We start from the raw sequence: 122,805 nt of genomic DNA, 5'->3' as shown, positions 1-122,805 counted from the left end.
AAAGAAAGAAAGAAAGAAAGAAAGAAAGAAAGAAAGAAAGAAAGAAAGAAAGAAAACTACCACCTCCTTGCTCATATGTAGATCCTAGCTTCTAAATGTTTACTACAGTTAGATAGTAGTAAGTACAGGAAAAGGAAAAGGTCAGGAAATTCAAAAGGAGCCCAAGGGATGGAAGAGGAGACCAAGCCTAATTCTCATGCTTACTGGCCAGATAGTCTCCACGACCAACAGAAAGGTGCCTAGTATACACTAGGACTCACCACTCTAGTTCAGGGCCAAACCAAAGGAAACCTCAAGAGCCTTGGGATCTAGGTAGGCTGTTGAGGAACCTGGAAATCCTGATTACCACTCTGCCATGTGGGCTGTCCTGACGCCACCAGGGGGAGCCCTTGCGTTGGGACCATGGGAATGTTGGAAGCCCAAAGGCCCCTGGGGCACAGAGCTGTGAAGTATAACTGGATAGAGAGGACCAGAGTTCTGAGTAAAGACCATAAACGACCCTTAGCCTTGAGGAAACACAGCAAATGTGACTGTGAGCAGTGCTGAGCAAAACGAAAGTCCTGCAGTCGATCGCCTCTTAGGGGATAAGCAAGCAGGGACTTCCTACCTACTCTCCTCTGCTCCAACCTGATCCAATAGTGAGTGTGAGTCCAGAATAGCCAGGGCTATAAAGAGAGAAAACAACACCAACAATAATAATTGGGTTGGAGGCCATTTCAAGTTATATAGTAAGTTTCAAGGCAGCTTGAGTGGGACACCCTGCACCAAACTATAAACAAACAAACAAAACCAGATTTTATTTTTAGTCCATAAGAAGCAATAAAACTCAGCAGGCTGTATATAAATCAGATCACAGGTCATTCACCGGGCCCACTTCCAAATCCCCATGACAGCTGGGAGATCTGCCCCCTCCCCAAATCTAGGAACTGAAGTTTGGGTTTCCAGCCATGAGCAGCTCTGGAAGGAAACAGAAAAAAAAAAAAATCAGAACCCAGAATCATCATCGTCAGTCAATCAGAGCATCTTTCCTTCCGCATCCTACCAGTGACACTCCAAGCTAGATAAAGCCACCTCTCTCTTTAAGCTCCAGTTCGTCCCCTGCTAAAAGGAGGACAGCTGAACTTGTCAGAGCTACTTGTAAGAGGTAAATGGATTCATGCCTTCAAACACCGCGACCATGCCTGTCTTTAAAAACGGGTGTAGTTTATTTCAGCTTCCTCTCACACCCCCATTAAACGCACCTGCCTGCTTAGCAACACTTAAAAGCTTTCTTTCCTCTGGGCCCGGAGCAGTTTTTGTGAAACTAAGTAGCCATCAGCAGGGGCAGAGTTGGGCGAGGGCGTCACTAAAGGAGATCTCAGTGTTCTGAGCTTTCCAGTCTAACTTTAGGGACAAGATGTACTCGGCTCCCAGAAACTCCCCCAGATGGGATGTGATGGGAGAGGACCAGACTCAGGCACAAAGTGAAACCTTTGCAAAGGGAGGGATGGCAAGGAAGTCTTGGGACCAGCGGGCTCAGCCTTCTGCCCACACACCGCCCCCTACCCCTATGCAGCAGGTCCAGCTGGGAGGATGGAGGCCCGCCCACTCCCAGCCCCGAGGGAGGGAGGAGCCACAGCCCAGGTGGAGCAGGTGAAGAGCCAGGGTTCCAGCTCGTCCCGGACAGGGGAAGTGACTTCAAGCTGGCGGGCGGAGGCGAGAGCACTGTTGGCCCCAGGATCCAGCTCTGGGAAGCTGGCATTGTCTCCCAGTCGCTGCCTCGGAGGACCACAATGGAAGAGGTAAGGCACCCGCTTGCGTGTGGGCTGTCACCTTGCCAACTTTAGTTCCTTTCAAAGGAGGAAGCCCTAGAGAAAGAGCTGCCGGTGTGTCCTGGGCCGGACCAAACACGTCAGGTGTCCCGCTATGAAACTAGCATGCTGGCCTTGCTCAGGCAGCCTATGTCCTGTTTCTACAGAACCCGAGGCGCTCTCTCTATAACTCAGGCCACAGTTCAAGTGCCTGTCACTTCATTGTTGACTTTCTTTCTCTGTCCGGCCCCTGTGGTGGCAGATGGGTGTCCAGGTTCAAGGACAGAGAGCATGACTCTGGGAAAAGGTGGCCTCGTGGTAAGTGGTATGCCCTGTGGCGTTTTTACATCGCTGTTCCCTGTTAACTCTGGGCTGGGGCAAAAGTGCTAGTGCCCTTGAGCCTTAGGGCTCTCACTTCTGTGAGACTGAAGGTGCGTGAAAAAAAAATAGAGTCCAGGCTTGTGATGGCTCCAGAGGCAGAGGCTGGGGTGTTTGAACACTAAAGCCAGTCTGAGTCACACAGGGGGACGCCGGAAGGTTTTGGTTTTGACAAAAGCAACCCAAGGTTTTGAATGGTTTTGATTGGCTGAATGCTGTTGACATATTCAGAGATTTTGCCTGACTAACCCCATCTTCTCTAGTCCTTGTCCTGCTGTTTTATTAGTGGCTTGCATTTCGCAGATGGATATAAGCATGTTACGCCATTGTCTCTATTAAATATTTGGGTGCAAATTGTTTATTCCTGAAATTGTGTTTCTTCCCACCCAGATGTTTGGTTTACAGTCAGGATGGTGGATCCATTCATCTGTGACTAGACAAGGACAGCTGGGGAGTTTTAAAGGGACTCCTGGATCTCTGGTGGTTCACTCCATACAGTTAGTTGAGTTTTGGAAAATGGGAGCCAGTGACATCAGTTCCAGCCCGTTTGTGGTTGCTTTCATGTTTAAAAACTTCTTCTTTTCGTGGGGCGGGGGGGAAATTGTTTTTATTTAGAAAAGGGCTTACTTTACAGCTCAGGCTGGCCTTAATCTTTCAAACACTTGAATTACAGGCATATGTCACCACATCGACCTCTTTTGGTCAACCTTTGGGACCAGCTTCCATATTGGCAATTTGCCAGGCTGAACTGATTCTTGTGGATTCAGAGAAAAAAGGAAAAACAATTTACATTCTGCCCTCTCTGGCTAGCCAGGATCCGAACTGTCCACCACTATTTCTGCTTATCAACCTGATGGGACAAAGATCTGGAGGTCATTGTCCCCGAGGTTTTTAGGTGAGGAAGCCGAAGGACAGTCCGTTACTGCTACACGGTATGGCACGAGCAAGGATTAATTACTCCAGCAGAACAGACAGAATGTACAAAAAGTGCCAAAAGACAAATTTGCTTCCTAGTAACATTTTATAGAATAAGATCCAGTGCACTTCTTCCATGGCTCAGAAAGATGAGGGCAAAAGACCCAAAAAGAAATATAGTTTCGCCGGGCGGTGGTGGTGCACGCCTTTAATCCCAGCACTTGGGAGGCAGAGGCAGGCGGATTTCTGAGTTCGAGGCTAGCCTGGTCTTCAGAGTGAGTTCCAGGACAGCCCGGGCTACACAGAGAAACCCTGTCTCAAAAAAAACAAAAAACAAAAAAAACAAAAAAAAACAAAAACAAAAACAAAACAAAACAAAAAAAAGAAATATAGTTTCTCATCTGGAAAGGATCCATATATTGTTTTAGAAAGCCAACCAAACATTCCTTTATATAATCTATACATTTTGAGCACCTCCATTATGGTCAATTCCCTTTTTGGGTGCATGGATACAGCTAGGAACCAAACAGCCCAAAATCTCTGCGTTAGCCAGGCACTCTGGTACAAGTGTGTAATTCCAGCACCTAGAAGGCTGAGGCAGGATCAAAAGTTCGAGGCCAGACTAGGCTATGTAGCTGTATAAAACACATCCATGAAGCTTTATATCCTAGTAAGAAAGGGAAAGGAAACAAAAATCCAAGGGCTAAAGGCAGCTAATGCAATGCAGATGTTCAAAGCAGAGAAGGGTCTAAGATCATGAAGCAACAGAGAAGACTGCCATTTTAAAGGGGACAATGTCAAAGGTCACTGTAAGGAGGAAACTGAGCAGAAACTTTAGAGTGTGGTTGTATGGATGTTTTGGGGGAAAGATTCTGTTGAGAGGTACAAGTTCATTTAAGCTGCTTTGATAAAGAACAAACAGCCGAATGTAAACTATAGAAGCAGAGGAAGCAAGGGTGGATGCTCACATGGTAAAGGCTGTGGAACCCTTAGTAGAAGCTAGCTTTGCCCAACCATGGCGAGTAGCTATACGGCACCATCTGGCTTTCATTGCCTAAGAATCAGGTTTGGAAACTGAGGGCCAGACTGTGAGAGCATCAGCTGGCTGGCCTGGTAGAGGGAACCTGCTTAGATCTAAGGAGAAGTGTCTCTGGCCAGGCTTGCAGGAATGGTGGTTACAAGTGTCAGATTCTGGGTCTCTGACTTTGGATGATTGAACTAACAAGGTTTTAGCTTTATGAGGCACAGAAGTGGCATCCATTTGGTAAACACTACTTTTAGCTGTGAATTTTGATCTTTTCCTAGATCAGCCATGTGTGGCACTATACAGGTAAATGAATATTCTATGTGTTCTTTGTTGCTAAGCGGAGTGTTGGTAGGTTGGGTGTATCAACTGCATTTTTAGCTTACGATATGGTATTTTCTACTTTCCGTGGGATTATTATGCCATTATCCTTTGATAAGTCAAGGTGCATCTGTGTGTTAAAGGTAGAGTCATAGTGGTATACTTAGAGAAGGGACGGAGGGAGGAAGAGGATTGTTGATGACCCAAAGGCATAAAGGCTGAACTCGGAGGAAGGATGGAGCCAGCACTTTTTAGAGATGACTTAATACTGAGCAGTTTAGAAGGAGACCAGGAGTCAGTTTTAGACATGGGATGATTGAAGGGCTAATTATACAGAGGAACGAATACTCAGCTTCAGAGTTCACCAGAGAGGTTGAAGCAGGAGAATGATCAGAATAATATCTACATTAGAACCGTGCTGACGGTGCATAGGTATTTAAGACCGAATGGTGTTAAAACTGACCTCACATTCTCCAACATCTTCCTCAGAAGGTGGAAGCTGGCTCCCTATACTGTGTCTGGGCAAAACTGCAGGCTGCCTTGAACATTGCAGGTTGCCACTGTTAGCACGCTGTTCCCGTCTTGATTTGAGAACTGATTCTTACAGCCCTGAGATAGCTTTTTTTTTTTTTTACAGCAGCTTTTATGCTGAAGATAGCCTCATGCGCACCCCTGAATGACAGTTCTGGATGAGCCTAGCTTGCTAGCTTTCCTGCAAGGCTACACTCAGGGCCCCACAGACCACACCAGCACCAGGCAAACCCTACAGAGTAGCTTTCATCAACACCCTGTGGATAGAAAACTCACCCAACTGGGCCATGTTAATAGTCTCCTCCTACACAATTGGGAGATGCAGAAAGTGGGATTTATGTTCGTTTTAGGTCGCTCAATTTTCTGTTGTTTGGTTCTGTAATGGTAGGTATAAAAACAAATAGATACCTTTAGTTATTAAAGGAAAAGTTATTTTTATCTGAGCATGGTAGTACACACCTCTAATCCTAGCATTTAGAAAGCTGAGGCAGGAGGACTGTAAATTTAAGACCAGCCTGTGCTACATAGTGAGATTCTATCTTTAAATAAATAAATAAACAAACAAACAGGGCTAATCACTGCCACACTGCTTTAATCCCAGCACTCCAGAGGCCAAGAATGTAGAGCTCTGAGCTCAAGGCCAGCCTTATCTACAGAAGCAGTTCCAGACCATTCAAGGTTACATAGTGAGATCCTGTCCCAAACAAACAACAGCAAAAATTTCTTTCTTGTAAAAATATATGGTTTGGAGGAATTCTGTAAGAGCATGTTTTGAGCTGGCTCAGTTGGTAAAGGGCTTGCCATACAGGCATGAAGACCTAAACTTAATCCACAGTACCCATGTCAAAAACGGCAGGCATTGTGGTGTATGCTTACAATTCTCCAACTGGAAAGGCGGAGACTGGAGGATCCCTGGGGCTTGATGGACAGTAGTCTGGCAGAATCAGTGAGCCCCAGGTTCAGTGGGAGAGCCTGCCTCAAAAACGAAGGTGGGTGGCTCCTCAGGAGCCACATCTGAGGTGGACCTCTGGTCTTTACATGCATATGCAAATATGTATACATACACACAATTATGTGCACATACCTCTCTCTCTCTCTCTCTCTCTCTCTCTCTCTCTCTCTCTCTCTCTCTCTGTCACACACACACACACCCACACACACACACACACACACACACACACACACACACACACACTCAAGGCAGGGGCTGCTTTACAGACCCTCACCCTCATACTGAGAGGTTGCTAAGTCCTTTTACAAATGCAGAGTTAAGTGGTATCCTAGCCTGTGCTCTCGGCCAGGGGTGTTTTCCCTTGGGTCCAGTCTTGGCAAGAGACAATTGTGGAATTTTTTAGTTAGAGCTTACCAGTCAAGGTATCAGCAAATGGGACTTACATGTTTGATGGATGAGCTTGAATCACATTAAGAATCAAGCCACATTGAAGTTCACCTCTGCCCATTGGCAGCCAAGTGACTCGAGCAAGTGCTGGAGTTGGGAAATCTTTCAAAGTCCAACCAGTTTAACAACTCCCATTTTACAAGGAAATTTGAGTCCCAGGGGCAGAAAATTGGCAGCGGTTTGAAACTACCCATCCAGTCTCTGTAGCTTGGATATCCTGTTCTTACTCATGTTGAGTTGGGAGATCTGCTTCTTAGGCCCAGCTCTCATTGTTTTATGGACATTGAGCAAGCATCTTCCATGGGCCAGGTCCCCCATTAGCGTCTGAGAGGGACCTGCCTTACTGATGTCTAGTGCCTCAGCCTTTCAGAAGAGTGTTAAAGAAAACAAATGGCGGAAAGTAGAATGATGAAGACCATCCCAGTCTCGATGGCAGCAGTGTAGCTGGGCGCCTAGCCCAGCATGAGCTATCTGAGGGGCTGTTGTCTGTGTTGAAGGTCTGAGGAGTAGGTAGCAATGTGTCAGAAGAGGAGATGAAGAAGAGTGGGTGGGTGGTGGAGGGCAGCAGACAGGCATAATGGAATCCTAGGATTTAGAAAGAACAGGGGCTAAAAGGCCCTTGGTGATGCCCATGTTTTACTCCAAGAACCGAAGAAGCCACTGGATTTGGAGTGGGGGAGATTTTCCTCTAAACTTCAGGATTGAGCTGCGTGTTCTGTGGCAGTCCTGAGGTGGTAAGCTATTAGCAAGATCACCTTTGGCTAATTTGAATAAAATGAGGTGGTAAGCTATTAGTAAGATCACCTTTGGCTAATTTGAATAAAATCTAAGCGTGAATGCCTGTGACACACAGCTTAGCAATTCTTTAAGAGAAATGTTTAGGTTTTTTTTACCTAAATTATCCTATGTTTAAGGAAAAGGTTCTAAGGGAGCATCTATTATTAAATAAAGGAAGTGCCAGCTGTTTTCTATCTGTGTGTATTTCTAGTCACAAGGATTGATCCTCGAGGATCCACCTGAAATGACAGGGTCTGGTTGGTGAGCTTGTCTAGGGAGAATAGAAACAGTGTGGTGCACATCTGTAATCACAGTACACAGAAGGCTGTGACAGGAGACTACTGTGAGTTCCAGGCTAGTCTGGGTTATGGGGTAAGACTCTGTTTTGGGGAGTTTTTTTGTGTTTTTTTTTTTTAAGTTTGGCAACTTCACAAATGTGTTATGAGGGAAAAGAAACCACTCAGTGAATCACTGAATAAAAGGCTGGGCAGCTCACACCTGTCTTGGTTGGGATGCTGAGAAGCATCCTCTTGTATTGTTTGGTCCTTGCTGGTGAGACAGGAAGTGACCTGCATCACTGCCTCACAGCAATCCCCAACCTCATCATCATTGCTTCAAAGGGAAGAGTCAAATCATCATCCTCCAAATCATTCACTTACATTTCTTCTGAGACAAGTTCTCCCAGCAGGCAATGTGGACCGTGTCATTCTGCTGCCGTATCTCAGCTGTTCTTGATGCCTGTGACAGGGAGTCCATGCTTGTCAGTCTAGCTGACAAGGCTGCCCAAACAGTCTTGGTGCCCAAACAGTATCCACCCACTTTAGCCATTGTCCCTGGGCTATCCCTGTTTCAGCCTGACATTTCTGTAAGCTTCTTCACCCAGAGTCATGACTTCTTGCTAGTGTGACTCAAATCAGGCCCTGCTTTTCCAAGAATTCTTCCCAAGCTCCTTGGCCACAATTGGTCTCTCCACTCTTTGCAAGACACCCCTAGGCCCTTTGAATAGATCCAAGTGTCAACTACAGGGTCCTATGGGGTAAGACACTGTCTTGTAAGAGACAGGAAAGCTTGCCTCTTAAAGGCACAGCCCCTGAGGCAACCTGACTGGTTTGTCCCGAGCTCTGACAAATGCCAGTTTCTTGGCTTTGAGCATGATATTTAATTTCTCAGGGCCCCAGGTGCTCCATTTGTAAAGGAGAAAAAAAAATAATAATACCTGTCTCTTAGCATTCCACAGAGGCTTAAATATGTTCATATGAATAAAGAACTTGGACCAGCCCAGGGCTAAAAGGGCAGATAATGCTATGTCTGACATAACAGTAACTTACAGGAGGAATAAGCAGCTGCCACAGTTGGGTTGTGTTAGTCTTTGCCCAGAGTCTTACACTGAAGGCCTGGCACACAGTGCTTGAAGAGCACCCATGTTATTTAGAGGGTCTTTACAGAAGTGAGGCCAAAGAGTTTTAATCCGGCATGAGTGATATCCTCAGAAAAGAGCATTTAAACATGCAGGGGATAGAAGATGGGACCATACCGTGACAACCCCCTGTGGACATCAAGACCACCATCAGGCTCCAAGCTGAGTGAAAGACCTACAGTCCCCAAGAAGGACCTGACCTTATCTGCATCTTGAACATTTACCTTCCAGAACCGTCAGACAACAGATTCCTCTTGTTTCAACCACAACTTACGGCATTTAATCATGGATGCCCCAGCAAAGTTCTACAAGAACCCATATACACACATTAACAAAAAAAGCTGATGTTAATATTCAAGGAGGGCTTTTTAATACTCTGGGTGATATTTCATGTCACTGTTTGGACCCACTCCAAAACAGCAGCTATTGCTTAGCTCTTCTGAGAAGGGACTTGAGAAAGTGCTACAGGGGGCTGGACAGGCATGAGGTAGGCATCAAAGTCGGTGTTGCACCCAGTCAACAAATCCTGGGAAGATGTTCAAAGATTAGCCAAAACAAACACCCCATTTGCTAGGACTCATTAAATACAGACAAGTTGTATAGACTGCATTTCAGAAATAATCAAGCCACTTTGCACCCTGACTATGAAAAAAGTTCAGATTTTTCCTTTCTCTGGTCTCCTGACTATTTTTATTATTATCTTTCACAGGGCAGGATCCTGGTGCAAATTAAGACTGTTTAACTCAAAGTGTGATTCTTTTGTGATTTTTACATTTTATTTACATTTCTCTCTGGGTGTGTGTTCCATGCTGCACAACTACCTAGGAAGAGTTAATTCTCTTCTACCATGTGGAGCCTAGGAATCAAACTCAGGTGATCAAGCTTGAGAGAAAATGCCGTTACCCACTAAGCCTTCCTAACCCTGCAGCCCTTTAATACAGTTCTTCATGTTACGGTCACCTCCAACTATAAAATTATTTCATTGCTACTTCATAATTGTAATTGTTGCTACTTTTCTGACTCATAATGTAAATATCTAAAGTGAGCCCTGAAGGGGTTGAGAGCCACAGATTGAGAACCACTGCACTAAGCCATCTTGCTGGCCTTCTGGTTGCAGTTCTTGTTGACTGGCTTTGGTCTTTCCATCGTGATGATAGTGGATGCTTATGAGGCAGAGGGTTAAAGCGTTAGGCCAGGACCTGCATGTGACCCACCACCTGCCACACACTTGCTATTTGTCCCCAGACAAGTCAGTTGTCTTCTTTAACACTTTTTCTCATCTGTTTGTGTGTATAGTAACACCTGTCAATTTTGTCAGTAAGGATTACATTTTGAATAGTGTATTTGAATAAACACGAAAGCTAACTGCTGTACTTACAGTTGATGTTGTCAAGCTGCCCATCCATAGAATTATAGCAGAGCCACCACTTACCAGTGGTGCAGACCATTTCCAAGCCCTTCAACTGCCCCACACCCTGCCCCCAACACACACACACACACACACACACACACACACACACACATATATCTTTGGTGAAGTAGTCCATAACCCATCTCAAAACTCAGCCATAGCTGGAGGCAAGAGGAGAGAAAGGAGCTGGGAGGCAAGGATTGTTTCTAAAAATTTTGAGGACTGAATTTTTATTAAGCCAGTATCATTAAAGGTTTAAAGAACAAGTAGAGACAGCTTCAAATGTCCATTAAAATCGAAGCGTCCACAGTTGTTGTGCTCTTCCTGGTTTGGTGGGTTGTTGTTATTATTGTTTACTGTTGTTTTGAGTGATAAGGATGGAACCTAGTACTTTGTGTATGCTACTCTACCAAACCATTCTGTTTGCTTTTCTTTCCTTTTCTCTTCTTTTCTTTCCTTTCCTTTTTCTTTCTTTTCTCTTTTTAAAGGCAGGGACTCATTAATGTTTTGTTGCCCAGGCTGGCCTTGAACTCCCTCTGTAGCCCAAGAAATTCTTGAACTTTTAGCCTTTCTGCCTCAGCCTCCCAAGTAGCTGGTCTCATAGGCCTGTACCACCAGGGTCTACCATGATGCTATTTCAGTTGTGTGGCGTGTGTGTACTGTGACTTTTCCTGTCTTCTATGGTGTGAGCAAAGAGCATGAGGCTGGGAGTCTTGGGACTCTTGTCCAATTTGATGTCCTCCTTTTATGCCTGGATATCTGAAGGTGAATTATTTTACCCTCTGTGGCCACTGGCTTCACTGCTTGTGAGAGAGGATTTAAATAGAGAGAGCAGACAGCTAAGAGCATGTAACAGCAGAACTGTCTGTATCATCTGAGTGATGTGAGGGGCTGCTAAAGAATGTGGTACATGAGAAGTGGCCCTGATCTGAAGACTTCAAATCAGAAGTATTCTCACATGTGAGCTGGCCTGAGCACTGACATGGTATTGCAGTGTGAACTGGCCTGAGCACGGACATGGTATCTCAGAGTGAACAGGCCTGAGCATTGACATGATATCTCAGTGTGAACTGGCCTGAACACTGACATGGTATCACAGTGTGAACTGGCCTGAGCACTGACATGGTGTCACAATGTGAACTGGTTCAAACACTGACATATCACAGTGTGAACTGGCCTGAACACTGACATGGTATTACAGTGTGAACTGGCCTAGCACTGACATGGTATCTCAGTATGAACTGGCCTGAGCACTGAGATGATATCTCAGTGTGAACTGGCTGAGCACTGACATGGTATCACAGTGTGAACTGGTCTGAGCAGTAACATGGTATCACAGCTCTCACATGTGAGCTGGCCCGAGCACTGATATGGTACTGTAGTGTGAATTGATCTGAACACTGACATGGTATAGCAGAGGTTTTAAATCATTACCTGGTTCATACACAGAATTATTTAGATTATCTTCAGGCTGGGTGTATAAGATATATATCATGTATACATGAATCTTGTATTTAGATTTAATATCACAATGCATATATAGAATAATCTGAGATCTAATACACTACTGAGGCCACACATTTTGAATAAGGTATGCTTAACTATTTATGTCTTCTACCTTGTTTAATCTCCAGTTCACAGACCAAGGACCCCAAGGTCTGGCACTCTATCCCTCATAAACCAATTAGACCAGTAGATGTGTGTTCTGTGCTCACTTCTCCTTGCCACTCACCACAATTCTATGCTTAGTGATTATTTTAATGAACTTAATGTCCTGGGAAGAATGGAAGATATTTATAGAGCATGATCCAGTCTTTTCAAACACGATTTCATTCAAACCTCACCAATCCCACAAGAAAGACTCCATCTCCATTTTACAGTCAAGGAAATGGTTCTCTGGGTTGCCTGGTTTTGTTCAACGTCTCATGGATGAAGAACCAGGAGCCAATCTTTGAACCATATACTCTACTTAAAAGTCCCTAGATGCTCAGCAAATTAGGTCACCACTTTTTTGAGTTTATTATCTGGAAAAGCACAAACAGAGACATTAGCTTATGTACTGTGGTTTTAATTTTCCATTTGGAGTAGAATAGTATGTTTACTGTGATGGTTGGTCTTGGTCATGGACTTGACTGAATCTGGAATCACTACTGGGTACTCCTGTGAGTGCTCCTTTAAATTCGTGTTCATTTCTTCAATTTTGTTCCTCTGGAGAATACTTATTAGCACATTCACCAAGCAACTAAATAACCAGCACTATCTTAACTTCTCCACGAGCCAGAAATTCCTCCTTGCAGTCAGGCGTACAACCTCTGAATGTCAATCATTCATCAGAGAGGAAATGAAGACTCTGACTCTGTCCAGCCTTTCAGAGAGAAGTGTTTCTGGAAAATCCTAGGACCAATCCTGTCTCTTAAAGGATCCCATATGTGTACTGGACCAAAGGCATGCACGGCCTGTAAATCTTTAATATGTTTTATATGTCCAGGTATCACTACCCCCAACTTTTCATAGGAAAAGAGAGGCTCGCAGGGATAAGAGACATCTCGAGATATGGAGCTTCAATCTGAAGCTCTGGGGATCCTGCCCATGCTCCTTGCCTGCACTGTAGCATCTCTGGGTGGCTCTGACTTTTTTTCACCCCATTGCAGCAGCAGGGAAAGGCAGTCAGTAGGTTTCCTTCTTACGCATCCTGTTCTCCATCACATTTCTTTGTTATGATAGAACATGGAGTTTCTTGGTAAACATCCCCAGTGGTGACTCTTGGAGTTAAATATCTTCTCCTAAACAGGATCCCATAAAACTGCATCAACAGCAGCATTTCCTCAGCTGGGAAGAGTGTGGGAGAGTCATATACCACCAGGCAGTGATGAACATCTATACCCATTGATGGTTCAAGGACTTAGTTTGAAAGTGCTTCAACAGCCGCAGCAGTACTTTTAATACAACTCTTTTAGGTGGAAACTGTTGATAGGCCAACATTCTGTGAGATTTATTATTGTCCTGTGACTGTGTGGAAACATCTTTTCTGAAAAAAAATTTGAGGGACAGTGAAACTGTCTTGGCCACACCATTTCCCTGCTTATGTATAGTCAACACTGGTTTTATTTTTTCCAAAGTGACTCACAGGCAAGTTGTGCCCTTGTGTTTCGTAGTGTTGGTGTGTCAAGACTCTTCTCCTTCAGCTATGACTGTTCTTTCTGCGTTAATCCAGGGGTTATGGGGAAAAGGAACCCTAGTAAAATACCTCCTGAGTCTCTTTTCTTCAGGCTGGGCTGTAGCTTAGTGGTAGAACATTTGTGAGGAAGTTTTGAGGTCCCGTTTGCCATCCCCAGCTCCACAAAAGTGAACACCCCTCAGTCTCTGAGTCTGAATGCTGGGACTACCTCCCACTGGCTGTGTGATCTTCAGCCTGTTATTCAGCTTCTCTGAGGGTCTCAGTGGAGGACACTACCCACTTATTGACAGCTCTCCTGAGCTTGTGGGTTTCAACAGAACACTTAAAGTAATACTGGATGCCATGAACACTATGGTGGCATTAGCTGATGTGGCTGCCGATGATGACTGTGAAGATACTCACAATCTACAGGGAAACAGAAAAGCAGATGTGGTGAATACAGTGATAAACACACATGATATTAAATACCATGATTGATCAAACAGGGTCAAGAGATGGGGAGGAGTCAAGAATAGAAGACTTTAAGCTGAAACCTAAAGAAGCAAATGAGTGAGACAGGGCCAGAGAGCCGTATGATGTCCTGGTTGTGGTAGACACATCACTGAGAATAGTTAAAAATGGGGTACGGAGTTCCTTAGAGGCAAGACAGTTGCCTAACACGTTCAAGGCCATGAGTTGGGATGGGAGAAGGGAAGAGATGGCAAACATTTTTTAAAAAATGCAGACTGTATTGCTGAACTCACTGGCTACAAATCTCACCCTGTCTGCTTGCCCTTGGAGGCGGTGCTCCACGGCTTTATGCTTTGCTTGCTTTATTGACAAAATATGTCATAGTAATAATAATGGAGCTTGATGCATAGATATTTTTATAAAAGAAAACTGAGCTTTATATATAAAGCTCTTAGCATATTACCTAACATATGTTATTCCTTTAATACTGGCTGTTAGAAATAAAATGCCTGTGTCCCCTACATTTTCTGGAGTAAGGTGTGGTAGAACCTGTAGGCATGAAGTATCACAGAAGAAAGCACAGCAATGGTGTACTTGACTAGGGAAGGGATCCAAAGGAACTGTATTACAGAAAGAACATAAACCTCAGCCATAGAGCATAGCCACATGGCCAAGCTACTTAAGGCTTTTAAGGTTAAGTTTCTCTTCTGTTGAATGGAATTGATGACACATTACACACCTTCTTTCAGATGGTTACGGGAGATCAAATGACATCAATGAGGAAAGGGTTTTGTGAATTGCGATACAAGATAAAAACAGAAGGAAATTATAGCAGGAAGTGATGTGTAGACTAGGTAAATACCTGGGGTAGGGTGAGGGCAGGACCTAGCTCCAGCTCTCTCCTATTGTGTTACAGCTTGGAATCATTAGTTACTTATCTCATTGCCTTGACAAAATACCTGACAAAAGTAGCTAAAAGGAAGGGTGTCCCTTGTCTTTGTGCTTACACTTCCAGAGAATAGAATGCAGTCCAAGATGGAGGTGGCATGAGGGATGGGGAAGGACTAAAGGCTGCTGGTCACATTGCATCAAACACAGTAGCCAATACTAGTATCCAGTTTGCTTTCTCCAGTATTCAGCTTTCTTTCTCCCATTGTTTTGGTCCAGGACCACGGTGCATGTAATGGTACCCCTCACATTTCATATCCTGGTTAGCTTTTACTGTGAACTGGACATAGTCTAGTCATCTGAGAAGGAAGTCCATTGAGGAACTTCCTAGATTCCTAGATTGAGGAAAAGAGGATTGGCCTATAGACATATCTATGAAGAGTTGTCTGGATTTTTAAATTGATGTAGGACGGCCCAACCCAACATGGATGACACTGTGTATGGTCAGGATAGGCAGTCTTGGGCTATGCATAGAAGCTAAATAATCATGAACTTGCTAGTGAGCCAGAAAACAGTGTTCCTCCATGTTTCCTGCTTCAAGTTCCTGCTTGCATTCCTGCCCTGATGTTCTTCAATGACATGTAACCTGTAAACTGAAGGAAAGAGTTGCCTCACCTACGTAGCTTTTGGCCAAAGTGCTTTATCAAAGCAACAGAGATAAAACTAGAATAGGGTGTGTCTTCCTACCTCAATTCACTTAATCTAGATAATCCCTCAGAGACCTGCCTGGAGATCTGTTCCCTTGACAACTCTGCTTCCTATCAAGATGATAATCAAGATTAACCCTCATTCTTGGTGTTGAATTTGGCTGGGCTCATAAAGGCCTGCTTTCAATTTAGTAAGCCCAAGTATAAGTTAAGTAGGAACATTAAGGGTTATGGGCTTCCACTGGTGAAATGTTCACTCAGGAAATTTTATCATATAACCTAGCCTCCAGCTAGGGAGATTTTTGAAAGAAAGAAAGCAACTATCCTTAATTAATCTCAAGACCCTATAGGAATCCTTTTGGAAAAAAATGGGAAAAGATATCAATAGCATTTCCACCAAGCAACTAGAGAATTTATGCGAAATAGAAATCTATTGCAAACGTAGTTTTAGTGCCTTTGTGGCTTGTCAAGTTTAGGCAAGCATGTGTTAAATTCAGTGTGAATGTTTGTATCCATCTGACCCTAGTGATTAAGCATGCTTTCCTCTTCCCTCCTTCATTCTTTTCCCTTCTCTCCACAAGTTTGTCCAAAGTTGGCCTGTCTTCATCTCTTTATCTACCATACCTCTCCCAATCTCTACTTGCCATTTTAAAAGCCCCTCTGTTGGGAAAGTCTTGCTACCCTACATCAGTTTTTTTTACTTCTGTGGCCAACAATACTCAGTACTCACCAGATGACTCTGTTCTCTTCACAATTTGCAGCTTCTTTTCAAATTATATTGGAGTCATATGACAAGTTCTGCCCAGTGGGATGTGGGTGGAAGTGACACTCAGGCACCACCAAGTGGTTATGAGTCTCTTTGCCCTTCTGAACGTGCCCCAGGTGCTGAGGTGTAAAATGCTCCATGTCGGATCTCTGAGTGAGTGTAAGGAACAGTCCTACATATGTTGAGCTTGTAGGAGAGGGAGGCTGGAGTGGAGGAGCAAAGCCTTGGGTCAACCCAGTGAGATCTGGGGTCTGCTTGAATATAACTAAACCTATCCTATACTAACCACAGATCACCCCATTTTCAAAATGGCATAAGTATTAGTTTCCTATTGATGGTGTAACAAGTGGGGTCACAGGGCTACATGCCTCCTGTCAATATGAGAAGAATCTGTCTCCCTGCCCTTTTCATCTTAGAAACCACTTGCTGTCGGTGTTTGGTGGCTCCTTCAGAATCAAGGCCAGCAGAGTGGCATCTTCTTTTCTCTCTGATCTTGGCTTTCAGCCTTATATCCTTTAAAACAATGAATTTCTTACCTCTGTTCTATAAAGGCTCTAAGAATATGCTGAGCCCACTTGGGTGAGCCAAGACCTCATTCCAAAGTTCCTTGACCATGTAAGACACCATAATAAAACAGATTCACAGGTTCTCAGAGTTAGGACATGGGCATCTCTAGGTACTATAGAGAGTATTATAGCCTGCTTCTTTCTTAGCCCATCCTGACCAGTTGGTTTCGGAGTACTCATCCAATTGTTTTTTGATTGTTTGTTTGTTTGTTGTTTGTTTGGACTTTTATGGGTAAATAGCTATTTTCTACACAACTTATTTCCCATATTGTGAATTTCATTCTGAAAAAAATCAGAGGTTATTTCTTATTGTTATCTTGTTCACTAATTTATCTGATCAATAAGAATGGCAGCTACAATGATAACAATTATGCTTGGAGGCCTGGGCATGGTCTCCTTTCTGTGAAGAATGTAACTATTATCACCTGGCATTCTGAGAGTGACCACTGTACACATCTCATGTAGAAAGACTGAACCCTTGTGAGTTTAAATAGCTATCCTGAGACCACAAAGTAACTTAGTCATGGGTCCAGGGCTTGAAACTTACTCTATATGATCCCAGAGATCTTTCATTTAATAAGTAGGGTGCCAAGAGCCCATAAAATGAAATAATTTAGGCCTTACTCAAACATTTTGGAGTTTAATAAGGAAGACATACAACTGCAATATCCCATCATTGCAGTGGGGACAATAATACCACGCTCAAGTGACTGGACTCACTTGGTGAGTCAGAGAGATCATTCCTGAGTCAGGCTTTAAAGAATGACACGCTATTGCAGGAAGGCTTTCTCTAGGAGTAAACACACATCTGCCTGGATTTACCTTTTGGAGCATGAATACAATATAACTTTACCAAAGTCTAACTTGGGGAGCCTATGTCTTCATTGGGCTCATTTACAGAGCATGAGTGAGAGGCTCTTGTCTGTGTAGGTGATCCAAAGCAGTCACTCTGTCAGAGAGTTTGACCCAGCATGAATGATGATGTCCCAATAGCTGCATTGATGGAGTCCACCCTTTGTTTTTTTTTGTTTGGTTGGTTGTTTTTTTTTTTTGTTTGTTTTGTTTTGTTTTGTTTTGTTTTTCGAGACAGGATTTCTCTGTGTAGTCCTGGCTTGCCTGGAACTCACTCTGTAGACCAGGCTGGCCTCGAACTCAGAAATCCACCTGCCTCTGCCTCCCAATGCTGGGATTAAAGGTGTGCGCCACCACCGCCCGGCTTGGTTAACCTTCTACACACTGTATAGTCTAGCACCTTCTGAGATCACAAGACATTATGTAGTTAAGGCAGAATTACATACAATAGGTAGGAGGGTGTGGGAAGAAGAAACTGAATCTCAAGTGAGGATCCACTTTTCTCTCTTCCTCACCCACTTCTTCCATGAAAGAATGTCAACAACTCACAGGCTAGATCTTGAGTTCCCATGGGAGTAGCCACGGCTACTCTGATAAAAGTGGTGGCCACTATGCTAGATGGACACCACACCATAGTTTGAGCAATGGAGGACAGGTGTGGGAAATACATTGTAGCCATAGAGTACAATGTGTCTCATGGACCTGTAGCAGAAAAGAGTGTGCCTTGAGGAGCAACAGGCTGTGTGTATAGAAGGGTGTGGAATTGTATGTAATAGAACCATGGGGATTTGTATATCTCTGTTGAGGGCTGAATAGACTCTTGGGTGAAGAGTGCCAGGGGCAGATGATGATGGTAACACATCCTGGATTCACTAAGCCTCCTTCACTTTGTTGTCCTCTGGACTGGCTGTGAGCTTGTAAGTACATGATTAGAGACTGGTTTTGAGATTTGAAAGAGTTTCACAGAATTGCTATGAGTCCTGTGTTCAGCTATCTCTTGTTCTCTAGACTTCAGTGGGCTTTATTCATCCCTTCATCAGGTCACAGTTAGTTTTGAGCTTCCACAGGTAGAGTGCTGCTCTGTACACCAGTGTCCTTAGCTAGCTGTATCTGTCTCTGCTAATCTAGGTCTAGGCACTCAGCTCTTTCTACCCAGACCATCCTCTCATGCACTGCACACATTTAAAGAGAATGCTTCCAACCTGGGTTGCATTCTATTCTATTCAAAACATCTTTCTACTTCACTTGATTTGATATTCATAAGAACCTTAGTAAGAGAAAAGAATAAATACAATTATTTCCATTTTAGATATGAGAGAGAGAAAGAGAGAGAGAGAGAGAGAGAGAGAGAGATCTTTAATTGGTCAACAAATATTTTAGCTAACATCCTTAAGCTGTGACATATTCAGAGAGAACTAGTTAACATGAACCTATTAACTTTTACTCTAGTGTCATGGTAGACGCCAAGGTCTCTAATCCCTACCACAAACTTTCAGAACCAGAAGAGAGAGCTCACACTATAGATCATCGGCTCTCAACCTGGGGATTGAACAACGCTTTCACAGGACCAACCAAACCCACGGGGAAACACATGCATTTGCATTATGATTCATGACTTTAGCAACATAACAGTTCTGAAGTATCAACAAAAATAACTTTACCATTTGGGATCACTACAACATGAGGAATTGTTTAAAGGGTCCTGAAATAAGAAGGTTGAGAAGCTTTATATAAACAGACTGAGGCTCTGAGATACTACCCCAGTGTTACCTCTCCAAGGAGTCAGATCCTCTTGAGGAACCAAAGCTTACACAGGACCAGAAAGCCATCATTTCAGGCCCTCTATTCTCTCAAAGCTAAATGATTGCCTGCTATTTTTTTTCGGTGTAGTATCCTGTGACTTTAAATGTCTTATTCATTCATCTTCTCTCTTAATGCACAGAAAATCCAGCCATCACTCTTAAAGCCATGTATGCTATACAGATTGCCTGTGTCATTCCACCTTCTCCTTATTCTGACCATTGACCTCTTTTCTAAACCAAGTCCCAGATATGTCCCAGCACTCATGAGAAAATTCAAGGCCATCTCTAGCTGGTGGCTTCATCAGATTCTTTCCTCATCAGGGATCTCTTTACTATTACCCACCTTTTGCTGACTGCAGAGAGACCCCCTGAATAGAGTAGTAATCGGGAGAATAAAGTTTTGGAGTGAGGGTCTCATGCTACTGTTCTGAGTGAATACCATTAGCAGACCTGGGTATAAGTTGGAAGTAGAAAGGAAAATAGAAGAGCGTAAAGTCATAGGGTTTGTTAAGCTATGTAGATTAGCAATGTGACTGTTCAAACATGAGATGAACAAAGACAAGAAGAGCTATGCTAACACGAACTGGGTTGGAGGAGCCCATGAGCACTCAACCCTAAAAAAATAAAGAACTATAGGTGACTAAGGAATGCACCAAACAGAGAATTAGCCTTCCTCAGGAAAGAGCACATGGATTGCACACAAGAGCACACATTACCCAATACCAAATGGTCAGTCCTGAGAATATACATACAAATAACTTTATGCAGACTGAACAGGTTGTACTTATGTATTTAGGAATATATATGTGTGCATATATGTGTATGTATAACAAGTAATGCAAAAAGGCCATGACTTTGAAAGAATAATGAAAGATATATGGATGGCTAGGGAGGGAGGAAAGAAACAAGGGAAATAATATAATCTTAAAAAAATAAAAGAAATAATAAAAGAATCCTGACATAAAGTACAGATAGAGAAGGTAGTTCAGCAGTTAAGGCCATTTGTTGTTCTTACAGAAGACTAGAGTTTAGTTCCCAGCACTGGTAGCTCACAGCCATCTATAACTCTAACCCCAAGAGATCTAAAACCCTCCTCTGGTCTCCATAGACATCTTTAAGCAGATATGTGTATACATACACCTGCATATACACACACAGGCTTCTGCTGAAGCCTCCTTTCCCTCCTTCCTCTCCTTCTCTTTCTCCTTTCCCCTTTTTCTTCCGCCTCCCCCTCCCCTCCTTCTCCTGCCTCCCTTCCTCCTCCTCCTAAATTGTATATCTGTGTATGGAGGTACACGTGTATTGAAAGGCGACTCTCAGGAGGGATTCCCTTGTTTCCTTCCACTGTGGACTCTGAGGCTCTAGCAAGGGGTTTTACCAAAGCATCCTGTTGGCCCAGAAACCCATTCTTGCTCCTAAACTCCCATACCAGATAATGAAGAATAAATGGCCAGTAGTTGGGCAGTTGGCAGGCTGCGGCACATTTGCACAGGTTGTAAATTCTGATTTAAGGCCCCATCTCCTGTCTGCTGATATAATTAAAACCTAGGCTGCTTTTCTGGGGGCTTCAGTTCAAAACTTGTCTCAGATGCGCACCATCCAAATTTTCTGCAGAGACCCTCAACACCAACCCAGAGGCACTGCTCAGCAACATTTTGATGTCTAGAAGCATTGCTGAACTACCACTGCTCAGCTGACTTCCTGAAACGCCATAAATCTTGTGTCTGCAGCGAGCTGTGGTTTGCTTTGCAGGCCATCCTATTTGGTCCTCTACGGGCCTGTGCCTTGAGGAGGGGTTCTGGTGGCTCTAACATATCAGGTTCTTGGTCTGGGGAGATGGTTCGGCGCATAAAACACTTGCTGCACAGCTGTAAAATCTGGGATTTAGATTCCCCAGTACTCACAGAGAAGCAGGCAGGCTTGGTGCCTGCTCCTTGCTAAACCAGAAGGCAGAGTTAAGAGATGCCTGGGGTAAGCCAGTGAGAGACCTTGAATAAATAGACAGTCATTGAGGGAGACAACAATGTCAACTCTGAGCCAACACACAGAAAATAATCACTTTCTTGTTTCCAGCTCTCACTGTGTCTCTGAAGGCATTTCGAACCGTGAAACTGAAAATGGGCTTCGTGTTCCTTTAGTGGTGTGCAGGCCCGGGGCTCACAGCCAGCCCCGTTTTTCTCACCTTACACTCTAGTAGGTACCATAATCCTCCCAGGCCAGGAATCTCTGCCTGCTGGGCTCTCTAAGCCTCAGGCCTTTTAAAGCTTTCTCTCCTTGCTCCACAACCGGTAAATAACTGTGATTTCCTCTGCTGAGGGCATCAGGTTCCTTCTCTGAGAAGTCACTTGTTACTCAAACCTACTTAGGTTTGTCCTGTCCTGCCTGTCCTCCTGCAGCTCCGTCCTAGGAGTGACCTTGGGGTACTGTCAGTGTCACAATAGGTGGCTTCTTTCACAAGACAATGGAAGGGCTGAGGGTGGGGTGGGGTGGGGGGGTATCAATTCCATGAGGCCTTGGGTGCTCAGGAAAAAGATAACAAGGTTTACCATTAGGGAAAAGGTGTGCATAACACCGTTCTTTCGGAAACCCCATAGGCTTCAGGTTGTTGCTGGCTTCAGAGCTTGGCTCCAGTGCTCATTAGCGACCTGAGAAACTCTTCAGAAAGCTCTGATCCTCAGCTCTGTCCTTATCTCAGAAGCCTGCTAGTGGAACTACAGAAACTCAGAGACACACTGCTAAGCACACCCGGAGAGGCAGTAACATAAACAAATGTAACGGACTAGGAATCCAGAGCACCCTTTACCTTTCCAGAATGAAGCCTAATTGCTCTCAGTCCCCACATGCATAAATACATAATTAAAATGACATGTGTCATCTGTGTGTTCTCTCTATGCCTCAGCACAGTGACAGAAACAAGAGCTGGAAAAAAAAATGCACTCCTAGCCTCTACAAACCCCAGTGTGAAGCAGGGTGAGGTCAGAGCAAGACACAGGCACAGCTAGATGACTGGGATAGAACTAGGAGACTGGAAAGGGGCGAGCAGAGGCTGCTGTAACAGCAGGGGTCAAGCACACTTTGCCCAACCCCAGAGCTAGAAGACACTTCTGGGAACTGACACCTCAGCTCTTGTCAAATGATGAATATGAGCCCAGGAAATAAGCATGGAGAGGTATTCCGCACAGAGAGTGCACTGTGGAGAAACGCACACAGGCAACTTGGCTTTCTTGTGTGTGTGTAGAGGGGAGGGGGAATGAGCCTGATGGAGTAGGAAGTGCTGAGGAAAGAAGATGGAGGTGAAGGCAGACAGGGCCTGTGTGTGCAGCCTGTGTGTGTAGCATCGGGCCATGGGGGACTCCTGAAGGATTTTAATAAGGGAGTGCCATGATTAGAAGAGCAATTTAGAAGCACTGTTGGCAGCAAATTAATTGGTAGTTCTCTGAGAAAGCCCTTTTTGAAATGAGAATCCCCTCTAGGCCACTATCTGAAATCTGCTCATTCATTTTGTTCTGGGTTGCTTTGGTAAATATTTATTGAGCACTTGGAGGCACTCATGGAGAGCCCATGGGCTCTGTGAAAATGAGGGTATGTCTCTACCTGCCACCAAGGAGCTCATGGAATCCAGGGACAACAATGTATTCACTTGCATCATTACAGTAGGACACAGGAAGTGATGAAGAATAAGGCGGTAAGAGAATGGAGCTCTGCTGGAGAGCTCTGCATCCAAATGTGTTGTTGGATGAAAGGCTGAGATGGCCATACAAATATGAACAGATATTCTGTTCAGCGAGGGCATGTTTAGAGGTCCCTAGGACCATTCCAGGACACACCCAAGACCGGGAGCCATTGGGAGAAGAGATCTGAGGAGTGAGAGATTTTGAGGGGTAGTGATAAGACCCTCCTGGGAGTTTCAGAGCTACATGTAAAAGAAGCATGATCTGAAGAGTGGGTGTCTAGGAAAGACACTCCACACATTTCAGATAACAGGTGAAGCACAAGGTAAGAGGATGAAGGAAATCATGGTCCTTATCTGTGAAGCACAGCAGGTCTATGTGATCATAGAATACAGAGATGAATAGCAGGGCCTTAGTGTTAGAATCCTTGTCTAGCATTATGCAAACTCTTGGATCAGAGCCTCCATAGGATGGAGGGTGGGAGGAAAAAACACATGTAACAGTGGCCTGAGATCCAGGAGCTGAAGGAGTAAGCATTTGTGCTGGCCAACTTTATGTCAACTTGACACAAGTCAAAGTCATCTGAGAGGAGGATGCCTCCGTTAGAAGTGTGTCTCCATCAGAGCAAGATGTAGGCAGGCTTATAGGGGCCTTTTTAAAATTAGTGATTGATGTTGGAGGGCCCAGTCCATTGTGGGTGGTATACCCCTGGCCATGAGTGCTATAAGAAAGCAGGCTGAGCAAGCCATAAGGAGCAAGGCAGTAAGTAGCATTCCTCCATGGTCTCTGCATCAGCTCCTGCCTCCGGCTTCCTGCCATGTTTGATTCCCGGCCTGATTTCCTTTGATAATGGACTGTAATAGAGAAGTTGAGATAAATCCCCTCCAAGTTGCTTTTGGTCATGGTGTTTCATCACAGCAATAGAAACACTAACTAATACAGCATATTACCTGATTAATAGTTAAGGGGGAAATGCCAGCTTTTGAAAAGAGAGTGAAAAAGTATCGTGGGAATGTATTTTAGAGCCATTGAGTCACTGAAGGGTTTTTTGGGTGAAGCTAATTGCTAGTGAGAAAATAATTGTAAAAATATCAGCTGAAGCTGATGGCCCACTGAACTATCTGCTAGGGATTATCTACAGTTTCAGCTGCCATTTTTTTTTTTTTTTTTTTTTTTTTGGTACCTGGTACAGACTCGTTGCCTTATTCTCCTTCCTCCAACCTTGAAGAATTTCCTGGGACATGGATAGAAACTCATCCATAATGCCCTTCCCACATCTCCCAAGTGCAGCATGCTTTTAAGATGACTAATTTGTCATAACTGTCTTGGTATCAGAACCCTACCCGAATCATCCCAAGACAGTTCCTGGTTGATACGTATGATACCTTGGGTTTGCACTCGTTATTTTCCTATGGAAACAGTAGCAGGTCTCAGCATATAGCATGCTGCTGCAGTAGGAACTACAGGAGTCCAAGCAACTTTCCAAAGATAGAGAGAGAAATGAAGCAGGTTCTGTGACTCATGTGACCTGGATGGACAGTTTGATGAGGGAAAGTTGGACATTAGTATTCATTTGGGGCACTAGAGAGATGATTCTTTATATTGGTACCAAAGTACTACTATTAGGACCTTTGAATTCCAGTTCCAGTGTTTTTCTGTTTTCTGGTGGATGAACAGAAAGGCTTTCTCAAAGAAAAGTTGTCCATAGATATAGACTAAACATTGTCTCTGTCCTCTTAAAGGCTTTGCATCAAAACACCTTCTCTTCTTTACTGCCCTGCAAAAGCAACCAAGATCATATCTTCCTCAAAGGCTCAGAAGACCCTCAGTGAGCATGGCTTTCTTCTTCCATCATCACCTCTGCAGTCTTCTGGTTGCTCTGATCTGCTTCCCTTGAAATGTAGAGGACCTGCATGCCCCTGCTTTTGTTTATGCTGTCCCATCTGCCCAGAATGGCTTCAGAGCCTCCCCTCCAGTGAAAACACTTCATCTCACTTCCTCTGGGCTTCACCAAACATAGTCTTGTGTGTGTGTGTGTGTGTGTGTGTGTGTGTGTGTGTGTGTGTGTGTGTGTGGCGTGTGTGTGTGTGTGCAGATGTGGGGATCAGAAGACAATTCACAGGAATCTGTTCTCCCCACCTAGTATTTCTGTTACTTGACAAACTCTATGCTAGCTAGTTTGGAGGATTCTAGGGGATTCTCCTGTTTCTATTTCCTGCCTTGCTGGGGGAGTGCTGTGAAGCCACCATACCTGACTTTGCGAATTCAGCAGGCTGAGCTCAGGCAATCAGACTTGCAAGGCAAGTACTTTTACCCACTGAGCCATCTCAGGGCCCCAAACTGATCCATGATGCCACTGCATATTTATTGACAAAACATTTAGCCTTGTGGTTAGGTGGCTGTTTCCATAACTGCCTTCATTGAATGTTTAGGGTTGCTCTACTTAGCTGGCCCAGCTATCAGTTGAAGATTAAAGAGATGAATAGAGCTTGTGCATTGTGAAAAAGTTGAAAGGCTCATGGAGTCCGTGGGCAATTGAGATAAGTTAGAAGGTGGTAAACAAGCAGGACTGACCCAGATGAGAGCCTGGAGGCACATGATCACCCTGGACACTGGGAATTGCCTTCCTGTCCTCATGGGTAACTCCAGAAGTTCTAGATTCCTTAAAGCATGTGGGGAGTATTCCTTAGGATGCAGATATCTGAGGACACAGGACATACTTGTCAGCCCTTATACCCATGTCAGGGGTTTTAGCTTTCAAGCTGAACCTGTTCCCAGGGCAGCTAAGGGGGCATCAGACTGCTCTGTGCTGTTTTTAGCCTTTCCTAGTAGTCTTAGGTATTAATCCCTGGTGCCAGGAATACAGGCAGTCTTCCCTCTATCCAGCTCTTGGAGTGGTAGAGCCTGTATTCATGAAAGATGACTGTCTACATGCTATTTTGAAGATGTTTCCTTCTTTCCATGTTAGCTAGCATTGGCAGCTATGACTACCCCTTTCTAGAGCATAATTTCTTGGCTTCTGCAGCTTTCCCTGTGCCTTGGATTTTTAGCTTGCCTGTTCCTTAGGGTTCTTGTATTTGCTTACCAGGTGGGGCGAGTTCATTAATATTACCTTGTAGTGAACAATAATAAACAATAATACTCAGCAATGTATAGAAACTCAGAAACTGGAGTTTGGGGGACTTAGCCAGCACATTTTTTTTTTTTATGTCATCATCCACACCTGAAGTCACTGCTAGTTCATTGGAAACCAATATAGTTCTTTCTCATGTGGAGTTGTGGTTTGATGTGTTGTAGGCATCATGGAGAGACGTCTAGAATACCATGACACTAAAGATGTGTGGGCAAGTAGCCTCCACCCCACACTGTATAAGCTTCCGACAATGATGTATGATTTGACAGCAGGCTTGTCTCATTTGCAAATTTACTTTAAAAACATTACATCACCTAATTACATTTTGTTTTTTAGTTTTGCACTTTTATATTTAAAAAATTGCAACAAATCAGAGCTACTTTGAAAACCCAAGGGGGCATGAGCATATTTGCTATGTCATTTATTATAAGATTTAGAATTTTTTTTCAGTTTTGTTAAGAAAAATGTTGTGTTCCTGTCAATATAAACAAAAAAAAATCAAATAAAGAATGGTTTTCTGAGGGCTGGAGAGATGGGTCTGTGGTTAAGAGCACTGGCTTCTTGTACAGAAGACAGGAATTCAGTTCCCAGCCCCCACAGAGAAGTTTACAACCACACCTCCAGATCCAGGGGATCCAACAGTGTTTTCTGACCTCTTCAGCCCCGGATAGGCACACAGTGAACATACAGATATTCTGGCAAAACACTCATATGCATAAATATAAATTTTAAACGTGTTTGTTTGTTGTTGTTGTTGTTGTTGTTGTTGTTGTTGTTATTGTTGTGACAGGGTTTCTCTGCATAGACTTGGCTGTCCTGGAACTCAATCTGTACACCAGACTGGCCTCAAACTCAGAGATCTGTCTGCTTCTGCCATCTGAGCACTGGGATTAAAGATGTGTGATACCATTGCCCAGCTAAAAGGTTATTTTGTTTGTTTGTTTATTTTTTAAAAGATGGGTTTCCTGGAATTTTAAATTGCTTCCATAAAATAACTATTAAATAATTTTTGTTCTAGTTGGTTTCAGTTATTGTAATCACACATGTGGTTTGGTGTGTGTGAGAGCACAGGCACGCATGCTCCACAGTAAAAGCGTGGTCACATGATGGTTTTCAGGGATCCAGTTCTCCCCTTCTTCAATGGGTTCTGAGACTCAAACTCTAATCTTTGGGTTTGCTCCGGAAGCCATTTTATTCACCGAACCATCTGGCTAACTGTGATGACGGACAGTTTGCAATGAAATTGTGATACAGACACAGTCATGCGACTTCTGTGAGACAGGAAAAGGATTATAAGCCAGTGAAAAATGTCAATGTACATTAGCAGAGTGATTAAAAGTAGTCCTGGGATTCTACAGAGTAGGTTAGAATCCCTGTGTCGTGTTCTCCATCAGTGGTTCTCAACCGGTAGGTTGTGGCTCCTTTGGGGGGTCACATGACCTTTTCACAGAGCTTGCACATCTGATATCCTGCTTATCAGTTATTTATATTACAATTCATAACAGTAGCAAAATTAGTTATGAAATAGCAATACAAGTAGTTTTATGCTTGGGGGTCACCACACCATGAGGAAGTATGTTAAAGGGTCACAGCCTTAGGAAGTTTGAGAACCACTGATCTATAGAAACTTGAGTTATTTAAGCCCTCCCCATACATTAGCTTGTCTATGAAATGGCACCACACCTGCATGATGGGGCTGCTAGAGATGAATCAACACTCCGTGTATCAGCTTTCATGGTGAGCTGAAGAGGACGGAACGCACACCTGTCAAATGTGTTCTATGCAAAGGAGCACAGAAGCACTCACACTCAGTCTCACGGGTGAACGTGAGCCCCAAAGCCAGGCCACATGAATCAAATTCCTGGTTTGACCTTCTGTGACCTGGATGGGAAGCACTTAGGCTTTCTGTGCATGGTATCTGTCTGTACCTGGGACTCCAACAGAACAGTGTGTGCCACTGGACATGTGGGAGACGTATTTGCCTCTTGTATCTGCCATTAAATTTTCGTGATTCTATAAAACTAAAAAGTGAATGAGAGACACCTGTTGTTCTCCAAGTTTGGCTAAATGGCGACGTCATAACATCACATGCAAGAAACTGGCCTTAGAAGTGTTTGACCCTGGTGGCCTCATCCTTCTGAAGTGGCACTTACTTTGTTTATGGTGTCTGGTTGCCTCCTCCTTTCTGTATTGGAGATAAGCCTCTCCTGTTTAGGGGACACTACACCTTTCATCTTTGATTGTTCCCACAATAGTTCAGTCATGGCCTTGCCATGTGCTTCCCAAATGAAGCATTTTCGGTTCACCTGGTCCATCCAGAACAGAAGCGCCCAGGATTGTTTCTAAAGCTATTTTCAGTGCGATCTGCTGATGTTAGAGGGGACTGACTGTTTCTGAGGGTATTCAAAGCTGACCTCACAAAGATGGTGCAAGGAAACTTTAAAAGTTTAGAGTTCTCATTCACGTCATGTATGGACCTGCTAACCTTTCCAAGCCGGCATTCTCCGGTTCATCTATTCATCACAGACTTTGTGAACCACTGAACTAGAGGTAGGCCAAGATAAGTAAGGCTCTCTGCCTGTAGCATCTAGATTCTGAAAGGCTTGTAAATCTCCATCAATTCACCACATTTTTATTGAGCAGCTGTTGTAAGGCAAATATTCTTCCAGGTTCTGACTTTACAGGAGTGACCAAAAACTAAAATACAAGCAGAAGCCTGTCTTCGTGGCGACTCCACTCTGACTGAGAGAAACGGACAACATGCTGGGTGCTCAGTGGAGGTGTGGAGAAAAGCGTAGCAGTGTGGGTCAGTCAGCACTTTTTTCTGCAGATGAACTACAGCAACGGGTTTATTATAGATTCCTTTGGCAATTACCAAGAGCACCAGGAAGAATGTCCTATACTACACCCAGAAACCCGTGGACATTGCCATCCAGTGCACAGCATGACAACCTCTGTCACACGTGGCTCTCTGGTACTCATCTCCCTCACGGATGCTTGGAAACTTGGATGCCTCTGCTTGGAAAATTTCAGCACAGAGAGTGCCTAGAGGTGTAAGTCTGACCTTTCCAGCCTCTGCATGAAGGGCAGGTTCACTGCACCGAGCTGGATGAGTCAAGCTACAGTCAGAAGAAGGCAGGCAGAGGGTGAAGATGATGTTGCTGGTTTGCAGAGAGGAGATGTGGACAGTGTATCTGTTGTAAATTGTTTGGCTCCTCAATGGGAGAGTCATCCGTCCTGCTCTCTGCACTAAAAATGATTACCTCAGGCACTCTGAGAGGACTGATTTTACAGCCTCACCCTCTGACACTGAGAGCCATCGTGAGTAGGATTGTTTGTTCTTGCATCTGCAGTAGGCTGCTCCACACCTCTAGGCCTGTGGTTCTTGTTCTCTGAACACCCTTTTCCTGCTCAAGCTCGGTTGGTGTCGCCTCCAGGAAGCTTTCTTTGCATCTCCATTGCAACCCAAGCGCTTCCTATGTATGCACCAGCCTAACTGTATTACACTGGTGTGATCCACAGGTAGCTGTTTCCCTTATTTCATGAGTCTGAAGAAGGACTCGTCTACATATCACTAGAACTTTGCTGTCTAGCTCCCTGAAGGTAAAGCAGTACACACTTTAAAGCAGCATGAATTGGATATGCTAATTCAAGGAATTAGGAGAAAGATGGGCATTCCAAGCAGAGGAAATTGTACATTTGAAAGTCGAGCGCTGTGAGAGGGCGAATGTATGCAATTTGATTTGGTGAGGAGCCGGGCAGTCTGCTGGGGAGGGGGCCACAGTGATGTTAGACTACCAGGATAGGGCTTAGGAGTGTCTTAGCTGATCAGAAAATGCACTCGAGCTGGTTTGAAAGCTTGAAAAAGCCAATTTGAAGGCTTTTCAGCATGTGAGGGACTTACATGATCAGATTTGTGTTGTTAAACAGATTTGTCTAACAGCTGGGTAAATGAAGGATTAGAAGAGCCCAGAGTCAAAGCAAAAGAGACCACAAAGAAATCATTTGAAAATAATGAGAAAGGCTTTGAGGCAGTAGCAAGAGCAAGAAGACAGAGGACACTTGCTGAAGACAAGATCTTGAGGATGGGGGACCCATAAAAATGAACTGTGGTTTTGGCCAGAAGGCTTTAAACCACTGTCAGCTCCCAGCCCATCCCCATCATGGTACCTCACGCCCTCAACTCTGAGTTCTCAGAGGGTGATAAACTGTAAAGCCCAAAGCACACCTATTTCCCATGCATACCAAGAAGAAGAAAACAGTGCAGTGCTGGAAGAGGCTTTGGGGACGTGCAAGGCAGACACTCATTCTCGTACATGGCTGAGTGAAACAGTGACTGACCTCTCTGTGGTACCTTTGAAGATCAGGCACACACTGCATTGTGCCAACTCAGTTCTCCATCTAGTTCCTTCGTCTAACCTTTTCTTGTATGTTATGCTTGCAGGCTATGTCTCCCTAATATTAGACTACAATATCCAAGAGAAGAGCCTTTCAGTGTTGAAAACTATCTTGTCCACATAGTGTAGGCACTCAATGGACATTTATTGGAAGAGGAAATGAGCCAAGCAAAATCAGGTTTGCCCCACCTTAAAGCAGTGGTCTTGGCACAGGCCCGTGGCTTAAAGTTTATCAAATGCACAATTCTGTTTCCTAACTTTTGCAAAATCATTTCTACAGAGATTAAATTCTACTAAGTAATAGCTTTTTAGTTCACACGGCTCCAGATAGTAAAGAAAAAAAACTATTATTACATTACTTCAAAACCATTAACCACTGGCTAGTTCACACCCATTTGGATGGTCAACATGCAAAAAAAAAAAAAAAAAAAAAAAAAAAGGAGAAGTAGAGCTGGTGAGTATGTTAATAAATAAGAATCCTTGTGTACTATTGGTAGGAATGTTAAATGATATGATTGCCATGGAAACCAGTATAGAGGTTCCTAACAGCTTCAAAACAGAATTGCCATATGATCCAGGGATTCAATATCTGGGAATACACCCATGAGAATTGAAAGCAGGACATCAAAACAACATTTGTACACAGAGTTTTAGAGAAGCCTAATGCCCAGTAACTAAAGTATGCAAAGAACCTAGGTATATGACCCCCCCACTAGCCTTGAGAGAGGACCCTCCTGCTTTGACCCACCAAGTGTGAGCCAGCTTGCCTGGCTAGAAGATAGGAAATTTAAACACTACATCATGGCTAAACCTTAAGGGTACAGCACTAATTTAAATAACCAGTCATTTAACCATACTAAGTTAAATAACTAGACAAATGCTGTGTATTTTTCCATTTGTTTAAATACCCAGAAGAGCTAGACTCAGAGTCAGAAAGTGATCTGGGAAGGAAACATAGAACTATTGTTTGAGGGATATAGACTCTCATTTGTAAGATGAAGAATACTGGAAATCGGTTGCACAACAATGCCAATCCTTCTCATGGTGCTAAACTGAAATCTTTCAGTAGCTAAGGTTATGCATGTTATGTGAATATGTATTTACCATGAAGTATGTACATCTATTATCTTATTTGATCCTGAACTGTTATGAGAAGTACATTTCTATCCCTACCCCTCCCCACACACACACACCTGCCTATACGATTTATGAGAACAGGTCTCGTTGAGTAGCCCAGACTGGCCCTGAACTCCTGATCCTTCTGTCTCATCTGAGCAAGTAACTTCTCTATAGTAAAGAAAATAGGTTAGAGTCATAAAAAGGATCTTATAAGGTACCTGGCTGGAAAAGGGCTAACCTGAGACATCACACTCAGGATCCCTGACTTCACTCCCAAAACAGGCTTCTTCCACATCAGGAGAGAGGACACGTAGATGATTTAGCTGGTCTGTTGACTAAAGTGTAAGGAACGGAGCATTGGAGATTTGGAGAAAGATCTATAAGCAAGTGCTGGGGTGGAGGTATGTAGTGGGAGCGAGGGGAAGAAAAGGAGCAATGAATATGGTGTGAAATCCAGCTTATGGCCACCTGCTTCTTGCTGCTTGTCAACTTCCCTCCCTTCCTAAACCCTCAGAGGGCAGGTGTGAGTCAACTGTAAACACGGTGAGGAAAGGTCACACCGAGTTCCTGCAGCTGGGAAAATCCAAAGTCACTGCCAAGGCATGCAATTTAAAAAGGGAGGGAGGGAGGGAGGGAGGGAGGGAGGGAGGGAGGGAGGGAGGGAGGGAAGAGGAAAAGAAAGAAAAGGAAAAGAAAACATGATCAGGAGAAGAAAATGGCTCTTACTTTTTGAAATGATTCTGTTAAATGTCCTCCTACTCCCATGCAGGCAGATGCCAGGATGCACTTACAAAAAGAAATGAGCTTTAAGAGGAGAAATGGGAACAATAGAAAAAGAATCAACCTTATTTGGCTAGATGAACGGCCAACTCACTATGTAGTCCTGGACACTCCCTCACTGTCCCCAACTCCTACCTTCTCTCTGCCCTAGACCTGAGCCACCGTTACCAAATGGTATGGTAGCTTTTCATATGCTCAGTTTGACCTGTTCTCCAAAGAGAACCCACTAACACAAGAATATTGTCTAGCCTCCTGTAGCTTTTATTTATCACAGCCCTACTATGTGCTGGGCCCCGTACTGGACACTTTCTATGTAGTAACTCCAATCCTTCTAGTGTTTGTAATATTAAGCAACTACATGTGACATTAAGACAAGGCTGCACATCGTGTTTGCCTGGATGAGAGAAGGCAGAGTCAGAACTTAGACATAAGCCTTCTCAAGTTTTCTCTTAACACACTGAAATTTCAACAGCCAAGTTATAAAGAGTTATAAGTGCATCAGGGAAGCGGTGAAGCAGCTGGTCCTACCTGTTCTTCCTAGAGGCAGTCTCGATGGAGAATGAGCTTGAAATCATTCAGGAAGTGAAAGGAAACATGACATGAAGATGGGAGTGTACAAGTAGGCCAGAATGGCGAGCAGGGCAAGGTCTTCAGGTCAATTGTAAACCACTCTAGTAAAAGACTGGTCATCTTTTAATTGTGTTATGAGGAGAGAAAATTTCATTATCTTTTGAGCAAACAGAGACTATATTATGAAGACAGTTGTTCTACACCATAGAATATTTTAACTAATTTTTTTTAAAGAAAAAAGCCATCTAAAAATTTATCAGCTAGACATAGTAATGTGTGCTTTTAATCCCAGCACTCTGGAGGCAGAGGCAAATGGACCTCTGTGATCCTGGTTCTCACAGAGTTTCAGGCCAGCAGGGCTACATAGTGAGATCCTGTCTTCACAAAACACCCAAAAGGTTTATGATCAATTGCTATTATTGTCTCTACTTGGTCCTCCCATGCCATGAGAATACGCAATATAGCCAAATTTAAGAGAGAGAAAATCATACACTCATCTCACATAGACAGCAGCAGCACAGGCTAACGTGGCTCACCTGGGGAACAACAATGTCACATCAGCCATGGGAGACATTTAACAGGTACAATGAAGCCAGCTAGTCATGCTGGATGTTTCCCCAGGGTAACTAGATTCTTTTGTTCTTCTTTATGCTTTAGGAAGGGGTAAGAAACTTCAAGGAACTTCGAGACAAATTTCAAAATCTTAATGCTACACCTCTTTTGAGACCTATTAAGTCTCCAGCTGGTGTTTCTCGAAAGGATGATAGAGGATACACACAGCTGGCTCAGCATCTGGCTAATAGGAAGTACCTCTCATCCCACCACCACCGAACTCTGCCTTTTTCTTCCACTGGAGTATCTCTGCCTTTTAAAAACCAGAAAGTGACGTCAGCTCAGAGAGATGAAATTCAGGAGAGTTCAAGTTCCTCGGGACCTCCAGAAAAATCTACTGTGTTTCCTGAAAGAAATTTCCAGAAAGCTGGCATGCCATTGGATGTGAGTAAATCAAGAGCTGAGACATCTAATGAGGAGAAAGGAACGGCCCTCAGCAGCTTCAGATACAAGCTTTGGAACTGGGAGAAAGTTTCCTCTCAGAACAATGAAATGTCCCCAGCTCCACTCCTTACCAATGGTGGGATTAAGACCTTCCATCTTGAAGGGCAGAAAACCATGGAACTTGCTCAAGGAAAGCCAGAGAAGAGCCTGAAGGCAACAGGAGTCCAGACCCTTCCTCCCCAGAGCCATTTGATGATCCAGAGAAAATCACCCATGGCCTCCAAAGCCCCCAGTTTATCTCTTCCTCGGTACAGCAGGAAGAGCACAGAAAGCCCTAGCACTGAGGGGAGCCGCAAGAGCAACCCATGCCAACCTGTTTATGAGTGTGAACTTGACAGCCTGGTTCCAGGTAAGAAACTGAGTCTCCTTGGTACTGGGAGTGAGACCATTATCATCCCAAGCCTGCAGACTTGAAGTGTATGTGGTCTGTGCAATAAAAACAGTGCATGGCTGTGGTCAGCCTGTCAAAGTGTAGTCCTCGGTTTGAATAAGCGTTTCATTCTGAATTACACTGTGGCAGAGTTTGGCTGAGCCTGGACTTGAATCTCAGCTCTACCTCCACAAGCTGTGAACTGTGGGTGATTTATAAGCTTCTTAAAGCTCACTATATTCTGTGAATCAAATTCAGCACCAGCCTTCTCTGTGTGGAAAACACAGCACAGAACTCATCTTTTTTTTTTTCAGGATAGTAACCCAAGAGGGATACTCCAGTCTTCTGTCCTTCTTATTCTTTGCATTGAATCTGTCAACTGGTTCTTTGACTCTACCTTAAAGTATATTCAGAACCCCTCAACTGCTGTCTCTGCTCCGGGCTGTAGTCTCTGCCATACCTTTCTCTTATGGGGCCATTGCTAGCTGGTCTCACCACTTCCACAGGGTTCCACCCTTGTATTCTGTGTTCCTCCCCACAGACACAGTGATCCTCTAAAATAACATGAATCAGACCACATCACACTACTGCTCAAAAATCTGTTCAACCTTGCAACAGTGCCTCACATCGTGGTGCTTGCCTGCTTCTCTGTCCTTCTTGTCTCTTATCCTTACCTGCTCAGTCTTTAGACATAAGATGTTAGTTAGCTCCACCTCAGGTCGGAGCATTGTCAATCATCTATCAGGAAAATTCTCCTACCAGCTTCTTGATGGCCAGGTGATGTTTTCCTCCTCTGTAGTCTCTGCTGTTGTGTCCTCTGCTCTGAGCAGACGGATGCTGTTTAAATCATCTCTGCTGTCCCTGTTACACTTAGGCTTTGGGCAGTTCTTTGATTTTTCTCAGGTCACTTGCCTCAGTCCAGGAAACTGCCATACAGTTGTCTGCCTTTATAAGAAGGAAGTTTTTAGAGGATAAAACTTACCTTCCTCACCAACTTACCCCTGCAAAAGAAGATCAGGTTGATGAAATCTTCAACAAATATTTAGTGATTGGATGGATGGATGGATGGATGGATGGATGGATGGATGGATGGATAGATGGATGAGTGGATGGATGGATGGATGGATGGGTGGGTGGGTGGATGGATGGATGGATGGATGGATGGGTGAATGGATGGATGGGTGAATAGGTGAGTGGCTGGATGAGTAGGTGAGTAGGTGGTATCTGAATGGTCAGTTGGCTTGATGGATAATGAGTGAGCTACATATAATCCTATGACTTTTCCTTTTACTTAGTACTTTAGAAACTTTAGTACTTACTATAATTTTAACAATGCTGTTGCACATTAATCCTTGCATCTCTGACTTCTCTTCCCCTAACTCACATGCCAAGAAGACCTCCAGAACTCTCTTCTTTGTTTGTTCCTTCTTTATTATTAATCTCCTCTTATGATAATGAAAATTCCTGAAGAGGAACTATGTTTCTGTTCCTGGTTCTAGCTCTAGGTCCCACAGTAACACCTAGAATACAGTAAAGTGGGTACTGAAGAAGGATGGGGAATAAGATGAATGGAAAGAAAAGTTTATGGACAAAAGCAAAGACTAGATCATCTTCAGAGGAAATTATGAACAGAGTTTAATGAGATAACCATGTAAATTAACTTAACACAATGCTGGGGGTGGGGGAAAACCAAGAACCTAGTTAGTAATATTTCATTTTCACTATGTCTCCTCCTAGGTATGATTAGGACTAAAATTTCCAACATTACAGCAAACTTACAGCTGACTCCTAAAGAGAGGATATTTTGGCTGTGAGCTTCTGGAGCAATGACTTCTAGTGGAAAGGCAAGAAGGAAGCATTCCCTTGCTTCTTAGCTTGCAAAGGACATAACCTTCCCAGAGACACATGGGCAACCCAGTCTACTTGTTTACTCTTAGCGTGGATGGCCTATATAAACAATTACTGTATTGTGTTAGCCAAGAATGAAGGTGCCCTATTTGTGTCCTTTTCTGCCAAGAGAAATCACATATGATTTTTACATATAATAATGGAATGTTCAAGTTGTATTCATGAATATAGAAAACAGAAATGCACACCATTGGGACTATTTAGAAAATTCTAAGACACTGAACTCATATATTCTAAAAACCTTGAAGTCAGGGCCCTAGAAATTCAGCGATTAATTTCTAGATCAATTCAGAGATCTGCTTCATAGGCCTATGCTACTTGCTCAGCCAGTCCTTTAGGAGTCTTCTCAGTGAGTAATCACAGTCCTTCCCCCAACGTAGGCCCTGAGCTTCAAGCTAGGACAGTAGTGTCACAGAGTCCTACAGAAAACCACTAACCACCAAGCACTTACTAATTAAATTCTTGGTTTCCCCCTCAAGCAGCAACAACCTGAGCAATACAGTAGAGCATGCAGACTAGAGGCAGGGTTAGTCCTACCCTTGATTCCAGGAAAACTCAAGACTGTTTAGGGGATCTGTCACTGGAGTCCAGCCTTAAAATAAGAAGTGGCAATTAGTACGAAAGTAATCAGCATACGACAGTAAGGAGAAAAATGCACAGAGTCTCGGATATGAAAGACTCATAGAAAGCTTTTAAAGTCAGTGGTGGATCTCTGAGGCACCAGTGGCGTGAGTGGAAGATGTGTGTGCTAAAGGTTGGGAAGCGGGGCAGTGCCGCTTGCTGAGAAAGGAATCTGGAAGTGTGAATCCAAACTGTGCTGAAATAGCAGATCAGTGACTGGGCCACACTGAAGATCAACTAGACAGTAACGTAAGCTGGTATGTGTTGGGGTCAGTGTGTTCTCATGGCTGCATAGAGACTAGTCAAGGGGCCAGCAAGCTGGTCAGTTTTACCCACAAATGTAAATAATACTTTACATGTTTTCCTATTTGTACTTAGAAAAGCCAGAGAACAGGCATCGCCAGTTTCCCAAAACAAAGCCACTGCCTTCCATTGAGACCCTCGGTCTACCTCCCCTGAAGCCCTCAAAGCCCCCATTCGTGAACCTCTATGCCTTCCACAGGCAGCCAGCTGCTGTCTCCAAGACTCCGAAAGAAGGTAAGAAGATACACAGGGCCCACTCTGACCAGCTAGAGTCATAGGTGCCTGGACCACATATCCTTTCCATTTCAATCCCTCCCCCCTCACACATAGCAAACTTCTCCTCCAAGGGGCTGGACATTTTTACTGCTGTTTGCACACGCGGACTGTGGCAGCTTGCCCATGAAATGACACATGTGTAGGGATTGGCCCTGTATCGCACCTGAGCCAGTCCACTTCCCCCAAGAGAACTACATTGCATCACTGGGACTCTGGCCAAGAGGAAGAAAATGAAAAGTCTTCAAGTTAGGAAGCAGCGAACCTTTGTGTGCACTGAACAGCCTGTGCTGTAAACAGCCAGTGAAGGAGGAAGAGGAGGAAGGGGGGAGAGTCCATGTCAGGTTAACCTGACTTATTTTCTGGTCCCCTCACACCCCCATGACGTGTATCCTCTGTGGGCTGTAAAGCATGCTTGGAAGACATTTTTCTGTGTTCTTTTGTCTCTTCCTCAGCTATTTAAAGGAACAGCTCTGTTCCTTTCCATTCTTACCCCAGTGTCATCGCCCTGATTTCTTAAACACCTTTTCTTGTTCCTCCAATGAGCAAGGGGGGATGCACACTTCGAGGCTCTGTGTAGTGGGTGATGTGTGAGCGTTTGTTTTACCATGCTGTCGGTGCCAGCAGATGGTGTGGTAGCAGAGCTAATACAGGCTTTGATTGTTCATTTGTCTGCTTTAGGCATCCTCATAGTTGAATTTCCCTAACTCAGATGTAGAAAAAATCTTTACATGATGTATGGAAACATCACCTGTCAATAAAAAAGCCTCTGGCCAATAGGTTGAGGCAGGAACTAGGAGGTGAGAATTCTGGCAGAGAGAGCAAGAAGGGGTGGGATTCTGAGAAATAGTCAGACTCAGGAGATTTGCCCCAGAATGCTCATGGAGATAGTCACATGAACCTGAGGAAAGGTAACTAGCCCTGTGCGCTCATAGAGTAGAATACATGGATAACTAAGTTATGAGCTAGTTGGGGAGCAGACCCAAGCTTTTGGCCTACGCATTTATCCATACATAGTTCAATCTCAGAGTTGTTATTTCTGGAAACCAAGAGGTCATATGGAAAAACACAAGGTTACAGATGACTTTAACCACTACGCTCAGTGGCTCTCATAATGAACCCAGCATCAGAATCACCTGAGTTTAAAAAAACCTCATTCTTAGAGCTTGTCATCCCAAGGGAGACTGAACACTTTCCTTTTGAGCAGGTAGTGGCATGCTGGCACAGGAAACCATGTGCACATTAAGAACCTGCACTACAGGTCACCGTCAGCTTTACCTTGTAAGAAAAGTCTAAATGCAGAGACAGAGCTTTCATAAGTGTGTACTGGTAATGGGGCAGCTCCTTGCCAGAGAAGACTGTGATTCCCCACCCCCCCACACACACCCCTACCCCACCTTGTTTATGAGACAGTATTTTTCTGTGTAGCCCAGGCTGTCTCTGAACTCAGATGTCTGCTTCCTTTGTGCTAGGATTAAAGGTGTCTGCCACCATGCCTGGCTATGATTTTTTATAACTATTAAAGATCTCAGGCTTCAGACTATTGCCACAAAAGGGAAGATGACTGTCTAGAAACAAAACACTAAGTCTCTTGGGATAAAACACGCTTTGTGGATCTCAGCTTCTTACCAGCAGCCATTTCAGGTTGAGCATGGTAGTCAGTGAGTCTCATTTCCTGTCCTGTGAAGCAGGGGCTGTGGTACCTCTAATCTTGTGGAATTATTGTGAGAAAGTACTTTGACCGTGCTTGGCACACCGCACATGCTCAGTGGATCTGAGTGTCATCTAGAACACAGGGTGAGTAGTTCTCTCTGCCAGTCCATGTGGTAAAAAAAGCAATTAAGAGATTAAACCCACACATGGGTTCCCATCCTTATGGAGGTCAAAGTGCCCAGAAATAACACCAGAATATATCGGGATGTTCTGCTGTTTAGAGATAGGCAGTCCTCTGGATATCAGGGTGGGAGCATCATTCACTTTAACCAGACTGCTACCAACACCTTTTCCTCTGCCTCTTGTTCTTGCAGTGACAATGAAGGATGGCCCCCTGCCTCCAGACAGGTGAGTACCTGTTCCTCTCCTGTGGAAGAGTGCAGCCTGCTGGGAGGACTCATGGGCCTTCTCAGCACAGGCAAGATGCTCAAAACCACTATGCATATCCCCTAGAAAGGCTGCAGAAAGAACAGACTTACAAAGCAAATAGGAAACTCCTGGTTTTAAGTAAAGTAGGATGGATTTAACTTCTGTGCTGATGTTAAGTTGCAAACCTCATCCTCTGATGTACTTGGTATTTCTTCATTGTACAAGTGGAGTTAATATATTAAAACAATGACCTTCTTAGTTATAAATCAGATAAAAGGCAGCTCTGGTATTAGGAGTTGGAAATGGGATAAAAGATGTTTCTGGTGCCCCCTCCTGAGAATCTCACTATGGAGGAGTCAGGTCATTAATTCACTTAGCCAAATAATCTCTTGAGCCCTCCGAAGTGGCCTGGCCTTGGCTGCCTAGTTTTTGTGTGTTTGCTCTTTTGCTTGGGAACTGCAAAGTTGCTTCCGCAGCCCTCATTTTATGGTCTCAGAAATGCTCTACTCTCCAGGGCCATGATTCCTGTCTTGATGTGCCCAAACCATTTTGACTAAGCCTCACTCCATCCCAGAGATGTTCTTGGCAAGGACAGTCTTAGGAGGAGAAGTGAACAAACAAACACAAGCCTATTGCGACTCAGCTATCAGATGTTCACAGTGCTATAGCACGCTGTCTGTAATAGAGGCAGCATATGTACCAGAGGCTGTACCAGCGAAAGAACAGCCACTTTTTCCTCAGTAGGGACCAGGAAATCTTTAGAGAAGTACTCCTCCATTGCAACATTAGTAATCCTTAGCAAAAGCAGAGTTTTCGTAGAGCAAGTCCTTGGGGACAGCCGTTATGGCCTCCAGACTAACTCATGTGTTTGCAGACCATTAGTGATGCTGGCTGGAGTTGCTCATGTCTGCAGCTCTGGAAGCTGGCTGATGGTGAATTGCTTCTAGGACTGTGTACTTAGCACTGACTCATCATAAGACAGAAACGTTTTCCTCTTGGTGGCAGCAGACAAGCAAGATGGTAGTGTGGACACTCACATTTTCCCAGCCTTTGCCCAGGTCTCTTTCACTGAGAATAAATTGCTCAAAGCACCTCACTGGCCAAGTCCAGAGTCAGACTGGAGGACCACTGAAGACTCACATGCCAAAGGATGAGGATTGGAGGGAGGGTGATAATAGAGATGTTGGTCTGATCAATCCATCAGTCACAAGGACACACTTGAGTGGAGTGTTGAGGATAAATGTTTGCTCGATATAATGATAGTGAAGAAATGCTACAGAAGGAGACAGGGTGTGTGTCATAATCAGTCTTGTTTGTGGAACAAGAGTGTTGAATGAAATCAGAATGTGGACAGTATAAAAGTGGACTGTGGCACAGGCAGGAGCATTGTGAACCATTTTGTACACCCAGGGATTGTGGAGGTGGCCCTGTTCAACCAGGCTCTGCCTGGGTTGTGCTCGACATAGTTCATCTGCTCCAGAAAGTTCTAGTTGAATGTCCATTTGAGAGATGGGCCAGTGCAGCTGCATTCTACATACAATTATGTGAAAGAGACAATGGTGTAGATGGCTCTAGCCATGGTGGTCACAGGCCCAGAGTGACAGCTGAGGTGGCAGTGAACTCCTGCAGTGCTGAGTCAGCCAGGTCTCATGGCTGTCATTCTGGAAACATCTCAGGATGTGTGTAACTATACTGGACATATTGACACTAAATGAAGAGTTCTCTGGCATTCTAGCCATAGCAACAACAAGTCCTTTCACACTCAGAGCTGTGAGGAGCCCATTGGGAGAGTGTTTCCTGTGTGACACTATCTTCCTATAGGCTTTGTGAAGGCAGTTTTGACTATTCTGCCCTGTCACACTGGCTCTAGAACACAACTCCCCCTGAACTGGGACTTTGTTATATGTGAGTTGTGATACAGGCACATATGATAAGAATGAAAGGCAAAGGAGATTAAAAAGGGCCATGTGACTCAGGGAGCTTCATGGAAGAGGAACTAATTTGAAGAATAGCCTACACAATAAGCAGGAGGTAGGTAGGTCTACCTTTCATTCTCTTTCATGACACTGTAAGATAGAGATATAGCAGGGTGGTCCTCCTGGGACTAACCACATCCTAGACATATTGACAGATGGATGGCTTGATGAACAGCCAAGATGGAAATACAATTAGGTATGATAGCACATGCTTGTAATCTAAACACTAAGAAGGCTGAGGCAGGAGAATTGACACTCATTCAGAGACAGCCTGGGCTACATAGTGAGACCCTGTTTCAAAAAAATGAAAAAAAAATCTAACCAAAAAAAAAAAAACAAAATGAAAAAAATGTGTTGAATATAGGCAGTAATAAAGAGGAATAAACAGACAAAAACCATCCTGATATGAAAAAATAATTGATATGTTCCAATTATAAAATACAATCAGCCATCTGTACCTCTGGGTTCTGATCTATAGATTCAAAAAAAAAAAAAGAAAACCTTAGGTGAAAAAACATTTGGAAAAAAAAAATTCTGTCTGCTGAGCATCTAAAGACAGCTCTTGTCCTCGTTCTCTGAGCATCTGGTACAACAGTTATTTGCCCAGCGTTGGAGCTGCACTAGGCATGCTAATCAGCGAGAGGTGAGGTAAGTGTGTGGGAGGGCGTACAGGTTCTATGTACATACTAAGCATTTTATAAAGCAACGTGGGCATCTGCAGCCTTTCTTGTTTGCATGGATACCAGAAGCAATTCCCCATAGATACTAGGGGGCAGGCCACTGTATATTAAATACCATGCTAAGCAGTTTGGACTTTGTCTTGTAAGTGACAGATCAGATGTAGCTTGAACACATAACTGTCATAATGCCCAAAACCCTTAGATACAATTTCCATGGAAACTGGTGCTTGCTAGAGAAGAATATCTCCCTTGTTCAAGTGCTAACCTTTGATACAGATATTAGATTTAGGTATAAATTTATCCTAATGGGAAAAATACCTTGAAATTTCCTGGTATAGCCAGGAATGAAATTAATGAGAGCCCAGATTTTGAATTCCAGCACTACCACTTAATGTTTGGGATACTGAGCATGCTTTAACCTCTGCAAACTTGTTCTGCTCTTATACAGTGGTCAAACGAGATGAGGGTTGGGACATGTTTATTATGGCACGTGGGAGAGTAGCTTACTTAGCTATTACATAACAGCCCCAAGGATAAGAATAATGCAGAACCCTATTTCCTAAACATCTATCACTGGAGAACTCAGTAGCTGAAATACTCACTACCTGTTTTTCTTTCTTAGATCAGATTTTAATTCATTTACCACGTATTTCTCCAGCACATTCGGTATACTGAGCACTCCTTAAGTCCTTCAAATTACTCTGGGGGAAAATTGGCCTCCATACCCCAAATTTCAGCCATTTATACCATCTAAAGTTGATTCTTATGTGAAATAGACAGGAGCTTTAATCCCTCTTCTCAGGACAGTGCTTAAAGCACAGAATGACAGTTTTCTCTAAGTAAAAACACTTCTTGTCTTCAGTCTTTATTGATGAAGGTTTTGTATTTTTGCTGTATTGGAGGGCGTGGAAAACACACTGTAATTGTTTTGCTAAGAACCCAGTGCCATCGAAGGCAGCCATCTTTCTTTTGGTACCTCTTTCCTGTGTTAAACCTGAGAAACAATGCTGTATAACACAAGTGCTTCCGGAGTCAGAGCAATATAAGGTCAAGTCCCTCCTCCACAGTTGAGAAAAGTGCCATGCCAGAGCTTTGACATTCACAACTGCAAATAGACACATGACAGTACTGCATTCATTGTGTTATGGAGACCAGTGTGTATATACCAAGCAGGACACAGATGATGCCCAGTGAGTCTTGGCTAACTACTTCTTCCACACTTGACCTCACCATCCTTGTTGTTTCTGAAATATTAATATCTCATTAGCTCCCAACAGTGATGGAGGTCTTTAGATGATGTTCCTTCCTATCACTCTTTCATGCAGACCAATCTGGCTGGCATCCCTCTTGAATCAGCAGTTTGTGTGAACAAAGCAGGTTGGTCCCTGGGTAGCTGTTAGCTTTAGGTTTCTGTCAGTACTTAGCAGAGTTGGTTAATGTTTTATTCATGAGCTATAAAGATGACTTTCTCCCATTAAAAAGTGGCAGAGGGTAATCCTGATTCAGGGAATATCTGTGTTAGATGAGAGGGAATAGAGAGGCTATTTACTTTAGAAGCAGAAAAAAAATGTTCACATATGGGTCCTCAGAAGAGCCTGCAAGTGTGTTCATAGAAGTCTACCATTTGAATCGTGTGTGTGTGTGTGTGTGTGTGTGTGTGTATTTGTGTTTTGGAGACAGTCCTTCTACCAGACCAAGCTTCAGTGTATAATCACTTTGCCTCTACCTCGCAAGAAAACTTAAAATATTTTTATTATATTTATTCTGTATAAGTATGTTTCTGTGGATGTGTATGTGCCATAGTGTACAGATACCCTCTGAAGCCAGAGGTGTCAGACCACCCTGGAGTTGGTTGTAAGCTGCTGATACGGTGGATGGACACTGGCCTCAGTCCTCTGGAAGAGCAGTATGTACTCTTAACCACTGAACCGCTAAGAGAACTCTTTTGATGTCTTTTAGTTCACAAAAGTTTTAAAACACTGGTATCAACTTATTTCAAGTCATGTAGCTGATCTCTTTCATACTTGGTGTTTTGAAACAGACTTTTGTATTTACGCTTTTGGTATGCTTACCTCATGTGAAACACAAAGCCTTCAAGGGCTGGAAGACTATTTGACTGTGTCTAGGGCATTCTGCACTAGGAACAGGGAATGGTTGGTGCAGTGGAAGTGAGGGCGGGGGACTTACATAGAGTCAGGAGGTAAAAAAATAATGATAATGGTAGTGCTGAGAACAGCCGAATTTACCCACAGCCCTTCTCTGAAACAGCCATAGAGAAAGCTTTTAGGGAGCATAAAGCTGGGAATTGAGAGGGCCAAAAGAGGCTCAGAATGGCCAAGAAAGGCCTAGAGATGGTGACATTTGGCTTAACATCAGAGCAAGACCCCATTCTACTCATAGAAAGATCTAGGAAAAGAACATGCCCAGAAAAGGAGTGTTTCCAAAGACTCAGAGTCTCAAAGGAGCCCCACCCTTCACATGCTAGAAGAACCCAGACAAGAAGCAATAGCCCACTGAGCAAAAGAATCTCACCAGTCAGGGGATGAGATTGGCGTTTCTCCTAAACGTACTAGAAAGTCATGGGAGGGTTTCAAGCTAAGGAGTGGTGTGAGCTGCCACTTGGTTTATAAAGTTCACTATTACTGTTGTATAAATAATGTATTTAGAGAAGAAATAGGAAAATAGCCTAAGAAGTCACTAAAGCAACTAAAGTAGCCACCTTCGTAGAGTATTTCAAGAATACCACTTCTGTGTCCTATTCTTGCTATACTAGATAGGTGTTATCCCTTTTTCAGAGGTAAGAAAACTGAGTCCCGGAGAGGTTAAGTTAACTAGACCTGGATCAGGGGATAAAAACAAGATTAAAGAAATTACTTGGTCTATACTGGGGAAAAATTAAAAATAAAATAAAACAGCAATTGCTGGCCCAGGTGTGGGGACTTGGGTGGGTATAGACAAGGGGAGGGGCATCTGGGATGGTTTCTAGTTCTTTTCTGTTTCCCTCCCAGTTGCTGCTAACACAGTTGAGCACTTGGCACATAGCCCAAGCTCGGCACGAGGCAAGAATGGTTCTTCCAGAAGCTGCTTGGGATGTTTCTACTTTGTAGCAAGAATAACACAAAGCATGTGAATCAGTCACACTTTGTCAGCGTGACAGACCTCTCAAGGCCATTTTTTAATTACTTAGTTTCTTCCCTGAGAAGTTGTGCTGCAAGAAATCAAGATGAGTGGACAGCAAAGGAAGCTCCTCTTGTCCTGTCCTGATGGTTGGGGGTGCAGAGCACCTGGAAACCCCAGTCTGCTCAGTTAGAGTGCTTGGGGGTGGGAAGAGCAATTGTGGAGAAGAAAGATTTTTGAAATCTGTATCCTATAGAGTTTTAGATCCAGAACATTCTGATGGCTTCAGTTTAAGATACTTCAGAAACTTCTCATCTTTTTAAATTGGACTTCAGAGGACATTCCACAGTCACGACATACCTTCTCTTCATAATGGCAGTGGTTTTAGGGGCCACAGATAAACTAGAATGCTTCTCTTATTTCATGTTTTCAGAATTCTTCCTTTGGAAAAAAATTACTCACAGCTTCTGTGATTATTTTCCAACCACAAAGCCTTGAGTCTCGTTTTCAATCTCCTAGCCACAGTCACCCTGGAAAAGAGGTGGTTTTGAGCCACTCCTAGATATCTGGCCTGGAGAGTCAGGTCAAACAGTTTATAACAATGTAACTGGATCAGGAGTACCTGGGTCTATCCTGGTCAGGTGGCTCTGGAACATGGGCACAAAGTTTCCCCGTAGCCCTTCTTCACAACAGAGGAAGTCTAGGAGGAATATTCAGATCCACTTCAAAAATTCCTCCTTAGGGTTTCACTTAAGAGCAGGCCAGGGCAAAACCAAGATACAAAAAGGTTTGGAGCCAGGCAATCTTCACCCATTGTCAATGGCATTCAGATGCTAAGTTAGAAAGTGCCAGAATTGAGGAAAATTGAGACAGGTTGTGGGTTGCAGCCTATTTTTGTACATAAGTCTATTCTTTAATGTTGACTAGAAGCTAATTTTCAAATATGGCCACAGGCCTGGCGCTGCTTACACTTTCCATGGCTGTTAGACTCTTGTAAGAAAGACAGTACTTAGTTTTGTTTCATAGATGAGAAATCGGGGGTGGTGATGGTTCTTGACTTTGTTTCTTATGTGAGATATACAGATTTCCCCAGGATATGAACTCAGGACTTCAGTAAGGATTTTCAACTGCACTGTACTCTTTCAGACTTTACAACATGAGGGGGGTTTTGAGGAATCTATTGTACTACAAACCATGAATAAAAGGATTATCTGTGGTTTCAGCTCTATTTCCCAGCACCAATCATTCAGGGGCGGGTGAAGAATAATTACTGGATGGCTGAAGGATGGACCAGTAGGACTTCAGATAAACTGAATGAGAGAAGGGTGGTTGAGTGAACTAAATGATAAACCTTCCAGTAACTTTTAGGCAAATGATGGTAGACTTCATTTCTATATCTTGCACTGATTTACATATCTGTCATCATAGTCTTCTATTGCTCTTAGTGAATGGGCCAAACTGAGCTCTTCACTTTTGCTTGGGAGCCGTGTGCAAGGGAGCTCACACGAAGCCTTTCCTCTTTCTCACAGGCTAGAGTCCAGCGCCAGCTGGATTGCCAAGACCTTGTCCTGATTCTTTTAGCTTTCATTAAATAACATGTTTGTCTTCTCCCTCTTTTTTTTATGGACTCACTGGTCTGTGAATTAAATACACCATGAAATTAGTCATCAAACATTCATCATCCATTTCAAACTTAGAATAAAAATTTAAAAAACAAAAAAACAAAAAACTTAAATGTTTAACGAGAGTCCAGGAGGCCCTTTTGTGTGTTCTTGCTATTGTTTCTCCAGATTTCTCTCCTAGTTCTCCTTTCTTGTGATTGCTAACTTTCATCCTATGGAGCAGCCTATTGGCTGTTCAAGCAGGCTTGTCACAACCATGCAGGAATACTAGCTGCCTCCCATGTGTGGAAGAGCCTTCTCCCATGTCATCTCCAGATAGCTTCAACTCGGCATACATGATTTGTTTTTATTATATGTAATTCAGTAGTTATCAAACCAAAGTATGTTCAAGCCATTGTTTAGACTCCACCTTCAGGCAGAATATTTTCTTTTTCAGTTGGAAGAATGTCAAATCAGCCAACAATGACATACTACAAGATGGTGTCAAAAGGGTCAACTTCTTAGCCTTTAGCTCAGCTTCCTCATTCAAGGTACTGAGTTCACCAATGGAAAGAAAGGAGGCAGTCTGTTTCTAACGATTTATTGTTGCTTCTTGTTTAACTCCTGTGCCGCTAAGATCATGAGGCTCCTGAATGCAGCCTCCTTGTGATACTCACCCTCATGTTCTAGAACGGTGAGTGTATGAGAAAAGGAGCCAAGCAGGGAAACACAATGATGCAACATTATATTCCCACCTGGGAATGTCTCAAGTGATGCAATACATCTCTGAGCATTGACACCGTACCCAAAACTTTCAAGTTTTAGAGCATTTCTGATTTTCAATTACCATATTTGGATGCCCAACTGATAAAAATTTATGCAGATATTCAAAACATGTGAGAAACACTGAAATCTGAAACAGTTTGTTCCCATGATTTTCTGATAAGATAGACTGGGTCTCTGTTGCTTTGAACACCAGAAGGTGATGCAGTTGTCAACTGGCACAAGGTGTCACATGATCCCATAGTAACAGAGATCAAATGAAACTAGTTTTAAAAATCAGAAAGTAATTTATAGATTATGCCCTTGTCTTACACAGACATCAAGTGAAGTATAATGGTACGTACACATAGATGGGAAGGGGGCAGCTAGAAACGATAGCTGGAGAAGCAGATGGGAGATCTGCTGTAGAGAGGAGCTGGCCATCCATCCCAGGTTTAGGAATGCCCCCTTCAAAACCTTGAGGTTAGTAGCAAGCATGGTGTCCTTGCAAAGTAGAAAGGAGACCTGCATGGTTAAAGCTCGTCAGGCAGGGGGAGGACAGCACCCTGGAGATGCACCCAGCAATGAAGAGGTGGGGAGCTTAAGGTTCTATCAATGTGTACATGTGTGTGTGCAGGTCAGACGTCAGTGATGAACGTGTTCTTCACTTGCTCTTTACCTTAGTTTTTGAGGCAGGATGTCTCACTGAACCTGGAGCTTCCTATTCAGCTAGATTTGTTGGCCAGCAAGCCCGAGGGATCCTCCTGTCTCTGCCTCTGTAGTGCTGGGGTTACAGGTGTTTGCCCCCGTGCATGGCTTTTTATGTGAGTGCTGAAACCTGAACTCAGGCCCTCATCTCTGTGCTGCCAGCACTTTACCAAGTAAGCCACCCTCTTAATCCACTAGCGTTGTTTCCTTACTGCTATTAGTTTTTATTCGAAACAAGGAGCCCTTTGAAGATCTTAGGATCTAACATTATATTTCTAGATCATTCTACCTGCTGTGTGGCAAGTGACTTATGGAAGGGTCAGGGAGAATGGCACTTAATGAGTTTTTGAAGAAAATGGAGTTTAAGAAGGGACCATTGGTGATACTGCAGGCAGAGTCCCATGTCTACAAATCATAGAGGCCGTACATCGGCTGCAGGAACTGCAGGTGATCTGATCTGATTCGAATGGGTAGTAGTGCGGCATGCATGGGCTGGGGGTGCAGCATAGAATAGCCGTTCAGTGAATGTTGGCTGACTGTGAGTACTCTCCTGTTCTTCAGCCCAGACTCACTGGCACCCAAACTATACTTACCGTTCTGTTTTTCCCCTGTGTGCTTTTTACCTCCTTACAAGTTCACTATGAATAAGGAGAAGGAATCTGTCTAAATTTTCTTTTCTGAGGCTTCGTAGCATGAACTGGTTTGAACTTAACATCTTCCCACCCTACTTCCTGAGAAGTGGCCTGTGTGGCCTGTGTCACCATGCCACAGTTAAAAAGTTCTGTCCTAGGCTGACAGCTTTGTCAATAAAGCACCTGCAACTGCAAACCAGAATTTGGGTTTCCAGGACCCACATAAAGGCCAGCTGCAATACTGTGTGTCTACAATCCTGCTGCTTCTTCAGTAAGGCAGGAGGTAGCAATAGGAGAATTCCCAGAAGCCAGCCAGTCTGGTATCATACACAGTGGCCAACAAGAGACCCTAAAGGGAATAAAAGCATAGATTTTGGAGTTCTTGGACCCTGTATACTAGCTATGTAATATTGGAAAATGTTCATATCCCTGGACCTTCCGTTTTCCTCCTTTGTGGGGTACAATGAAATACCATCCTACCTTGTAGAGCTGTTGTGAACCGTGAGATAAATATCTATAACTCTGAAAACTAGAATCATAGTGTATAAACAGCAGTAGTCTATGGCTGTCAGAAACAACAGAGCTTGTCTCCACTAAGGGAATTTGACAGCAGCCCAGGAAACACCTTGTTTTAAACAGAATGTGAATGAGAGTATATGACTTAACTGGATGAGAATTGTAGAGGTTCTCAACTTCTGTATCTGGAGCAGACATACCATTTTCTCTTTATGGCTTTGGATAATTGTTTGATCACCACCTCCCTTGGATCCTCTTTGCTTTACATTTTAATAACATCATTTTTTTTTCTGCCAACTCCTCCCAAGTCTTCCCCCTTCACTCTTTCTCAAATCCATGCCCTCTTTTTCTATAGTTGTTATCACTACATATATGCATAAATATGTAAATACAACCACTAAATCCGTTTAGTATTGCTTGTATATTTATGATTTCAAGGCAGACCATTTATATGGAATAATCAACTGGGTGCTCATCTCTGGGAGAGACTAGTCCCCCTCTCTCAACAGTCATTCGTATAACTCTCTGTTTAGGAATGGGTACCCATTCCACTTTAGCATTGCCTATTGGCAACATTCTTGTTCAGGTTTTGTTTAGACAGCTACATTGTTCAGACATCAGGGGTTTAACTTCATTATGATTTGTAAGAGATACAGTCTCACAGTAGATGTCCTGGTCCTATACGTCTTAAAATCTTTCCCCTCCATCTTTTACTGAACCACCCCTCAGTTGTTTTCTATATTCTGGCAAGTTGTGGGAGCTTTGTTTTTGTTGTTTATGATCTTCATTGTGAAGAGAAGCTCCTTTGATAAAGGGAGAGAGCTATACTGACACATGAATATTTAGATCTAGAAAAAACACTTGAGAGAGCTTGTGTTTGTCTTTCTGGGTCTAGGTTACGTCACTCAGTATCATCTTTCTAGTTCTACATATTTACCTGCAAACTCCAAGATTTCATTTTTATTTACAGCTGAATAGTATTCCATCATGTATATACACCACATTTTCCATATCCATTTGTCAGCTGATGACATTTAGGGTATTTCCATTTTCCAGCTGTTGTGAATAGAGTAGCCATGAACATGACTGACCAAGTCTTCGAGGAGTAGAATGTCAAGTCCTTTGGACATATGCCAAGGGATGGTTGAATGGAGTTGTATAATAGATCTATTTACAGCAGTTTGAGACTTCTCCAAACATTCTCCCAGAGTGGCTATCCCAACAGTTCTAAATAAGGTTCCTCTTTCCCTACTTTCTCTGTTGGTTTTACTGATTTGCTTTTCAATTTTGACCTGGGTAAAATGAAATATCACACTTGGGTTATTTGGGGTTTTTTTGGTTTTTTTTGTTGTTGTTGTTTTTGTTTTTGTTTTGATATCTAGTTTGTTTTTAGTTCTCAATATATTTTGAATATTAGCCCTCTAGATGATGTGTAGTTTGTAAAATTCTTTCCATTTGTCGGACATCACTTTGTTTGCATGACGGTGTCCTTTGTTATGCAGAAGCTTTTCAATTTCATGAGGTCCCATTATTAATTGTTGATCTTAGTGCCTGTGCAGATGGTGTTCTGTTCAGAAAGTCTTTTTTGTGCCAATGAGTTTAAGGATAGTCCCCATTTTCTCTTCTGTCAGGTGCAGTGTATCTGGTTTTATGTTGAGATCTTTGATGAATTTCAGTTGAATTTTATGCATAATGATAAATGCATTCTTCTTTAAGTGAACATCCAGCTTGACCAGCATCATTTATTGAAGATGCTATCTTTTCCCAGTGTATATTTCTGGTTTCTTTATTAAAACCATGGGTCCATATGTATGTGTGTGTTTGTGTCTGAGTCTTCAATTCCATTGATCAACTTGTCTGGTTTTGTGCCAATAGCATGCTGTTTTTATTACCATAGCATTGCAGTATAACTAGAAATTAGGGTTAGGTATAACTGATACACTAACAGTTCTTTTATTGGTCAGGATTATTTTAGCTATTCCTGGGCTTTATGATGAAGCTGAAAGTAGTCCTTTCAAGATCTGTGAAGAATTCTATTGGAATTTTGATGGGGATAGCATTGAATCTGAAGATTGCTTTTGGCAGGATGGCCATTGTTACTGTTACTCCTACTGATTCACAATCATGGGAGATCCTTCCATCTTTCGATATTTTCTTCACCCTACTGAAGATTTTATCAAACAAGTCTTTTCTTTGCTTAGTTACAGTTACCCCAAGGTATTTTGTAATATTTGAGGCTATTGTAAAATATGGTGTTCTTTTTATTTCTTTCTCAGTCTATTTGTCATTTATGTATAAGAGGGCTATTGATATTTATGGGTTAATTTTATATCCAGCTAATTTGCTGAAAGTCTTTATCAGCTGCAGGAGTGTCCCAGTTTTTAGGGTCACTTATGTATACTACCATATCATCTGCAAACAAAAATAAAAAATGACTTCCTTTTTTCTAAGTTGTATTTCCTTGATCTCCTTTAGGTGTCTAATTGTTTGGGCTAAGGCTTCGAGTAATATATTGAGTAGGTACAAAGAGAATATGTAACCTTGTTACTAATTTTAGTGGAATTGTTCTGAGTTTCTATGCATTTAAGTTGATGTTGGCTATGCACTTGCTGTAAACTGCCTTTATTTATGTTGAGGTATGCCTGTTGTATTCCTAATCTCTCCAGGACTTTTATCATGAAGGAGAGTGTTGAATTTTGTCAAAGGCCTTTTCTGTATCTAATGAGAAGATCATGTGGCTTTTATCTTTCAGTTTGTTTATATGGTGGATTTTATTTACCAGTTTATGTATGTTGAACCATCCCTGCACCTCTGGGATGAAGCCTACTGGATCATAGTGGGTGATCTTTTTTGATGTGTTCTTGGATTTGGTTTGCAAGTAGTTTGTTGAGAATTTTTGAATCTATGCTCATAAGGGGAATTGGTCTGTAATTCTCTTTCCTTTTGGAACTTTATGTGGTTATGGCAGCAGGGTAACTGGCCTCATAAAATAAACTGGACAATGCTCCTTCTGTACACAAAATAGTGTAATAATTTGAAGAGTATTGGCATTGACTCTTCTTTTGAAAGTCTGGTAGAATTCTGCACTAAAAATATCTGGCCCTGAGCTCTTTTGGGAGGGGATGGTTGGGGGAGTCTGGAAGACTTTTAATGACTGGTTCTATTTCACTAGGGGTTATAAACCTGTTTAAACTGCTTATCTGAACTTGATTTAACTTTGGTAAGTGGTATATATCAATAAAATTATCCATTTCTTTTAGATTTTCCAATTTGGTCGAGTACAGTTTTTAAAGTATGTTCTTCTGATTCTCTGGATTGCCTAAGTGTCTGTCATTATTTCCCACTTTGCCTTTCTATATTTGTTAATTTATATCTTCTTGCTCTGCCTTTTAGCTAATTTGCCCAGGAGTTTGTCAATCATATTAAGTTTTCCCTAAGAACCAAATCTTTGTTTCATTGACTTGTTGAATTTATATTTTTTTGTTTCTATTTTATTATGTTAAGACTTGTTTTGTCTTTGAGTATGTGCTCAAGTTTGGAGAAAGTTCCATTAGATGCTGAGAAGGCATATTCTTTTACATCTAAGGGAAATGTTCTGTAATCTGTTATGTCCATTTGGTTTATAACTTCAGCTCCAGCATTTCTCTGTTTTTGTTTGATGATCTGTCTATTGTTGAGAGTTGGGTATTGAAGTCTCTCATTATCAGTGTGTGAGAGTCAATTTGTAATTTAAGCTTTAGTAATATTTCTGAACTTGGGTGCCCTTGTATTTGATGCATAAGTATTAATAATTGCAATGTCCTCTTAGATTTTTGTTGTTGTTGTTGATAAGTACGTCCTTCCCTATCTGTTCTGATTAGTTTTGGTGTAAAGTCTATTTTGTCAGATTGTTAAAATGGCTACACCTTTTACCCTGAGATGATATCTATCCTTAAAGTTAAGGTGTGTTTGTTGGATATAGCAGAAGGATTGATCCTTCCCTTTGTATCCATACTGTTAGACTATATGTTCTTCTTGATGAATAGAGACTATTGATATGGAAAGTTATCAATGAGTAACTTCTTTTTAAAATTTTATGTTATTTGTTATTGGTGGTGGTGGTGGTATGTGGGTGTATGTTCCCTCTTTTGATTTGCTGATCTTTGATTATTTATTTGCTGTATTTTCTTGGTATGTTAACCTCTTTTGGTTGGAGCTTTTTCTAGTACCTTTCTTAGGGTTGTATTTGTAGATAGATATTGCTTAAATTTGATTTTGTCATGGAATGTTTTATTTTCTCCATCTATGGTGATTGAAAATTTTACTGGGTATAGTAGTCTGGGCTGGCATCTTTTGTCTCTTAAAGTCTATAGAACATCTGCACAGGCCCTTCTAGGTTTTAGAGTCTCATTGAGAAGTCAGGTGTTATTCTAATTCATCTACCTTTATATGTTAGTTGGTCTTTTTCTCTTGAAGTTTATAATAGTCTTTGTTCTGTACTTTTAGTGTTTGGATTACTGTGTGCTGAGGGGACTTTCTGTTCTGGTCCAGTGTATTTGGTGTTCTGTGTGCTTCTTGTACTATGATAGGCATCTCCTTCTTAGGGACATTTTCTTCTATGATTTTTGCTGAAAATGTTTTTTGTGCCTTTGACCTGTGTTTTTTCTCCCTCTATTCCTATTTTTCTTAGATTTGGTCTTTTCATGGTGTCCCAGATTTCCTGAGTAGTCTGTGCCAGGATATTTTTTAGATTCAACATTTTCTTCAACCAAAGCATCCATTTTTTTAATTGTGTCTTCAATGTTTGAGATTGTCTTTTCTAACCCTTGTATTCTGTTGGTGAGAATTGCCTCTGAGGCTATTGTTCAAATTCTTAAAATTTTCATCTTCAGATTTCCCTCAGTTTTTTCCTTCCACTTTGTTTGTGTTTTCATATGTTTCTTTAAAGGATTCATTTCCTCTTTAAGGACCCCTATCATATTCATAAAGACTGTTTTGAGGTCTTTTTCTTGTGCTTCGGCTATGTTGTAATTCTCAGGGCCTGCTGTGATAGGGTTGGTGGGCTCTAGTGGAGGCATAGTCCTGGATGTTAGTTATTGTGTTATTACTCTGGCATCTAGGCATCTGGATTAGGGATTACTGTAACTCTAGGTACTGATATTGTATCTCATCTGTGTTGAGTAGGTGTTTTTCCCTGCCTTGGTTCCTGTTGCCCTTCCTGGTTCTTAGGGGAATGTGGTGGCAGTGATCAATAGTAGGACATTCTTCTGGTATCCTGCTAGATGTGGCCATTGTGAGTTCCAGGTCAAATGTGTTTCTAGGTAGTGAAAATGCTTAGGAATGGAAATGGACTGGGAATGGCGGTGGGGGTGGGTGCTGTGAGAGCCTGCAGGAGGGAAGAAAGCAGGGTGTTCCACCAGTATCTGTTTAGTCCCTAGTGATGGGGGCAGAGAATGAGGAGAAGCCACAACAGGAAGTCTGCTATAGAACTTAATATAACACTTAATAAACACGATTCAGTTTGATGGAGTCTGGGGAGAGTGAAGATATAAAGCTCACCTATGTGCTTCACTGGGCTACTTGCCTCTCTGTCTGCCTTGGCAGGTGGGTTCCTGGGAAATGGCATTGGGGATGAGGGTTGGGATGAAAAGATCAGTGGATAGAAAGGTTGCAGGAGAAAATCTGTATGATTCACTATAGACCAGGGGCAAAAAGGGAGGTTAGGCTATAGCAAGTAGTCAGCTACAAAGCTGGCTATAAGACCTGGGAGATTGGATCTGGAGGAGAGGAGAGCAGGGTGAAGATCTTCAGTTATCTACCTTCTTCCCTGGCTACAGTGGTCTGCCAATAATTTCTTCATCATTTTTTACTTCTTCTGTTGAGATCTCTGTTCAGACCCAAAGCCCTTTTTTGAATGGGTTATTGTTTTTTACTTTTTTCTATTTATTCTGCATATTAATCCTCTATTAGATATCTAGCTGGCAGAAATTCTCTCCTACTACTCCCTTTTCTCTCAGTTGATTGCTTCTTGAGTCACAGAGAAGCTTTTTAGTGTTTATGACATCCCACTTGGCCTTTCATTTTTTGGCAAATGCTGTTCTGTTTGGAAAGTCCTTTCTCACATCGTCATCGTTCAAGGCACTTGGCACTGACCGTCTTTTCTTCCAGCAGTTGCAGTGTTTCAGTTTCATGTTGAGGTCTTTGATCTGTTTTGAGTTAGTTTGTGTGCAAAGTGATAGACACAGATCATCCTTCTGCATGTGGCCATCCAGACGTCCCAGCACTCTTTGTCAAAGATGTTATCTTTCCTGCAGTGTATATTTTTGCATTGTCAAGTATCAGATAGCCATAGTTATGTGTACCCTGTATTTGTGGGTCTTCTGCTTTGCTCCATTGTCTATATGTCTGTTTTGTGTCAGTGCCACACTGCTTTTTGTTAGTTTGTTTGTTTACTATAGTTTTACAATATACCTTGAGATCTGGGATTGTAATCCCTCCAGCAGTGTTCTCTTTGTCTCATGATTGTTCTTGTCTTTCCAGAATTTATTGTGTTTCCAAATGAATTTTAAGATAGTTTTTTTTCTATCTCTTTAAAGAATAAGATGGGGATTTTGATTGGGAAATCACTGAATCTGTAAGTAGCTTTTGGTACTTTCACAATACTAATTCTACCAATCCACGAGCATGGGAGTGAAAGAAAGGCTTTGATGGCTTCCACCAGCATGAGCTACTCAATCTGTGGTTGAATTCACCTAGTGCGTGCTTCACGTGAGTGTGTGTCAGAGTTGTGACAACAACTCAGATCCTGGAGCCAAATGCTTGTCTCTTGTTCTCTGCTGTACCACTTACTACTCTAGGAAGTTTAATTATACCTCAATTTCCTCACCTACATAAGAAAAGAATCACAGTATTTACTCCATAGAAATAAATAGTTTGACACACATAATTAAAATAGTGCCTAGAATATAGTAGTGGTCAGTAACGATTAATTAGATAGTATTTACCTGTCCTTATGAATATAATCAACAATTTGATAACCTAACATCAGAGTTAGCCACATTAATTTTAAATGCAGAACAGAGCTGGTATATTTTATAAGCTTATCTAGTACTTTAATAATATTTATTTGGTCCTTATAGGTTTGAATGTTTTTGTGAAGAGAATTAGATTACAGATACATAAATAATGTAAAGGTGCCTAGGATGGAGAGATACTGTATCTATTGTTTCACAGGTCAGAATGCAATTAGTCAGATTATGCTACAAATGATAGTAAGTTATGTGTGTGAATACATGTTTGTGTGCATGCATAAACATGTAAAATATATGTAAAGATACATATACACAGAACGTGTGTGTGCTTGCTGTAAGAATGGTCTAATAGAAGAGATAGTAGTGGCAGCAGAAACTGAAGCCCTTGTGGGAGGAGTGGAAAGCAATGTCAGCAGATGGCCTCCTATCATCCCAGTGTGTGCTTGAAGTGCTGTAATTTATGTTTGCCGTTCAGTACCATAGAGAACAAGATACTTGTCACCCTGAAGATGCACACAGGCAAATGTACCCCAAATTTTAGAGCACTAAAAAGCCTTTAGTTCACTGTTGAATTTTCATTTACTTATTTATCTATTTGTTCCTTTCTGCTACTTTAAGCCACCTTGCCTCTGGCCTAGTTCGCTTGGTTCTTGCTATGCTTCTGCTGAAGCCTCTACAGTGCTGATGTGCACTTGAACCTTAAAACTATTTTGTAGCAACTAACAAAATATCATTGTGCAGAAAAGAACACCAAGAAGGTATTTAATTATAGTGTATGGACATTTTGGGGAAAAAAAAGCAAGCATTGTAAATTAGAATACTTCTAACAATACAACTGAATGGAAACAAATTCTCCAAAGCCAGTTGGCAAACAACAGTGTATTACAAAAGGGCCAGATGTGATTAGTATGTTTCTCATTCTGTAGCATTAATGATTTAGGCCAATTTGTTTATATTAACAAAATTAAGACTCTCTAATCTCTTTTTAACATCAAATACATGTATCTTACTCTGAATAGAATTAAAAGATTTTTTTCCTTAGGATTATGCACAATCTACATTTATGTCTGCCAGAGAAAACTTGGAATGAAAGATATCAATTTATAAATAATAGTTTTCTCAACTTGTTTCCTTTACTTACTATTTTAAAAAATTTTATATGCAATAAAATTTCTTAACTAAAAATAAAAGAGTAGGGTAGGTGGGCTCAGTAGTGAGAGGAGATGGGCTCCATGTTGAATATTACAATAAACAGATATTTAATGTCATTCCAGCATCTTCAGAAACTGATAAAGGGGCTGAAGAGATGTTTTAGTGGCTAAGGATACTTGCTCTTCTGGCAGAGGACCCAGGTTTAGTTCCTAGAACTCACATGGTGTCCCACACTCTTCTGATCTCTACCAGGTATATGTGTGGTGCACATACACACATACAGGCAAACACTGATACACATAAAATCAATCTGAATATCTTTTTTAAACAAGAAGTTTATTTAAACAAGTCACTTGACTTGAAGGGAAAACTATCTAGGATCAGTTTGTTAAAAAGTAATTTATCCCTCCTTAAAGACAGATTGCCCTACATGTAGCAGCTACCCACAAAAAAAGTTATAAGATTGTTCTTGGTTTTACAATAATACATGAAAAACATTAAAATTCTCTAATCAAACAAGGTATGCAAGGATTTTGTGTAGTTGGGTTCTTTTGTTAAGACAGACAGAGCAAAATACCTTACTGGAGTATGAAGATAGGAGCCAGTGAGCATGCCACTGATGGAGAAGGGGGGGTATTTTCACAGACCCAGGACGTTCTCCCAGACCATCTCCATCTGGTGTCAACCAAAACAGAGCATTGTCCATTTAGTTTAAAAAAGGAAAAGAAAACAAGAGCAATATGCTTGTGCACATACACCAGTTATATTGTGTACCATAAAGAAATGGGGACAGGCAAATGGAAGAAGAGAGAAAACCATACATCCTGCGTAGTCAGGATGTGGCGGGACCAAACTGCAGCTTTCTAATTGAGAATGTATATTGAGAATTGAAATGTATTCTAATTGAGAATTTTGATCTATAACAAAATTCTGGAATTAAGTAGCAAGTTCCCTTTTTGGTAGACATCTCCTTCTTGTCTGCTGCTGGAACATATCAATTGTTTCTATTGGTTGCCCATCAAACCGGAATCTGATCTGCCTCGTTGACAAACCCTGTTGTTCACAATAAGCTTTCATTAGTTTACTAAGTCTGGTGTGTGCCTCTTAATCTTAAACTGCACCACAAAACCATCCTGTCCCGCCACCTTCAAATTAATATGATCGTTGTTCTCAGTCTTGACTCCTTCCTTGGGGTCCTCATCGGCCATGGTGAGCTCCAGCTCCGAGCTCTGGAGTCTCCTCAGCTGCAGCTTCACAAAAGAGGCACCAAGTCCGCATTGAAAGAGCACACAAGCAGCACCAGGAGCAGCTGAAGAAGGAGGCAGCAGCGGTGGACAAGGCAAAGGGTGCACACTCGTCCTGAATATCTCTTAAAGTTTACAAAAGGATAATAGGCCTTGGGTCAAACTCCCTACTCAAGGTCTCAACCAAGGACAGCTGATAACACCTATATCTCTAATGAAGCCTCTGCCCCCCTCTAACCATTTGCTTTGTTGTTGGGTGGGTTGTCACGTCTAACCATTATCTTATGTGGAGAAGGAAAAGGTTCTCATGCTTATAAAAGGAAAACTCCCTTTGACCATATAATTCTGTGACTCTGGCACAATTACACTTTGCAATTCTTCTTAGCTAGATTAGATGTCAAGGTTTTATTTTATTTTTGTCAGTGTGTGAGTGTGCAGTGCATGTAAAGGTTTGAGAACAACTTGTGGGACTCACTGTCCCGCTTTCACTGTGAGTTCTGGGACCCAGACTTGGGTCCTCAGGCTTCCACAGCAAGCTCCTTTACATACCGAGACATCTCAATGGTGGCCCTAAATGTTACGATTGAACTCAGGAGAGGATTTCTTAGGGTGAAGGGCTTTGGAAGAGTGGCCCTGCACAACGCATTTGTTAGTGGGAATTTGCCAAGTTTGGGACTTCAGATAAATGTGAAGTCACATTCTCTCATATTGCTTCATGCCTGTAGACTGTCCCAAGGGACACTAGCTCCTCAGTGGCTCCCGTTCTTTCTTATCTTAAAAGTCCATGTCCTATTAGAACCAAAAGTGGGCTCAAAGCTCCATCCTGGTAAATATAAGAGGACATGTGTGGGTCTTGATATTAAAGTTTCAACCTTTCCAATTCTTTAGATCTTCTGGAACTTCCTTTCAGCCACATTTTTTAACCTGCCAAATTATATGTGTGGCTCCAGAAAAATCAAGAAAGGAAATTTTATTTTTCTATCTGGTAGTACACAAAATCCCCCATCATTAAAAAGTGAAGGTTCTAAGAATCTGAATGGTTCCGCAGACTATCCAGCAAGAGATGAATCTAAGTATGATACCTAACATGTGGTGAACCCTCAAGAAATACTAATCATTATTGTGATAAGTTTACTGTTTGAGCACATAGTTTGTTGAATAAACCATCGGAACTCTATCTATGGAGAATACAGCTGGGTATGGGGGCTGACACACGTCTCTAAAAGACACAGGGATTGTACCAGGATCCTAGAATAATGCCCACAAGTAGATGGGCCAGTAGAACCAACAACAAGAAGTCCCATGTCCATGTTTCAGACAGAAATTACTTACTCAAAGCTTCATTTTGAAGATTCCAGGGGTCCAAACAAAATTCAGACAAGTCTAGTTTCTTAAGCTGTCTTTAGCATCCACATCGCAGGTAAGAGGGGATCGTTGCTTCTTGTAGAAAAGATGATCATGATGAAGGCATTAGTAAGAAACATTAAAGCTTCATGATGCTGAATTTGAGTTATGAGAGATTCCTCATAGGAAAGTATGAAATTTAATGTTATATCTGTAATAAAGGATCTTTATATCTCATGACATCCTTTAAAATATAATGATGTTACCAATATGATATTACTAGTATGCTTTTGTGGCACCGTTATGCAGAGGAAAAATATTTCATTCAAAAATCCACACTATATCTGTAAAGTAGATTCCGTTATTGGTATTTTACAGAGTGGAAAATGGAAGCTTAAACTGTTCACCCAGTGCTTTCAGACTGGCATTCGAGGAGAGCCAGGGCTCGGTTTCCTTCTGTTTCACTCGGGCCTGGCTGCTGTGCTGTCTTCATGGTTCTAGCATTCTGTACACGTTTTTCATAAATGTGGAGATAAATAAATTGAATCATAGAGCTCTCTTTACACAAGTTCTCTATATTGATCCACACTGTTTAAAATTGAGTTTGATCTTGGATCTAGCTCCAATGTCTTGGAAAAGGCAGCACGTTCTTAGCAAGAAAGGGAGCTTCAGTCCCACTCATCCTGTCTCTTTCCTAATGGTGGACCTGCAAAATAATCCTTGTAAACTGATCTGAAAGATGCTGCTGCTTCCCACCCCTCTTCCTTCTCTTCCTCTCTTTCCTCCTCCTCTTCCTTTTCTTTCCCTCCTCCAGTTCTTCCTCATCTTCCTCTTCCTCCTCTGCTTTCTCTTCTACTACTTTCTTAGAAAAACACTTGGTTAAAATATTTCATAATTATTTTAAATCAGATACTTATTCATTTCTGACAAAGCTTATGCAAGAAATTGATTAGATATCCTCTTTCAATTCCTCCAAAACGGTTTCTTTTAATAAGGCTAATTTCCCACAGATCTGATGAAATCATTAAGTCAGTAGAGCATGAGATACACAGCACAGCCTCTAATTTAGCAAAGTTTCTCTCAGTAATCTTCTGTGGGGTGGGGGCGGGAACTATGAAAGAAAACAGTTACTAAAGTATTAGAATTCAAAGGTTTTCTTTTTCAGCAAAATGGAACTAATCCTGTATCTTTAAAAACACTGTAGAGAATATGCAAATAAAGACCAGAAAAAAAAGAGATGGCTCAGAGGTTAAGAGCACGTGCTGCCCTTCCAGAGGACTCAAGTTCTGCTCACAGGACGCTTATCAGTCAGCTGACAACTGCCTGCAAGTCCAGCTCCAGGGCGTCTGATACTGTTTTCTAACCTCCATAGGTAGCCTTATACAGATGCACACACACACACACGCACACACACACACGCACACACACACACGCACACACACACACGCACACACAAAATAAAATTAATGTAGTTTCTAAAAACATAATAGAAAACAATGTTCATCACAACATGGAAACCATACAATTTACAATAAGTCTGACCAAGACCACAACACAGAAGTATGCTGCTTTTGGAAGTAACCAACACCACACTAGCAGTACTTACAGTGATACCTTCTTTAGTTTACAGGGGTGACTTTATAGTATTTTTGTACAGGCAGCTAAATGGGGAACAGAAAGCCTCTGATTGTACAGAATCTTGAACTTACTGATTCAGTGTATGAGTGTAAGTTGAAAACAGGTGCAAAAATGTGAACAGTAGCTTCATTTTCAATTTACACTGAGAAGCATTAAAAGGGAGCACATTTACTCTAGGTAAAACCTTCAGCAGCATGAACATCATTAGCTATATGTGGGGGAAGTTGCCTAAGAATAGCATATACACAGATTCCTAGTCATTGAGCAATAGCCTAGAAAGCTGATCAGGGGCCTACTGGGAAAATATCAAAGACAGTGAGTATGTCCGTAGAAAGATAGAGAGACAAATGGGAAAGGTTTGAAAGTATGAAATAGTACTGAAAACAAAGTTAAAAAAAAACTTGACCAGTTAATATTGTACAGTCTACACCACTGACCATTGATGATATAGTGATCTGGGAACATAAAGGGGGTGTTCATAGAAGAAATCACTGATGCATGGTAAATTGTATGGTTTCCATGTTGTGATGAACATTTGCTGTAACCAACTAATTATATATTTGCGTGTCCAAATAATGCTATTTATAATATCCAATGGATCATAAATATTAGCCCTTTAATTCCTGGAAAGTATGTATATAAGGCATGTGAACAAATGATGAAGTATTACTTGCTCTTTTATGGCACAAGAACTTCTGACAGATGTTATTCTTGTCAATAGCATGGCTATTGTATCCTGATCTTTGTTTCTTCCTCTTGCTACATTTCTTTTATCTTCTTTTAGTATCTTAAAACAGACAGTTTCTTACTAAGAGTCTTTTACTTTTCCCTGTGCTGAGTCCTTCTTGCAGAAAGCTATCTTGGTTACTTCTCAAGACACTACATTATATTCAATAAAGTGAATCCAATTTGATGAAAAAAAAAAAAGAAAACAATGAAATAAAATATCCCAATTGTAAATACTCAAATTGTTGAAGGAGGGAAAGTGAGTGGATGGAATGTCTTTGTATTCCATGGAGGGAACAAAGGGAGATAAACATGCAGCTTTCATTTCCGGTGACGTCAGTGAACGTACCTTTTCATTTCCTGTGACGTCAATGAATATACCCATAGATGGGAAAGTAAACCTGAGCCCTAAAGCGTGAGGCCCTCCTATGTGCGGAGGTGGAAGGATTGTGAGTGGTGATTTCCCCTCCAGTCTCCCCACACGTGACATGAGGGTGCCTCTTTTGGCTCGCTGCACAGCTGTACTTCTTGCCTCTAGAGCCAACACCTATTGTGGATTCAGGAGTGTGTCCAGACAGACATTTCCTATATTAGAACTACAAATTCACTTGCTTGTTAAAATAGAACTTTACGTTTTTGTATAAAAAGCAGGTTACTCTACCTTTCGTAGCTTGTTGTTTAGAAAAGTGGTTTTCTAAGCAGACGTAGGCAAGTCTAGTCTGTGGAGTTGGATTGCTGAGCTACAACCTATCAAAATGAGCATCACGTTTGCTCACGTGGTCCTCCCTGGGGAGCAGCTAAGCTGCTTGACAATTTCACATATGTGGTTGATCCAAGCGAGTTCTCCAGAGCCACTCGCTTACCAAAGAATAGATTTGCAGAATGATAGCAATTAAACAACTCCAGCTTTACAGGATTTTGACGTATCATCTCCCATGTTGATTGTGCCACGTCTCTCCCAAACAATATAAAGATTCACTACTTCTTAATTTTCCCACTGAACATGGTGTCATCCTCTAGCTGGGATTAATGCAGACCTGATGGAGTGAACTAAATTGTCCTCCTTTCCATTTTCCTGTTCACTGTGAGTCGAAGGATGCAATTTTGTGTGTGCTTGACTTTTCTGTGGTAACTGTAATGATTCTGTCCAGCTTTCCATGGGCTATCCCTTTTCTATTAATGAAGTTTCTGATAGGATTTATGCAGATATTAACACTGGTTTGCACTTTGTCATTAAATATGGTATTCGTTGGAGATCAATCTAGTTAAAAAGAATTTAACCCCACAAAATGCTTCTTGCATTTATTAAAATCTGATATTTTTTCCATTAAAACTGTGATTGATTAGAGTGATATATTCTCTATGATTGAGATGTCCTTTGTGATTGTTGAATAAAATCTTTTGTTCCAGAGGTGCTTTCAATACAGATTAATTTATTTTTCTAGGAATTCACAAATAGGGCTAGGTTGAATCTTTGTAAGTGAGCTTTGAACTCTTTCAGTTTTTTTTTTATTATTATTTGATCATATTGTTTTTCATGTGAAAATAATGCACATTAAGAAAATAATTCTTAAAATTAGTAACTTCACCTTGTTTCTATTTTCTGAAACATTCTCCTCACCTCCTTAGTAGGGGCTGGGAGGCGGCTGAGAGTTAAAGTACTTGCTGCACAAACACGGGGACCGGTGTTTGTTCTTTCCTGTTGGTGTTGAACCTGTGCTGGCCAAGTGTCTGCCTCCTGCTAGTGCTGATACACCTGCAGGAGTTTCCCTATTTTGTGTATGGGGACCTCTGCTGACCACACCTGACTTCACAGCTGTGACTAGGACAGGTTCTCCCTCCCTCTTGTTTTGATTTGTTTGTTTTTCAAGGCAGTGTTGTAGTAAGAGTTAATCTCAATCATGGGGTTTCTACCCCACCTTTGATCATTCAGTTTCCAGAAGAAAACACACAAAACCTTTATATTTATGATACGCCTTTAATGTACTAGAGCTGGACAGAGATCCACCCTCTATGCTGTCAGTATCTACTTCCCCATCAGTAACCCCGCATTATAGCTTGCCATGTCACATCTGGGCCACTCTTAACTTCAAGTTGGCCACCCCTCATGGCCATGTTTTCATTATTCACCTAACCCATGGCATCTTCTCTCTCCAATGTCTTCTCTGTGGTCCTGCCTCAGACCTCAAGCTCCAGGAACCAAAAACTCACCTCTCTTCTGCCCAGCTATAGGCTGTAGGTATCTTTATTCAACCAATAGTTTTAAATTAAGGAGCAAGGTTACATAGTATCACTTGGTATATGTGAAGCTTTCCTCATCCCTCAGGCAACCAGACCTTGGGGGCCAGTGTTGAACATAGCTACAGCCCAAACCTCAATAAGACAGATTTTTTTCAGTGTTGCCCTAAATGCGTTCTTCCAAGAGGAATCAGTTTCGTGAAACTTTTATAGATACAGAACAAAAGAAAGCCACAAATCAATGAATTTGCTAAGTACACTGGGAGAGGCACAGTGGAGTGAAGCAAAGCAAGGAAGTCTCTGCTCTATGATGCTGTATGATAGTAGAATTAACTTGGGGAGGGGTGCTAGTGGTCCGCTCAGTTAACACTCCCAACATTTGTAAGCATTAAGTCAAAGTGATGTTAGATCACTTGCAGAAGTGGCTGACGTATGGCTGGCTATTGAGAGAATGACGGGCCTGATGAGATGACGCCACAGGAAAAGGCCGATAAGCCCGATGACAGGACTTTGATCCCTGAGTCCCATAAGATGGGAGAAAGCCAACTCCATCTCATAAGTTGTCTTCGAATGGTCATCCATGTGCTGTTATTGGGTGTATTCCCTCTCACACAAACACAAATAGAATTTTAAAAATTTAAAAAATCTCCAAGAGAGCTAAATTTGGCTTTGTGCCCGCAGCCTCCTAGCTCTCCACAATCACAGTGCTATCTGCACAGCCTTCAGTACTGGCACAGCCTTCTTAGGAAATCTCTAATCCATACAAGGAGGGTCTGCATTTCCAGTTCCAGGCTCAGGGTCAGATCCTTGCAGCACAGAGATCGAATGGATTCTGTCCCCACTCCTGTTCTTGGTCCTGGGTTTTGAACTTCTGTTTGTTTTTGTTTTTTTTTTTTTTTCTGGCCAAGTATTCCAGCTCTGTAGCCAAAGAGAGAAAGAGTTCTTGCTCATTACCTTGGGAGAGTGTGCAAATATTTTCTAGAAGCCGTCATAGGTTAGGCAGCATTTTGTTACTGTGGATTTTATGTTGATAACATAGTTTTGGCTTCTAAGTCAGATGTGTCTCAGCTTGACCTTCTGACTCAGACATTAACCTCCTGGCTCACCTGAGTTTCTTATTTGTGGGTTTCCTCACTACATCTGGCACCTGGGATTCTACTTTATTGGTTACCATATGAACTGCAGTACTTTGTGTGATTATATTTCATTGTGAATCCATGTACTTTCGGGAGGGCATATGCCTTTCATATCTGCATGCATCACTAGATGGACCAGGTGCTATTTTTCTGTTGAGAAAAACACATGAAGAGCTTTTAAATATGTTTAAAGATATGTGCTACTTCTTTTACTTCTTTTCTTTTTATTGAAAACAGATTTTTTTCTCTCATGTAATGTATCCTGATACAGTATCCCTCACTCTACTCCACGCAGGTCTTCTCCTCTCTATCCCCTCCGGATCCACCCCATTTCTGACTCATTTAAAAGATATGCTTCCTAGGGATAATAGTATGAGAAGATAAATCAAAGACTAACATATCAGAACAGAACAAACCAAACAAACAGAAGGAAAAGAACCAAAGTGAAGGCACAAGAAACAGCCACTCGTTTGCACACTCAGGATCCTATAAAAAAAATATTGAACTGGAAGCCATAATACACAGAGAACCTGTATTGTTAAAAGAGAAAAGAAAAATATAAATAAAATGAAAATAAATAGTAAGATTAAATTAAGGAACAACAAAACAAACAGACTTAAGGCAAGACCCTGATTCGACATTGAGACTTGAAGCCAACAAAGATGCTGTTGAGTTCACTTTCTGTTGGCCATCAACTGTGGGATGTGAAGCCCGCCCTTAAGGGTAGTTTGTTTGCCCAGTGAGACTCTCTTAGAGAAAACTAAATTTCATTTGCAAGTTATCTATCAATTGGAGATTGCTTCTGGGTTAGGGATGGGGACACTTATAAGATATTCCTCCCATCTTTTTTTGGCACTTAATGCTTGAACTTGACTTTATAACCTCTTCCATTGTGTCCAATAAGTTTGGGTGTATTGTGTATTCATTTTTATTGAATTCTAGAAAGTCTTTAATTTCTTTCTTAATTTCTATCTTGGCTCATTTTTTTTATTCAGTAATGAGCTGTGTTGTTTCCATGTGTGTGTAGGCTTTCTGTTATTTTTGCTGTTGATATCCAGCTTTAATTGATGGTAGTCACATGGGATGTAGGGTGTTATTTCAATTTTCTTACATCTGTTGAAATTTGCTTTCTATCTGATTATGTGATTAACTTTGGAGAAAGATCCACAAGGTGCTGAGAAGAAAGTGTATTATTTGGTGCTCAGGTGAAATGTTCTGTAAATATATGTCAGATCTACTTGGTTTATACATCAGTTAGCTCCAGCGTTTCTCTGAGTAATTTTTGTCTAGATATCCTGTCTATTGACAAGAGTAGGGTATTGAAGTCTCCCACTATTGGTGTGTACGAGTCACTTTGTAAATAAAGCTGAAGTAGTGTTTCTTTATGAACTTGGGTGTTTTTGTGTTAAGAATTGAAATGTCTTCTTGGTGTGTTTTTCCATTGATGAGTATATGTGACCTTTCTATCTCTTCTGATTAGTTTTGATTTGAAGTCTATTTTGTCAAATATTAAAATGGCTACGCCAGCTTGTCTTGTAGGTCCATTTATTTGGAATATATTTTCTCATCCTTTTATCCTGAGGTGATGTCTATCCTTGCTGTTAAGATGCATTTCTTGGATGCAGCTGAAGAATGGTTCCAATTTTCACATCCATACTGTTCTTATTTGGGGAATTAAGACCATTGATGTGAAAGATATCAATGAGCATTTTTTATTCCTGTTATTTGGTAGTGGGGAGAGAGAGAGGAATGGAGGAAGACAGAGAGAGAGGGAGAGAGGGAGAGAAGGAGGAAGGGAGGGCGGGAGGGAGGGAGGGAGGGAGGAAGAGAGAGAGAGACAGAGACAGAGACAGAGACAGAGACAGAGACAGTTTCCCCTCCTTTGATTTGCTGGTCTGTGATTATTTATTTGCTGTGTTTTCTTGGTGTGTTAACCTCTTTTGGTTGGAGTTTTCCTTCTAGCACTGTCCTTAGGACTGGATTTGTAGATTGATATTGCTTAAATTTGGTCTTATCATAGAATTTCTCATTTTGCCTTCCATGGTAATTGAAACTTTTGCTGGATGTAGTAGTCTGGACTGGCATCTGTGGTCGCTTAGAATCTGTAAAACATCTTCTCAGGCCCTTCTGGCTTTTAGTCTCACTGAGAAGTCAGGTGTTATTCTAATACATCTGCCTTTATATGTTAATTGGTCTTTTTGTTGAAGCTTATAATAGTCTTTATTTGCTCTGTACTTTCAGTGTTTGTATTATTTTGCAGCAAGAGGATTTTCTTTTCTGGTCCAGTCTATTTGATGTTCTGTATGCTTCTTGTACCGTGATAGGCATCTCCTTCTATAAACTAGAAAAGTTTCTCTTCTATGATTTTTGCTTAAAATGCTTTTTGTGCCTTTGGCCTGGGTTTCTTCTTCCTCTTCTATTCCTATTATTCTTAGATTTGGTTTTCTCATAATGTTCCTTATTTCCTGGATGTTTTGTATCAGAATCTTTTTAGATTTAATATTTTCTTTGACCAAGGTATGCATTTTTTATTGTATCTTCACTTTCTGAGATTCTCTCTTGCATTCTTTGATTGTGTGCAGTTCCCATCCAAGGTCCCTGTTTGAGTTTCTAAATTTCATCTCCAGATTTCCCCCAGGCTTCTGTTTAAATTGTATTTCCACTTTCAGGTCTTGAACTGTTTTATTCACTTTCTTCCACTGCTTGTGTTTCTGTGGATTTCTTTAATGGATTTATTAATTTCCTCTTTAAGGACCCATATCAGATTCATAAAGACTTTTTAATGGCTTTCAGATGTTTTGCAATACTCAAAACTTACTGTAGTAAAGTTGCTGGGCTCTAGTGTGGAGGAATACTGTCCTGGCTAGTTTTGTTGTTTTGTTTTGTTTTGTTTTGTTTTGTTGGCTTTTAGGCATCTGAGTTTGGGAAGATTTTAATTCTTGATACTGGTATTTGATTATGGTTTTGTGGGTGGATGTTTTCTTCCTCAGTTTTTGCTGCCCTCTATGGTTCTTAGGAGGCTTTGGTGGCTGTGATTTCTGGTAAGAAATTCTTTCATATCCCACTAGATATGGCCACTGGGGCTTCCAGGTGAGCTGTATTTCTAGGTATTGAAAGGTGACTCTTAGAAATGAGGATGGGCTAGGAGACATCTGAGAGGATCCACAGGAAAGAGGGGAAATCAGAATGTTCTACCATGATCTGCTTAGCTCCCTGGGAATGGGGACAAGGAAGAAAGAGGCTGCAGCAGGTGATCTGCTACAGGGAAGGATATGAGACTTGGAGGTTGGCTTTAGAGGAGTGGAGGAGAGGTGAGGAGTTACAGTTAGCCTGCCTGCTTCCCTGGTCAGAGTCAAGAAATATGTGATTTCAATGGACCCATTTTCCTCCATTTTTTTCAGTGCAGAGTTGGAAGAAGCACATAATTATGACACAACGATTTCATATCTGAGACACTCTGACAACTCCACTAACTTGTGTGCTGCTGGAGAAAGTGCTGAAGGTAAGTCTGCCAAAGCCAACGAATATTATAACCTGTGTGGGTAGAAATGTGGCAAGATGGTATTTCCCCTATAGCCAGTGAGACGTTAAGGTTGTCACAGTCATTCCACTCTGCCATCTTACTTCTCTTTTATCTCTCCCATATCTAGTCTTTTAACAGTACATATCAGTCCAGTTGGGCATCAGCGCTGATCTGGATCCCTAATACCTGACTCCTCTATGTACCTCCTCCTTTCTCTCATTCCTTTCCATCTCCCCTCATTTTAACTGCTTTGCCCCTTGTATGTGTGTAGGTGGAAAGTCACTGTGATTCAGTGGCCCTCACTTGTCTTATGAAAGTCTCTCATCTCATATCTTCTTGAAAGTACTTAGTGTGTGGAAATAGAGAGAGTACATGATAATAGCTGGGCTTTGTGTTCAATATAATTAAGAAAAGGCCGTTATCTAGTAGTTCTTGGAGTCCAAAGCCAAGTCCTCCAGCCTTTCATATTGCTCGGAAGGTTTCGTGCAAGGGAGTCTCCCAGGGGAAAAGAATAAGAGGCAGAGACTTATAATATTACTGCAAGTTTCAAGGTATTTGTTTTGCTGACAGAATCATCCAGTTCTCTGTAGAAGCCATAAGTATCAGTGCTAGAATCAATACTAGGACTTACAGAGCCAGCGCTAAGGACTGCATTTCTCTGCTAGGCCCTCTGCGCAGATGTTTGCAGATTGAACGCTCCCATTCCCCCACTGCTAGAGACAGGAGACTGAAGATCAGAGAGATCGAGCTGTACATGGTGACCCAAGTACTGTGTGGTAGAGCAGTAGTGTAAAACAGGCTCAGCCTGTCTGGACACTCCATGCTCTGTCCATAAATCTAGCTACATCTTACTGAGGGGAGCTTATCTCCCTTGCAAGGAGGCTCCAGGGGAGTCTTCTGCCTCAATTATTACCGTACCAACAAAAAGACTTAGATTATAGGAAAGAAGTCATTGTCCTGGAATTTGTGTCATAAAACATGAAGACTTACTGACATTTCACTGTTGTTTCCTAGAAGTGAGAAATTGAATAGCTACTAGAAAATTCAACTGGGCAAAGTCTACATCAGTGGGATGAAAATCCTGCAATTGGCTACTGATGTCTGCCAAAGGTGTAGGATTTTGTTCTTGTTTGCTTTTTGTTTTGTTTTCAATTCACTGCCTATCCTATGACAGTGGGGTTCTAAAAATCTAAGAAGTAGACGGTGTCCTTGTGCCCTGATAAAGTTTGAATTGGGATAAATCAGATCATCTGTGAGAAACCAGGATCCTCCCTTGAGATAAAATACTAGCCATAGGAAGAGAACAGGGCTTTGTGCTTTCTCATGTTTGCACTGACCCGAGGAAATCTTACAGTATAGATTCTAGTTCCACAGCTCCGGTATGTGGCCTTGGAGCCCAGTTTCTTAACAAGTTCACCATTCATCTGATGCTCCTAGTCTGTCCACTGTACTTTGACTAGAGAGTCTAGGGCCACATGAGGGCAGAATTTTCAGTTCTTGACTTTCTTCAAGACTAAAGGCTCACAGAACCAAGGGGAAGTTTGAGTCTAAGTCTGCACCTTTATTCTCTGTACCCCTGAGACTCCCTTACCCAAAACCTACTATTCTAGAAATGCCTTACCAAGATCCTGGTTTGGGATTCTCTGTTGATCCATCTTCCTCATGACAAGCTGAGCTGCAGGGGAGGTATATGGATGATCTCATACATACAGGGTTATTCATGCTGGAGGGTGAAGCTGAGGGCTGACTATGGAAAGCTGGACAAGTCATCATTCATTCATTCTGTAGCACAAATTCCAAATTGGGCCTTCTGTGGGACACCATTTCAGATACCTAAAGAAGGAATTACTAACCCAAGCCTTTCTTCAGGCTTTTCTGAAGAGTCAGTCCTTTGCGTACTTCAAGGAGGTCAGGGCTGATGACCAAAAAGTCAGAAAGGGCTCAGAAAATGAGACCTGGTCCAACTAAGAAATGATTGTGTGGACCAGCAGGGAGTCAGATGGGAGGGGATGGAGATGGCTAAGACTACCTTTGTAAAAGGACATCTTTGTAATAGATTAGAACAGCCCAGGTAAGACTTGAAAAACTGAAGATCTGTGGCCAGCTGTCAGGAGTTGTTCTGTCTGTGTCCTACCCCCTTACAAAGATCAATGGAATTGACAAATCTCTAGAAAGAGTGACTTAAAAAATTAACAATCTCAGGAATAAAGTGGGGATCACCTCACAGATCCTGTGGGTACCAAGAAATAAGGAAGCATTACAAAGCACTGTACACACATGAATGTGGCAACTTAGACAAAAGCAAAACAATTCCTCCTAAAGGTCATACCACCATGAATCACCCAACATAATTTGATAACTTGTAACACTTAGGAAAACTTGAACTTAGAATTTAAAGAGTCCCCCAAATAGGGACTGAGGCCATGGCTCAGTGGGTAGAGAGCTTGCCATGTAAGTGTGAGGACTGGCGTTTTAATTCCCAGGGCGCATGTGAAAGCCAGGAGGTGTAGCTGCCACCTATAATCCCAGCATTTGGAAAGCAGAGATAGGATCAGTGAGACAGCCTGCCTCAGAAAGTAAAATGAAGGGGAGTTAAGGGTACCCAACACTAAGCTCTGGCCTCCAAGTACACATGCACACCTCCAACACACATGGGTGTCCTCATGCATGTGAACATAATATACATATGCACATGCCCATCACACATGGGTATCTGCATACATGATACATGCATGCTTGTGTGAGTATACACATCACATAAGCAAGTTCCCCAAAGAGCATCTACATTCAAATGATTTCACTGAAACATGCTTCCAAACACTTAAAGAAGAGCTAACACTGATGTTTTGCAGCATATTCAAGAAAAATAGAGGCAAACAGTTCCTAGATCATCTCATGAAGTTAGCACAAGCCTGATATTAAGACTAAGCAGACAGCAACCCCCGGTCAATGTCCTTTCTGAGAGTGGCAGTGAAGACCTTTAAATATTATTAAGACTATTAACAATCGAATGCAGCAAGCATAATTGACTGCAGTTTGTATCAGAGATGCAACGCCAGCTCAGTATCCATACGTCAATCAATGCAACCCACCATAATGACGGATTAAAGCAGTTAAATCACGCCATATATTCAGAAAGGATATTGGGCAACTCTGACATACATCATAATTCTTGAAAAAGTAAGGGAAGAGGGGCTCTCCCATGATGATAAGTGATAGCCACAAGAAGCCTCCAGAACATGCTACTTGATGTTAAAGACCGACAGCTTTCTCTCCAAAATCTGAAACAAAAGAATGTCTTCATCTTCTGTGCTTACTCAGTGCAGAGCTGAGAGTTCTAACCAGTAAGCGGCACACAAGGAAGTAAAAGGGCAAAGAGAGATAGCATCTTAATTTGCGGAAATTCCTAAGAGTTTACAAGAACCTACCAAAGCTACACCCCCCCACCCTCCACCCTCACTGCCCGACCCACACCAAGAACTACAACACGGTTGTGTTTGCATGTTCTATCAACGTGCACGTGGCTGCTGCTTTTGAAAAAGTATAATACCTTTTAAGTTTTCTCCCCAGAAGATAAATACACAGGCTTAAACTTGTCACAGCATGCAGAAGACTTAAATGTTAAAGAGTATAAAATTTAGATTGAAAGAAATTTAAATCTAATCCAAATGAATGAAGGAACACGTTTTGTTTGTGGATCAGAAGAACCAATGAGTAAAACTGACAGTAAAAGAAAAAAGAATACATTAGTTCTCCCCAAGTGGTACATAGGCTTAAGGCAGTTCTATAAGAATCCCAGCAAGGTGTTCTGTAGCTATAGCAGGACTAGTCTAAGATGCATGTGGAAATGCAGAGGGACTTAAAATAGCTCCCGACAATTTTGAGAAAGGAAACAGAGAAAGGATCCGACACCTGACTCCAATCCTGTGAACCACAGTGATCAAGATCTTGTGGCTTTGGTGGAGAGACACAGTATAGAAGAATGACACTGGGGAACCAGAAACAGGAGGATGCAAACACATAAAACAGCTATTTACAGAGATGAAAAGCAACTCAATGGAGATGGCCCTTTAGTAGATAAGTATCTATAGATTAGAAAATAATGACGAACTGGAACATAATTCTCACACCTTTTTAAATTTTAATTTAAATAATGTTTCTCTCAAGAGCAAGAAATCAAGAGAGAGACGGGGAGGGGAGAATCCAGAAGTAGGAATCTGTTTTCCTATCAGCGGTTCAATCCATTGAAACAAAGCCAGCAGCTTGGGGTGATAGTACACATGGTGCCCACCTTACAGAGCTCAGTCTTGGGTCACAGGATTCAGCTTGTTCTGGAAACTACATAACTCATCAAGACCAGTGCCCTCTGACTAGCCTCCCTCCTGGGTACCCCGGAATTCTTGACAGGTCTTGGAGAGACTCAGGGCCACCTTCACACCATAAAGTTCTCAGCTGGAAAGCTGTTCTCTTGAGTGGCCTTGAGCAAGCTTTTTCACTTTCTGGAGTATCAGTTTCCATATTGGGAAAGTGTGACTATCAAAAGGAAGGGTATTGCCTACACTATGAAGTTGGCTGCTTTTATTATCGAGTTATTTAATATTAATGATAGTCATCTCACCTGATGTAAAAAGGAGACTTGTCTGAGATCACATGGGATATAGAGAAATAGAGGGTCTCCAGGGAATGAATCGCTGCAGTTGGAAAGTGGCTGAAGAAACTCTTCTGGGTTTTTCTCTTTCCCTACCACCCTGGAAACCCAAGTCATAGAAGGAAAGGTACAGACCCCTGCATAGAAACAGTCAGACTCCAAAGCTGTGGATCAAACCCCGTTAGCATTCCTAGTCCCTTGCTGATTCTTTTGGAGTACAGTTCCCCCCCCCCAACCCTTTTATTTTTGAGATTAGAATCCTTTCTCCCTGCCCTTTCCCCCTTCCTAGACATTCCATCTGTCCCTCCCTGCTCTTTTCCAAGGCTTGTATTCTTCCCTTGGAGTAAGTCTGGCTGCCAAAGCCTCCTGTTGAAGAGACTTCTCTTTGATAGAGCATTGACGCTATGAGGACATTTGTTAGCTGAATATGTAATGTAATCTTTGCCTACTGGCTGGAGCAAGTATCCTCAGAGCATCTGCAAGCCTTGGTTTTGTAGTTTTTAGACATAACATGCACTGATATTCTCCATGGTAGGTAAAGGGAAGCAAGCACAATCATAATTTGTTAATTCTATGAAAGACAGATACAAACATGAAAGAGAAGATTATCTTTTTGAAAAAGTGGAAGCAAGGGACTGGAGAGATGACTCCGTGGTTAAGAGCACTGATTGCTCTTCTGGAGGTCCTGAGTTCAATTCCCAGCAACCACATGGTGGCTCACAACCATCTGTAATGGGATCCGATGCCCTCTTCTGGTGTGTTGGGTGTACTCATATACATATAGCAAATAAAATATTTTTAAAAAAACTTAAAAAAAAGTAGAAACAAGTCAATACTTGGAGATGGCAAAAATTGTGTCATAAGCAGACTTGAATTTTTCTAGATTTATTTTATTCTGTGTCTATGAGTGTTTTGCCTACATGTATGTCTGTGTGCCATGTGTGTTCCTGATACCCAAGGAAGTTAGAAGAGGCTCTTAGAACCCCCTGAAACTGGAGATGCAGGTGGATCTGTGCTACCATGTGGATGCTGGGACTTGAACCTATGTCCTCCACAAAACCACACGTGTTCTTAACTACTAAACCATCTCTCCAGCCCCATAAACATATTTATTTTTTAAAAAGGGTGGATATTAAACAAAAAATTAATACAAAGGGCATAAAATATTTTTCCTGAATAAGAAACAACTAAAGATAAACATCTGTAGTTACCTAAGTAGAACTACATTATTAATCATGAATGTAGAAATTAAGGTCTAAGAAAACCTAAATTTTAGAGAAAATTAGGATTAGGTTTATTTTGTCAGTGGACTATATGTTTATATTAAGATATGATCAATGGGACATTTTTGTTCAATTTTAGGCTAGTAGTAGAAGAAACAAAACAGAAGCCCTGCCTGCTCCACACCTCCATCCCAGTTCAAAACTTTTAGAGAGGTTTGCTAAGCAAGAAGTAGTGAGAAGCAATTTTCTGGAAAATCTGACACTTTTCATAAATGTCCAGTGTCTTGTAGACAACATTTCTAATTGCTATCTGGGAAGTACTGATGGCCCAGCTTCACAGATGAACAGGCTCATGGGAATTCACCTGAACCGCTCAGGAAGAGTGACAGGACTCATCCCTGAAGCCAATTCTTACATTTTTAAAAAACCAATTCCCACAATTTTAAATAATTAGGGAAGTCATGATCTTGTTAACCATTAGGAAAGTCAGAAGATATTTATGTCCTCTCAGGCTCCTCTTTCAAGCTAAGTTTAGGGAAAAGGCACTTGGGACAGAATCTGGCAAATATCTGTTGAATTTGACTCAGGTTCCTGTTAATCTGTCTCCCCAGCCCCAGTCCCCCCGCTACACACCCTATACACCCCCCACACACACACACATACTCCCCACCCTCCCACATACATCCCCCACACACACACACCTTTCAAATTTGTCTTCTAAGTGCTGCTACTGATTTTCAATGCTTTCTTTTAAGCAGGATGCTTTCATCAGTTATAAATTCCACCCTGGAAATCCCCATAAAATTCAAACCTTGAACCTTAGAATTTTCCTACCCGTGCAGAGCAGGTCATAGATCAATGCTCTGAAGGGTGAGAAAACTGGACTCTGTAACCATGTGAATTGTGCTAATCCTGAATTCTGTGAGAGATGAGTAGATAAACTGACTTCAAATATCTTTTGTTTATTTTAGCCACTTATGAAATTGAGATTGAAGAACTCCAAAAGGTATTGCTTCTCCTGACCTTACTGATATGTGACTAAGAATACTACACTCCCACAGACGTGAGTCTAGGGTATTCTCCAGCAAGATGAAAGCTCCTTATTTGCAGCAGGCTTTTCCAGGCTCCTAGTGGTCAGGATCCTGAACCCTGAACCTTTTATGTAGAGTTAGAAGGTGTGTACTGAGATGAGCAGACATGGTCTGAATTGATCCTTGGCCCCTCCCTCATCTCTTTTGATCTGTGCCAATAGCTTTACTAACTACCTCTTTCAGAGAGACAAGTCCTTTAGGATAATCCAAGTTTATATATTTTATGTTTTCAAGAAAACAACCAGAGCCTGGAAGGAATACTTCCTGGGCTCCTGCTGGTGGTGTTAAGTGCCACCTGGGAGATGATGTAGCAATTCAGTTGGGGCCCCCAAGTAGAATTGTACAGGCCTCAGTCAGATTCTGACTATGACCTTGAATATTGCTCAATGTCCTCACCTGTACAATTAATAGAACACCCATATCTAGAGTCCTTGTGAGGGTTCATAAGGCAAGCCCTGAAGGAATGGTATGTTCAGAAGTACCTGGGACTCAGCATTCAGCTCTCTGAAACACCACTCTTCTGTAAGTGGAGTATTCCCCAGGAGGATAAGAAGCATGTTTTATCACTGTGTCTGCCATAGCAGATGTTGAGTAAAGTGACCGGTACTTCTTCAAATTGCAGACAGCAGTAAATTATATGAACTCTTGCTATAGTGTCTGGCACATAGTAGGCACTTTCTGAGCACTTTTGTGGGATCAGTGAAGGATCTATTCCTTGCTCAGTGGGCTCATTTTGCTCTGGGTGAGCAGAGTCCAGTTTCATCCTTTTTGATGAACTGGCAGTAGGGATGTGTGAGTAGAGTTCATGTTCTTACAAGATGCCCTTGGACCCTTAGAGAAGAGCTAGTCACCTCGTCTCAGAGATCAGAGCTCTGTTTTCTGTGATTGTCATCCTTTCTGCCAGTTAGCTTGTCTGCCTCCTGTTGACACGTGGGTTTCTAGCAGTGATTCCTTCATTTGACCAGGAATTACACAGCAACATCCAATCCTCAAGATGACCCTGGGAGTCAGTACTCCTGCTCCCAACTATAAATGGTAACTTGAGAGCTCAGAGCTATTAAATAGGCAACAATTAATACATCAGAGATATTTAAAAAGGTCCATCTGACTTGTCTTCTAGTGCTGGTTTCCTAGAGTTCTATAAGGAACTACTAGCCACTGGATGAAGGCGTGTGGTGCTCTCCTCCAAACACTGCCTGGGAACTGGTGTGCTTGGCCTTTCAGGCAGCCTGTCAGATTCTTAATTTCTGTTTTCTTAGGAGTTCTTGGCTAGATTCCAAACAGTTACTGACATCAGATGTGGGGCTAGTGATTAAGAGGAAGGTGGGTTGTATTATGTTGTTATCACTGGGACATAATCTTGACGAAACTGAATCTCTGCCACATAACAGTGGGGTTTTGATCAGAGAGCATGAAGTTAGGGAGCGGTCCAAGCAAGATTCACACACTGACCTACGTCAGTTTCGGCAATTGAAACTGCCCAGATAACACATGCAGTGTCCTCTCAGGATCTAGATGCTCTTGACCTTCATAGGCATACCTGGAAAGGGATGCAGAGAAAATGGTCCAAGCCATTTGATGTGCTATAACTTACACACACTGAAAATTTAGAAAAGTTGGTTTCTTTTCTGCTTGGCCTTCAGCCCCATGTGCAAGAAAAGTTCATGGAACATTCTGTGGCCATTGTCTGCTTTCGCCATGTCCTAAGATTCCCCTCCCATTTGATCAAGTCACCTGATGGTCTATAACCAACAACGTAGCCTAATTTGGGTAAACTCACAAAAATGACTGTTTTCCTCTTTGTTTTCAGCCTTGGAGGAGTTTTCTCCTTCCAGAACTGAGGTAAGTTTTATCTGTAAAACAAAAGCACAGTCTAGCCACTGATGACTCATGGCTGAACTCATTTTCTTGCTATGGGCTGGCCATGGTCCCAGTGCATGAACTGGTTCTGTTCCCTGGCACCTTGTAAAGTACCCAGTGCACAGCAGGTTCTCAGTGACCCTGCCTGGCCTTCCTTGCTCTTGTCTTCTTAACCCATACTGTATTCAGGCAGCAAACCCTAGCTGACAAAACAGAGAGGAGGTCATTGAAGATAGATCCATAGACAACACACCGTGATCTAAAGCACACTGGGGGACTCTTAAGTACTGCGACTTAGACAAAAGAGCTCTTTGGTTTGTTAGTAATAGAAGATGCAAATGGCATTTTTGGAAAAACTAAGTAGCTAATAAAAAGGGAGAAGCACTCAAATAAGCTGGTGTGTTTGGGGCAAACGGAGGAGCTAAACCCAAACAGAAGTGGAGGAAAGGAACAAAGAGAGGTGGAATTGGAAAGGTGGAAACCTGGAAGACCACAAGAGGACGTAGATTGTATCCTGGAGATACTGGATAATGAAAGGATTTAAGTAAGAGTTGACATTCTTACTGGTTGGAAAAGGCAGAAGCTCATGCAAGCTATCTGTCTGATTTGTTTGTCCTGGCTCCTCATTTTAAAGGAAAATTCACCATTCTCAGTCATCTCACTTAGACTGGGCTAATCTACCATCTACAGTCAAGACTTTACTTTTCCTTGGTATTTTCATATTTAAGTCCTAGACATAAAGATGAAGAAAACATCACGAAGGAAAAAGAGTCATGTGAATCGGAACCTCCAAAACCAAGAAAGGAGTCACACCTTACCCATCCTCCCAAGGTATCTGTGTCCTAGGCTCCTGATGTGGTTCAACCATGTGATCTTCCTGCTGGGCACTGGTGGTGCACGCCTTTAATCCCAGCACTTGGGAGGCAGAGGCAGGTGGATTTCTGAGTTCGAGGCCAGCCTGGTCTACAGAGTGAGCTCCAGGACAGCCAGGGCTACACAGAAAAACCCTGTCTCAAAAAACAAAAAACAAAAACAAACAAACAAAAAAACCCCATGTGATCTTCCTTAAATACATAGCTGATCAGTGTCATTCACTGCTTGTCTGTCAAAATTAAGAAATAAAATCCAAACTCCTTGATTTGTATGGAAGACCACTCGGAATTCAGTCACAGCCCACCCTGTCTTTAGGCTCATCTCGTCTTCCTCATCTATTTCTTCCCCCTTTTCCTTTCGCTTAGCTCTTGCCACAGCTCCCGGACCACCCCTTCCATGCTATTAGGCCACTAACACTTCTCCAAATAGCCCATATCTTTGCTCATTCTCATTAATCTGCCAGACATCCCTTTCCCCTTCCATCCATCTCCTACCTATATTTTACAAGTTAGACTTTGACAGATTCTGCTTTTGGAGGATTTCCCAAACTCAATCTCCCAGTGAAAAAAACAAATCTCTCCATCCTGTTTCCAGGGCTGTGTACCCTTCCATAAGTAATAATATCACATTAACCCTAATTGCTTGTGAATGTGCACTGTGACCAGTGTTTGAGATGCTCAGTCAACTGCATGGGCTACTTCCAGAGCTGTTCACGCCATCTTACATTCATTATAAGTCTCATAGATCAGAAAATGGAGACTTGAGAAGAAACACAAGGTAGTAGACAAAAAGAAAAATGTCAAGTAAACTGGGGAAGGAGGAGTACCCAGCAGCCTCCTTACAGGTGATGAGAACAGGGATGGAGGGTTATGCCCTCCCTCAGTAGATTACTAATAGTGTGGCCCACCATTGGCTATTTGACCTACCTAGATGCTTTATCAAGAGGACTAACAGCATTTTTTCCTCATGGGATGCCATGATGGTTGAGATGGAATGGAGACCCGGAGGTAGAGTTCTCACTCTCATGGGCCTGCCTCTGTGGGACTCATTAGCACTCAGAAATAAATGAAGGGCATGGTATGTACTCTGGTAAGACATGGGGTCTAGACTTGTTCTCACCAACGAACACATCCTAAAGACCAGAATGCATGAGCAAGGAACTAACTTGGTAATCAGCCCCAGCAGCGCTCTTCCTGTTGTGTGTGTTTAGGTAGTTGTCTGCGAAGAGACTCCAGGAAAAACCAAGATGACTGGAGTCCATGAGGACAGAAGGAGTGTGCCAGCTGGAAACCAGGAAGCCATGACTGACACCATTCAGAACAGGCTCTTCCCGGAGGATATGGCACTGACTAGGCATTCCCAGGATAAGAGTAAGTTACATTTCCCCTGGATTCTCTTCACTACCAAGCTGTTTTAAAGGGAAGTATGGCTGAGATCATAATTTATTTACAGATATATAAAGGACATTTATCATGTACCTAGTAACTCACCTAGAAAGGCTGTCTCCCCAGAGCAGTGGAAAGATCACTAGATTTAGAGGCAAAGGGCTTGAGTTCACGTCTACACATATGTGAACTTAACAGTTGTGTGGTTCATTTGTATTTCACTAGTTCAATTTCTCTGTTAAAAAGGGAATCTGAACATGAACTTCACAGGAGTGTCATGAGGACCAGATCCAACAGGATGTCATGTGACTGTCTTGTTGTCTTCTTGTCTAACCACTGACCCTTGCTCTCACCATTGACAAGTTGATATGACATACAGCATCTCTAAGTGACCGTTTCAGCTGCATTTCAAAACTCTTGATTATAAACAATAACTAAATCATACTTGGTTAAACTACATACTTAAAGGGGGCTCACTTGGCAGAAATTCTAGGCATGGCTTGATCCAGGAACACAGGTAATACCACAAAGACAAAGTAGCCTGAGTTCTCCTCTGAGGCAACTCTGTTTTCAGCCAGAGTTGGTTTCTGTTCAGTCAAGCTGGCAGCAAGCAGAGAGAGTTACATCCTATTCTCTGATAAAGCCCAAAGGAAAACAAGTAATTTTGTCTCTCCAAAGATAAAAAACATGATTCTTACATTGAAATTTGATTGGGTCACGAGCCATTTCAATTAAAAAGTATGCTCTGATGGGACCTAGCTATGCCATACGTTGAGCTAGGAGTGGGTAGATTAATTTCTACCAAGCATCTGTCTTGGTTACTTTTCTGTTGCTGTGAAGAGGCACCATAATCAAGACAACTTAAGAGTTCATGACCATCTTGTCAGGAGACATGGCAGCAGACAGGCAGGTATGGTGCTGGAGCAGCAGTTGAAAGCTTGTGTCTCATCCATAAGCAGAAGGCATATGAGTAGGAACTAACAGGAAGTAATATGAGCTCTATCCAAGTCCAGCCCAGTGACACACCTCCTCTAACAAGGCCACACCTCCTAATCCTTCTCAAAGAGTTCTACCAACTGGAGACCAAATATTCAAATCTATGAGTTTATGTGGGCCATCCTCATTCAAACCAAGACTTCATCACATGGAAGGAAAACAGGATAGCTGTTGTCAGGAGAATAAGAGTAGATGTTACAAAGATGAGAAAATGCCCACTGAAGTACATTGGTCCATGGAAAGTCAGGCCAGACTAGGATGAATTCAGTGATCAAAAGGATAAAGTCAAGGTCCTTGCCATCTACTCTAGGCTCAGGAGTTTTACCTGTGCCACACATATGCCCCCTGCATACTCTCTGCTCTGGAGGAATGACTTCAGAGCAGGTTAGGTGCTTAAACAGCCTTACATTTTGACATGGTCTCTTTCCTCCACCTGGAATATTTTTATACTTACTCCCTTACCTTATTGTCCTAGTCAGCTCTCCAAACTCATCCTTAAAGTCACTTCTGGGGTTTGCTTTACCTTCAGCTTATTTTTCTCTTACCCCAAGTATTAATTTATTTTATCCTGAAAAGACTTAGACAAACCAGGATCTATTTTATAAATGATTTATAGATAAAAGAGGTAGCAGTAAATCACAAAGTGAAGATGTTCTATGTATACATACTGTATTAGTTACTTTGTTGTTGTATTAAAATACTATGGCTAAGGCAACTTAAAGATGGCGTTTATTTTGGGCTAATACTTCCTGAGGGATGACAGTCCCTCATGGCTAGGAGACATAGTAGCCAATGGCAAGCATGATGACAGAAAATGCAGAAACTCACATCTTCAATGGCAAGCAGAAACTGTAAGTAGGGCAAAGCTGTTTGATCTCAAAGTCCACTCCCTAGTAACATATTTCCTCCTGTAAGGCTGCACCACCTACTGCCCACAAACAGTGCTACTTACTGGGAACCTAGTGTTCAAACACATGAGCCTATTATGGGGGCCATTTCTCATCTAAACTGCTGTACATATTTACAAGTTTGACAAAGAACCCATAAAGGGAATATATAAATCTTTTATACAAACATCTTTACATTCATAAAGTATAAAACAGAAACTAACCATGTAAAAAAGGATGGAAGATATTGAAATTGAACAAACATTTGAACTGGCAGTTGATCACAGGAGAAAGAGGGCCTCCAAAAGGTGAATATGCCATGAGAGCCCAAGGTCATTGACTCTCCAGCGAAAGTGGAACTGCAAGTGAAGAGTATCTACCATCATAGTATCTCCAACAGAAAAGACTAAAAACATTCAGTGTTGATGAAGATATGGACCAGGTAGAATGTTCCTATTCTGAGGAGATTGTAAGCTAGGATCATCACCTTGGAAACACTTGTGAATGTTAGAAATAAACACATGCACTTTCAATGTCTAAGCATCCATGTTGGACATATCCCAGCCAGAAATATGTATTCAATTCACAAAAATATACAAATTGTTTATGCCAGAAAATTTTATAATAGTCTCAGACTAGAACTTGTCCAATGAGGAGTAGAATGGAGGACTAGGAAGGACAGCATCCTGAAAGCCCAGAACTCAGGATATGGAGATAGAAGGATGAAGGGTTTGAGGGAGCTTGACCACATAGTGAATGAGGGCTGTGGTTTTCTTTTTAAATGATTCACTGTTTATTTTATGTGCATTAGTGTTTTGCCTGCATCTTGTCTGTCAGGGTCCTTGAAACTGGAGTTACAGACAGTTGTGAGTTGCCATGTGGGTGCTAAGAATTGAACCTGTGTCCTCTGGAAGAGCAGCCAGTGCTCCCAACTACCGAGCCCTCTCTCCATCCCCAGGGCTGTGTCTCATGGGGGAAAATGTAACAACAACAACAAACAGAGTAGACAAATACATTATACCCTGTTCACACAACAGAACAGAAAACATAGTCTTAGTAATGGTCACATTGCAACTATCAGCAACAAACTGGAAGAATCTCTCAGCATAATGCTGAGTGCCAGTGTGCAACACCCAGGAGTGCAAACTGCATTGCTGCATTAATATGAAGATCAAAAGCAGGCAGAATGTACCTAATAGATTGGGAATCAGCACCGCAGTTACCCAGAGGTAGGGAATGGTGTGGGTGCAGCTGGCTCTTCATCTGTATCCGTGAAGATGCTCAGGTTAAGGCAATCTTTGGTGATGTTTTTCCCCTGTATCACACTGTCATTAAGTCTTACAACAGGACTCGGGATCCAGTTCAGTTGGAGTGTGCTTGCCCAGCGTGTGGAAGACTCTTGGTTTTATCCGCAGCACTGGAGTACAAAGACCAACAAACAAACAAAAAATCATGAAAGTAAAAAATAGAAAAAAAAGGCTTTTAAAAGCACAAACATAACACATGCACCTTCTAAAATGAGAAAATTAAAAATACCAGAGAGGAAAACCTTGGTTAATCAAGAAAGAGAAAGATTTAAAAAGTAGAGAAAAAATTTTAAAATATGTTATAATATAGTAGGATACAAACATTTCAATATCAGTAAAAGCTGAGCATGTTAAAATTACTGCTTTGAAAATGCACTGGAATTGTTCAAAATTCAAATATTTGAGTGCCCTTTATGGGTCCCATACTCTAGGTGTGGGGATTTAGCAGTTAAAAAAAAAAACAGAAAAAGAATCTGTTCTTCATGCACATAGGACTGAAGATCCTATCTTTCATACTGTACAAAAATCATTTCAAAATGGATCAAAGACCTTAGTGTAACAACTAAAACCCAGGAAGTCATGAGAAAGACACCTGGGGAAAACCTTAAAAATATGAATGTAAGCAACTAGTTATATAAAATAACTGCAGCAACAAATGAATGAGACTGTGCGAATGTAAAAGCTTCCAGCAGCAAAGAAAACAGCCAAGCACACAGACGGCTACAGAACGAGGGGAAATCGTTGCCAGCTCTAATGGACTATCAATATTGAGAATGAATAAGATTTCAAATTCAGCAATGAAAAGTCAAATAATTCAATCAATAAATGGCACATGAACGCAACAGGGTCTGCTCAAAAGACATACAAAAATATTACATGGAAAAACATTCAACATCCTCAAACCATTAAAGAAATGTAGATCAAAACTATGCTGAGATCACATCTTACCCAATCAGAATGGCCACTGCAACTAAGCAAAGCAAGCTCTAGAGAGAATGTTGGAAGAGGGGCCTTAACCACTGCCGGTGGAGTGCGAATTAGGGCAGCTGCTAAGGAAAGTGATATGACAAAAACCTTCAAGAAACTAAAATGGAACAGTCACATGACACAGCTATCCCAGGGATGGCTGTATGCAGATGGGGGGAGGGGGTCTAAGTCAGCACACCCTTGTTTATCAGAGCACTGCTTAAAACAGGCAAGTTACAGAGTCACCGTCAACTGATGAATGGCTAAAGAAAATGAAACAGAGAGAGGAGGGAAGAAGAGAGGGGAAGAGAGTGTATGTGTTATGAAGAATTGGGGGGCTGAGGGATAGGGAGGTGGCTGCACTAATAAATATCTTGCTTTGACGCATGAGTTTGGGTGTTATAACCTATATCTGAATAAGCAAACAGAAACTATAGTAGGCATGGTGATGTGCTTTATAATTCCAGCCCTGCAGAGACAAAAGCAGGCAAGATCCCTGGGCCTCACCAGCCCGCTCAGTGGGTTCCAGGCCAGTGAGAAAGCCTGTCTCAAAACACAACACTCAAATTTGACTGCTGGCCTCCACACATGCATACAGACTAACACATAGAAGAATGAAATTAGCATTTGTATGAAAATGGAGGGAACTGGAGAGGGACTGAGAAAGACAGGCTCAGAATGATTTAATCATGTTTTCTCTCTCATGCGGAAAGATACAAGAAAGACAAAAGGGTCCGTGTGGAGGGATAGTAGGTAAAGCAAGAAGATAGGTGAGGTAAATAAGATCAGAGTGTATAAACTGAACATGCCACAGTGACGTACATTCTTTGTACAATTAATGTAGATTAATAAAGAATCCCTGTCCCCATAGGGGTTACCTTCTGATCAAATATGGCAGACAATATATAAACAATGAGATATTCTTATGTGAAATGGAAAATTGTTTAAAGAAGCAAAAGAAAAGGAGGTCATGGATGGTAGAACTTGAATGTGTCTGCAGTTAGCAAGTTCTTAAAAGAAATCATGAGACTGGTTTGAAACCCAGTATCCCCAGGACAACCAAATAGAAGTAACATGAAGGATTGTGGTGGCTCTGGAACTGACTGATGTGTTCGTTGAAGATATACATCTGCGAATTTTATTTCTAAGGTGATTCCATGATGCTTTTCATAACTCAATGAGAAAAATTAAGAAAGGCAAAAAGAGCGTTGGAGAGACAGCTCAGGAGTAAGAACATTTGATATTTCAGAGGATCTAGGTTTGGTTCCCAGAATCCACATGGTAGTTCACAGTCATCCATAAGTCCAAGTGTATGGAATCCAACACCCTCTTCTGGCCCCTGAAGGCACCTGGTACACATGTGATATACCCACATACATGCAGGCAAAACACTCATATCCATAAAGTAGAATAAGTACACTTTTTAAAAAGAAAGAAAAAGCACCTGACTATGTGCTTAGCATCTTTATCTTTGCTGGAACTATTCTGATAACTTCTTCTGAAACAGCAAGGCTTCTTCCTCTGGGAACTGACACTCTTTGAAACAGTTTGGGGGTCACATACTTCTTGCAGCAGGATAAAATCTTCTCATTTGGTTCATTTAATTAATAGATACAAGTCACTTCACTTATTGCATATTTTTAGATACACTTCTTATGATAAGTAGTTCATGTCTGAAATGAAAGTAGCTCTGAATCACCCACAGCCTAAATATGAAGCTACAGCAACTGACGAGGAGGAGGTGAGACTTACGGCTGTTTTACAAGTTTACAGCTGAGAAATCCCTGCATTTATCAGGCAGGTTACCTGTGAAAACAATCTCTACACTTTTCAGATTGGCGTGTTACCTGTGGTTAATTCTATCTTTAACCATACACATTGACATGTGTCCAATTAGCTTACTTAAGAATCTTTAAAGAAGAAAAATCAACCAAAAGACGCCATTTTGATGGTAGAGAAAAATCTCCAGGGCTGAAGGACTTCAACACAGAAGGTCAGAAGAGGCATTTCACTGGGCAAGAGCTTTGGTTTGCCAGGGAATCAGCACTCATTGTACGTATACACTGGAACCTTGCACAGTCACACAGCTGGGCTGTTCTTATTACCCTAGCTTCCAGCAGTTGCAGCAGGCTCAACAAGTGGCTTCTCTGAGACCGTGTAGACCATGCTGTCAATTTCACTGCACAGTGACTAAACAGACAACAGAAGAGAGGCTGGGTTTGACTCAGAGTTTACAGGTTTTACTCCACAGCCCTTGGCTCTGCTACTTTTCGATCCGTAGTAGGACAGAGCACCTTAGCGTGGAAGCATGTGAAGGAAGTAGGTCATGGTAGACAGGAAGCAGAGAGGAAAGAAGGGACACGGGATAGCCTTTAAATGCCCCTTACTGACCCAATTCCTCTAACCAGGCTCCACCTACTGAAATTTCAGAACCTAACAAAACAGTATCTCTCTTTCGAGGACAGAACACACATGACCCTTGGGGGGCATCTCTTGCTCAAATCAACACATAGCAAGGTGGCAATCCAGCTTCATCACCTTTATTCTGCCTTTTCCTGCTGTTGCTCCATTGTCAAGGATGCGTGCAGATGTGTCCCTAATAGCCAATGACAACTGTCCCTGGGGTTTCCCTATTTCCCTTACAGGTGGATATGTGGAGGCTTTGGAGGTGACGAAAGAAACTCCAAGTCCAAGCACCATTAGGTCAAGCTCCTCTTCAGAGAAGACTTATGATGATGTGGAGTGCTCCAGAGAAGACATGTAAGTATATTCTGCCCTTCCAGGAGGATGGCTTCGATGAGACTGTGGAGGTGCAGTAGGCTGATGATCTTTATATCTTTCTCCACAGACGAAAATGGGACTTCTCCAGCTCGTTCACCTCAGACAGCGGTAAGTGCTGGTTGGAAAGGCAGAGAGTGCTCCTGAGGCCGAGAAGTGACCACAGCCTTTTATTTGGCCATATTTTCAGTGATTAGAAACTGGATGACGAGATTGTAAACTAAGAGCCCGAGTTCCCGAGGCATGTGCTTAAAGGAAGGAATAGTATTCTTGTGGCTGAAGGCAATTTCACATGAAATGGCTCTCACTGGGGTGTGTTCATAGCACAAGTCTGATAAGTGATGTGCATTTTTATTTAAAATATCATCAGGGCTTCCTAAAATTAATAGATTTTAATTATTTGTATGTGGGGCTGGGATTATGCGCCTCTGTGTACAGGTACCTGGAAAGGCTACCTGAAGCTGGCTACCTGAAAGGTTCTCTGAAGCTGGAGTTTCCAGGCATGTTATTAGCAAATTGATATGTGTGTGGGAACCAGACTTGAGTCCTCTACAATCAAAGTATGTAGCCCCAGCTTCCCAGTGGTTTTAATAGCAATATCAGCATGGCCTAATGGCTTTGAATAGCCTAGTCCTCTCCCTAGTGTCCGTGCAACTCCATCTGTACTCCATCTGTACGCCACACTATATTCAGTTTTCCCTTCCAGAGGCTTCAGCGCTGACTTTTCTCTGCTTCTGCAAATGCCAATCAAAATGTGTTTGCAGATGCCCACCCCCAATTAAGGTGACACTGGCCTTCCTGGGATACCTTAAGTGGTCCTTATTACCTTTATTTCATTTTTATTCTTCACCCTTTCGCACATTTCCATGAAGAATTTTAGTTGTTTTCATGCTCTTTTATCCTCCTTCCTCCCCCACTGAAATTTTTCTCACCTTCAAGCCCGTTCCACTTTCATGCCTTCTTTTTGTGTGTGAACCACTGGATTTAGGTTTCTTGACAAAGCATAGGTGGGAGATTACTTGTCAGTTTATCAGTGGCTATGCCACTGAAGGAAACAACACACCCTCCCTGAAAAGCTGGCTAGTAGTCCATCAGAGAAGTGGGTGTCCTGTAGGGCCCCTGTCCTTGATGAGATACCATGGGTCCAATCTTATGCAGATGTATGTCGATAACCATAGCTGTAGTTATTTGTGCAATGGCTGTGTCACATCCAGAAGATGTCTTTGGGGAGCACTTCTCTTACAGACAGTATTTTAGTACTCTTATCCACAGTGTTCCCCAAGCCTTGTAGGTAGTGACCCAGCTGTCTTATTTAAAGCCAAGCCCTCCACTACCACTAAATTTTGGTGCTTTGGCCAGTTATGGGGCTTTATGCTATGAGCTACCTATTCCTAGAAGATGTTTCTCTGATGACGGCTGAGTGCCGGTCTAATCTGCAGAGCTAAGCTCAAGTGTCTAGGCAGCAGTTTGAGAACATGGTCACATAGCAGTAACAACAGCAGCAGCAGCAGCAACTAGTAGGGCTGGAGATGGGGTGGCTCAGTGGTTAAGAGAACATGTTGCTCTTCCAGAGAACCCAAGTTTAATTCCTAACACCCATCTGGCAGCTCACAACCATCTGTAACTCTAATTCCAGGCTATCTTGTGCCCTCTTCTGGCCTTCATGGGTACAAGGCACACATGTAGTATGCAGTAATATATGAAGGAAAAATACACATAAAATAATATTTTTTTAAAAAAAATAACAGCATTTTCTCCCAGGGTTTATGACCCCCTCCCCAGCCCCTATGTGTCTGCTCTTTACCAGGCTTAAAGAACCAGGCATGAGTTTTTTCTTGAGAAGTAGGCATCAAAACCAATCAGAAAGTGGTAAATTACCACCATACCCGTGATGCCACTATTAAACTGGAGGGTGTCAGCCCTGGCGGGCCACATTGTAGCTTCCAGGAGTCACAGCTGGAGAACGCTATTGATGACTTTTCCCCACCGGCAGGCTACAGAGCACCTTCTGGCACCACAAAGCTAGGCAGTGATGGGAAAGTATCTCTCAGCTTTTGCTTGCTTTCTCTGTCAAGACCAAACGTGTGGTGTCTTCGGGAATAGAGTCTTACCATCAATTTCCATTGGGCAACCAAAAACAATGAAAGTACCTTGTACCGTACTGGGAACTCTGACCTTGTACCGTACTGGGAACTCTGAGGTCCCCCTGACCTACAAGTTGTGGGGAGGTGTTTCATATCTGGCACTGATACTTTTGTTTAACAACCTATGGCTTTGGGGGAAAACATTGCCCACCCATACAGGATGTCTTAGTTACTATTCTATTGCTTTGAAGAGACACCACGGCCAAGGCACCTCCCATAAAAGAAAGCATTTAATTGGGTACCTGCTTACAGTTTTAAAGAATTAGTCCTTGATCATCATGGCAAGAAGCAAAGAGGCATGGCACTGAAGCTGTAGCTTTACATCCTGGATCCCAAGGCAGTAGGAAGAGGGAGAGGAGGAGGGAGGAAGGGAAGAAGGGAGAGAAGGAGAGAGGGGAAGGGAGAGTGAAGAACGAGAGAGAGAAACTGAGACAAAGACAGCAACTGGGGAGGGGGGTGAGACTGTTATGACATTTTGAAATCTCAAAGTCCACTCCAAGTGACACACCTCCTCCAACAGGCTACGCCTCCTTCCCAAACAGGTCCACTCCTTGGTGACTAAGTATTCAAATATATGAGCTTCTGGTACTATTCTAAAACCACTACAGAGGATACCTCCATTCCAACCTTGTTTTTAGGGAGTATTTTCTTTTTTTTTTTAAAGATTTATTTATCTATTATTTCTGAATACACTGTAGCTGTCTTCAGACACACCAGAAGAGGGCATCAGATCTCATTACAGATGGTTGTGAGCCACCATGTGGTTGCTGGGAATTGAACTCAGGACCTCTGGAAGTGCAGTCAGTGCTCTTAACCACTGACCCATCTCTCCAGCCCCAGTATTTTCTAATAACATAAAATAGCAGGTTTTCATATCATTTTAGAAAATATCCATAGTTTTGATTACCCATCCCTCTTTTCTCCCCTTTTCTCCTATATTCTTTCCCATTTCCTGCTTAGACTTACTCAAGGAGTTCTAGGATAACCTGGGCTAAAGAATGAGACACTCTTTACCTATAATATAATATAACACACACACACACACACACACACACACACACACACAGAGGCTAATCAAATACTATTCCAGGCTCCCACCTTAGAATCCAGAAATTAGACATGTAGAAACAACCTCAGAGAACATTAAATCCAATACCTTTAATGAGAGAACAGAGGTACAAAGAAGCTGAAGAACTCTGCATGCACACTGTGTTCCAGTCAAGTTTGAAACTTTAACACTTATTCCTTGAATCCAATACTGTTTCCTTTGCCGGGCTGTACTCAGCATCCATCTATGTGTATTAAGCGTATGTGTTACATTGGTGCAAAGGAAACCATTCTTCACCATACATGGGTGTCCTTTCTTTCCCAGCACTTAGCTTGCTGCTCCTCATTAACCATGGGAAGGAGGGAGAGTAAAGGGATCTGTTAAGAAATAGCTTTCTTTGGCTGAACCAGATCCCACATGGAATCAGAGGCAAAAGCCGATGATAATTCTTCTCATTTGTAAAAGCCTTTATATAAATTTATAAATTTTTTACCACATACTTAGGGAAACTTGCATAATTTCAACAAAACCACTTAACTAAATAAAGTTGAAAGTATTTGGCAACTCATAAGTATTCATTCATTTTTGTGTGTGTTTTAATTCCAGAAGAAAATAATGAAGAAATGTATGAAGATATCTACAAAGCAAAGAATAATGACCCCAAACCAGAGTGAGTGTTTTTCTTGGATTGTAGGCTGAAGGTGTTTCCTGTTTATCTAGTAAGCCAGGATTTACGACCTGGCCCCACCACCATTGTTGAGGGAAGATTACACAGAGGGATGATAAGCTGAAATACCACACTGTCAATTGTCAGCATATTCATTACTATGTACAATCACATGTCATAATAGTGAAGATTCATTGCTTTCTCCTTTGAGCAAAATGTCCATTTTCTAGAGTAGAGAACTTTTATATTACGTGGTAAGTTGTTGAGAGGGAAAGTAAATAATGATAGACTTTGCCTCGACTTTAGAGTTGGTGTCCCAGGAACAAAGCAATAAGTTTAACTGAGCCCTTGTCTTTGTGAGTTAGACAAACTCTGGGATTTACCCACTGGTGTTACAAACAATGTTTATTCAAATGAGCAGCATTGGTCAGGTTTAATTATAAACAGCAAGGAAAAGAAAACAGTATGTTCAACAGTGATGAGTCTGGAGACAAAGGGTGCAGTGATCCTGGCCGGTTATGTGGGTGAACTCCCTTTCGTCTCCATCCCCCTAAACCAAAAGGATACTTGGAAGAATTTCATCATCAGATGGCCCATGAGCGTGTCACCACAGCTGTACTCAGTTACTGAAGAGTATGTTAAATCAGTGATGGCAATTTCAGGAGCCAGTAATTCCTCAGATTCGTCTCTAGTACCATTTAGAGGGAGCATTTCCCTAGGTTATTTTTTCCCTGGGAAAGCAAGATTTTGCTTCCTAATCTCTACAAACATGCACACCATTTGTAGTAGATGAGTGTTTGTACACACTGTAACTACTCTACTCGCGGTTGCCTCAGATACGCTTCTTCGTATCCCAGCAAACTTCACTCCTAGCTGCTGAGGCATTTCCTTGTGCTTTCTTGCTTTGGAAGTGAGGCTGAAATTTCTGGTCCTTGATAATCCAACAGCGCTGTCTCCCACTTCTAGTACTCTCCCAAACACTCCATGTTTCCTCTCAGAGTAGCTGGGATGGCAGCACTGAGAAGATTGCAGCAGATCTTCAGGAAAGAAAATGGTGTGTTCGGAATGAAGAAAACCAAGTCAAAAGAAATTGTCAGGTAAACTGCCCCCTTTAGCCTTTCTCCCTGGACGCCATTAGCAACACTGGCCTCACAGACACATAGGATGCTGTTTGCCATCCAATTCTCAGCACCAGTGACGAGAGAATCAGAGCCTACCTATAAAGGCCCCAATTTCATGATACCCTAAGAAACTAGTGAGGAGAAAAAAATGACCAGAATAGGCAAGCAAGATCCAGAATGGGAAACATATTGTCATCTTCGACACCTTGTGTCATTATTAGCACTGAACTTAATGTTAGTGGTTACACGGCTTCAAGTTCTCTTGGCCACACAATCTTCTAGTGGTCTTACCTGTGTATCTGTCCATATTCACTTTGTCTCTCTTGAAAGCAACCAGATGTGGACATAGGTTACCCAAATGGATGGTCTGCGTATCTCAAGATCTCGGACTTAGAACCTTCCCCTCCCCTCTCTTCATGTAACCTCCACTATTAGTCTTTGGGAAGGTTCCAGCAGTGACAGAGAGAAGAGTTTCTTCCATTTGTGCTTACAGGACTTGGTTCCCTCATGGACGCAGTGGAAGGGGGACTGTGCAGCCTCTGGAGACATTTCTCTCCTCAACATCGATAGCGATAGGCAGGTCTAGATCTTCACTTTGTGAGGGCAATTTGCCAAGTAATCAACTGCATTCAGATAGTATGAAACTATTCTCCTCTCAAGTGCTTCCCAGTTATAAAATCTTGCAGTTCTGTGATTTTAAGCTCTGTGGTCTGCTGGAGCTAGATCTTGCAGTACGAGTGTGGGTACTGTAGTTCCCATCCGGCAGAGGGCACTCTGTTACTTTATTTTCTATCTCCCTTCAGGACAGAAACTGTATCCACATCTTACTCATCCAGCATAAGAGCCTGACTCATGGCTAATACAAAAACACCTGTAGTATTGACTTGAAATTAAAGGCTACAAAGGCACAGGTCTGTTTATCTGTCTGTCTCTCTCTGTCTCTGTCTCTGTCTCTCTCCCTCCCTCCCCCTCCCTTTTCCTTTTCCTATCACACATCTTTTTCCATGTGACCTTCTTAGAGACAAGAAGCAAATCTAACTATACTGCATGTTCTCTCCCAATTGGCAGGTTGCCATCTTACATTTCCACCTGACTGGGGTTTCTCTGTGCAAGTCTTCCTTTGGCTTAAGAAACACAGAAAGGATACAGTATATGCAGAGTCCCTATGGATTTATCTGTACACTGTTCTTTTTCATTCCTTATAGTCATTTAGTATATCTGACTGTCTCTTAGAAGACTAACAGACAGTTGTGGATTCTATGGATGCAGGTCTAGGCCGCAAGGCAGCCTGGGTGGTTAGGTAGGTAGGAAGTGAGTTACTGGCAGTCCACAGGGATGGATGAGCTCATTTGGAATGGGGTAGGGACAATCAAAACAGAGCTGCAAGAGTCTCTCTTGACAGCCTTGCCTAGAAATACCATCTGGACCAGATACCTGCCATCAGGATGGCATCTGGACCAGGCAGGCACCTGCCATCAGGATGGCATCTGGGCCAGGCACCTGCCATCAGGATGACATCTGAGATATGTCTGCTCATGAGCATGACTTTTTTCCTTGACCTTTTTTTGTCTTTTCCTCATTAGCAATGGATTTTCTATGTCACTGCCTGACTTAGGTAAGTGTCATTTGCTTGCCGTTGTCCACCAGTATTGCTGTCTTCAGGATTGGTATATTAAGGGACAAGGGAGAACACTGATTTCCCAATGAAAAATTAACCCATCAGAATGAAAGAAGATATCTCAACCAGCAGTACTTCCTGCTTTGGAGAGATGAGAAACCTTTTTCTGGCGTTTCCATAAATAGATGTTATTCTCTTTTTAGGAGGCTTCTAGGACCCACATCCATACTCTGTGATTGGGATTTGTACCCAAGTGTCTCTGACTATGAAGTTTAGACATTCTGCATTGATCTGCACAGCTCTGATAGATTTGCTAGCCAGATTACGACATGATAAATTGAGTATGAACATGATGCAGTCCACACACTAGCTGATTAAAAATGGGTCACCAGTTGTATAAGTTATCACAGTGCCTGACACATAGGATGCTTTCAATACATATCCAGTACATGGAATTTGCCAATAAACAGGATCTGTGTGATTTTGTTCATGGTTTTTGTTCATGGGCCCTATAAATATAGTTACTTTCATTAACAACTGTAACTCGGTGATTCAAACATACATTTCAGAATTATAAGCTGCCAAATTAAATAACAAAGGTTATATATAGACCTGATAAAATTGCAGCTCTCTCAAATATTGTCATAAAAAACTCAAAAGGCAACTTGGAATAGGAATTCATCTTACAGATGGATTACCTCTACTCCTCAAAACCACAAACCAAAATTGCACTAAAATCTGAAAGTTTTTTATTGCTGACAGAATTGAAAATTTCTACATCGGACTCCAGGTGACAGGTGTGTCACATGGCAGGCACAGTAAAATATTGTATGAAGTTACCATTAGGATATATGTAGCAAATGTCTATGAAATATTAACTAATTTCAAGTTTGTATTTAACTTCTGTTTCTGAGATACAATCTGTATATTTCCCACTGTATATATGCAAATATCTAAAATCTAAAAAGATATGATATCCAAAACTTTCTGTCCCAAAGCACTTAAAATAAGGGCTGTTGACTCTATAACCCCACCCAAACCTTAAAGGCACTGAGGGAAATTAGTAAAGCTAAGAGTAATTATGAATACTGGAAAATGAATTGTGAACATATCAAAATGTCCCAAATAGTGAATCATTTAAAAATCATAGAAGTCTATATTGAACAGTAGAATGAACATTACAAGCTAGAGGTAACTATCATTATATGCTAACTCAGAGTCAATGTAATACAATAGCATTCTAAAGAAACATTTATTTCAAACCATTGGTGTGAAGTAAGGAAACAATTGTGTATGTGTGTGTGCACGTGTGTGCATGTGTGTGGTAGGTGGAGACCAGCGAATACATTCCCATTTCCATTCCACTGGGTATTAAGAAAAGTCCCATCAGTGTTGCAGCAAAATAAATCATTCTTCAGTTCCAGGAATATGGGACAACTTACAATTCGACAAAACCAAATTGATGTAAATGCATATGCAGCTCAGACGCTGAGCGAGCTCACTGCTTTTTATTCCCTCAGCTGAGTTTCTTCCCCAAAGAGACTCATTTTGCTCCAGCCTGTCTATGTAATCAGTTAAAAGGCTTGAGGATACATTTGGGTAATTAGGTCATTGTGAATAATTTGGAAAGCTAGAGGTGTATGATGCATAGCTAATTTTTTTTTTGATCCTGTCTGTGCCTTAGGACCTACGTCTCAAGATGGTATCATCTATGATGATGTGGAGACACGTGAGAAAGAATCAAAGTAAGTCAGTTTACGGTACTGGTCATCCCTGGGGGCAACGATCACCACCTGATGCTTTGTTAAATACAGTCAGAGAGGCAGATGGTTGACAGACTGGACAAAGGTGCTATTCCCTCTGTTCTGAAGAAAAAACAATGACTATTGTCTCACTGGTGGCAGAACAGTGGTACCAAGACACAGGCATTGGAGCTTCGGAGTCTGTGTTTCTTATCTTTGAGTCTCGAAAATTTCAACACATTCAAATAGTAATCTTTTGTGTATCTGAAAAATGCCAGATAGCAAGGCTGTTTGATAGAACAATTTTCAAGGACTAAATCACTGTCACTATTATCTGTAGAAAGGAAACCATCATCAGACTCGGTGCCCCTCCCAGTTGTTGGTTGTCTTCTGTTCAATCTCCACCGAGCAGCTGGTGATGGGGGCCTCTCATTTTCAGTCACCTGTCCCTGTTCACTGTGCCAGGACTCATACTGTCTTGGTTAAGCTACTAAGCCTTTGTTAAACCAAGAGATATTCTTAAGATCATACCATAACTGAATTTTTCTACAGTGTTTTAAAATTCTGGTCATGCCATCCTTACAGGGGAAAAGTGTCCTGTTCTCCAGTGTTTCCGTGGAACAGTTCCCATTCCTTTTCTTGGCTTGTCTTAAGCTTTGCATGTGAGGTTTCTTCTCCCACCCATGCCTTAAGAATCAACTGTTCAGATGTCTTATAACAGTTCTATTATCCTGTCAAACATCCTTTGTTTGTCCTTTTTGCAGGACTGAGGATCTTTTTGAGGCCTCCTGTATGCCAGGCAGGCACTACACACTGCCCCCTCTAGGCAAGCACTGGGCACTGCCTCCTCTAGGCAGGCACTGCACACTGCCCTCTCTAGGCAGGCACTGCACACTGCCTGTGTCCTTTCATTTTATGTATTTCATTTTATTCAAGGCTTTGCTAAGTTGCCCAAGCTGGCTTTGAGTTTGGAATCCTGCCTTAGATTACCAAGTAGCTTGAAATAGAGATGTGATCCCCCAGTCTTCCCTCCTGTATATTTTTTTAGTGTTTTCTCAGCTATCCCCAAATATTTATAACCAAAATATCAAAAACTATATGGTAAGGTCAGAGTTTTCTGTTGTTGGTAGGTATTTAGTTCCTGAGTGATTTTGCATTTGTGATCAGTACTTCCACAGATATTGATTCCTGTTATCCTGTGTGTACTTAGAAGAGGAAATACAGACCAAACATGGAGTACAAATTCACAAATGCCATCCCAGCACACAAGAGTTCACCCTGGTCTCATATTAACACACAGAAGAGACAGAAGTCATTTTTGTCACATTGGTGTCTGTAAAGAGTATCACGTCGTAGTAATTTGCATCACTAACAGGCTTCAGTGCAGTTACACACTCTCAGGTCTTGCTCCTTCCTATACTGGTCATATCATTTGACTGCTTTTCTGTGGTGTGGCCAGTATCTTTCTTAGCCTTAGGTTTTAAAACAATTCATTTTGGACACAACTTTTTTCCTCTCTCATATAAATCACTACATCTTCCCCACCTATTGGCTGACTTTCTCAACTTTCTTTCTAGTCTTACAAAGAATAGAAATTCAAATCCTTAATGTATCTTTAAATTATCACTTTTTATTATTGCTTTCTATATCTTTTAAAGAACTTTCTCCTAGCTCATTCAAACATTCTCCTATATTCTCTTCTAAAAGTTGCAGCTTTGCCTTTTAAACTCAATCCTTAGGTCCACTTCAACTGAAGTTTTGTTTATTTGTTTCTGTTTGTTCGTTTGTTTGTTTGTTTTCACAAAAGGGTTTCTTCCCTGACTGGGAATCAAATCAAGGCCTCAGTGCTGAGAGCGTTGAGTCCTAACCCCTAGACTACCAGGGCACTCAAGTATTGCGTGAATTGAGTGTTATTTGAACAAGTGACAGCCAGTTGTTTTCTTCTATACAGATACATGTCTCATTTTCTCCAGCCATTTTGTCAAATCAAGTGTCCCAGCACTGAAGGTGTTTCCAGGTTCTCGCTTCTCTTCTGTGGTTGCCTCCATCCTTATGGCATTATGGAAAAGGCTGCAGGGCTTTCTTTTTTTCTTTTTCTTTTTCTTTTTCTTTTTCTTTTTCTTTTGTTTTTTTGAGACAGGGTTTCTCTGTATAGTCCTAGCTGTCCTGGAACTCACTCTGTAGACCAGGCTGGCCTCAAACTCAGAAATCTGCCTGCCTCTGCCTCCCACGTGCTGGGATTAAAGGTGTGAACCACTGCCCGGCTGATGCTGTGTTTTCTTATTTGTTCTTCCTTTCTACTGCTTCCAAAAACGTAGAAGACTTAGACATATTGTTTTAATAAAGAAAATAAACATGGGAGAGGGTGTCTGCCCAGCCTGTACCTACTCTCATGTTGTAGCTCCCTTTAAATTTTGTGCACAAGCTCATTCCAAACCCTGTTCTGTGCCTGGTATTGTGCAGAGCGTGTAGCAGATTCATTGGGACGAGGTCAGAGTTCCACCTTCTGGGAGCTAAAATGAGTGAACATGAGGCCATTAGAAAAGAAAGTTTCTAGAGCTGCCTTCTAGGCTTCAAAGATAACAGATGATGAGAAAAGAGAGGCGGGTGAGATCCCCAGCTTCAGTGACTGGAAGGGCTGAAACCTTCATATCCTGAAGTACCCTGTGACCAGAATCTTAAGACAAGGTGGGCTTGGCAGAGGCCTGTAGTCCTGGCTTCTATGGAAGGTGAAGCCAGGGAGTAGCAAGTTTAAGACTTAACCTGGGCCACATAATTTGAGATTTGAAATATAATTAAGTGGTAGAGTGCTTGCCTTGCATGTGCCAAGACCAGAGTTCAGTCCCTAGGACTGCATATCTAAAGGGAATCAAAACATAGCATCTATGAAAATGTAAAGTTTCTAACATACGTATTGTTGTGTTTGAAGGTTTCCTAGTGGAGAGTTACTTAAGTATTTAGGCTTGTCAACACTATACATAACTGGATGGTTCTTAAATCACTGAGCCATCTATCGAACTCCTATTTTATTATTTTAAAAACTAGCATACAAAGTATTTGATACCATTATTGCATTTACAGCATTTTCTATTAAAGTGTGTTTTAGTAGATTCTCTCTCTACCTACATCTTCCACCCTCTATGTCCCCACCCCCTCTTATAACCTTCTTCCTCTCTGCTCCTTCATCCTCCTCTGTAGCCCCCTCCATTCTTTCCTGATTTCATGTTATATGTGTCTTTTGCCCCACTCCTTCTTCAGTGTTTCTTTATCTTCTTTGTTTCCTTTCTAGACTGTTGGACTTATCTATACATGTAGTGTAATTTTAATCCAGCAACATGGCTGCTCTGGCAAGGAATCATATCCAAAGATATGATCCAGCTAGAATGCAGACATGCCCTGGCTTACAGTATGATCTGGCTGGAATACAGATAAGTCCTTACTACACGTCTTTAATCCCTAATAGAGGAAGTAAAGTTAGTTTGTAGAAGGAAGCAGTCATGTTTGAAAGTGACATCTAATTGAGGGCAGACAAAGTGATGAATCAGAGTAAGATTTGACATAATGCGTTAGATATGATACAACCAACTCTCACATTAACAGACAGGAAAGGGAAGCTACTTAAGAACAATGCAGAGTAAGTCAGGGGTAGAGGGCAGTTCAATGAGTGGTGGTAAATTGAGTTCAGGCAATGCAGTGGAGTTCAGTTGAGTGTAGTTGGGTGTAGTTCAGTTGAATGCATTAAGTTCAATTGAGTTCATGCAGTTCCATTCAGTTCTGTTCAGTTCATACAGTTAGTGCAGTTCAGTTTGTAGAATTCAAAGGTATATTTTCCCAGCAGAACAATTCAGGAGAAGCCAAGAGAAGCCAGTTTGAATCAGTTAGTTTGGAAAGGAGTTTTGAGCCGTAACAGCTGAGTTGAACCAGCCAGCCAGAGTTCAGAAAGGACTAGAAAGGGTGAGCTTATTCAGCAGTAAGCCTCTGAGACAATTATATCTGACAAATAAAAGTTACTTTTACATATATGCATGGATGTAAACATCACAGACTAGGATCCACATGAGAGAGAACATAGGTTTTGTCACCTAATTTAATATTATACTTTCCAGACCTATTCATTTTCTCACAAGTTTCATTTTTATTTATACCTAAACTTTCATTGTATATATTTACCACATTTTAGAAAAGAATTATTTTAAATTCTGTGAATCTGTCTGTGTGTGGTATATGTACATATGAGTGCAGGTGACCTCAGAGACCAGAGGTGTTGGATCTCCTGGAGCTGACGTTACATAAAGTTGTGAGCTGAGAACTGCACTGGGTTCTTTGTAAGAACAGCACATGCTCTTAACTACTTAGCTGTTCCTCCAGCCCCCATGCCATATTTTGATTATCTATTCATCTGTTGATAGATATCTGTCTGGTTTCAATTCCTTGTTATTGTGACTACTGGGGAAATGAATATGGATGTGCAAATATAACTGTAGTAGACAGGGAATCCTTTGAGCATATGCCCAAGAGTGCTAGATCTGGGTCATGTGCTAATTTTGAATTCTTCAAAAACCTCCATACTTACTTTTATATGGTTATGCTAATTTGCACATTCATAAGCATTCACGGTTGGTGATGTTCTCCATTCCTACCAGGGTGAGGTGCATCCTTAGCTATTAGTAAATTGGAAGTTTACTAGTAGGATTCACATTTTATGGGAAAAAAACAAAAACAAAACAAACAAACAAAACCCTGAGGCTCAGAAAGGATAGGTATGATTACAAGCTGGTTAATTTTGTTTCTGATGAGGTCAAATTTGGGCCACTGAGAAGTCAACAGGTTTTGTCCTGTGGGCCAGTGTGGCCTAGACATTTTTGTAAATCAAGTCACACCAGTAGAGCTATTAGAATGTTCATTGTACGGCCTTACTATAACTATGGAGCTGAATAGTATCAATTTCTAGATGATGTTTAAACTACTTTGGCCATTGTCCTAGAAAACACTGAGAGTTTTGTAAACGTTTACTAGTTGAATCTTAATGTACATAATCAAAACATTTTCTCCTCAGAGATGAAGATAAAGTAAAAACTTGGAAGACTAAGTTTTTGACACCAAAAGGAAGAAAGTGGGGGAAAAGCAGCCATGGATCCAAAAGGTAAGAACACAAATGCACTTACAACTCCACTACTACAATTTCTACAGCTCTTGTCAGCCGTGGGACCTTAGGCAAGCCCTTAACTTTGATTTCCAGGTTCTTCACCTGCAACTGAGAACTAGCAGCACTTGCCTCACAGTACAAGTGAGAGGAGATAAAAGAGACAAAATATAAATACACAGTTCCTAACAGCCATCCCCAACCTGCTCCCTACTCTCCATCAATGAGGAATAAGAAAGCATGGGAGGTAGCCCCTAGCAAACAACGAAGGATCTACAGTTTTCTTCTCTTTTAGACCATAGAAGCATCCCTCCAGAAGGAGAGAGCTTAAATAGAATATCAACCAGAACTGACTTTGTTAAAATGTAAGTTTAGTTATGACTAAACTTAGAATGTAATCAGAACGCTTCATCAGCTCAGAAGATAACTTGTACTCATGTGCTTAGACTGCACTGGCTGCTCAGGGAGAGCATGTTCTCTAATGCATACTTACCTATGTGCTCCTCTTGCCAGATGCAGGATCTGGGGGACTTTCTTTGACAAACTTCTTGGGGAAATCCTTAGTAAATAGTCAGTGGTTTGTTTGCATCAGGAAACCTATGGTTTTCTTAGGGTATCCCAAGAGAAGTCACATTTGTCTGTAGCAAATTTAAACTCAGAGTGGCAAAGGCAGCCCTTCCCTTAAGCTTATTTTTACCAATTTGGAAAGAGGTATCCAAAAAAAAGTTGATTTTTGTTTTTTATCTTAAACATCACACTTGTTTGCATAGCATAGCTGAAGAGAAATCCAAGTGCAATGTCAGGAAGGTTTCTGAATCCTTTTCTGGCACAGCGTTATCTGTCATCAATACACATCTGTCTTTTGGGAAAACAATTTTATAGTACTTGTTTCTTAAACTGACTTAATATTATTCTCAATTTGAAAATACAATGATGAGGCTATCATTGTTTCTGAAGAGCAATGGATCAATTTCTTGGATCCACTTATAATGGTTTCTGGAACAACTATTCTACCAATAAGTAAAGTGTTTTCCATATTAGTTAACTGACAGCTTATTTTACCAGTAATTACAAAATTTGGTTGAATATTCAAATACAAAGGCATGGATAGCCTAAATAGACACTGTATGTGGAGGGAACATGTATGATTCTAATAGAACCAGCATTTGATATAGGTAGTTCAATACCCTGAAGGGTGTTATCTCAGAGTGGCATGATTAATTTAGAAAGTTATCTCTCTAATGGTATGCAGATGGATTTCTTTTACAAGAATGGACATGGAGAATAGTATTGTTACCAGTGGTCAGAGTCTAAGAGAGATATTTCCAGGTTCTTGGAAATATTCAAGAATATTTGAATATTTCTTATTCAAAGAAATAAAAACCAACATATGCTGCAAAGTATTGAGGGAAATTTATTCAAAGCAAGGAACTAGAATAGGTCAGAATACACTGTAAGAGAGCAGCAGACCTCAGGCCTCAGGATGTTGTTTGAGGCTTCTTTGTATGAAATCCAACAGTGGGATGCAGTTGCTCACAGGTGTGCAGTTTGAGTGATTTTCTTAGATTGGGCAATATAATCATGTATTTCCTGTGCATGTCTGTCCCACAATGCATCTGATTTTACTCATGTGTGTGCCCAGTTATGGGATGAGTATAAAATAATAAATAAGGGCTTCTCCCTGAAAGTTTACATACGGACATGGTTATCTTCATCGCACATGTACCCAAAGCCAGTTCAGGCCAGATCTTCCTTTCCATTTCTGTAGCAGGACATATGCAAGCAAAGTATAACTGAGTACAATCTCAGTTTGATAGTCATTCATAGTAGGATGTATATGCTGTATGATGCAGATTTGTCCAGAGATGTATATGTATGGTAACAGTCTCAAGCTGTCAAGTGCATTGTAGCTGATGGCACCAAGTAGGGTCTCAGGTTACTAAATTATGCCATATGCTTCCACAGTAATCTGCAATGAATGTAGGTGTAACTAGAATCTTGGAAAGACATACTCCAATATAGGAGACACTTCTCACTAAAACTGACAGGACTTGGGTGATAGTACCCTGTCTGTCCATGTATGAAACTGCTGAGTAGAACCAAACTCCATTTGTAAAGCAGGAGACAGGATAAGGGAGGGCTCTCCAGTCAGCTTCTGCTGTATGTCTGTCCATTTTATTTGCTTAAAGTCTTACCTATGTTTGTTGCATCTTGCTGTATGTTCTTAATTCTGTCCATGTATTCCTTACATTTCCTGTTGCTATAATAAAATATTCCCCAAACCAACTTAAGACAGAAAGGCTTATTTTGGCCCAAGTATAGTCCATCACCCCAGCTCTTGTTTCTTTACATTGAAAGCATAAAAAATTTACAGTTAAATGTTGTCAAAACCAGTTACCTTCTTGTGCTGTTTTATGGTAAATGCCCCCATAGTCTCAGGCATATGAATACTTGGTTCCAGTTGGTGGCACTGTTTGGGTACATTTAGGAGATGTGGCCTTGCTGAAGGACATATGATACTTGGGGAGTGGCCTTTGAGAGTTTAAAGACTCTGGTTATTTCCAGTTCTCTGCTTAGTGTTTGCTGTTCCAGTTACTGTGCATGCCATAATGGACTCTAATCTCCCCAGGAACTGTAAACCCAAATTAACACTTCCTCTCTATAAGATGCCTTAGTCATGGTGTTTTCTCACTGCAACAGAAAAAGAAAAATAAATAATGCACCTACTACTCTATAAACCATATTATTTCTCTTATTCTGTTGCTCCTCCTGCACTCAACCATTCTCTTTATATCAAGGTGATTTTATTCCGTGCTTGCTTGCTATAAAAATATTCTTAGAGAGAAAGCTCAGTAGTAGGATGCTCACTTGGTATATATGAAGCTCTAGGTTTGATCTTCAGCACTGGGAAAAAATACATATGTATGTATTAAACAGAAACATAGTTGATATTACCTTCTTCAGAAGTTATGACAATCTGCTCTAGTAGAGGGATGTGTACAGATAGATGTGTGTGTATAGGCATAGATATATGTGTGGGGAAAATTTAAGAAGGCCGCCACAGCTGCGCAAGCCCCGGAGAGGCTTCTGCCGTGTGGCGGGTCCCACATTAGGGAAGAAGTTCTATGGTTCCAGCGGCCTGAGGGCCTTGGCGGCGGCAGGCCCCAGTAACACGAGGAAGTCCTTGGTTCCAAAAAGGTTTATTGTCATGGCGGATAATAGATGGATCTAGGCGTACCCCCAAAAGCTCAGGGCAGTCCCGAGTTATATAGGGAGGGAGAAAGGGGGAGGGTTGGGGGAGGATCTGGGGGAGGTATGTTTAATTTGCTCTGCCCTCTGGCCTTCATTAGTATGTAAATCCCTAGGGCCTGAGGCCTATAGCCTGACCTATGTAGTAATTCTATGGAGACTGTGACCACTTTTTCAGGATCCTGGGTTCTGGGGGGCGTCGAACTCCTGCCGGTTCTCATGTAGAATCTCGCCCAGAATCTACAGAGTCTCGGGGTTCTAGACACCTGGTCCACCATGATCCAGGACACCCTTACGCAGTCCCACATCTATGTAGAATTATACATATACAAACTTGGACCTGAGTTTATCCTGAAACAGGGTGAGTTCACAGACTCACAAATGTAGGATGTTTGTCGTGCTACACTTACCTCTACCCATGTTATTTCTTGACAGTTTTTCTCCCAGACATTTTTTCAGAACTAAGAAGCAAAAATTAGAAAAGAATAGAATGGAAAAAGAAGAAAAACTCTTCAGAGAAAGATTTCAGGTACGTTCTCTTCTGAACATAAAAATTAGCAGAAAATGAATGCCACTGACAATTAAACCTTCCACTTCTGAAGGCTCCACTAGTTTGCAGTGTCTCGGCCACTCTGAGATAAAAGACATGATCTTTTTTATAAGTCTGATACATTCCTATACTGGCATGCCTTTGTGTATTACTAGTCCATCTGATAAACTTTCTACAGTGTTCTATTCAAACCTCACTTCCTCAGCTTATTTGTACAGCATTGTTTAGAAGGAGAGCCTTTCATATTTCAGTTCCCAGTGTGTGGGACATGTCGTATTCAAGGAATACTATAGCAACATCTCAAATTCATGGCTTTCATTAAGAGTCTATGGGGCATTTTCCACGGCTCCCAAGTTGAAGTGGTCCTTTCTGATTTCAAAGTTTGCCACAGTGAGAACTTCTGCATTCAGGAAACATTTTTATCACCATCCACGCGCTAAACAGCAGATGAAATGAGACAAATTCTATAAAGAGGAGGCACACTGTAAGCCAGAGCTCTACCAGAAATGTTTCTTGGTAGCTCCCTCAAGTCAGGACCACAGCTAGTCTTTGTTTCCTGTCCTCACATTCTGCCTCTGCTCTTTCTGCTTTACCAACAAACTGCTCATAGTTTTGTTTCTAAGAGAGCTGGCATTCCTACCTCACCTTACCACTCCTTCCTCCAGGCACTGACTTGGTCTACTCCATATCTAAAACGCCCCCTCCACTTTCTCCAGCTTCCAATTGAGGCATCATCTCATTCCAGAAAGACTTGATCAAACCTTCTGATTAAAGGGATTGCTCTTCTGCTTCCCTAAGGACCAACTTCTGTGCAGTTCATTACACAGCACTCCAAGCTCCTCGGAGACCGCTATCATCTCTGTCTTCACATTCATGTGCTCAGCAGAGCCACTACCTCAGGCTTCATACATATCCCAAACTGTTCTGAAAGTGAACTAAATAGGACTTTACATAAACCCTTAACCACTGCTATCATCTGCTTGGCTCAAAGGTGGTATTATTATTTGATTAGATCAAAACCAACAGTATAGCAACCTCTGGTTGAAAGACCCTATAATCCATCTAGCATTTTCTCTCTTGACTATCTCAACATGGGACAGAAATCCCATCTCTGTATGCAATTTAAGTCTATCCTTAATTACCCGAGCTGGGCTTCTAGTTACCTTTAGGAAAAAAATATGCCATTTCAATCCAGCTCAAATGAAAAAATAGTGTGTACTTTCACTGGTGAAGCCTTTCCTTTTTTCAAAAAAAAAAAAAAAGCCAGTGTGTTTGCTAAATTCTACAATAGAAATGCTTAGTACACTGGCAACAGTAAGGTGTTCATGGCTGTCACAAAGGTCTGAGAGGTCGTTGGCAGATGAATATTTCAAATAGAAAAAAAATGAATGCATGGGTAAAGGCCTGGAGAGGTGGAAGTATGATGCATTTACAAAGTCTCACGGAGGACAGAGACAAAGGGACAAGGATGACAGTGTGCCAAGGACCTATAGTAGCAAGCTAAAAATATGTGGGTCTCATCCTAAAAGCAACAGAGTTTTCAGAACTTTGTAATTAGGTGACCTACATCAGAGCTGTATTTGAAAAAACCACTGGGGATTCCTAGTAAACACAACCAAGGGTTTCCGGGGGTAGCAGGAGCACTCTTAGCCAGTGGAGGAGGAAACTGGAGTGGAGGCATTCCATTGTAATCTGCCGAAGTGGACATCTATGACCTAAACTACCTCTCCTAGGTTTGTTTTCCCGGTCAGTGCATGACCAGGTGAATCACTTGTAGAGACTAGTTCGTCTGGAAGAAAATATCCTGTAGGTTTAGGAACCGAATTTCCAGTCGGAGGCTGCTCCATCTCAAATGCTTGTCTTTCACCAGACACGGAGAGGGATCTGTCCTCCTTATACTCAACTACTGGCATTTTAAAGTACATGTACTCTACAAAAGTGAGGGTGGAGCATCATGCAGAAACAGAAAGCTCTACAGTTTTGTTAAATGTTTCCTCTCCTGAGTCGGGAGGTACCTTTGTTATTGTTACAGCATACCAAGGTGGTATATTCTAACTCACTAGGACTTCGTTCTAATATGTATTTGTGGATGTGAAAACAGCTTCAAGATGTAATCACATCAGACAAATGTTATTTTAAGGGAGTCCCACTGTAATATTCCCATCATTTATTATTTCCACGTATCTAGCATCCTATATTTTGAGGTTACTATATTATACCCTAAATTAATTCTGTTATAATAACCATGTAAACATGCCCTTACTAGTAATTTCTCATTTCAGTATGGTAAAGAAATCATGGTCATTAACAGAGCTGTAGCATGTTCCAGTAATTCACGAAATGGAATATTTGATCTGCCAATAACTCCTGGGGAACAGCTGGAAGTCATCGACACCACTGAGCAAAACTTAGTGATATGTCGCAATTCCAAAGGCAAATGTGAGTTCATGTTGAAATTTTTTCCTTATAGTCAAGAATTTTCTCTAGAACTCTCAGGTTAGTAAAGTGAGTTTTGTTTCTACAGATGGATATGTGCTCATTGAACATCTAGATTTCAAGTAAGTTGTTTAATTTTATATCCAATCATGAGTTCCAGGTACTTAATGTGTAGTGTTGTATACTCTAGTCTTAAAGGACTTTGGAAACCAGCTATGTAGTGCTCTGTCTGGGATTGCATCAAAAGTGGCTGTGCTAGTCACTGGACTTCCAATATACTTACCAAACTAGTAAACAGAGCCCATTTGTAAACAGTGTTTAGAAATCCCTGCAATCTCCTAACTGTTCTGATATCATGTATTTCATAATGCCTGCACGTGTTCCTTTCTGTCCCAGACATCAGGGCTGATCTCATTAGGAAGGTCTGCGTGATGTCAGGATGTGTCCAAGGTGTGAGTTCAGCCCCACAGCTCCTTCAACTCCTGCCTCAAAATGAGATGGGTGGTGGAAACTTCTGTCGGAAACTCAGAAGAAAACCCTCAACAAGTCGATGCTGGTTTTACTCCATGAAACTTTCCTGCTGGTTCAAGAGAGTACGAAACAGTATGTTAGTATGAGAGCACTTGCCTAATGAGCCATAGCCTAAGTTTGAAATCTTGGCTTCAGGCACCAGGGACTTGGGCAGCTGGTGAGTGAACTTCCAACGTTAGTATACCGTGTACGTAACTTCTTGGTGCACATCCACATTTCATATGAATTCTATGTAGTAAATAATGTGACCAAGTTCCTTTAAATGATGATGACGACAGCACCACCTGAGCCATAATCACTTGGTTTGTTTTTTTAACCAAGGTGAACGACTAGAAGACAAGTACTGCTGAAGGGAGCAGTTTGCTAGGTGGGAGGTTGTGGGGGTGGATTCTTTTCTAACTCAACCAGAACTATTGTTTAGAAGTGTTTAAGTATATTTAACAAACATGTGAAAATATATAAAATATATACATGTTGTATCATGTTAAAATGGGGAAAATTATTAATCTATTGGCTAAAACACACCCAAATGCATTTCATTTATATGACAGTAAGTAGAATTTAGTTGTAAATAAGATTCTGGTTCTACCTGATATCCACTGTATGTTAATAAAGTCTACATATGCTTTTAACTAACTATTACATTTTAAGTTCACTTCCTAATCTCCCAGAGGACTCCAGTTCAGTTCCCAGCACCCACATGCAGTAGTCACTATATCTGTAACTCCAGGAGATGACACACCGTCCTCGGCCCTCCAGGACACCTGCATTCATGTGGTATTGGTACATGCATGAAGAATTGTGCTTTAGCAAAAGGTATGAAGGAAGCTTTTTCCTGACAGATCCATCCTTCCTATTATGAATCTTTTTAGGTTTCTGTGGGTTTCCATCTTCCTTTACACGGTCCCAATGACATTTGCCAATAAAGGGCATTTTATCCTAAAACAGATGATTCAAAGGTATTTACAGAGTTCTAAGTTTATAGAATAAAACAGGTACATTACCACAAATAGAAAAAACTAAACACATGGAATGGCTTAAGGATTAAGAGGGGTGTTCCAGCTAAAATGGCACAAAGGTTTGTCTGAAAGAAAGGCAGAAACTAGAAAAATCTAGAAATCCAGGCTAATAGTATGCATTGAGTCTGGGGAAAGCTCTGCTTGGAGGACTTCCTCTAAATACTGGGGACCCACTCAAGGATTAGGCTAACAGAAAATGCCAATGTTGGGGGGGGATCAGGGTTAATGGTGTTACAGATTACAGAGAAAAAAATACCTCTTTTCAATATTCAGTAAGGGAAATTTCACAAAGCCCTCACACCCAGATGAAGAGCTAAAGGCAATCAGTGGCTGAGGAGAGAAGAGGACTGTCTCCTATAGGAATAAGCTCCCTGATAGGATTCAACCCTAAGACATGTACAGAGAACAGTAAAGGAGCCCACTAGGTTGTGTGTGTGTGTAGCTCATCTGTTTGTTGTGTTTGGAAGTGAACTTGAATTGGCAAAGACAAATGCAGCCTTAATGTGTCAGCATGTGGGTAGGGTGGCTGGAAACACAGAAAGTTCCTCCTGGTGGGAAGTTACGCGCAGCAGTTGCAGCTACAGCGGCTCATTAAAGGCCTTCTGCATGATTCCTCACAGTGTGGCCCCAATGACATGAGAAAGTCCTTGGTTCCAAAAGGGTTTATTTTCATGGCGGATGGTAGATGGATCTGGATGAAACTCAGGGCAGACCTGAGTTAAATAGGGAGGGAATGGGGGGGAAGGGTCTAGGGAAGCTTAATTGGCTCCGCCCTCTGGCCTTCATTAGTATGTAAATCTCTCTAGGGCCTGAGGCCTGTAGTCATGCCCTCTACCTGTGCACTTTGGGAGCCCCCCCATGGCCTACGTGACTGAACAATGTAGGTCCATGGAGACTAGACTGCGTGTCAGGACCCTGGGTTCTGGGGACGTGGCTGAACACCCACAGTTTCTCCCTTGGAGTCTTGGAGTTCCAGGCCCATGCTCAGCCAAGAACCAAGATACCCTTACACAGTCCCACACCAGCACAAGTAAATGGAAGGAGTAGGTACAGCCATACTGATCTCTGACACATTAGACTCAGAACTGAAGCCCGGCACAGGAGGTAACCAATGTCACTTCATTTTTGATTCCAGGAACAACTCTAAGCATACACTCAGCAAATACCAGTGCACCTAATTTCATTAGACTGACCTCCATATAGAAATACTGGTTGGTGACTTTAACACCCTGCTTTCACCAACAGTCACCCAGACACATAAGCAAGTAAACTTCAAATGAATGGAACAGATGTCTGCATAATATTTCACCCACAGAGTGCACATCATTTTCAGCTGCCTAAAAACAGACCACAGTTTTACAAAGCAAGTCTTTGCAAATATTAAAAAAAACTAGAATAGCAGAAAAATTAGAGGTTTTTTTTTCATGAAAATAGAACAACACACTATTGAACAATTTTTTATAAAAAAAAAAGAGGGAAATTTCAGGATTTGTAGAACCCAATCATAATAAACACATGGCAGAACCTGTGCTATATTCTGCAAATCTTTCTGCAGTGGGAAGAGTGCAGCTTTAATTTAGCCCAAGGCAGTGGTTGCACCCATCATCTCAGAGTTGGCATGAGCATCCCACGACCTTGCCTGTATCATCTAACAGTCTGTGCACATTCCCCAAGGCTTTGGCACTTGTCAGTCACCCTAGAGGTCAACCTGTGCTACCAAGGCTTCCTCCACTCCCCAACACCCTGGTGCTCACTGCCCTCACCAAAGCTTTAGCCATGCCCATAGTCATGCTGTCACCTAAGCAAGGCCAGATCACCACAGCCACCCCATGTGTGAATAAGCACCTGTTGTCTAGTTTCTCCAGCTGAATTTGATGCAGGCACAGTGAATTCCATACAGGTGCAGTGCTGGCAAGGAAGGATACAACCCTTAGCAGCTGTGACCCATATATGGACTGAAACATTTTCCAGTGCAGACTAGCAAGGGTTAAGAGTTATTCTCCTTTTGTTTGTTTTGCTATGTTGGTTAGTACATGGTTTGTTTTTTTTTTTTTTTTTTTGAGACAGGGTTTCTGGCTGTCCTGGAACTCACTCTGTAGACCAGGCTGGCCTCGAACTCAGAAATCCACCTGCCTCTGCCACCCAAGTGCTGGGATTAAAGGTGTGCGCCACCACTGTGCAGCTTATTCTGTCTTTTTGTGTTGTGTGTTTGGTTTTTAACTCACTGTGTGTCTTAGTTAGGGTTTTACTGCTTTGAACAGACACCATGACCAAGGCAAATCTCATAAAGGACAACAACATTTAATTAGGGCTAGCTTACAGGTTTACAGGTTCAGAGGTTCAGTACAGTAGCATCAAGGTGGGGACATGGCAGCATCCAGGCAGGCGTGGTACAGGAGGAGCTGAGTTCTACGTCCTCATCTAAAGGCTGCTAGCAGAATACTTGATCCCAGGTAGCTAGGACAAGGGTATTAAAGCCTACACCCACAAGGTCACACCTACTCCAACTAGGCCACACCCTCAACAGTGCCAATCCCTGGACCAAGCATATAAAAACCATCATATTCCACTCCCTGGCCCCCATAGGCTTGTTCAAACACATGAGTCTATGGGGGCCATATCTAGCCATAGCATATTGGAAAACTACATTTAGTCCAACTTTCAAAAGTCCCCACAGTCTATAGCAGTATCAACAATGGAAGAAATCAAATTATCCATTTCCAGATGACATGATTCTATACTACTCTATATTTAAAAACCTTTTAAAGTATATCAGAAAGTCAGTTAATAAGAATTCTCAGTAACTTTGCAGTATACAAGTCAATATACAAAAAAGCAGTACTTTTCTTACATACCAGCAATGAAATTGCAGAGAAAGAATTAGGAAAAAGTTCTAGTCACAATAATTCAAAAGAAAAAAGGACCTAGGAATAAACTAAAGCAAGGACGTGAAGGTCTTCTAAATGAGATGGTTAAGACACTGAGCGAAAATGCTAGAAAACAGAAAGGTCTTCCCTGCTCCCAGAATGGCAGGCTATCATTAAAAGCCATTGCATTACTAAAAGTAATCTGTGGATTCAATGCAAGTCCCATCAAAATTCTAATGTCACTCTTCACAGAACTAAAAAGAAGAACACAAGAATTCATATGGAACACAAATAGCCATAGCAAGCCTGAAGAGAGAGAACACAGTGTCAGGCATCATACTACCTGGTTTCAAACCTTGCTATAGAGCTATAAGGATACAACATAAAAATAGACGTAAGCCAGAGAAAAATAATAGTGGTGCCAGAAATAATCCCAATAACTATGACCACCTAATTATTGACAAAGGTTTTAAAAACATAGTGAGAGGGGAGGAAAAGGCCAACTTGTTCAACAATGGTGAGGGAAAAAATCTGTCATCTACCTGCAGATAAAGTTAAATCCACACCACTTCACCCGGTACAAAAAGTAATTTAAAGTGGATCAAACAAAGCCTTTAATATAAAACCTAAAATGCTGAATCTGCTAGGAGAAACCACTTCAAAATATAGGTATAGCAAAGAACTCTCAAAACAGGGCTCCACTACCAAAAGAAACACACCCCCAAACTAATATATCAAACTGTATGAAATTAATTTTTTCTGCAGATCAAAACAAAACTATCACAAAAGGTGAACAGTCTATAAAATAAGAATATTTTGTCATTTATGCTTCACATAAGAAGCTAATATCCAGAACTGAAAAATAACTGTAAAAATTAAACATTCAGAAATAAAATCAGCAAACACATAGACTAATGAAATGAACAGATAGAAGAAACACAGATAGCCAAAAAGTACTTTTATTTTTTAAGGGAAATAATATTCGTTAATATTTGTTAATATTCGTTAATATTCATTAATACAAGGTCACTTGGTACCAAGACTGACATCCTGGTCAAGTATCTGACAATATTTTATATATGTCATTTATTCCTTAAGAAAAAAAAAACATAAAAAAAAACATAAGGACCTTTTGAGTTTATACATTGCTGTGTCCACTTTATAGATAAACTAAATTCTAAGATAATGACTAGATTCCTCACTCAATGTATTCAAGAAGTAATCACTGGGAACTTATCAATAAGTATTTTTAAAAGTATTCAACATCCCCAGCCATCAGGGTAGTACAAATTAAAATACTATGATAGGCCATCTCATTCTCATCAGAATAACTATAATTAAAACCACAACACACACACAAACATACATACACAGAGACACACATAACCACTCCACAGAACACTAGCAAACACACACTCCACAGAACACCAGCAAACACTCCTTAAAGTGTGAAAAGGAGGAACCCTTATTCATTGCCAGTAGGTGTACAAACTAGTACAGTCATTATAGAAAGGAGTGTGATGGTTTCTCAAGAAGTAAACACAGGACCCAGAGTGGTAACTCCTGGGCCCAAACCCAAGGGTCTACATTTCCTACCTTCAGAGACACGTGTACACCTGTGCTTATTGCTACAGTATCTACCAATTATGAGGAAAAGGAACAGCTCCAGTGCCCACCAACTGATGGGTAATGAAAATGTGCTGCATATGCATAATAGAATTTTACACAATTATAAACACACATGAACTTTATAGGAAAATAGATGGTTCTAGAAGTACTCTATTAAGTGGCCCAAACTTAGAAAGCCAAAAGCTGCATGGTCTCACTTATATGTAGATCCTAGCTTGTAATGTATACAATGTGTGTATATGAACGTGCATAAATATGGGTGAAGCCAAAAACAAGAAACAAAAAACAAAACCAACCAACCAAACAAAAAAAAAAACCCAAACCCAACAAAAACCAAACAAACAAAACCCAAAACGAAAACAAAAACAAACCAGGAAAGTAACCATGATAGGGTAAGAAGAAAGAAATGCTGAGGACAGCATGGGGTGTCTGTGGCCAGAAAGCTGACAAGCTGGGCAGAAAAGGACACAAGCAGGACAGGGGGACGGGATGATGAGAGGAGCAGGAGGAGCACCAACTAAAATTCTGTTTGAAAATGCCACAACAATAACTAATACTTTGTATGCTAATTAAAATAAAATTTAAAAGGAGAAAACATTACAACACATTACAAGGAAATTCAGATCATTAGCATATACTTTGACAACTTATATGCCAAAAAAAATTTGGGACAGCTAGAGGAAACTGATATATTTCCATGCAGCTACAGTCTACCAAAGGGAAGACAAGGAGAATAAACAACTAAAACAGATACATGACAATCAGTGAGGCTAAACTGGTAATAGTCTCTCATATAAAACCAACAAAACAACAAACAAACAAACAAACAAAACAACAACAAACAGGCTCAAAGGATTACTTACTGAATTTACTAGCTTTTAGAAAATGCATGTGCTCCTCAGATTATCCTGGCAAGCAGAATGGTACTAAACTCAATTTATTAAGCTAGTATTACCCTGATACCAAAAACCACATAAAGACACAACAAAATAATTATAGGCCAATCTTCTTAATGAAGGTAAATGCAAATTTTTCAATAAAATGCTGGCAAACCAAAATCAGCACATATAAAAAAGATAATTCACCATGATGAAATTGATTTAATTCCACAGTTCATAAAGTATGCAGATCAGTAAGTGTAATACATTATCATATAAATAAGAATTAAGGACAAAAACCATATGATCATATCAATCAGTGGAGGATTTGCCAAACTCAAAATCCTCTACATGCAAAACTCTGAAGAAACTAGGAATAGTTAGAAAACATATCTCAACACAATAAAGAATACATACATCAAACAGCATTTTCTCTAAAGTCAAAATCACAATAAAGGGGCCTACTTTTGTGACTATTATTAATTTAGTGTTCAAAATCTTAGCCAGAGCAATAAGGCAAGAGAAAGAAATTAAAGGCATACAACTCAGAAAGGAAGAGTTAAAGTATCCCACTTTGTAGATAGCATGACCTTATGTTTAAAAGAATAGTGAGATGCTCAGAGGATACGGTCACTTGGTACCTCGCTTGGTACCAAGACTGACATCCTGAGTTCAACTGACAGAACTCAGATGGTAGGAAAATCCATACCAGAAAGCTGTCTTCTGACATCCATCAGAAAAGCACGGTGGTAGGAGCACACGGGATCACTGTGGCAAGCATGAAACTTCCACACATATTGAATAAATAGTAAGTGTGAAATATGAAAAAACCCACACAGCCCACAAAAATCTTATTACTGATAAACACTCTCAGCAAAGTTATTTGAATATAAAATCAATAACCATGTTACATATCAATAACAAACATGCTGAAAAAGACATCAAGGAAATAATTTTATTTACTAAAGTGTGTGTGTGTGTGTGTGTGTGTGTGTGTGTGTATTTGTGTGTGTACACTGGCTGGATTTGTGTGTCAACTTGACACAAGCTGTAGTTATCACAGAGAAAGGAGCTTCAGTTGAGGAAATGCCTCCATGAGATCCAGCTGTAAGGCATTTTCTCAATTAGTGATCAAGTGGGGAGGGCCCATTGTGGGTGGTACCATCCCTGGACTGGTAGTCCTGGATTCTATAAGAAAGCAAGCTGAGCAAGGCAGGGGAAACAAGCCAGTAAGTAACATCCCTTCATGACCACTGCATCAGCTCCTGCTTCCTGACCTGCTTGAGTTCCAGTCCTGACTTCCTTTGGTGATGAACAGCAATGTGGAAAATGTAAGCTGAATAAACCCTTTCCTCCCCAACTTGCTTCTTGGTCATGATGTTTGTGCAGGAATAGAAACCCTGACTAAGGGGGAAAAATACACACACACACACACACACACACACACACACACACACACATATATATATACATATATACACACATAAGCAAAATATGGACTAGAGAGACTTCAGCAGTTAAGAAAATTGAAGAAAATCTAACATAGGAAATACAAGAACTTTATAATGAAAAATTAAACACCAAAGGAAAAACTAGAAAAGATACCAGAAGATTAGTAATGTCATGCCCATGGATTGCCAGAATTCATATTTTTAATGTATCTGATTTTGACAAGATGTCAAAAACAGTGTTTGGAGCAAAGGCGACTTCTTCAACAAATGGTACTATAAAAAAGCTGGATATCTATAAGCAAGAGAATGAGAATTAGTCCATCTGTCTCACTCTGTATAGAAACCAATTCAAAAAAAAGATCAAACACCTTAATATAAGACCCAGAACTCTGAAACTGAGAGGAAAAACATGGGTTTATGATAAAGGCACAGGCAAGGTCTTTCTGAAAAGGACTCCTATGACTTAAGAGGATAAAACGACTGACAGAGTTTCAGGAAACCAAAAACATCTGCACAGCCTTCCTTTATAAAACACTATAGGCTATTGCTATTGCCATTGGTAGCCACATAAAGACAGACAGTAAGTCCCTATTTGTTGAAGACGCTTTGCGCTTCACAGTTTGAGCAGCTTCTGAGCTAGAACTGACCCAAAAGCCTCCATCCTGAGGACTAGCTTTTATGGTATCAGAAGGCACCATGAAAGCTTCCAAACGAAGGAAGCAACAACAGCCCCACCTAGCAGACATGTCTATGAACCCCAACAACCATATGCATGGCACAATAACCCTAAGGGTACAGTAGTGGTACACACACCTCGATGGTAACTAACAGTTCTCTAATTGGTTTTAAGACCCAGTCAACAAGAAGGAAATTATGCCTGGTACTGGAAAAGTAGCCAACTTCCCAGGACTAGTGAAATCCTGGATCCTGGAGAACCACTCTACTAAATCTACATAATCCCTAACTTCTAAATATTTGTCCTCATACCCACACATAAAAGTAGTCCATGTTCCCCATCAAGGGAATTATTCTTCGTAACAGATGGAGACCATTACAGAAAACCAAAACCAACCAAAATGCAGTTGTAGAACCTAGTCCTAAAATGGATACATCAATGATACAACTCCTGAACCTAAAGACGCCCACAAAATACTGAGGAAGAGACGGAAAGATTCCAAGAGCCAAAGGAGTTTGCTCTGAGATTGTGTCTCTGAGTAATGTCAGAAGCTACAACATCAACAGGAGCCACACAGGACAACAATAGACACGCTAATGAGGACAGAAGACAGGGGCAGGAAGCCTCAGTCCTACACAGAGAACAAGCAAGCAAGGAATGGTGAAAGTGGGAGAAACTGTCTTCCCCAGGGAAGAAGAGCTATTGGTTATCACATATCAAAATGTAAGCCCTGAAAATATGTACACAGAAGTAGCATTATTCTGGCTAAGCTGGTTGTATTTATGTATTTAGGAATAGAAATACACACACACACACACACACCAAGAATTTATGAAAAGAAGTCAGGAATTTAAAGAGAGCAAGGAAGGATACAAGACAGAGTTTGGAGTCAGAGAAGGGAATAGTGAAATGATGTAATTATATTATAATCTCAAAAAAAAAGAAAGAAAGAAAATGAAAAAAAGTCCTGCACAACGAAAGAAACAATCAAGTGAAGAGATAGCTCACTGAATGGGGAAACTGCCAGAGATCTGACAGAGGATTACTATCTGGACTGTATAAAGAATTAAAAAAAAAAAAAGCTAAATCCCCATTCTGAACAATGCAAATGGGCTAATTAAATGGACAAACAATTGGTTTTTTGTTTGTTTGTTTTGGTTTTTCAAGACAGGGTTTCTCTGTGTAGTCCTGGCTGTCCTGGAACTCACTCTGTAGACCAGGCTGGCCCCGAACTCAGAAATCTGTCTGCCTCTGCCTCCCAAGTGCTAGGATTAAAGGTGTGCACCACCACTGCCTGGCTTGGACAAACAATTCTTGATGCATAAAGTATAAATGATCAGTAAATGTTTTTAAGAGATTTAACCTCTACCGTGGTTAGAAAAATGTGAGCTGAACTACAATGATACTGCTACTGATACAGAGAACTGCTGCTATTAAGAAAAGAACTAGCAACAAACGCTAGGGAACGTGTGGGATGCAAGGAGGAGAACCCAAAACACTGCGATAGAAATGTACATCTGATGCAGCCACTATGGAAATCAGTAAGGAGATTCCTAAAAATCCTAAAAAAAGAATTATGATCCAGCTATGACTCCTGGATGTATACACAATCCTGACGGATTCTAAGTCAATACCTCACAGAGGTGCTTGCCATCCATGTTTAGGCAGCACTATTTAGAACATCTGTCAGTCAAGAGTTGAATGTCGAGAAAATGTGATGTGTAATACACACACACACACACACACACAGAGTACAGTTTTATTCAGCCATAAAGAGCTAGATTATGGGGGATGTGAAATGGCTCCATGGTTAGAGTACTTGCTCTTCCAGAAACCCAGGTTCTACCCCAGTGCCCTTGGGCCCAAAATCATTTGTAACTGAAGCTCACGGAACCTAAGGTCTTTTTCTAGCTCCAATAAGCCCCTAAAAACACCTGGCACACACATGGCACAAACATATACAGACACACAAGCCTGTAAGAACAAAACTATGCTATTTTAGAAAACTGGCTACAACTAGGCATCATATTAAACAAAATAAGTCAGACTCAGACAACTATCAAGCTTCCTCACACACACACACATGCACACACATGCACACACACACACACACACACACACATATATATGCCTTGAAAGTAAAAGCAAGACTGTCTGAAGGAATGAACAAAAACAGCAGGAAGAGTAAGACAGGAAGAATAAAAGGAAACATGGTCAAAGCACATGTTACACTTGTGTGAACAAAACTACAAATCAATCATTGTGTACAATTAATATATCCACAAAGTACTTGTATTTTAAAAGTAAACAGAGGGGCTGCAGACATCACTTAGGTGGTAGACCGCTTACCTTGCATGCATGAGACTCTGGGTTTACTACCCACTACAGCATAAAATGGGAATAGTGATGCATGCCTCTAATCCCAATGGTTGGGAGGTCGACACAGGAGAATCAGAAGCTTAACGTCACCCTCAGCTTCACAGCAAGTCCAAGGTAAGGTTAGCTACCTGAGATCTTGTCTCCAAACAAACAAACAAACAAACAAACAAAACAGAGGTGGAGATGAAGTAGGAAGGAGAAGAGGGGGTATAGGGAAAGAGGACAAAGAGGAGGAAAAATAATGATAATAATAACAATTAGTAGTAGATTTGTGTTTAATCACCTGAGAGAACCCAAGTATGCTCATGGCACTTCCAAAGAGTGAAATAATAAATCCGTGCTAAGTCCTTAAAACTGTGGCAGCTTGTTATAAAAATGGAACACCCAGACGTGACTCAGGTTAGAAACTATAGTGTACAGTAACAAAGACAAAAGTGAGCAACCGTGGTGTGAAACTTGTCCCAACTTGTCCCAAGCAAATTCTCTCTAAAACAGCGTCCTCTTAGCTGGAACACAGAATATTAGCTTAATTACTGAACAGAAACAAAAATAGCTTTCAAATTAACCAGACTTTAATTTGATTTTGTGGAAAATGCAGGCACGCAATTAGATAGGCCACTTTTCTCCTGTGTTTGTTGCCAAGGAGCTCCATCCACCTGCAAACAGTAATCAACGAGAACCTGCACAAAGGAAACACTACGCAACTCTACGCTTTTCTATACAGTTACTGAAGATAAATCCTTTCCACCGAACATGAAACAAGAATGCATAAAAATAAAACTGAAATTATAATCTATAGTTATTTAAACAAAATCACTGTGAGTCTTTTGGTTTCTGTTCTGGAACTGATTATAAAAAGTAGTCCCAATTTCAATACTTTCACAATGTTTTTAAATAGAGTTGTAACTGGCACTGTGCCGTATATTATGGGACTATTTTACAGACTAAGAATGAACGAATGGTGTCCCTAAAAAACAAATCAAATTATTACTATCCAGACATACACTACATTATGATCATAGACATACTATCCTTCAAGGTCATAGTTCATAACAACTTCACAATGGACACTCAGAACAGTACAACCATGAGCAGTTGTGAACAGTCTTGGCAGCTGTATTCTGGTACATTAAGGCAGCTTCAGACAACGTTTTGAATAACAATATTTATTGAAACAAAAGACAGGTTTGATATTTAAACATTTGAGGTTTTCCAGAAATTTTTAAGTGTCTTACAGTAAGAACACTATGATTTGTGAAACTGTGTCTTAAACATTCTCAGCACTATGCCCTTATTACATATGACGTCTAAAAACAAGATACTCATTCTATCATTATCAAAGGTGTCTAGTAAGAAAAAAGGAAAGATTGACGTTGAAGATGGGACTTTAAACCCCTACCTAGGGGCTTTCAAACGGCTTCTCACACACATCTGTGAGGTAGGTTATTATCCACATTTTGTACAAGAGAAAACTTCACAAGGTTACATAACTTGTGCTGCTACAGTAGCAAACGGGATTAGATCCAATTAGATCCGGTCCTTAGCTTTGAATTTCTTTCCTTTATAAACTTTAACATATAAAGACTGCTAGTGATTGCATTCATTTTAAAAGCATAAGAAGGCAGCCAAATATTTTCCCAGGTGGCTTTAAAAAGTGAAATAAATGAAAGAGAAAATGTATTCAGTGAAAAACTTCCAGTGATACTGTGAGGTTTGGTCAAGTGGAACTGAAAAGATAGAAGCAAATCACATGACCGTCTGTGAGACAGGTCACAGGAAAACAGGAACTGGGGGTGGGGAACAAACTTTAAACACATGTTTACTTTGACTCTGCAATTATTTGAGAAGGCACCGAGTACTCTTTCTTTCTTTGTGTAGACAGTGGGTCTGTATCTCTTTGATTCTGGGAAAATGTTCTCCATTTAGAAAAAATGGGCTTCAAATTTAGTAACAAACCTTATTTACAAGAGACTTTTAGCTGTGAAAATGCACATTCAGACTAGCAGGAGAAAAATAACAATGAAATTCTTTCCTAGGAGGCTTCAGTTTCTCTTTACAAATTTAAATTAACACAAAGTAGCAAACCTTGAATTAAAAAAAAAAACACTGTATAAACCTTAATTTTTAAAAAGTCTGCTCAAAAATGTTTTCATTCTAGGACATTTTACAAATCCTTAATTTTTTTTAAAACCGGAGAGAATATTATACCATAGAATTTCCTTAATTGCACTTTAAATATACTTGAATTTATCCACCCTGCTTGTCCAAATAATCATGAATTATCTCTATAAATCTCAAACTGCTTTTAGACATAAACTACAGTTACCAAACGTCACATGCAGTCACAAACGGCATTGCTATGCAAAGCTGGCAGTAAACGTTAATGTTGGGTCACAAAATACAGACCCGCAATCTGATAACGTCTGGATGGGACTTGATTCTGATCAGGTTATGGCTGAAGAAGTTTAATCAAAACTCAATCCAGTCTAGACTGTGGGCCTGTCCCTCATGCTATTACTGCTTAGTGGCATCAACTGCATCATAAATATTCAAGGAAAGGCTGGTAAAGATGCCGCTAACTTGTTTACATAATACATATGTATATATACACATACATATGTGCATGATTTAAAGCTCATTAACTTAAAGTTACATTTCCAAGTTTAAAAAGGCTTGGAGAATTTCTATCAAGCCAATAGTGATTAGGTAGTTCATAGAGACACACTGTATAAAAACAGTGTCATCTCGTTTATGCAGAAAATAAAAATTTACCAAAATGAAATTTAGATAAGCCTAATTCAGCTAACAGTCACAAACTGTGATCATTTAGATAGGACTGGGGCTAATTTTCCTTTACAAAAAGAGACTGTACTTTAAGAATAAGGTCAGGGGTTTAGGTCAGCAGTTAACCACTTGCTTCATACATGTGAAGCCTGGGTTCAATCCCCAGTACAAAACTCCCTACACCAAAATCATATAAATAAAATTGCAGAAAAAAATATGTTCTAGAGATTTTTCTGGATTTTAAGCACCCTCAATAACTTATAAATACTTATAATAAAAATCAATATAATCATAAATATTTCACAAAATTACATCTAGTTAGTGCAATCAACTAGCTTTTATAATTAGACTAATTATATTCAGTTACAAATACTATATGTCACCCCAGGATTTACAAACAATACACCAGTGTTTATTTTTATTACTTGACTATCAGATGTTTCACAAACTCTTTCTGTTCAGCCCAGAAGGTGATCAACTGCAATGAACATTTGGTCACCACTGCATGAAAACATGTATGGCACTGTGACTTATGGAGAGACTGCTGAGCCTGCTTACTGGACTGGCTACTGCAAGGGTGCATCAGCTGACCTGGAAATGCATCAGCACCGCCACTGCCACACACCACTCATTTTCTAATTAATGCTAAATCCACACCGTGTTTTGATTTTTGCATTCCAGTAGTCCAAGTAGTTATGGTTAGTATACCTTTGAAATGCCTCAGACTAAGACAGAACACTCATACTACTATACAGATACAAATACATAAAACGTGAACACTAACACTGATGCTCTGAAGAAGTAAACAAGGCAGGACATTTGACCTCAAAGGGACGATAGCTCTTTATCCATCCCTTTCTTTTTAGTGTTTTAAATTGAGGCCACGTCCAAGATCACACTTACGATACATATAGCCTTCATCCAAAGTTTTAAACAGAGTTGCCAAAAACTACTAAGTCATAATCCCTACCTAACAAGCCACAGAGGAACTGAAGGACAAGTTGCCAGACTGAAGAGTTTTAGGTCTTTAAAACCAAACACAAAGCAAACAAGTCTATGGGCAGATCTCGCATTTAGGTATGAGACTTCACACTGGGACTTTAACTTAGTAACCAGTGACCAGACAGAGCTGTAGGGTCTGTGGTAGGTAGATATGTTCCAGGCTGTTAAGTCTTACAAACATCATGTGGGGCCCACATTAACTAAGCATGCTTACATGTTAGTAAGGACTACAGATAAAGCAGTATAAAAATCTGATTCAGTTGTTTATGATTGTTTTCGAAATTGTGTTTCATTTCATCTCAAGTATTAAATTTGTGTTCCCTGAGTACAAACTAGCTAAGGAAAGAGTATACCCAGAATTAATTAAGTATGCTTGAAAACTTAATTGCATAAAGTAGA

The 122,805-nt window shown here is 41.4% G+C and overlaps 1 protein-coding gene across 3 annotated transcripts; it reads left to right on the top strand.

Moving 5' to 3' along the window:
- The first annotated feature begins 1,639 nt into the window (after nucleotides 1-1,639).
- On the top strand, nucleotides 1,640-108,360 carry Fyb2 (FYN binding protein 2). 3 transcript variants are annotated; one of them, XM_028786406.1, is made up of 20 exons: nucleotides 1,640-1,781; nucleotides 33,500-34,247; nucleotides 37,176-37,334; nucleotides 39,401-39,434; nucleotides 69,337-69,437; nucleotides 76,301-76,335; nucleotides 78,231-78,262; nucleotides 79,009-79,111; nucleotides 80,364-80,523; nucleotides 87,340-87,454; nucleotides 87,543-87,583; nucleotides 91,271-91,334; nucleotides 92,330-92,428; nucleotides 94,036-94,067; nucleotides 95,755-95,815; nucleotides 100,869-100,955; nucleotides 104,640-104,733; nucleotides 107,037-107,193; nucleotides 107,279-107,312; nucleotides 107,587-108,360. In XM_028786406.1, the coding sequence occupies exons 1-20, from the start codon at nucleotides 1,773-1,775 to the stop codon at nucleotides 107,597-107,599; spliced, it is 2,178 nt and encodes a 725-aa protein (XP_028642239.1). In that variant the 5' UTR covers nucleotides 1,640-1,772; the 3' UTR covers nucleotides 107,600-108,360. The 3 variants fall into 3 exon arrangements, with proteins under 3 accessions (XP_028642239.1, XP_028642229.1, XP_028642219.1); XM_028786396.1 differs by lacking the exon at nucleotides 1,640-1,781 and adding an exon at nucleotides 2,041-2,108 and having other exon boundaries at nucleotides 91,274-91,334; XM_028786386.1 differs by lacking the exon at nucleotides 1,640-1,781 and adding an exon at nucleotides 2,041-2,108.
- The last annotated feature ends 14,445 nt before the right edge of the window (nucleotides 108,361-122,805 follow it).

This window comes from Grammomys surdaster, unplaced genomic scaffold, assembly GCF_004785775.1.
Source record: "Grammomys surdaster isolate TR1022 unplaced genomic scaffold, NIH_TR_1.0 100, whole genome shotgun sequence".
In the NCBI taxonomy this organism is placed as follows: Eukaryota; Metazoa; Chordata; class Mammalia; order Rodentia; family Muridae; genus Grammomys; species Grammomys surdaster.
The sequence above is the reverse complement of the archived record's forward strand: the minus strand, read 5'-3'. Positions and strand labels throughout refer to the sequence as shown.

Excerpts from the sequence above, each read along its gene's own strand:
- Fyb2 (XM_028786386.1), top strand. The coding sequence starts at position 2,082 with ATGACTCTGGGAAAAGGTGGCCTCGTG. Across the intron at positions 37,335-39,400 it reads CTCCAAGACTCCGAAAGAAG|TGACAATGAAGGATGGCCCC; the intron begins GTAAGAAGATAC and ends TTGTTCTTGCAG. Across the intron at positions 39,435-69,336 it reads GGCCCCCTGCCTCCAGACAG|TGCAGAGTTGGAAGAAGCAC; the intron begins GTGAGTACCTGT and ends CATTTTTTTCAG.